Below are 144,179 nucleotides of genomic sequence, written 5' to 3'. Positions count from 1 at the left end.
ACTACCATGATACCAAAACTAGGCAAAGACATCACATGCACAAAATTACAGGCCAATATCCATGATGAACTTAGAGGAAAAAAACCTTAACAAAATATTAACAAACCAAATTCAACAATACATTAAAAAGAGCACACACCACAATTGAGTGAGATTTATTCCAGGAATGCAAGGATGGTTCAGTACCTGAACCAAATCAACGTGACACACCATATTACCAAACTAGGATACAATCATATGATCAGCTTAATAGACGCAGAGGATGAATATGACAAAATTCAATACACATTTGTAAGAACTCTTAACAAATTGAGTATAGAAGAAACGTATCTCAACATAAGAGACTCTTGATGGCAGGTTGGAAACCTCTAGATGGTGAGTTTTGGGCTTATAGTGATGTGGGAAGGGGATGATGATGATGATGATGATGATGATGTGGGGAGGGAAACACCTAGGTGTAAATAGAGAGTTTTGGCGTTTGAAGGTTATTGTGTTGGATGAGCAGGTAATCTGTTGCCTGGTAAATAGATTAATGATAAGTTACAGTTACTAAAACGGGTTTATGATAGCCTAGTGATTCCAATCATTCATTCACTTGGGTAACTGATATCTTGGCTCACCACTGAGATGCCTGATGTGCAGAGTACCAATAAGACTAAGAGCAGTGAAGAAGTCCACCAGAAGAAAGAAACCCTTTAAATGAGTTTACTGCTAAGCACCACCCATCCTCACAGGGAGAACTTACCGTTGCATTTGGAGACATTAATGGCATTGTTTTCCATAATCTCTACACCCACATTCGACCTTAAAGAGACAGATACAGAAATTAATCTGCAGGTGACCCCAAAGATCAGGAAACACAAGAAGCCACATTACTTATTGCTTCAGTTATTTCTTAGTGCTAATAATTGGCTACCATACCCACAGGTCCAGGCCATGGATTAAATTTCCCTTCCTTTGCTTATTAGTCCAGGGGGTACAGATACCCAGAAGGTGTGCAAGGTAATTTACTGAGGTGCAGTAAGAATATATCTGAGCACACACTTACATGTATGTTTCTCGTTCCCTTTTAATTTTTATTCTGTTTATATATTTTTTTATTTCAATGATAAATATCCAAAAAGATGGGACTGCTGGAACATAAACACTGTCCCCAAATGAATGCACAGGTTTTTTTCTATAATGGCTCTCCATAGAGTCTCAAAATTGATTTACTCATAGCACTTTCCTTGGGATCAACATGGAGGCTAAATTATCACCATATTTTCCCAGGGAGTCTGCAGAAATAATTACTTACCTTTCAAAGAGCCTCCACTCTTGTCTGCTCAGATACGAAACAGCCGTGCTCCTGGAATGCATGTGAGTGAGTGCAGCACAGGGCAGGTGCTGAGGTCTCACACAGTAGAAGGCTTCTTGGTCCTGAGCGTCCAGGTACTCACACAGCTCAGCGCTGGAGTTCAAAACCAGGGCACAATCCGTATCCACATGGGAGCTGCCACTGGCAAACTGGCCTGTGAAGATCACCCTGTCATAGCCTTGGTTCCTTGCCCTCCAGAGAGCCGACACCCCCTCACTGGGGTGGATGAGCCGAATAGACAGAGAGACCCAGCCCTCCCAGAAGAGGGTGAAACTGACAAGGTAGGTACCGTTGTTGAAGTCTGTCACCTTTCCGGAAGCACCTGCCTTCAGCGCTGGGGAGGACATCCTGGCCCTCAGGAAATCCCCACCATATTCCTTCCTGTGTCCAAAGTGGTCCCTTGCCTCCAGCAGGATGTCTAGCTGATCCCCCCTGCAGTAGGTGTCTCGAGGGTGGAGGATGGTGGCTGTGCTGTGTGCGGCACTGGTGGTGGTGCTTATGTGGGTGAAAGGTCTGGGTGGGATCAGCTGGTCTAGTTTCTCTATGATTCTCTTTATTCTTATCTCTGTCTCTACTGATGAAACTACTGGATGCAGTGGTAACTTAGGACTTGAGGACTTCGCGATAAAGTTCCAGTGATGGAGGGAGATGGGCAACTTAAGTGCAGTCCGTATCTGAAATGATAATGAATACAGTAAAGAATATAGAAAATGTTTTTATGTAATATAATTTTTGGTAGGTTAGCCAACTTTGATCTTTTATAGAATAATGGGAGACATAAAAACTAAAATAAAATGCTATTGAGGTTTTATTATCATATATGTTTCATGGACAAAATAATTTTCCTTAAATTTGGTGGTGGAACCCCACATTTTTACTGGCTAATATATTTTGGGTTCTAGGATCTTCTTCCCTAAAGGGGTGATGATAAAATACACCTTTGCTGGGCAGCTGTGAAGACATGGAAAAATGTTTTTTAACTGCACAGCACACAACAAATGTTTATTGTTTTATTATTTTTTAATCTTAAAACTAGAATTCAGTCATTAAATTCTTAAGAAAATGTTTAAGACACATGGGGCTTTTATGTAAAATATGATTATTTTTTCTATTTGATATTTTATATGTTGCTTAAACATTATGGTATTTATTAGCATTTTTCAGATTGTTTTAGTTAACTCAGGAGATAATAAACATAGGTTTATAAAAATATTTATTTTCTAATCATAAAATAACACTGATTATTAAAAACAGGAGAATGCCAAACTGTATAGGAAACAAAAATCAGTGACAATTATGCCAACCATTGATAATTACTGTTGACATTTTGGCGACTTTTCTTTCATTCTCCGTATGCCATTTTCACGTGATTGTGAACAAATTGAATATTACCAATGAATTTTGATATTTTAAAAAAAGGTTGTTATACGCAAGTAATGAATCATGGAACTTTACATCAAAAACTAGGGATGTACTGTATGGTGACTAACGTAATATAATAAAAAATATTATTAAATAAAAAATAATAATAAAAAAATAAATTCATAAAATCCCCCCAAAAACCAAAACCAAAACCAAAACACAGTGTTGTTAAAAACTCCACCTTATGTCACCGGCTCACATAGCATTCCAGCCTATGGATACAGCTTCATAGTTTACATATACCCATCTTCTTGGACCCTTATTGCATTCAACTTTTACTTACACTTCAGTAAAGAACACCTTTTGGCATAAATTTTTGCAGTCCAAGTTATTTGTTAAGAACTCAGAAATAGAATTATTGGTCCCATGTGGTAACACTTTTTTTTTTTTAATTTTATGTATTTGTCAGAGCGAGCGAGCGAGTGTGCGTGCAAGCACAAGCAGAGGGAGCGCAGGCAGAGGCAGAGGGAGAAGCAGGCTCCCTGCTGAGCAAGCCTCATAAGTGGACAGAGGTTACACGTTGCTAAAGAGAAATATTATAAACATGTCAGTTTTCCCAATTTGATCTGCATGGTTAATGTAACAGACGTAAAATTTAAGTAAGGTTTTTCCATCAAATCTGACAGACTGACTCTAAAACATATAATAATAAAAGAGTAAAGGGCCAAGCCTGGCCAGGAACGTTGTGAAGTAGATTAAGCAGCGGTAACTTGACCTAGAAGCTTTCATGACTATGAAACTAATTATGATGATGATGATGATGATATTAATTATAACAATGTGGTATTGATATAGGGAAGATACATAGGTCAAGGAACAGAACAAAGAGAATGGAAAGGGACCTGTACTCATCAGAAATTTTGATACATGACAAAAATGACACGATGAATTGGCATAGAAACAACCACAAAATAAGAGCTGAAAAGGTGATTATCCACATGGAAATAAAAATCAGCAAAGAAAAGAATTCAGATCTGTTGCAGGGTTATAGGTCTAAAGCAACCTTTAAAAGTTTAAGTAGAATATTTAGATAAATAATCTGTTTAAAAAGGCATATAAATTTTACTACATAGATATGAAAATGTGTTGTTCAGAAATTCCCTTAAATAAGGTGAAAAAACAAGCTACACATTGGGAGAAAGTTGTTGCAGGGGCATTTGTAAGTGACAAAGGAAGAGGGTGTGCGTGCACACACGTACACACACACAATATCATCCTCTTCCATGCTGCATAATAGCTATCAAATATGCTGGCTTTTTAATTATTTTTTTATTAAGTAGGCTCCACACCCAGCATGGAGCCCAACACGGGGTCCAAACTCACCACCCAGAGATCAAGACCTGAGTCAAGATCAAGAGTCGGACGCTCAACCAACTGAGCCCCCCAGGTGCCCCCAAAAAGGTTGGTTCTTCAAAGTTGTGTAAGTTGTTGAAATTCCCCTACTACGATCTATTAAGTCTTTCCTAGAACAGGTGCAGTATGAAGTAAAAATATACCTCTGTAAGACACAGAAAGCAAGTGATTCCTACCTTTGTGGAGTTTTGAAAGACTGTAAAAATGATCCAGGAGGCCAAGATAAGTGACAGTACCGACAGTGATTTAGGATTTGCCATACTTCTCGTGATGAGGGTCCTACAAGAGATAACAAAACAAGCCTACGCACGGCAGAAAGGAAATGCAGAAATACACGAGAAGTTTATACCTCCTGATTCTTTTTTTTTTTTAAGATTTTATTTATGTATTCAACAGAGATAGAGACAGCCAGCAAGAGAGGGAACACAGCAGGGGGAGTGGGAGATGAAGAAGCAGGCTCATAGCGGAGGAGCCTGATGTGGGGCTCGATCCCATAATGCTGGGATCACACCCTGAGCTGAAGGCAGATGCTTAACCGCTGTGCCACCCAGGTGCCCCATACCTCCTGATTCTTTTGTCCTCATTAAGTTTCTCCCAGAACAGAACCTTGTTCCGCTCCCCCCACTCCCCAGCCGCTCTTACTGAGCCCCAGCTGCCATCTTCGGTGATCAACTTGTACCTTCAACAGAAACGCTATTCCGAGACAGGAAGCCCAGCGTGGATTCTATGAAACTGACCCATTAATGGCCTGGATGATGCGGGGTCGCTCAAGTTTAGGTGACGTCTCCAGGCTATTTTGTCCCCTAACAGATGTCCTATTCTCTTCGCTTAAACACAAACTGCAGACACGAAACGTCTCAGCAAATGTTGACCCTGATCATCACTTTATCCCAGGGCCCTTTTAATGTTACTTGACTTGTTCAGCTTCCTTATTACAATTCTATTATCATGTTCCTTTTTCTTGTCTTCACCAGCTTAATACCACTGAAGCGTAAAAAGATTTTAAAACTTAAATTTTTCTTTTTAAAAAAAATAGACTTTTTCCATGTTTTCCTATTGTTACATCTTCATTTCTGTCATTGAGTAAGAATTTCAAGTTGTCTGTTAAAAGCAGATCGCTTAAATGCTGCCTTTGCAAAATTTTCTATTTTTCAAATTTACTCTCCTCTCGAAGCACCTCCTACGCGAGGTTCCCAGTTGATACACAGACGTTAGAATTTTCTGCACCCAGAGTAAATGTCACCTCTTCCCCCACCTGCACAATTCTGAAAATGTTTTCATACCTTTAGCTTAAAGATTATGTTCAATCGTATGCGTAGGAACTGCTGTCACCTGGGTGTTGAGGCTTCGCGTTGAAGCCGCCAGCGTACTACGGGGTGCGTCTCCTCTGTGCCAAAAGGAAAGGCAAGTATCAGTTGCAGCCTGCGCGCTTTCAGCTGGGATCCACAGCCGTCTGCTTACTTCAGCAAAGGTGACTATCGGCCCTGCGGGCTCCTCCTGACGGGGAGGCCTAGATCGCAAACTATAGTTTGCAGTGCGTGCGTAATGGGGAGGAAAAATGAAATCCTCAGCATGGATCAGATCATTTCAATGCCTTTCGACTTTTTTAGTCTAGTTATAGTACACATCTGATAAATACCTGACAAGAAAAAGAGTGAATGAGGCTGAACGTTTGAATGATGGAGAGTAGTCGGTCATTCCCGAAAACCTGAAACTGCCTAGATTCCATCTGGGCTTTGTCATTAAGAGCCACTTGCCAGGATTCAAGTGCATATTATCTCATAGGTAGTAGGTACTCAATCAAAGTGGCTGAGTTGAATAAAACCTCACATACAATACAGGCAAGACAATGATATTAACTCTCAAGACAACAGAGTGATGGCTTATACTTACCAGTTCAAATCTGTCTGGGGTTTGCCGTCTTGAACTGAGAGAGATGGTGCCAGAAAGAGCAGGTAGCCAGGACTACTGCACCCGTGCCCATAGAAAGCAGTCGCTGATTACACTGCGGGTCCCTCCACAGTCTCATTTGTGCTGTCCCACACAGGAAGTCAAACATATTTAAACATGTCCATCCGTCTCTGAAAGAATCGAGATTTGTTTCATAAGACATAATAATCCTTCCAACGTCCTTGATCACGCTCTACGGAACTGGCCTTAACAATACCGCTTTGTCTTTACATGATGACAGTTGGAGAAACTGTTTTAACCTTACGTGTATGACTGGGTTTAGTCATACACATTCTGGACCCTTCCGTCCTCGGGAGCCTCTAAGAGAGAAATGTTTGCAGTTCTGGTTTGGCTGCTTCCTAGGACACCAGTGTTAGCAGCCACCCAAGTTTCCCACCTACTCCGGCACACGGATTTATGGGTTTTAATTTGCTCTCTCCCTATATAGATGCTGAAATTTAATATCAACCTGACGTCTCTTCATGAGGCAGGAATAATAGATCTGCTTAACTGAGAGCACAGAATTTAAACAGTTTGTCCAGATCATCTAGTCTGCTTTGAAACAGAGCTGAGATCAGGGTTCCTGCCCCTTTGACCTCTGATTTAGAGCACTTTCCACCACGCAGCCGGACTCCAACAGAAGTGGTCTAACCAAGTTCAGGTAAATGCTGTGGTTCATATATTTATTGTCCATTATGCCCAAAAGACCCCCAACCGCCTTTAACCACTTGAAAGCCTGCTGTGAGCAAGATAAATGGTCCTCCTTAGTGTGTTCTCCTTGTAGTTAGTGTGTGGCTTTGTCATTATCTTAGATTGAGTGGCTTCCTTCCCCCTACGTTTATAGGTCTAAATGAGGGATATAAACACAAGAGCGCCGTCAAGGGAACATGGGACCATGTGTTTACAGAATAAGATTCAATTCAGGAGGTCATCAGTTCTTTGGGGGGTATGAGTAGGGTGAGAACAGTGTTGACCAGGATCTAAAAGAGCCCAAGCAAATGGGCAGATCACCAGCATCGGCCAAATAAAGAGCAGATGTCCAGGGAAGTCACTGGGGACTGAGCTGCAAGTTAGGGAAATGGCTGCCGGGGCCCCAAGAATCAAACAAGATGTGCCCCATTGCCAACGAGGCTGTCCTCAATGGTAGGAGGCCTCGTGTCTGTGGGATCTGAGTATCCCTGAAGGGATGAGAGAGGATAAAATACCAAAAATGACTCAGAATTCCAGCAGTGAGAACTGAGCACAGGACTCTTTATGTCCCTAAATAATGATGAAAGGCCCAGGCTGTTGCAACTCAACCACGCTAATGGAGGGACAAGGGCCAGTGATGTGGCAGGTTTATGGCTATATAGCGGACAATGGCCCCAGAATTTACTAGGAACAGGATGGCAAACTTTGTGCCATTCTCAGGTATGCTATAGGAAGGGTATGATGTTTGGGGTGCCTGCCATTTCCATAGCCCTTTTTGAAAAAAGCAGCGAAAAAATGGTGGAAGGTTGCTTGGTTATGCCTAAGCTACAGTTACCCTGCCACCCTGTCACAAAGATGGGCACCTGTTCCAAAAGTAACAAATTGGGGGAACCGGGAATGAAAACACTGCCACACCACGACGACTCCCTTTTGTGGGTGACGGCGGACCACTCAGAGCTCCTCTGTGCTGGAGCTGGACAGAGTCACATACACGTGAGGCAGAAAGCAGCTGGCGGGGGCAGGTGTGGAGAGACCCACAGACTGAACAACAGCCAACATTTACTGAGGCCTGACGACAGGCCAGGCGCTCTCCTAGTGCTTCCGGGGCACAGACCCGCTTCCGTCTCAGAACTACACCGGGAAGTAGTTACTATTTGCCGATGAGGAAAACGAGGCGGAGGGCAGTTCAGCGTTAGCTGAGGCCGCGCAGTCAGTGCGCGGAAGAGACAGGCCTTGGAGGCAGAGCTTCAGCCCCGCGCGTGTAACCAGGTTCTGCCAGGAAGCAGAGAGACAGGGAGTAGAGGCCAGCGGAATGTGAACAGCAGAGGCAGGGGAGGCAGACACAAAAGTGCTCGAGTCACTGCACGGTGGGGCACAATGAAAACCAGGCCTGCTGTGGAGGCGGCTTCAAGCCTGTCAGGAGGGCCATACCGCGTCCCAACGGCCCTTCCCGTTAGTTCCTCAGCAACAGTTTGCCATCTCTGTGAGGCACTGGGCCATGTTGGGGGTCAGGGCGGAAGGGTTTTATCTCACCCCTAAAATTCTCAGACTGGATTCTAAAATGTGAAAACTCAATACAAAACTAGCTATACATGTTGCAAACACAAATCGTTACATTTTGATTTACTGGCAGCATGAAACGACATGTTTTCTATGAAGGTAAAGAATAAAACACAGGCAAACTGTGAGCGTTTTGTTCAAACACAGCTGACTTGCACAACTTAGTGATGCTAGCCGCACGTGTCTAGGGATTTTCTTGGTCAGGTAAATGGACACGCTTGTTCGGATACTGCTGTGGTTGGTTTCCTGAACAACTTTAATGGATTTGAAGAATCTGAACAGAATAGAGGCATCAGGCCATCTACTCAATTTTTTGGCCAAAATCCGAGTAACAGTTTGGCCTGGCTGAGATGTTACCTTCAAGGCAGAATGAAGAAGAGCTTACTTAAAAAATCACGAGCCAGCTTGCCCCTCACACTGGAATTCCTTCACTACCAAGACCCCTTTAGTCATATGGTGGTAGAGCAAGCATGTGCCCCCTTTTTTCCCCCATGGAAAACATGAATGATGTGGAGAAACTTAAACATGGATGTTTCAGAATGAAAAATCTTCCATTTCATTATATAAATACATTGTTTTCTTTGAATTTGTGAGAACAGACACAAAATATTTTCTTGTGATTTATTGCAGAATAACAGCTTGGCCTTTTGGGAATATGAATCATAGACCACTTTCCTAAAGTAACTTATGTTTGGAAACATTTTTGAATAATAATTGGTTTGGGAAAATGCTTTGTATTTCTAAATAAGAAAATAAAAGATTTCTTAATAAGAAAAAAAAATACATCGTTAAGGCACATCTTTTCTCTGCACCAGAACACCGCAGTAACAATTGTTATAGTCCAGATCTGCTGACGAAGCCTAAAATTAGTGGGTGGAAGTTTGAGGAGAAACAAGAATATCTTCCCACTAATACATTTATTAATTTCAAAGTGAAAATAGTAACTTTACAGTGAGTAAAATCAACAGACACTGGCTTACCCCAGTGATTAGGTTAATACCAGCAGTTATAAGATCTATCTTTTTTCGTGAATTTTGTACCAAGAAGGACACATCACTTCTGGGGTATTCTTGACAAAAATGCATGACCTCAATCTAATTATGAGAAAATATTGGATAGGACAAAGTGGAGGGACTGTCTACAAAACAACTAATACTCTTGGAAAGTGTCATGATGAGACTTGGTGAGCTAGGAGGATCCTGAGCTCACCTCCTCCCACAGACACAGAGACAAAAACCACAGGTATTAAAACGAACTCTGAAAATGACCTGAGGACTGACAGAAGAGAGCTCCCACAGCTAGTCAGAGAGAGAAGGCCACATCTAAAAGGGTAGGAGGCACAGAGCCGTGGCTGGAAACCCAATCCCCGGTGTGACTAACCACAAATGGGAGGGACATCGCAAAAACAGAGGAGCAGAGGCTCAGACCCCACATGGGGCACCCCCCGCCCTGGAGACACGCACTGGAAAGATAAGTCTCCGTAACACCTGGCTTTGAAATACAGTGGGACTGACCTACAGAAGGTTAAAAATCAATGAGCCTTCAATCTGGGAGCTTTAAAGATTAGTGGGACTTAACTCTGGGACTGCAGGAGGGTGACAGGAAGCAGAGTCCCCACCCTTAAAGAGCCAGCATGTGAAAAAACTGTGAGACACAACACGGAAGCAGCAGTTTGAAAAGTGTCTGGGGTATCCGGGAAGGAGACTTACTAATCTTGGGACATGTGCAGGAGGAGCAGGGATCTGTAGATGATTCCTCCAGAACAAAAGGGCTGGCAGGTGCTTTTCTTTGCCTTCTCCCAGCCCAGAGAGCTGGATGCTTATGGGGAGCCAAGGCTAACCCTCTCCATCTATTTGCTATCACCATGTGCCCACTCCTGGGTTTCCCTTGTGGACCAGCTTGCCCAACCCCCTCACCTTAGCAGGTACCCCTCCAAAGTGGCTGCTACCCGGCCACATCCAGCAGTCAGTCCTGAGACTAGCACCCCTCAAAAGTGACTCATGCTCTGGAGCGGGATGGAGATAACCCCACACACCAGCACACCCGCAGTTCCTGCAGCTTCGCCTCTGAGCTGGCTACGGAGGGAGCAAGCCCTGCCATTCAGTGCACAGACAGCCAGACTGAGGGCTGCCTGCACCCACCAGCAAGCCCAGGGCAGCTACAGCCGGGCAGCTCAGCAGCCCTGGGAGTAAACCATGCCCAGTACACCCACCACCGGTGAAATGGGTCATTGCAGCCAGTTGGGCTGAGTGTCAGCCTTACTCACTAGCATGCCCACAGCAACTGAGGGTCAGCCACAACAGGAGAATGCACACAACCCACAAGGAGCACTTGGCTCTGATTACAAAGGAGGATTGACTATAAGGCAACACAGGACCTCTTCTACCAAGGCAACAGCTGACCTACCTAATACATAGAAACAAACACAGAGATTTAGACAAAATGAGGAGACAAAGGAATGTGCCCAGGATGAAAGGACAAGACACAAATCACAGAAAAAGGGTTAAGTGAAATAGAGATAAGCAATATGCTTGATAAAGAGTTCACAGTAATGGTCATAGAGATACTCACTGGACATGACAAAATAGTGGGTGACTCAAGTAAGAACTTCAACAAAGAGGGAAAAAAGTTAAAGCTGAAGAATACAATGACTGAAATAAAAAAATACACTAGAGGAAATCAACAGCAGATGCGAGGATGCAGAAGACAAATCAGCAATCCGGAAAAGAGTGTAATGGAAAGCAATCAAGCTGGAGCGCGAAAAGAAAAAACAATAAAGGAGAATAGGTCAAGGGACCTCTGTAACATCAAGTGTACTGACATTCACATCATAGGAATCCCAGTAGGAAAAGAAGGAGAACAGAATAGAAAATTCATTTGAAGAGATAAGAGCTGAAGACTTTCTTAATCTGGGGAAGGAAACAGACATCCAGGTCCAAAACAGATGAACCCCCAACAAGATGAACCCAAGGAGATCCACACCAAAACAAATAATAATTAAAATGGCAAAAAGTAGTGATAAGGAGAGAATCTTCAAAGCAGCAAGAAAAAAAGCAAACAATTATACACACGGAACCCCCATTAACCTATCAGCTGATTTTTCATAAGAAATTCTGCAGGCCAGAAAACAATGGCATGATATATTCCAAGTGCTGAGAGGAAAAACCCTACAACCAAGAATACCTGTCAAGGTTATCGTTCAGAATTTAATGAGCTATAAAGAATTTCCCAGACTGGGGTGCCCAGCTGGCTCAGTCAGTAGAGCATGTGACTCTGGTCTCAAGGTTGTAAGTTCGAGTCCCACGTTGGGTACAGAGATTACTTAATAGAATTTACCAGACAAATGAAAGTTGAAAGAGTTCATCACCACTAACCATGCCTTATAAGAAATGTTAGGGGGAAAGGCTTCAAGTAGAAGGAAAAGGCCACAACTAGAAGTAAGGAAATTATGACAGAAAAAAATTTCATAGGTAAAAGCAAACATGTAGTAAAGATAGATCAGTCACTAATGAAGCCAGTATAAAGGCTAAAAGAAAAAAGTTTTGAAATCAATTATATTTATAAAAATTAGTCAAGGAATACACAAAAAAGATGTAAAACATGACATAATATACATTAAACATGGAGGGGGAGTAAAAATGTAGGCTTTCATAAGTTATTTGAACTTAAATGACCATCGATTTATCATAGACTGCTAAACACATGTTAATATGAACCCCATGGTAACCACAAAACAAAAACCTATATGAGATACACAAAAAAACAAAGAGAAAGGAACTCAGGCACTAACACTAAAGAAAACCATCAAACTACAGGGGAAGATGGAGAGGAAGAATGAAACAGAGGAGAACAACAAAAATAAGCAGAAAACAATTAAAAAAATGGCAACAAGTACATACCTAAAAATAATTACTTTAAATGTAAATAAACAAATTGCCCCAGTCAAAAGACATAGGATGACTGAATGGTTAAAAAAAAAAAAATACATGACCCATCTATCTGCTGCTACAATGGACTCACCTCAGACCTAAAGATGTATACAAAGTGAAAGTGAAGGGATGGTAAAAGATAATTCGTGCAAATCGAAGCAGAAAAAAAGGCCAGGGTAACAGTACTTTTATCAGACAATAGAGACTTTAAAACAAAGATTTAACAAGAGACAAAGAAGGGCCTCACATAATGATATAATAAAGGAATCACTCCAACAACAGGAGTTTTACAATTTACAATTGTAAATATCAATGCACCTAATACTGGAGCATCTATCTACATAAAGCAAATATTAACAGACCTAAAGGAAGACATTGACAGTAATACAGTAATAGTGAAATTTGACACCCCATTTACATCCATGGATATGTCATCCAGACAGATAATCAAGAAGAAAACAATGGCTTTGAATGGCACATTAGACCAGATGGACTTAACAGATATATACAAAACATTTCCGTCCAAAAATAGCAGAGTACACATTCTTTGCAAGTGCACATGAAACATTCTCCAGGAGAGATCACATGTTAGGTCAAAAAACGAGTCTCATTAAATTAAGGAAGATTAAAATTACATCAAGCATTTTTTTTCTGGCCACAATATAAAACTAGAAATCAATTACAAAGAAATTGGAAACAAGCAAACAAACAAACATGGAGGCAAACAACATGTTACGAAACAACCACTGGGTCAAAAAAAAAAATCAAAGAGGAAATTTAAAAAACAAAGACAAGTGGAAATGTAACAGTTCAAAATCTTTCAAATGAAACAGCAGCAGTTCTAAGAAGGAAGTTGATAGCACTACAGATCTATTTCCAGAAAAATCTTAAGTAAACAAATAAAACTTACATCTTCAGGAACTAGAAAAAACAGAGGAAACAAAACCCAAAGTTAGTAGAATGAAGAAAATAATAAAGATTAAAGCAGAAGTAAATGAAATCGAGACAAAAAAATAAAATAAAATAGAAAATACCAATAACACCAAGAGCTGGTTCTTCGAAAAATAAACACAGTTGATAAACATTTAGCCAGATTCATCAAGGGAAAAAAAAGATACATGACACAAATAAGAAATGAAAGAAAAGTAACACCACATAAATACGAAGAATTATAAGAATACTATGAAAAATTATATATCGACAAATTGGAAGCCTAGGGAAATGGATGAATTTCTAGAAATGTAATCTTCCAAGACTGATTCAAGAAGAAATAGAAAATCTGAACTGATAGATTTCTAGTAACAAAATTGAATCAGTAATCCAAAAATTCTCAAGAAACAGAAGTCCAGGGCCAGATATCTTCACAGATGAATTCTACCAAACATTTAAAGAAATATTCTCTTGAGTTATTCCAAAAAAATAAAAGAGGAAGGAAAACTTCTAAATTCATTCTGTAAGACCAGTATTACCCTGATACCGTAGCCAAAGACCCTACCAAAAAAAGAAAAAAAAAACAAAAAACAACTGCAGGCCAGTATCCCTAATGGACATAGATATAAAAATCCTCAAAAAATATTAGCAAATCAAATTGAACAATACATTAAAAGGATTATTTACCATGATAAAGTGGGATTTATTCCAGGGATGCAAGGATGGTTCAATACTTGCAAATCAATCAATGTGATACGACACATTTAAAAGAGGAAGGATAAACCATGTGATCATTTCAATATGCAGAAAAGCACTTGACAAAATTCAACATCCATTCATGATAAAAGCTTTCAACAGAACAGGTTTGGAGAGAACACACCTCAACACAATAAAGAACAAATATGAAAAACCCACAACTAACATCATATTCAAAGGTGAAAAACTGAAAGCTTTTCTTCTAAGATGAGGACCAAGACAAAGATGTCTACTCTTGCCACTTTCATTCAACATAGTACTGGAAGTGTGAGCTTCAGAAATCAGACAAGAAAAAGAAATAAAAGGTATCTACATTGGTAAGGAAGGGGTAAAGTGTCACTATTTGCGGATGATATATTATACAAAGACTCCTTCAAAAATGATTAAAATAAATGAATTCAGTAGTTATAGGATACAAAATTAATGCACAGAAATATGTTGCATTTCTATATACTGATAACAAAGTAGGAGAAAGTGAAATTAAAAATATAATCCCATTAACAATTGCACCAAAAAGAATAAAATACCTAGGAATAAATGTAACCAAGGTGGTGAAAGACCTTTACTCTGAAAATTAGAAAACATTGATGAAAGAAATGGAAGATGATACAAATGGAAGTATAGTCCATGCTCATGGATTAGAAGTAATATAGTCAAAATGTCCATACTGCTCAAGGCAACCTACTAGATTCAATGCAATTCTTATCAAAATACCAGTAATATTTTTCTTTTTTTTTTTTTAAAGATTTTATTTATTTATTCAACAGAGATAGAGACAGCCAGTGAGAGAGGGAATACAAGCAGGGAGAGTGGGAGAGGAAGAAGTAGGCTCATAGCAGAGGAGCCTGATGTGGGGCTCGATCCCATAACGCCGGGATCACGCCCTGAGCTGAAGGCAGACGCTTAACCACTGTGCCACCCAGGCGCCCCTCAGTAGTATTTTTCTAAGCACTAAAACCAATAATCCTAAAATTTACCAAAAGACCCTTAACAGCCAAAGCAATCTAGAGAAAGGAATAGCACTGGAAATATCACAATTCTGGATTTCAAGATATACTACAAAACTATAGCAGTCAAAACAGTATGGTACTGGCACAACAGAAACATGGATCAATAGAACAGGACAGAGAGCTCAGTAATTAACCCACACTTTTATTATCAATTAATCTATGACAACGGAGACAAGATTATACAATAAGAGAATGACTAGCTCTTCAATAAATGATGTAATTGTGTGGACAGCTTATGCAAAAGAATGAAATGGGGCCACTTGCTTACATCATATACAAAAAGAAACTCAAAATAGATTAAAGACTTAAATGTGAGGCGTGCAAGCATAAAACTCTTAAAGGGAAACAGATGTAGTGATCTCTTGGACACTGGCCTTAGCAACATATTTATGGCTGTATCTCCCCAGGACAGAAAATGAAAGCAAAATAAACTGTTGGCACTACATCAAAATAAAAAGGTTTCCACAGCAAAGGAAACAATAAAATGAAAATGTAACCTACTGGATGGGAGGAGTTATTTGCAAATGACATATCTGAAAATGGATTAATACCCAAAATATATAAGGAACTTATATAGCTCAACATCAAAAAATAAAATAAAATGGGCAGAGGACCTGAACAGACATTTTTCCAAAGAAGACATACAGATGGCCAACAGGAACATGAAGAGATGCTCAACATTACTAATCATCAGGGAAATGCAAACGAAAATACAACAGACTATCACCTCACACCTTTAGAATGGTTGTATCAAAAAGACAAGGAATAACAAATGTTGGAGAGGACGTGGAGAAAAGGGAACCCTTGTGCACTGTTGGTGGGAATGTAAATTGGTGTAATCTCTATGGAAAAGAGTATGGAGGTTCCTCAAAAAATTAAAAACAGAAATACCATTTGATCCAGTAATTCCACTGCTGGGTATTTATCCCCAAAAATGAAAACTCTAATTCAAAAAGACATAGGGACCCTTATGTTTATTACAGCATTATTTATAATAGCCAAGATATGGAAGTAACCAAAGTGTCCATCGATAGACGAATGGGTAAACAACATGTGATGTGTGCGCGCATACACACACACACACACACACACACACACACACACACACACACAGGAATATTATCCAGCCATAAAAAGAAATGAGTTCTTGCCATTTGCATCAATATGGATGAACAGAAAGCGTACTACACTAAGTGAAATAAGTCAGAAAGACAAATGTGATTTCACTTATATGTGGAGCCTAAAAACCAAACCAACCAACCAACAAACCCTCAAAGAGAAACACTCATAAATCCTGAGACAAGCTGGTGGATGCCAGAGGGGAAGGGGAGTGGGGAGACAGGTGAAACAGGTAAAGGAGATTAAGAAGTACACACTTACAGGCGTGAAGTATCTAAGTCAGATGAAGAGTGCGGCATAGGGAATACAGTCAGTAAGATTGTAATAATGTTGCATGGTGACTGCACCTGTCGTGCTGAGCACTGAGTAATGTACAGAATGGCTGAATCACTGTGCTGTATGCCTGAAACTAATATAACAGTGTATGTCAACTACAATTTAAAAAAACATTTATGATCATGAAAAGCAGTGTAAAACTTTCAGAGTTTGGAAGAGATTAAGGAGATGATGATTAAATGCAATGTGGGATCATGGCTTGGGCTCTGGAACAGAAAAGAGACATTAATGGGAAAAATGGTGAAATTCAAATAAAGTCTGTAGTTTAGGTAATAGTCACTAATGCACCAATGTTAATTTCTTGATTTTGTACACCATACAATAATTATACAAGATGTTATTATGTGAAGCTGGCTGAAGCATATATACGAAATACGGTTTTTGAAAACCTTTCTATACTTATACAATTATTTAAATTTAAATAATTCAAGGGCACCTGGGTGGCTCAGTTAGTTTAGCATCTGCCTTCGGCTCAGGTCATGATCCTGGGGTCCTGGAGTTGAGCCTGTGTCGGGCTCTCTGCTCAGCGGGGAGGCTGCTTCTCCCTCTGCCCCTGCCCCCACCCTGGCTCATGGGCGCGCTCTCTCTCTCTCTCTCAAATAATATCTTTATAAATTTTTTTTAAAACTTTCTCAAATGGTGAAATAGATTTCTCCATGAAATGTGTCATTTTCCCTATATTGTCTATCGAATAAATTTAGCAAGTAATTTATCATGTCCACACAGATTGCTGCCAGCTCTTCTGTCATTTCATGTTGCCATGTATACATGGTAGAGTTCTAGGCTCTTCATCTTGCTTGGTATGTTTTTCATCTATGAATATTACACTGTTTTTTAAAAAATATTTTATTATGCATGTATGTATGTATGTATCTATCTGTGTGTCTGTCTGCCTATCTATTTATTTATTTTAGAGAGCCTGATGTGGGGCTTGATCCCACCACCCCAACATCATGACCTGAGCAGAAATCAAGTTGGATGCTTAACTGACTGAGCCACCCAGGTGCCCTGGTTTTTTTTTTTTTTTTTTTTTAAACATGTCTTTGTATATTTTCTGGGGTAAATCTACTTTTGATGCTCTAAATTTTCAAAATTAGCTATCCAATGTACATTTCTGTTCCCATGTTGTTAAGAACCAGTGTTGCTAGAGTGAGGTAGCGAGATGGAATACGGGATGCTGGTTCCTTCATCTGATCCAGCACTGGGTATGCCGCAGAAGGGAGAAGATGGTATATTTGATATTAGTAAAAACTGTACAAAATCCCTAGAAAATCCAAGATAAATGGATTCTGATGCCCCTGGTCGAGGTCAGGGTTTAGGAAGAGGAAGCTAAGCCAGGGCAGGAGAAAGCTGGCAGTCAGGAACACGGAAAAGATTGAGGCAAGCCTTCTGGGTCCTTTTAATTCCCTTGCAATGCCCTGGTTCAAACATCGGTTGCTACCCTGTGACTGTAGGGAGAGAAGCAGCAGCACCAAGTTTCAGTACCCACCTGGAGGGAGTGCAGTAGCATCCGGCACCACGAGAGAAACCTGAGGGCAGGGAGGAGAAGCCTGCAGGTGCACATGAGGGAGTTAGCCCTCAGCTTTCACTCCTCCCCTATTGCTACCCGTGGGGACGCTGCTGTCATTTTACGCAGGATGGTCCTTTATTGTGTGGGGTTTCTCCACGCCTATGCCATGTTTAATACTCCCAGCCCCTTGCCCAAAATGCCCTGGCAACAGTGTCCTTACAGCAGCCCCTGAATGCCCTTCACACATTTCCAAATAGCATTTTTGGTTGAGAAGCTGTGGTTTAGAGGATTAGGTCCCAAGAGGATGACAGCTCTTGGGAAAAACTGTGCTTCGGTGGAGGCACAGAAAAGTCACTTGAGACCAGTGTCACATTATGTGTGCGTGACCAACTGGAAATTGTGGAGGAAAAATCAAAATAGGCTCTTAGCCCTAAAGAACTCTTCTAAGAATCTCTGTAAACTCACTACACCAAGGGCACAAGCTAGCGCTTGGAGTTTGGCCTGTTCTCCTAGGGAGACATGACTGTTGACAGTAACAGATAATCCCAGGGAAATGTGGCATCACAGGAAGAATAATGAGACAACTGAGGGGACACCCACTATGTAAGAAGGGAAAAAGTAATGGACCACATCGAGCAAGAATTAGAGTTATCACATCATTAGAGAGAGAGAGAGAGCAACTGGAGATACTGATTATCTGACTGGAAAGCAGAAAACAAGCAGTCATAAAAAAAGAACCAGTTGAAGATTCTCAGTCTGAAATAAATAATATCTGCCATAAAGGACAGTCTGATGCAAGAGTAGAATGCATGCAGAAGGCCAATTAGGAAACTGAAAGATCAGGTTGAGGCAATCTCAGAAATCACCGAGGAGTAAAGAGTTGAAAGAATATGAAAGACAAGTTAAAAGATACGGAGCAGAGAAATAAATAGGTCAACATGTGTACAAATCCCAGAAAGGCAGGGTAAAATTCATGTAAACAAGCAGAGACGCTACATTACTTTTAAGTACATGTGAAAATAAAAAATAGACCACATACTGGGTCACAAGGAAAACCTCAACAACTGTTAAATTCATTATTTAAATATAAATCACGATGAAATCACAACAAAATTTTGGCAGTGAATAATAATGAAATTCCCTTTATCAAATGTTCTAGAATGCCACCGAGTTATACCGAGAGGGAAATACCTAACTGCATATATAGCTATTAAATAGCAGGAAGAATTAAGACCAAATGAGCTAGAGGTCAAGGTCAGGAATAGTAAAGGAATAGCACAGTAAGATTGAAGAAGTAAGGAAATCGTAAGTAAAAGAGCAGATGTTACTAGGAGATAGAACAGGGGCTCCTGGGGGGCTCAGTCCGTTGAGCATCTGACTCTAGATTTCAGCTCAGGTCATGATCTCAGGGCCCTGGGATTGAGCCCCACTTTGGGCTCCGTGCTCAGCAGGGAGTCTGTTTCTCTCTCTGCCCCCCCACCCTGCTCGTGCTCTCTCTCTTTCTCAAATAAAAATCTTTAAAAAAAAAAAAGAAAGAAGCAATAATCAACAGAATAAAAAACTTAATTCTTAGAACAAATCTAAAAAGTAAATTTCCAATAAATTTCATCATTAGAAAGGGAAAATATACAAACAATTTCGGGGAATAAAGAGGGTTTAGTACAGCTGATACAAAGGCTTTTGAAATCATGCGAGTATACTAAAATAACTATATCAATACATTTCCAAAGCTTGGCACAGGCACTATTTTCAAAATATATGACAATGAAATTGATGGGAGAAGAAATAAACTCAAAAAAGGTAATCATTCTGTGCACAGCACCTTCCTTCCAAGGACTGCAGCATAAGGGTCGGGGGTGGGGAGTAACTTCGACAGTAGGGAAACCTGACAAAGAACCTCAGCCAGGTGACCAAGGTCAACATCGGTAGTGACAAACCATATGGATAAGATGTACCCTTGATATACAGTGCTAAAAATGACACCTCACCTCTGCAGTTTTCTCCAAAGCCATAACTTCAACCTACATGAGAAAAATACCAGGTAAATCCCAATTGATGGACATTTTATGTAAAATAGCTGATCAGTACTCCTCAAAATCAAGTCATCAAAAACAAGTAAAGTCTGAAAAACTATTATGGCCAGAAGGAATTTAACAAGACATGTCAGCTAAATGTAACACGGCATCTTGGAACAGAAAAAGGACATTAGATACAAACTAAAGAAATCTGAATAAAGTATAGTTTTTAGTTAATGATCATGTATCAATATTGGCTAATTATAAGAATATACCATAGAATATGTGTTATCATAGTAACATATGCTACATATGTTTATATCATAATATAAATGTTTGATGATAATATGTTAATAATACAAGAATGCAAAAGTATTTGGGAACTCTGTACTATCCTCCCCATTTTTCTGTAAATCTAAAACTATTTTAAAAATTTTAATTTATTAAAAATTTTAAAGTGTAATGATTAAAGAATATAAATTCATAACAAAACCTCTCCAACCTGTACCACAAGCACAAGTTTTACTTGATCTACCCTTTTTACCTATGTTATATAAACTATTTAGAAATAGAAAGAAAGACTGAAAATTCCTCACACTATTTTGTGAGGAAAGTAGAGAAAGGAAAAATTAATTTTTTCACTAGACAGACCTGACTAATCCTAAGTAGATGACTACCCAATTGTATTCTGTAATATACAGGGGAAGAAAACTGTCATGGCTTCGTTTTGTCCCAGGAAGACAATGATGGACGTCCACTGTATTTTGCCATGGGAGACCCAGCTCAGAACCCCAGGGTCCATATGGAGCTTCTTTTAAGGTGAAGACATTTGAGATTCAATAGATGTGGATAGAAGCCTTCTTGCAGCATTCTTTATCTGATAAAGAGCAGCAACTTCCGGGAAAGGAGGCTACCATAAATGCCCCAGGGGCACCTGCATAAACCAACATTATCGCAAACTTTCTTATAATTTGTTCTTCTAAAAAACTGGTTGTCTTTCCTAAAGAAACCTATTTGTTCTTCCCCAAGAGCCTTTTCTCCCTCCTCCCTTTTTCTTATCCATCTTAATAAATTAGGTGGATAAGCCTCCAACCTTAAACATTTAATAAGACAGCTACTTTTTGTTGGCTCCCATATGCACATACACAAATCGTGTTTTCTTCATGTTACTCTGTCTTTTTTCAGTGTGATTCACAGGACTCCCGTTACTAAGCAGGAGGGAATAGAGGAACAGTTTTTCCTTCCTGACAACCCCATTAACATTTAGATGAAGGAAATGTGATCCTTTCACTTGATGCTGAAAAAAGTCAATAAAATGCAACTCTCATTTATAATTAAAAAATAAAACAACGTAAAAACCTCTCAGCACACTAGAAATAGAAACTTGATTAGTATAATAAAAGATATTTATTAAAACCCTATATCCAATACATTATGCTTACCTGTAATATTTTAGAAGAATTTACACTAGTTAGGAAGAAATTTGTCACCACAACTTTTACTCAATGTTTTCCTGGAGTTGTAGCAAAAGTACGAAGACCTAAAAGGGGGAAAATGACAAGAAGAGACAAAATGAGAAAATTGCCTGTTTCATGATAACATAAAAGTCCACATAGATAAATCCACAAATTATTAGAAGTAATAAGAAAGTTTGGTCACAGTGTTTGATATAAGATTATGAGTTGAATTTTGTCTCCCCAAAATTGACTTCTACCTGAAATTTCAGATGGTGACCTTATTTGGAAAGAGGCCGTTTGCAGATGTAATTCATTAAGGAGCTCAAGATGAGATCATTCTCAGTTTACGTGAGGCCCCAAATTTAATGAGTGATGTCTTAACAAAGACAAGAGGACGCAGAAAGAAGGAGATCCTGTGAAGATGGAAGTAGAGATTGGAGTTACATTGCCACAAGCCAAGGAATGCCTGGGGTCACTAGAAGCTGAGAGTGGCAAGCAGGGATTCCTCCCTGAAGTCTTCAGAGCGAGCATGGCCCTTCTGACCCCTTGATTTCAGACTCCTGGCTTCCAAAACTACGAGAGACTCAATTTAGGTTCTTTCAGCCACACAGTTGGTGGTACTTTGTCATGGCAGCCCTAGGAAATTAATCCACATATAAATATCAATCGTATTCTGAAGCAGTAACAACGACCAACTGAAAATATATTAGTAAAAACTATTTGCAGTAACATATAAAATTAACACAAGATATAAAAGATTCTTACGGACGTTATAAAATGTTAAAGGACATAAGGCAGGAACAAGTGGAATAGTAGGTCATGTTTATCAACAGGAAAGATTAGAAAGATCGTAATTCTTCCCCAAATTCTATCAGACCTCTGTAAGCTGATTCTAATTATTATATAGAAGAGCACCAGGATGAACATAAGTAACCAAATCTGCAGAAGAAGATCAAAATAAAGGGCCTACCCTGCCAGATATCAAATTACTAAAAAGCCATTATAATTAAGACAGTGTGGCATTTGCACAACTATAAACTGACCACCATGATAGAACAAAAAGCCCAGAAACCAACTTACTAAGAAAGTTTGATAAAGAAGAAGGTATTGTTACAAACTGGTGGAAAGGATACACAATGCATAAATGATTGCTCATAGTGGGGGGAAATTGTTATATCTTCTTGTTGGACTGGTCCCTTTATAATTATGTAATGCCCTTCGATTTTGCTATAGCCTTTGTTCTAAAAGTTTATTTTGTCTGATTTAAGTATTACAATTCCAGCTTTTCTCCCCCCACTATATTTACATGGAATGTGTTTTCTATCCGTTCACTTTGAGTCTTTAGGTGTGAAGCGAGTCTCCTGTAGGCAGCATATAGACGGGTCTTATTTTATTTTTTTTTATCCATTCAGTTACCCTATTTCTTTAGATTGGAGGATTCAACCCATTTACATTTAAAGTAATTACTGCTAGGTAATGTAATGACTTCCATTTTCTTAATTGTTTTCTGGTTGTTTATGTCGTTTTTCTCTTTTCTTGCTCTCTTCCTTCATGGTTTGATGGCTTTCTTCAGTGCTATACTTGGATTCCCTTCTCTTTATCATGTATCTGTTACAGATTTTTGTTTTGTGGTTACCATGGAGTTGATATATAATATCCAAAACATATAGCAGTGTATATTAAATTCATAGTTTCGTACATATTATAAAAACTACATTTTTACTCTCCATGTTCTATGTACACGATGTTATATTTTGTATCTTTTTCTTTTGTGAGTTCCTTAATTTTTTAGATTCACTTTTCTACTTTGGTCTTTTAATCTGCTTTATGAGTGATCGATCTACTACCTTTATTGTGTTTGCTTTAGCTCATGAAAGTTTTTTTTTCATAATTTTCTTACTCCTAGTTCTGGCCTTTTCTTTTCCCCTTGAAGAAGTCCCTTTTACATTTTTAAGGCTAGTTTACTGGTGACGAACCTCTTTAACCTTTGTTTGTCTGGCAAATGCTTTATGTTTCCTTCCACTTTGAACAATAATCTTGCCAGTTAGAGTATTCTTGATTGTAGGTCTTTTTCTTTTTCAGGAGTTTGAATAGATCATGGCACTTTCTTCTGGCGTACAGAATTTCTGTTGAAAAATCAGCTCGTGGCCTTATCAAGTTTCCCTAGTATTTAATTATTTATCTCTCTTCTGTTGCTAAAATCCTCTCTTTATCTTTAATCTGAAGTTTTAAATGTTGTGTGTGTTGGGGTGGGCCTCCTGGGGTTCATCTTCTTTGCATCTCTCTGCTTCCTGGACCCGGACGGCTGTTTCTTTGTCAGGTCAGGGAAGTTGTCAACTAGTATTTCTTCAAGTGTTCTGTCCCTTTCTCAGTCACTTCTTCTTGGGGGACCTTAAAATGCAAATGTTAGTAGGGCTGATGTTGTCCCAGAGATCTCTTAACCTGTCATTAATTTTTTATCCTTTTTTCTTTTTGCTGTTCGGCTTGGCTGCTTTACCTTGTCTGGACCACTGATAGGCTTTTCTGACAGGAATCTGATAGGAATAATGATTCCCTCTAGCGTATTTTTCATTCAGTTATTTATTCAACTTGGATTGTTATTTTATACTTTCTCTCTATGTTGAAGCTCCCACTGAGTTCATCTGCTCTTGTCTTTATGACCAATACTTTTTTTTTTGTTTTGTTTTCTTAAAGATTTTATTTATTTATTTGACAGAGAGACAGCCAGCGAGAGAGGGAACACAAGCAGGGGGAGTGGGAGAGGAAGAAGCAGGCTCATAGCAGAGGAGCCTGATGTGGGGCTCGATCCCATAGCGCCGGGATCACGCCCTGAGCCGAGGGCAGACGCTTAACCGCTGTGCCACCCAGGCGCCCCAATGACCAATACTTTGGATTGTTTTTCTAGTAGGTTGCTTCTCTCCATTTTGTTTAGTTCTTCTTCTGAGGTTTTGTCTTGTTCTTTCATTTGTAACATATTCCTGTGAGTCCCCCCCGCCCCCCACCATGAGTTGGACAAAACAGCTGCTGTTTCTAGATTTGACGAAACGGCCTTGTGCAGGAATATCCCCTGCATTGACCGTACCTGGTGGCTTGGCTGGCTGCCTGGGATCGTAGCCAGCACAGGTTGGGAGACCTGGGACACTCTACGCTGGGGCTGCCAAGGTGGGATGGCTGGAGCTAACACAGGCATGGCTTGGAGGGCCCAGGGCTCTCCGCACAGAAGGCACTCTGGCGAGACGGCTGAGGTAAAGCAGGCAGGGCCTGGGTGGGTCCTGGGGTACTCTGTGTAAGGGGCTCCCGGCAGGGCAGCTGGAGCCAAAGCAAGTATGGAATGGGTGGCACCAGCATGCTCCACTCGGGGTGCCTGGCAGAATGGCTGGAGCGCAAGTCAGATTGGTCCAGGTGGTCTAGGGGCACTCTGTGCAGGTAGCCCCCTGATTAGACAGCTGGAGCTGAGGTGGCTGGGGGCCAGAAGGTCTTGGGGCAGTGTGAACCTGGGGGGCTCTGGTGGGACAACTGTAGCTGAAGTAAATATAGGCCTGGGGTGTTCCAAGATGCTCCGCACTCGTGTTGTCTTGGTAAAGTGGCTGGGGCTGTAGTGGCACTGTCCAGGGGTGTCCTGCTGCATGCCGTGCTGGGGCTGCCTTCTGGGGCCTCCTTGGGGATGGCTGAGGCTGGCGTGGGCTAGGGTCTTGGGCTGGCAGAGACGGCAGGCCAGCCAGGGTGCCCATACCCTGCTTCCACCTGTGCTATCAAGATGGAGGAGAAAGTAAGCGATGGCACTTGCCTGCCCCTCCAACCCTGAAGAGCATTCCAGCAGCTCCTCTGCGGCGGAATTATAGGCTGGTTCCTTTATATTCTAGTTGCTATTTTTAACTGTGGCTTCCCCCCCGCCCCCCCCCCCCCGTGTCCCAGGGCATCCAGGGCTGGTGTGGACTAGGCGCCTGGTATTCACTGAAGGGACAGACCAGCGAGGGGCAGGCCTGCTCGTATCTGTGCTATCAAAGTGGGGGGGGGGTGTAAACAGTGGTGCTTACCATCACTTCCTACCCTTCCACCACTGGGTGGAGGGTTTATTCTTCCATATTCTATTCGCACGTTTAAACCACAGCTTTTTCTGTGCCCAGGGCAGAGGAATCTGCTCCTCGTCCCTCAGTACTCGCTCTCTTCACTGCAGCGTGCAGCACCAGGGAGTGGGCTTCCACTGTTATCCTGTCTTCATCTCTCCTGGTTGTTCTCTACGTGGTCCCTCCTTCATTCATTGGGCAGAAGCTGTTCAGTCAGCCCTCAGCTCTTCTTCAGGAATAACTGCTCTGTGTATAAGTGTAGATTAAGTGTGTTCATGGAGGAGGTAAATTTGGGGTCTTGCGATGTTGCCATCTTGCACTCTATTAAAATTTTTGATTTCAATGCAACAAAAAATAATCTAAAGCAAAGTAAAAATGCAAGGCATAAACTATACGTCCAATCAATAAAGTCAAAGGATTTTTTCCTGGAGCTCATAAAGAATGCTTTCCAAAGCAGAGAAGTAGACAATGAACAGAGCGACAGGAAAACGTCATGAATAGTCAATTCAAGTGTTCATAAGATGATACTTGAACGCTTAATAAATGTGCAAAGATGCTCAACATTATTACTCAAGTATGAGAGACCTGAAATCACAGTGACAGACATGTCACACCCATCATATAGATCAAGTTTAGAATTATACAAATTACAATCTGGGGCCAATATTTGACTTAAAGGAGCATTTATACAGTGCTGACATAAGTGACGAATTAAGGAGAACAATTTGGGAACTTCTAGTCAAATTTCATATGTGCATAAACTTTGACCCAGTGTTTATATCTATTGGTTAGTATTTCAGAGCAAAATCTTTCAATTTGCTAGGTTAAATGAAGATATCCTATGATCTGCAAATAATGACAGTTTGTGTCTTTTCAAGCTCTTATATTTTTAAATTTCTTTCACCTTTTTGTTCTGGCCTGGGATAGCAGTGGTCATCCTTATGGTTTCCATATGTTAAAAGAACTATTTCTAAATTTTCACTGTTAAGTAAAATGACCGCTGCAGAATTTTGGCAGATAGTTTTTTTTTTTTAAGATTTTATTTTATTTATTTGACAGAGAGAGACAGCCAGCGAGAGAGGGAACACAAGCAGGGGGAGTGGGAGAGGAAGAAGCAGGCTCCCAGTTGAGGAGCCTGATGTGGGACTCGATCCCAGAACGCCGGGATCACGCCCTGAGCTGAAGGCAGACGCTTCATGACTGCGCTACCCAGGCGCCCCTTGGCAGATAGTTTTTTGAAAAGATAAATGCTCTTTTCTGTTTCTAGCTTTTTGAGAATTTTTATCATAAATAAACATAAATACCCTTATCAAATAGTTTTGTGCATCTATGAAAATAAGCATTAATTTTTCTTAAATTCCTTAATGAGAGTTCAGCAAATTACATTGAGAGGTGTTTTTTTGTTTTGTTTAAGATCCTGAGACAAACTACATTTGGTCCCAAGGTCAAGATTACTTCACCTTATAAGGGGAATTGATAAATTTTTTTTAAAACCTGAATTATAAAAGTGAACTCTCATTAAGTAATAAAGTTACTATTAATTTCAATAGGAAGATAGTTTAAATATTTTTAGCATCAAAATAACACCCATTTTTACTATAATGTCACTGAATACCATTAAAATAGACACAATTCCTTCAATAGTTAAAATCCATTTGGGAATACAACCTGCCAAGGCATTGTCTCTATATTAATTATATAATAATTTTTATCTTCTCTCATTAAGGACTTCTCTTTTTAAACTATTATGCATCTCACCCTTAGGAATATGCCCACACAGAGGTGTTATCCGTGATTCTCCATGTTCATGCAATTCAACCTCCAAGGGGAAAGAAGAAAATCCAGGAAGAAAAGCCAGAGCAAAAGACCTTGGTGGAGGCAACAAGGCAAATTATACCGCACTCTCTGCAACCATTGACAAATAAGGGCATTGGGTCTGAGATTAGGGTTCTGTAAGCCAGCACATGACCCCGGAAAGGCCCCAACAGCACACCTGGAAAGGTGACTGCAGAGAGGGTCTAACCCCATAGAGCCCACCTGCTGGCAGGGTGCCCTAAATTGAAAATAACCCTTATAAAACCAACATGAGGCCACCTACGGGGTTTTATTTAATATCCCTAATCAAGAGGGAGTCTGATACCCTGAATGGTTACTTACCACTGGTATAGTTATTTATCTTACACCCTGATAGATTTGGCAAACTAATGTTTTACTTAGGATTTCCATATGTATGTTCCTAAGTTAAATAAGCCAGTAATTGTCTTTTATTATACTGTCTTTATCAGCTTTGATATAAGGTTTCCTAGCATAAATTGCAGGCTTTTCCTTTGTTTTCTGAAACAACTTGTATAAGATAGGATAATCTCTTCCATAAAAGTCTGACAACTGTCACTTGCAAAACCATCTAAATCTAGTGCTTGCTTAGAAGAAAGTCTTTATCTTTTTATTTTCTTAATGCTTACTGCTCTTTTTAAGTTTTCCATTTCTCCTTAAGCTAACTTTGGAATTTTATGTTTTTCCAGAAATGTATCTTTTCTTTTAGTCCCCAAATTTGTTGGTTAATAGGTTTATAACATTTACTCTTACTCTATATTTTGTTCATCAAGACTCCATTTTTAAGACTTATCTTTCTTCTTAGCCTTTAAAAAAAACCCTTATTTTAGTTTTGCGAATACTCTCTATGGCATAGTAAAAAATACATTTGGCTTCTCTCCCTGGTTCCTGATACAAAGCTCCTAAAACTTTCAGTTTCTTGAGTGATAGGAGTGCTTTTATTCATAATGAGCCCCGTTAGACCATAGCTGAGCTTATGAGGTGACTCAAGGTGGGGGCCAGGCCATAGATGGCCTCAGGATAGGGACTAGTCATCAGAAAGCCCAAACATGTGATTTTAGAGTGGGGGCTTACAGTCCTCCTGGGGTGGGGGGGAAGGGCTGGGGATTGAGTCATAAAAACTCTTGAACAGTATTTAGAGAGCTTCTGGGCTTGTGAACACATTAGTGTGCTGGGAGGGGGGTAGACTCAGAGACGACATGCAAACTCTGAACTTCCTTCTCATGCTGTGTCCTGTGCGTTTCTACCATTTGGCTGTTCCTTAGTTGTATCCTTTATAATAAACAGGTAATAGTAAGTAAAGTGCTTTCCTGCATTCTGTGAGTCATTCTAGTGAATAATCAAACCTGAGGAGGGGGTTTTAGGAACCCCCAAATGTATACCAGTTGGTCAGAAGTACAGGTGGTCTCTGAGACTTGCATGTGATATGGGGGCTGTCTTGTGGGACTAAACACTTAACCTTTGGGGTCTGCGCTAACTCTGGAAAATTGGTGATAGAACTGAATTGTTAGACAACTAGCTGGTATCGGAGAATAGATTGGTATGTGGGTAACGACATATTTGGTGTGAGAATAAAACCATACACTCACTCACTATTGCTTTTTGGTTTGTTTGTTTGTTTATTTATTTATCTGACTTGCTCATTGGGACTGTCTCCTCTGGTTTCTTAAACTCAAGAGTTATCTAATTAAAACTTTTTCCTTTTAAATGTATTCAAGGAAAATTTCCTTCTAAGTTTTGTTTTGATGTGTTACAAATTCTGACATGAACTTTGTTATCATCTAAACTATATTAATGTCATCCTTACCAGAGCAAGGCAGAATGCATTCTAAGACCAGGAAGAAGTCTAGGATGTCTGTTCTTACTAACATTATACTTGAGACTTTCGCGCAAGGCTGAGAGAGAGTCCTTCCAAGACATGCAAGGCCTGCTGAAGCTGTGGAAAGGGTAGGAAAGCTGAGCCACATGACTTGGAGGCAGTCCAAGCCTTCACTTTTGCAGTGGCCTGCCAAAGTGAGGGGGCTGGTGAGACAGGGGAAGACAGAAATGCCTCCAAAGCACTTCAGGCTGCACTGATCTAGTGCCTGCAGTGCTCTCCAACGGTTAGAGACAAGGCCCCTGGATGTAGAGGATTCTATTAAGGTGCAGTAATCAGAGAGTGACACTGGAGAGCAAATAGAAATCCCCAGACAGCCCAAGAAGCTAGCATCATGAACTGGAAATTTGGTGTCTGGTCTCTGAAGCATGAAGGGATCTGTGGAGTCTTGTGCATGATTAGATCCCAGCTGTATTCGGGAGAAAGCTCTGATCTTGCCCTCAAATATTTTAAAACCAGTGTTGAACTGACTCAAGGTTAAGATGTAACAAAGCCCAGACACAGCTCAACTATAGACTAAATTGACTCAATCCTGCATTGGGGTAACTTGACAGAGGCGAGCGTGCCCTTTTTAGGGAGGGGGTAAATATTATTTACTTCAATATCTAATATTTATTTATACAAAATATCTGACACAGAGTCAAAAACTACAAGTCACATAAGGAAGACTCAAAGTCTGTTTGCTGGAATCAGTAGACAGATATTTTAATATAACCATGACAAATACGTTAAAAAATCTAGTGGAAAAACTGGACAACATGAATAGATACAGAAATTTTAGCAGAGAGATAAAAATTACTAAAGAGAATCAATTATTGTGATGGAACTTAGATGAAAATGTTAAAAATGAAAAAATTGCAGACATGAAAATTTTATTGGAATTATAGCAGACTGGACTCAGAAGAACAGCAAACTTCAAGACAAGCCAATAGCAATTACACAAAATAAAAAACCAAAATAAAAAAGCAAAAACTCCAAGAGAATATCTAAAATCTGTGGGACAATATCAACTTATCTAGTATACAATTAGAGGCCTAAAAAAAGAAAAGAGATAATGGGGCAGTAAATATATCTGGAGAAATTATGACTGAGAATGTTCTAAAACTGATAAAGGACTTCAACTCACAGATCTAAGAAGCTCGATGAACCCCCAAAACAACAAAACAAAGACTTCCTCAACCAGGCATATCAGAGTCAAACTGTTGAGAAATGAAGATGAGAAATCGTTTAACAGCCCAAGAAAAAGACACATGACATACAAAGTGTATTAGTCAGGGTTCTCCTAAGAAATGCAACCTAAAATATGTATGTGTGTATTACATGTTGTGAGTTTGTAGCAGAAATAGAAATAAAGCTATATGATCACAGGGGCATAAGGTAGCAAAGAGTAAATAGAATTATACTGCTGAATAGTTCCTACATTAATCATGAAGCAGTACGTTAGTAGAAAATAGACTGTGATAAGTTAAAGATTTACTTTATAAACTCTAGAGCAGGGGTGAGCGATTTATTTTTCAATAAAAGGCCAGATGGTACATATTCAAGGCTTTGCAGGCCTGAGTGTCTCTGTCATAAGTATTCGATTCTGCTGTTGTACTGCAATGTGGAAACAACCATAGAGCATAGGTAGACATATGGTGGGCTGTGTTCCAATAAAATTTTATTTGGAAAAACAAGCTGTGGGCCATTTTTTGGCCTATGGACCATAGCTGCTATAGCTGAGTGATCACTGATAATAAAACAAAGAGGTACAATTCAAAATTCAATGAGCCATGCAAGTATTTGTGAGCGAATATTCATAGCATCGTTATTCACAATGACTCCAAACTGGAGGACACTGGAGTGTCTGCTAACGGGAGAATGCGGCGTATGTATGTAATGAAGTAGTATTCAGCCATGAAAAGGAATGGACTACTTATATACACTAGGGTCTGGGTAAGCCGCAAAGCTACTGTGCTCGGTGAAGGCAGGCAGGCACGGGAGACTACCGTACTGCATGACTCCACTTGCCGCATGAAGAAATTCGAAATGCCTAGAAAAGGCAAAGCTGTAGAGACAGAAACTACCACAGTGGTTGCTTGGCTGGGGATGAGGAGGAGACGGGAAGGGGGATTAACAGCAAATGGGCATGAAGGGTCATCTTGGGGATGTTAGAACATGAAGATGTTCTAAAACCGATTGATGGTGATTGTTGTACATGGCCACGAAACAAAAGTCGGTTGAAATGGAGGAGGTCTGAGGGCAGGAAGGCAGCTAGGAGGAAATAATTATAGGATCGTAAAAGAGGGACAGATCCAGGGGCCTTTTTTGACTGCACACTGCAGTCTTTTTGCCTTTGGGATAATGTTTACCAACCATTTTCCATGTTTTATTTATTTTTTATTTTTTTATTTTATTTTTTTTAAAGATTTTATGTATTCGACAGAGACAGAGACAGCCAGCGAGAGAAGGAACACAAGCAGGGGGAGTGGGAGAGGAAGAAGCAGGCTCATAGCGGAGGAGCCTGATGTGGGGCTCGATCCCATCATGCCGGGATCACGCCCTGAGCCGAAGGCAGACGCTTAACCGCTGTGCCACCCAGGCGCCCCAATCCATGTTTTAAACATACTCCTCAGGGTTATGACACTCCTCTCAGTTACAGCAAATCAGGAAGACAGGGTTTCTAGGAGTGCTGGGTGATCAATGCAGTTTGAAAGAGGGTTCGGCTGTACACTTGGAATGGGAAGATTATACAATATGTGAAATATGCCTCAATAAAGTAATCTTTCAATAGGTCAATAAAGACTTCTGTTTCTTCAGAATGTAACAAGTTGCAAAAAACACACTCTTATTCTAACAATCAGGAAAAAAGCCAGATAATATCCTGAAGTGTAACTTCCTTGAGTAGAGAGCTCAAGTAGCAAGACATTCAAATGATCCGAAAAACAAGTGATCCAATTAAAAAACGGGCAGACGAGCAGCAGCTGCGTGGCTCAGTCAGTTGAGCACCCCACTCTTGGTTTTGGCCCAGTTCATGGTCTCATGGGTGGTGGGATCCACCCCGCATCTGGCTCCGCACTCAGTGGGGAGTCTGCTTGAAGATTCTCTCCCTCTGCCCCTTTCCCTACTCACGTGCGTGCACACACACCATCTCTAAAATAAATAAATTAATCTTTAAAAAAAAAGGCGGCAGATGACTTGAATAGAAGACATACAGTTGGCCAACAGACACTTGAAAAAGTGCTCAACATCACTCATCATCAGGGAAAGTCATGTCAAAACCACAATGAGATATCGCCTCACACATGTCAGTATGGCTAGAATCAAAAAGACAAAAAATAACAAGTGTTGGAGAGGATGTGGAGAAAAAGGAACCCTCATACTGTTGGTGGGAATAAGAACTTGTATAGCCACTGTGGAGAACAGTGAAAGTTCTTCAAAACATTGCAAATAGAAATACCAGGCCGCCAGGTGGCTCAGTTGGTTAAGCAGCCGACTCTTGATTTCAGCTCAGGTCATAATCTCAGTGTCCTAGGATTGAGCCCCATGGTGGGCTCTGTGCTCGGCGGGGAGTCTGCTTGAGGATTCCCTCTCTTCCTCTCCCTCTGTCCCTCTTCCTACTTTCTCTCTCTCTAAAATAAATAAATCTTAAAAATAGAAATACCATATGATCTAGCAAATGCACTACCGGGTATTTACCCAAAGAAAACAAAATCACTAATTCAAAAAGATATATGCATCCCTATGGTTACTGTAGTATTATTTACAATAGCCAAGTTGTGGAAGCAGCCCAAGTGTCCGCAGATAGACAAATGGATATGGAAGATGTGATTATATATACATGCATGTATGGAATGGAATATTAAGCAGTCTTTAAAAAGAATAAGATCATGCCATCTCTGACAACGTAGATGGACCTAGAGGGTATTATGCTGAGTGAAATAAGACTGAGAAAGACAAATAGCATATGATTTTGCTCATGTGGTATCTAAAAAATAAATAAACAAAAAGGTGGAATCAGATCTCTAAATACAAAGAACTGATGGTTGCCGGAGAGAAGGGGCCTCGGGAGATGGGCAACATAGGGGAGGGGGAGAGGGTTACCAGTTACCAAATGAATAAGTCATGGGAATAAAAGGCACTGCATAGGGAGTAGAGTCGACGGCACTGTAATAGCCTTGCATGGTGGCAGATGGCAGCTCCACTTGGGGTGAGCACAGCGTAAGGTACACAGTGTAAGGAGAAGCTGAATCGCTATGTCGTACACCTGAAATGAATGTAACACTGTGTGTCAACCACACTCAAGCTAAAAAAAAAAGTCTAAAAACAAGAAGAGGGACAAGCCCTTCAAGAAGAGATGAGCTATACAAACCATTTTATCTTTGATGGAACACAGGTAAAAGAGAAGAGAGTGATAGGAAAACGAAAGAAGAAATTTGTTCAAGGTCAAGCATGGGCTAGCGTGTTAATCTGAACCAGGAGGCATCCCAGAAATGCGCAGGCCACAGTCACCCATAAGCTCTTCCTCATGCCTCCGCACTGGTGCGCAGGGGGAAGGCTGGGGGCTGGGCAGCACACTGAGAAGGCACCGCTGCTTGGTGCAGGCGTGAAGGGAGTGACTGGCAGCTGCGAAGGGAGGAGTATACAGCCTTGCAGACTTCTCTTCCAGCCCTTAAGCAAAAGCCTTAAACTGCCTGAGGAAGGGCTGCAAACCTTATAGCTCCCAGAGCTCAGGCAAAACTCCACGGCTGAGAAAGGAAAATGAGAAATACAGCATCTGCCTTGGGGGGCAGATAGGTAGCTTTCTTGTTCCCAGGACACAAGCAAACACCCTTTGCTGCCGAGAGAGGGAGGCAAAAGAATAAACGCTCCACTCCTAGGGAAGGGGCAGGGAGCCATACCGGGCCCCGGATCTACACTGCAAGTGAGGGTCTGCTACCACGGTGAGCAGGGCAGGAAACTCCCACCCAAGACCAACCCGGATCCAAGCCAGAGAGCGGCTGCCCCAGGAAGGGGAAGCAGGAACGCAGGAGCGCTCGCTCAAGGACTCCGGCACGGGATCCTGCCTAAGACTGGGGCTGAACCCGGAAAACAGAGAATCTCTCCTGCCTCCACTCCAGGCCTGATACCCAGTAACAAAGCCACAACGGCAGCCCGCAACGGGGTGCGGGGGCTGGGGGACGGACATCATGGTGACATCGGCTTCAGAGATGGTTGAGAGCACAGGGTGCAGCAGGAACACTGAGGAAAGACCCTCCTACCCCTCAGCTCCTGCCCTAAGCAGAGGGCAGCAAGGAATTTGAAGCCTGTGGTATGTTGAAGGTGATACCACCACCAAGAAAGTTATTAGGGTGCTGCTAGGATAGTAAACGCCACGCCATTGTTCTTCATGCCAGGTTGAAGTAGAACTTGAAACTATCGGAACCTCAAAAGGACCTGTTACCCACCTGAAAAAGCTATTCACTTTTTCTAACACACACACAGTATTTCAAATTGTCCTTTTGTTTACTGCCTGTAGTGTTTTACACTGTGGGGCAATGCACCCCACTAAGATTCAAGATGGGGGAGGGATCATCAGGGAGAAGAGGGTCCTTGAAAGGGGACTCTGACACGTCACTTGAGTTGGTAGGCAGATCTCATTTATGAAAGAATATTTATGGAAGTTAAATGTTTGGAGTGGATGATTTTCTACAGCCTTTTATTCCTTCCCACTCTTCGGAAAGGCTCGAAGTCACCAGGGCCACCTGTACCCAAGCTTGAACTATCTATATGATTTATTTGTAGGATTAACAGCGTGGTTTCAAGAGTCAGACTGCTCCACTTGCAGGCTGTGGGACCTTGATCAGGTGCATTAAGCTTCCAGCGTCTCAATTTTCTCTATTGTAAAATGAGGATTGTGATGGAATTTATCTTACAGGGTTGGTGTGAGGATGCAAAGAGATGGCCCATGTAAAATGCTTAATACAGCGAGTGCCGCTCAGTGTATGTTAGCTAGGACAATCATTCCATCACGAGGTAATAAAGTCCTTGAATCACTCTTGAAGTTAGAATGAAAAGAAGGAGATATAAGTGAAGGATATCGCAGAGACTGAATCGACTTGTTGACTCACTGAATATGAAGGATGAGAAAGAGGGCAGGATGGAAAATGGCTTTGCATTTTGAGATCCCCAAGGGTTGGCAGAATGGTGGTGCCCTTTGTACACTGGAAAGCATGCATCCGGTCTGTAAAAGGTGGCCCATTTGGTTCTAGCCCATTCCATTTGGGATTGCAAGCCAACTTGCTACTTTTCGACTGAAGCCAGAAATCCAGATAATTAGGTGAAATCTCTTGAATTTTTTATATTCTTAAAAATCTGGAGCAAATAAAACGTGACTGTGAGTTGCAAATTTGCAAACTGTGTAGGATCTTAGAGGTTCCACTGCTGTGGAACTCGTCATCACATGTCCCACAGTGCCTTGCACGTTTTTAAGGGTTCTCATCAAATATTGGTTGGATAAATGCGTTTTTGATAAAAGGATTTTCCAGAAAGCATAAATCTCAATACTTCCTGATTTTATAAGTTTTGAATTTATAGAAGTGTATGGAGAAAGGAATTTTAAAACCTAACTTTGTTTGATATTTAACGATTTCAGATTAGAGATGCAAAGGAAACAAACATTACAAACATATTATGTAGGCTGAACCTCCAGGAAGAATTGTTCAAGGAAGTGGTAATCTTTTTGGTCAGTATACGCTTTTATTTTTTCAGTAAGCTCAACAGTCTTGTTATACAGGCAGTAAACCATCTAATTTTCCTCTTAATTCCTCTTCTGATGCCACTTTTTTTTTTTTTCTGACCCAGAAGACAGCTTTAAAAACATTTTACCCTTTGCTGCTTGTACACCATATTGGATTCTCTTTTCTTGTTAGGACTGCCTTTACCCTGCTTTCTCCCCCACCTGCGTCGGGAAAGCTTTCTTAAATATGGGTGGCATCTACGTTTGTGGGCTAGAGAGGAGCTCACCACAAAGTCTGAGTTCTAGTTACCAGGAGACAGAGACATCCCTGGAAGGAGGGCATGCAAGGCAGAGAGAGGAGGAGGTACAAAGCATAGAGGCAGCAAAATCAAGTTATGTTTTGGGAACGATTGTGGTCCAGGGTAGCGACGGAACATGTGAGGAGGCAGGAGACGAAGCTGGAAAGCTGGTTTTCACGGAACAATCTACAGTTAGTTCGGCCTCTAAGACTTCATCCCTGAGCAGTTCCAGACTGAAATGCCTCCCTCCCAGAGAGACAAAGACCCGCCCAAAGCCCTTTGGATGAAAGAGATTAAGGTTTAAATACTGCCTGGCAACACACAAGCTACTTGACCTTAGGAAAGTTATTTAAAAATCTTTGGACCCCAGTTTCCTCATCTGTAAGATGGGAATCAAGCATGTTTATCTCAAAGAGGTGTTGTGAGGACTTAATTACATGAAAGTGTTTTTAATATACTTAACACAGTACTCTGCATCTAGAAAGTTCTCAGTAAAGATTAACTAGTAGTAATGACGGTTGTGTTCCAAAATACAAAATTACTTTCAGTTCTCCGAATGTACAACACTCATCCTCAACTGCATATTTTTATGGATGTTATGACCTCCACCTGGAGTCTCTCTAAAGCCCTTCTCTGACTTTCCTCCCTCTACCTCTGATTGCTTTTTTGTTTTAAATATTAATTCCAGTATAGTCAACATACAGTGTTATATTCACCTCGGATTGCTTTTGGTGGTTCTCTGCTTCAGCACAGAGACAGTTTAATTCAGGGTCCCCTTAGGGGATCCACAGATAGGAATCAAAGGAGGGAGTGACCTTAGATGGAAAAAAAGATTACATTTTATTTTCACTAATGTCTCACTAAAATTCAGCATTAAAAAAATTTTGGATAATAAAGCGCCATAGTATTAGCGATGATTAGAAATCACAAATATTTCGTATCACTTCACAGGTGTTGCAGATATCATGAAGCAGCACTACTACTCTTTGAAATTGTAGTTATTAGACCTAACAGCAGATGTTTTTATTCAATGTTGTAAATAGAAGGGCATATAGGTCTACATCAGATTTCAAAATACTTTGAAAAATGTAATTCGATATCATTGGCTTTCTTTGAAGTCCTATATATTTTAACTAATGCATTTAATAACAGAAAAGGTTCAGAGATCATGAAAGGGTTCTATGGCACACAAAGACAAAAAGAAAGATTAAGAACCTCTGTCCTAGCACTTACTATAGTATACTGTCCACTAATTTAGATAAATATACTGTTTTCAGTTAGAAATTAGTGTATAGTCTCAAATTTACATTCTGAGCAAAACTTCTCCTAGTCTCATTTAACGCCATCATCTTCCTTCATCAAAAGGGAAGAAAGCACACAATTACTTACTTTTAACTGTAGACAGTGTCCAATCGGCTCACTGAGCATGGGTTTGCTTTAAATTTGGGTCTCCTGGGGCTCCTGAGTGGCTCAGTGTCCAACTCTTGGTTTCAGCTTGGATCATGATCTCAGGGTCATGGGATAAAGCCCTGCCTCAGCTCTGTGCTCAGCGGGGAGTCTGCTTGGGATCCTCTCCCTCCCTTCACTTCTGCCCCTTCTCCCTCTCTCTCTCTTCCTCTCTCTCTCCCTCTAAATAAATAAATAAATTTAACCAAAAAAAAAGGGGGTTTTCTTCTCTGGTTCAAGGGTCTTGTCTCCCTAAAACAGTTTTATGTCCTTTAACATAAATTCCAGAGGACTTCTAACTTCGGCCTAGGATGTATTTAGCCAGAGGGAACATTATTACTCCCGTGGGAACAAGAAAAATCCATGATCTACAAAATGCTAACTGTTACTTAACTTAGCAGAAACTGAGGCCACAGACCAACCGTCTAACTTAAAATCTAATGAGAGACTACTTCCAAGGACAAAAGGGACATAAACACTGTCTTTTGAGGGAACAATGAGTAACAAGAATTTAGTCACATTTTTTAAAAAAATGAATTGCTAAAGACTGAGTGTGGGCTGAGTGTGCGAGAGTACAGAACTCTTAGGAGTGAAGACATAGGGAACCTTTGTACTTACTGACGGCTCTTCTCCTTGGGTCTCCACCAAGCACTCAGGAGAAAGACCGGGGTCAGTGCAGAAGATTGGACAAAGCCTGCTCAGTGGGGGCAGGCCTGGAAAAGAGAGAAGTTCCTTGATGGGAAAGATGTAAAGTCTCCCTTGCATCCTCCTCCACAAAGAACTAAGGCCTTATTCCCCTGGGAAAGGACCATGAACGTAGCCTTTCTAGAGCACATATGAAGGTGGACTGTGGCTGGGAAATGGTGGAGAAACAAAACTGTGTGCTCCTGGGGGTGGGGGTGGGGCAGGAAACTGACCTTGACCCAGACCATTAGAGATTTCCTAATGCTGCAGGGAGGGAGGCAGGATCACAGAGAAAGCCACTCCAACCCCCGTCCAGCCTAGGGACACAAAGCGTGCCTTAGACTGAGGCTGAGTCAGAACACCAGAGAATCCCACTCCTTCTCGCCAGCAGGGTAGACAGCACCAAGGGAAAAGCAACAACAATCAACCATGAGAGAAGGAGCAAGGGCTTGGAGAAAGACTCCTTGTAAGACATAGGGAAGGATAACACTAAGAATGAAATAGGAACCCTGAGAAAAACCCTTTCTTGAAATGATACCACCCTAAATACCAGTAGGTCCAGAGAATTTTGAAGCTGACAGTGAACCCAAGGTCACCATAGCAGGAACAAAAACCCAAACCCAGCTCAACTCCTGACTAGCCTAAGTGAATCTCCCTTCCCCAACACACACACTAATGGCCTAGGAAAAGGGGTGTAAGTTTTCTGTGCATAAATACTATTTATTTCAGTGTATACGGTTCTCAACTTTATGTTTGGCAATAAATAAATTATGAAACACGCAAAATGAACAAGGAAAAATAATCCACGGTAAAGAGCAAGGCAAACAATAGAATCAGTCTTAGAGATGACCCGGAGACTAGAAGTATCAGACAGGGACAGTCACAGAGGTGAACTATGTCTCTGGTAGCTGTGATGGTTAATTTTAAGTGTCAACTTGACCGGGCTAAAAAATGCCCAACTAATGAATCATGGAACTTTACATCAAAAACCAGGGATGTACTGTATGGTGACTAACATAATTAAAAAATATTATTATAAAAAAAAAATAAATGAAATAAAAAACGCCCAAATAGCTGGTAAAATATTATTTTGGGGAATATCTAGGAGAGTGTTTCCAGAAGAGATTCATTATTCCAAGTAGACTGAGTAAAGATCACCCTTGCCATCAGCCCTCACCAGTGTAGGTAGACATCCTATCCACTGAGGCCAGAAGAGGATACAAAGGTGGAGGTAGGGTCAATTTGGTCTCACTGCTTACACTGAGACACCTGTCTTTTCTTGCCCCCAGACGTGTTTCCAGTTCTCAAGCCTTTTGATTCAGACTAGAATATATATATGTGTGTGTGTGTGTATATACATATACACATATATGTGTATGTATGAATATATATTCAATTAGGGAGTGGACAAAAGTTTATTCATTTCACCAAATACGGCAAATGAACTTATAAAAAGATGCTCAACATCACTGGACATTTGGGAAATACAATTTAAAGTTATAATGAGATACTACTACACATCCATTAGAAGGTCTTAAAAAAACCAAAACCCACAGAATTCAGCAAAGTCACAGGATATAAAATCAGTGTACAGAAATCTGTTGCATTTCTATACATCAGTAATGAAGCAGCAGAAAAAGAAATCAAGGAATCAATCCCATTTGCAATTGCACCAAAACCAATAGGATACCTAGGAATAAACCTAACCAAAGAGTTAAAAGATCTGTACTCTGAAAACTATAGAACACTTATGAAAGAAATTGAAGAGGACACAAAGAAATGGAAAAGCACTCCACGCTCATGGATTGGAAGAACAAACATTGTTAAAATGTCCATACTACCCAAAGCAATCTGCACATTTAGTGCAATTCCAATCCAAACACCGCCGCATTTTTCACAGAGCTACAACAATCCTAAAATTTGTATGGAACCACAGAAGACCCTGAATAGCCTAAGCAATCCTGAAAAAGAAAAACAAAACTACAGGCATCTTGATTCCTGATTTCAAGCTCTGTTACAAAACTGTAATCATCAAGACAGGATGGTACTGGCACAAAAACAGACACATAGATCAATGGAACAGAACAGAAAATCCAGAAATGGACCCTCAGCTCTATGGTCAACTAATCCTTGACAAAGCAGGAAAGAATATTCAATGGAAAAAAAAAGTCTCTTCAACAAATGGTATTGAGACGACTGGGCAGCAACATGCAGAAGAATGAAACTGGGCTACTTTCTTCCACCAAACACAAAAATAAATTCAAAATGGAGGAAAGACCTAAATAAATGTGTGACAGGAATCCATCAAAATCTGAGAGGAAAACACAGGCAGCAACTTCTTTGATCTTGGCCACCACAACTTCTTACTAGACACTCTGGAGAACAGTATGGAGGTTCCTCAAAAAGTTAAAAACAGAGCAACCCTACAATCCAGCAATTGCACTACTAGGTATTTACCCAAAGGATACAAAAACACAGATTTGAAGGGGTACCTGCACCCCGATGATTACCGCAGCATTATCAACAATAGCCCAACTATGGAGAGAGCCCAAATGTCCATCGACTGCTGAAGGATAAAGATGTGGTTTGCAAAAATGGTGCAGACTCTGTGGAAAACAGGTAGGCAGTTTCTTATAACGTTCAAGTGGACTTATGCTATTAATCAGCATGACCACCACGCAAGAGAAATGAAAACTTATGTTCACACAAAAACCCATTCACGAATGTTTACAGAGGTTTTATCCAAAACTGCCAAAACTTGGAAATCACCCCAATGTCCTTAAACTGTGTAAACAAACCGGGATACACCCATAAAATGAAAAACTACTCATCAGTGAAAAGGAACAGTACTGATAGACACACAACATACACTGACCACAGAAGAACATGAGATGACATTCTGGGTGAGGGAACTATCCTACATCTAATCGTGGGAATGGTCACATTCTGTCACAACTCAGAAGTATATATGAAAAATGCTGAATTTTACTATCTATAAATTATGCCCCAATAAATTGACTTAAAATAAACGGGGACAGAGTGTCATTTTCCACATTTGCTGCCAGACTGTTCTGTACACCATGAAGAAAAGGGGCTCCTTGAAGGTACAGATCCCTTAAAGAGCCCATACTTATTAGTTTGTACACACTTCAACACGTGGTATCGTGTATTATCTTAGATACCCATTTTCCAATGAAAACATAAGTTAGAGTTTTATTATAGATACATAAAATAGGTTATAGCTTTCCCACTTTCTTACAATACTGCTATTATTTTGGTAAAATACAGAATATAATACCTATTTAAGATAAATGAAAAAAATGTTGGCTATTCTCGAAAATATTTTCTCATCCAGTTATATGCTAAATAACCGGAAATGCTGATTCCCCCCACCCCAAATCCCTTCAATTATAATAGGGTTGTAAGCCTATTGCACCTTGATGATCTGTTAACAAAAAGGTATGTCCTAAACTCATTCAAAGTTGAAAATATTATGACCATAGTTGATGATTTTAACCCCGTCTGTAGCCATAACTTACTGAGGGTTATATCAATACTCAATTTATCAGTTTTAGCAATGAAGGGGTGTAAAACGTCTGAAGATCTCAAAGCATACAGAGACATGTACCTTTTGATATATTTTGACAACTTCTCTGAAGCCCACATAGTTAACATTGAGTGTGGTAGGACAGGACATGGAGAGCCAGAACAGACTGCTAGTCTGTGTAGGTGGGAGATAATTTGATAAGTTAAAAATAATTTAAAATCTGGAGTCAGAAAGGTAGAGCATGTAAGTGGCAAACATGGAGATAAAGTTGGGGTCAGAGTCCAGGGACTCAAAGGATTGCTGAGAATATCAAAGTTAGAGGCTTCCCCTTGGAACTGCTTCTTCCTGCATAACCTGACTCTAAATAAAGCTACCATTTATCCAACCCCGACAATGCCCAAGGGCCTTTACCTGCACTAAAACTTGTACCTTCATGACAAACTTCTGTGTGGGTATTATTCTCGTTTCATTAGAGAAGAGACAGAGCTAGTCACAGGGTCAGGAACTGAATGTATATCTTTCCGATTCCCACGTCTCTATTTGTTCTACACTGTTCAGCATCTTAGGAAAAACCACCCACGGGTCCATCTTATTTGGCCCTCCTGCACATTTTCCAGACTCCCAAAGACTCATTCCCCATCTTCAGACAACCATGCCATTCTTCCCAGTAGCCCCAGCTCCTTCTTTATGATTTGTGGTCTGCTCCAGACCTCAGAATTGGCCCCCTCATTAAGACCCTGATAGTTTCCTACGCTTTGGTTCTTTTGAAACAAACACCTGTTCCCCCCCAGTGGTGGGTTCATTCCTCTTTACAAGATCATCTCCTGATACACAGCGGCATCTTCAGCCTCACAACATTCCTTTCTCTTCTGGAGCCTGTGTCAGGGTTTACTTTATAGTGAAAGTCCCACAGCTCCACAATTACCCTTCATTTGAGGATGGGCAAAATTTCTCTCCTAAAAATAATTCAATTGATGACTATCAAGATTTAAAATATATACTCTCACATCAGTTCTGACTTGCTTTCAAATATTATCTATAGACTCTCAATCCAAAGAGAGTGGTTTTTTTTTCCAGAAATGGTCACATGGTATAACAGCAATCACCGGACTGGTGGGTGAGAGACCTGTTCTGTCTTAAATTAAATCAGCTATGTAGTCTTTATTACATCATAAAACCATTTGAACTTGAGTTTCTTGATCTTAAATATCAGTCACGTGATTTGATGAGCCCTGGGTATTATATGCAACTAGTGAATCATTGAACACTACCTCAAAAACTAATGATGTACTACGCGTTGGCTAATTGAATTTAAATAAAAAAACATCAGGCATAATTTCGCCAAATAATTTCTAAAGAAGTCCTAGAGACCGAGCTCACTCTAGATAGCTACTGTATGCACGTGATAAACTCACAGTAGCTGGAATTTCAGCTCGTCGTGGAGAGCTCTCTTAGTGTATTCATGTGTTTCTTATATTTATACCCTTTATGTGAACTGAATTTTGTTATGATGGACAAAATTACCAGAGGAAAAACAAGCCCCATCCCTCATTCACAATATACATACTTGTATATAAAACACATTCCTACACATATTACACACCCATCCCATAGTGTAAGCCCTGAGAGGGTTTTTTGGGTTTGTGTGGTGTGTGTGTGTGTGTGTGTGTGTGTGTGTGTGTGTGTGTGTGTTTTGGTAACACAAGTGCCTGATTTAAGCTTTGATTGCTGGACACTCACTTCAAAGATGACTATCTCTAATAAAAATCTAGATAAAGAACCAGGCCACTGTACCCCATGGAGGCTTCTTTGTTTTAGAGATCTTGGTTGATTCCAATAACTGATCATTTGTGCCACTTGTTTCTTCTCTTTCCACACTGTAAATTCCCATTCCTATGTTTTAAATTCACCAATAAAGAATGAGCCTGTGAAACACTAGGCCCCTACCCTCATCGCCAATAAAAGCAGAACCTCAGATCCCATCCCTCTCCCCACTTCCCATGACCTCTGTGGCCCCAGGTATGCTGCATAATATCCAGATTCTGTAAATAATAAACCTCTACTTTTCAAGTTTTCTTGATGGTTATTGCTAAATGGGATCTTGCAATCATAATAAGAACTATGGGAGCCGGTCTAACCCCAGCATTGGTTATTGGTAGGCTGATACTGGCACAAAGCAATTGGGACTAACCAGGGGGGAATGCCTTATTCCTGAAACTTGCTTGACTAGGCACCTAACCCAGGTGGGTACCACCATCTGGAAAACGAGCCCCACTCGCTGGGGGTCTGTCACGCTGCAGTGTGATTTGCACACTGCCTCCATAGTGTGTTGCCTGCTGTATTCAACCCAAAGGTCGCAGCCACGGTAATAATTCAATATCTGCCCAGAGCAGGCTGATCAAGGCCGCACAGTCAATGAGATGATAAAGGCCTTAAAGTTGGGTATTAATGTGCATAAGGGTCCTTCATGCCTCAAGGCCAAGGATAGATAAGAAAGGTGTTTGGATTATAAGGCTATTGTCACTGCCCACAGAGTGGTTCTGGGCTAAAGGCACAAGGAAAACATGCCCGTAGATGAGGACAGGTGACTTCCACTTGTGGCCACGGAGTCAGTGGGTCATGCTTGGAATATGTGTCCTAACCTAGAAGAAAGAGCCTTGCAACCAGAAACCAATGATGGCACCAGAGGGAAATTCAACAGAGGCTTATGGTCTCTCTGTCACCACTTCATTCACTACTGTTGCTCTTCATCCCCTGACCCCATGGGATATCATGTGTCCAAACCCTGCTGTGAGGTTACTAACAACTTAGTGGACCTATATAAATGTCCAGTGCCTCCCAAGAACCCTGAGGAAGTATGCCAACTTTCTGATAAATGCAAAACCCTGTGATCGCTTCCTGGACATTACTCAGGGCCATATACCAACATGTCAAGACTCTAATATGACACTTGAGAGGCCTGGGCTCTCCAAAACACTGTGCATATCATGCTAGTGGAGACAGACTCCAATCCCAGAGAGATCTCTTGGGGACACTCAGGAAAGGAAAGCAGCCACCTATTAAGAAAGGCTCGCAGTGACATTATCCAAATATTTCTGATAACAACACATAAGATTAAAGTAACCGGATAAAAACAAGAAGTAGAAACTGAGATAAAAAATTATATCTTAACTGAAATTTAAACCTTTCTTAAAGATTTTATGCAGCAGGAAGGAGAGGGGGGAGCTAATTGGCTATTACGGATTTTCTGATTTGGAACAGGGTCTAAATTTTTACTCACAGTGATGAGGGAGCAGAAGGCAAGCTGAGGACAAAGCAGAAGCTACCCGCCCCCCCCCATGGGATCTATGTGACATTCCTCAGGCACTCCTGGCTGCCCTAAAGCTAAGGAAAGGAAAAACAAATAGTTAGAGATGGCAATCCTGCAAGGCATGAGTCTCCCTCAGTTGACAAATGTCTTAGGGATCTACAAGAACAAAGCATTTCTATCAGTAACCTAGCTTCCAGAAGGACATGTAGATACAATTCAATGTCCTTATGATCTGCAGCCCATGGACAGACACTTGAAGCAGGCAGAGTGTAATGTTCCTCCAGGAAGTTCTCAACCATCTTAATGCTACTGCCTTGCTAGAGGGAAAAACAACCTTGACCATGGCAAGGCCACCAGTATCCTGTGAGTCTTCCTTAACATACGAAAGTACTTTCTCAACCTCCCTTTTTTCCCTGATCTCCTCCGACCCCATAGTATATAATCAGCCACCCCTCACAACCCCGGGGCAGCAGCTCTTTCTGCCCGCGGGTCCTGTCCCTGTGCTTTAATAAACCACCATTTTGCACCAAAGACATGAAGAATTCTTTCTTGGTCATTGGCTTTGGACTCCACCCCACTGAACCTCACCTATATTCCAAAACCCCATCAGCAGGGGACAAAATGTATTAACCGTGCAGTGTCTCTACAGACCCTACCATCTATAACTTTCCTAAAGATCCAGCTGGGCTTTATGCTCATTTCCTCCAAGATACCACAGATTCCAAGCCTCTTTGGCTTTTCCCTGAATGGACCAGAACTGAGCAGCACACCCCATGAGGCGTTCGTGTCACCAAGGGAAAAGCTGGCAGGGTTATTGTGGCCCTGCTGAAGGAAAGAGGAAGAGGGAAGGCAAAGCCCCCTTAGCGCCACCGATGCTCAAACCAGAGTCCTCCCCCTCGTCACTTGGATATTACCTGGCTCCATACCCACGCTTCCATCACCACGGTGATCACAGCTAGGGCTCTCAGTGAATAGAAAACATTAATGAGAAGCCCGCCGCCTCCTGCACAAAATTGGCATGTTCCCATGGGTTTTATCATTTCCGCAAATAGGGACCCAAAATGACTCCTCTTTGTTTCCAACTCTGAAGATGCCCCACTTGACCTTGAGTCCAGAGAATTATTCTTTACATGGCGCTCCCCTAACTATAGGATGGCACTACTACAGTTTAATTAGGGCTGCCAAAAGGGTCCAAAAGGCACTAAACCTTCTAGGATAAAATTTACATTTTCTTTCTCTGTCCCTTGAAGATTTAAATCTTACCAGGACTTTGAAATGTAAACACCCCAGGAGATAACTTGATGCTCTGCCCACAATTGCTGGAGAATGAAGGGAAAAATAAAAACAAAAAACCCAAAACCAAAAGAGGCCTTTTGAAATATAAACTGCTAAAAAAATCTCTTTTGCCCAAAATCTAGTCCACAGCCTCCTTAAAATTACTTGTCAAGGACAAGTGTAAATTTAAAAAGTCTCCAATTAGTAAAAAGCTTTAGCCACTGGAGTGGGTAATCTTTACTTTTTCCTCTGCCAGAGACCATTTGGATTCAACTGTTATTTAAAAAGCACTGACTTTTATATTGTACCCAATTGATGGCTAACATTTTGGAATGACAGCTGTAAGATTTATGTTTGAATCTGTCTCTGCGTCTATGCATGTATGTTGCAGATGGGTGCTATCTGTCTACCTTTGGATGGAATCGCCAAATTCATTTGTAAAACAGCTCTATTTAATTAGCTTAAAAATAAGCACATATGAATTAAGTGTTCCTAAAAATCGGAAATACAGAAACTAACCCAAATAATTTTCAAGTTCACATGATCTGGGATAATCTTTAGGAAATAAAAGTTAGTTTCATTTATTTAAAGTAGGTATGTATTTAAGTTATCAGCATTAAATGTAATGCAGACAAACATCTTTTATTCCACCTGAGTTTATTAGTCAAATAATTCTGTGCTTTCTCTATTACAAAATTTGTTAGCAAGAAATTTGCTGGGTAGCAGGTGATTTTGTCAAGTGTCTAATGAAATTTTCATGAGTAGTCTAAACATAATTGTTGGGATCAAGTGATTTAGACAGATATAAATGGGTTAACAGTTTTTAGGTGACCTTTTCAGGAGTAATTATGGTGTGTTTACTTAAAAATAGTTTTCCAACCCTTTGATCACTTCTACTTTTAGAATTTTGCTGAGTTAAATGAAATGATGGGAGCTCACTGAATGTCTAGATCATTTCCAAATAAGTTAAAATATTCAAACATTAATTGCAAAGCAGGTTTACCTACCTACTTTTGACCTCTTAGTACAGAGGGACTAAGGATATTTGGGTGTAGTAGTAAACATGTCTTGTGCCACACTGAAAACCTGTGCTCTGAAGAAAGACATGTTTCTAGAAATTTTGAAACTTATTCATAATTTTATCAATCTAAAGAAAGTTGGTGTAACAGTTCACAATTGCTTACTTCGTAGTTTTTACTCGAAATTAAGGTTTTTAAAGGTTAAGGATTCTAATTGACATATGTGATTAAAACTTTTAGAAATAATGAGAGAAACTGTATGCAATGGAAATAGGATGTGCTTTTGAGTACAAAAGGTATGAAGTATGGAGATACGTTTTTGTGAGGGAAATAAAAAATAATTTTAGCTTAAAGCTGGTGATGTCAGAATGGGAAGGAAAATAAAGAACAAAGTGGTATAGCAAGTTGGGGAGAGAAAGAGAGAGAGAGAGAGAATTTTATCATGTGTGGTTAAGTTAGCTAAAATTGAATTGTTATTACAAGGATTTTTTTTTTAAATAAGCTTTAATATCAGTAGCATGCTTATGTAATTTTCTTGCACCTGCTAAAAGGACAAAGTTTTCTTAGAGTATTGGTTTGCTTCTGATAAGAGATTGTGGAAGATTTCCACCTTTTAAGCAATCTGACTAGAAAGCCAAGATTTTTATCAAATTATTATTATCAAAATAATTCCTGTGTTTCATGTTATCTTAATCAAGTCTTTGATTACTTAAGAAAACTGTCTTCTCAATATTAAGAGCTAGGTTTGCATAAAACTATGTAACTTTCTGTATTTGCCTTTAAAATATTTTGTCACTTCAGTTAAATAATGAAGTTTTGTTTCATAATGTTCTGTGATCTTATTTAGTCAAGTGTCCAAAACCTTTTGGTATCTTTGACAAACTTTCTCAAATCAAATTCTAAATGAAGTCTTTTTGAACTGGAATTTTGAGAGTTTTCAGAGGGTCCCTTGAACATATTAAAATTTTTGTTTTCTCTCTTTATAAAAAGAGATATTAAACTAGACTCATTTGATGTGTTAAATTACATGGGAAGTATAGTCAAATAAGAAATAATGCTACACCTTCTTTATAGATATATTAATATATATCCATATGAGGATAAGTGTTCTAGAAGTTATATGAAATTCCTAAAAATCTGATGTATAATGTTATCAGTCATAATTCCAGTTATCTTAAAACATGTGCCACCGAAATAATCAAATTTCTTTGTCAATTGCATTATAATAAACTCTCATCAGATCCTCAACCACTGACATTTTTAAGTCTTTCATCATTTATAAGCAGTTATTGTTTTACTCTGATGCTTTTGCAAATGTACTTTATCTTCAAGGAGATTCATGGAAGGGTCTCTGACAAGTACAGGTTTCTGATAATTTTTAGGTCATACCACTGAATTGGGTAAAAACTCAGAACTCTAAGGAAAAAAGTGGATTCATAAAACTGCTAACAAAGGATCAATAATTAATTACATATGACTGAGTGAACAGATGAGGATGATTATAATTTTTTTATGACCTCTGTTTGGAACATTACTAGTTCTTAAATCTTTTTTTCTCCCCCCCAGATTTAAGGAAATTTTCTTGTAAGCTAACTGTGACTTCCAGCAATTTGGTAAAGTATACCTTATGAACAAATATGAAACAGTTATTTTTTCTCCCTACTTATTAAATACCTGATGCAAACACTTGCACCATATAAACCTCACTTGGGTTAGGTCACTACCCCCGGATATGAGACAACCCTTTAACTGATCTATTCTCAAGACTAAGAGACTAATTGAATGAGCTATGGAGCTACCAACTCAGGATAGGTTCCAAACTACTTACACCAGATAGCCCAAAATGTTTAAATATTTCACAGTATTTTCCAAATCTTTGGACAGATTCCAAGAGACCCTGAGATTATTGACTTAGCTTCATTGTGGGACCCTTCAAACTTTGGACAAGCAGCTTGATGTTATACCCAGAGATGCAGCTTAACCGAGAGATCAGGATAAGAGACAATGGGAACCTTGATAAAACCACTGTCATCTCAGGGTGATAGCATGAATGCCCAAGATTATACTTCCTGAGGAGTAACATCAGAATCTACATGCCCCAGGAGAAACAGACTTTACTAAGATGTCCAGACAAATCACTAAACAATTAAACAAGCAATAACATCAAGATTTATAGGGGGAGATCAGTACATAAAATTACAGCAGTGTATTATCTGAAATGTCCAGTTTTCACCAACAAAAATATGATCCATGAAAAGAAACAGGAAAGTATGATTGGAAATCAAAGCAAGAGAAACTGCCTCAAAGAGGGTCAAAGGTGTCAGATCTAGCAGACAAAAACTTCATAACTACAGTTATAAATATGTTCGAGGAATAAGGGAAACTTTGTTTCGAGAGAGAAAGGTATTCTGACAAAATCTCATCAAAGATCATCAATTCAGATCATTCAATTCAGAAAAATTATTTTAAAAAACAAAATAAGGGAAACTGTTTCGAGAGAGAAAGGTATTCTGACAAAATCTCATCAAAGATCATCAATTCAGATCGTTCAATTCAGAAAAATTATTTAAAAAAAAAGAAAATTCTAGAGTTGAAAAGGACAATAACTGAGCACCAGTGGTGCTCCATAGATTTGAGTGGGCATATCAGCTTATTTGAAGAGAAACTGATAGGGATTATACATTCTCAAGGATAGAGAGAGAGAGAGAGAGAGAGAGGTCCTTAGGGATATGCGGTATGACTTAAGCACACTGACATGTACGTAATGGGAGAACCACAGGAGAGAAGAGGGAGAAAAAAGTAGAAAAAAATATTTGAAGAAATAATGGTTGAAAGTTTCTCAAATTTGATTAAAAACACAAATCTACACCTCCAGGAAGTTCAACCAATTCCCAATAGGATAGTATAAAAAGGTCCACATCCATGCACATAATAGTAAAAAATGTTGGAAGTACAAAGACAAACTGAAAATCTAGAAAGCAGAAAGAGAAAAATGACTAGTCATGTGCAAAGTAATCATACTAACAGGTGCTTTCTCATCAGAAATAATGGAGCCAGAAGGCAATAAAATGACATATTTAAAATACTGAGAGGGGAAAAACCACAAACTCATCAGCCAGAATCTTTTATCCAGGAAAACCATCTTTCAAAATTGAAGGTTACAAAATAAAAGACATTCCCAGAGAAATAAAAATGGAGAGAATCCATTGCTAACAGACCTCCCTTACGAGAAATAGTAAGGGGGAATTCTTCAGGCTGAAAATAAGTGACTCAGAGTAATTTGAATTGACACACACATGCATGAACGTGTGTGTGTGCACACGCACGCGCGCACACACACACACAGTGACTATAGAACATAATTAGTACAAATCATCAGAATCTACTGCATAAAGTAATTGCCAGAACCATTAAAATTTTTTAAATAGTAAAAATATCACTAAAGGAATTAAGAGTTGCACCAGAAAACATCCATTTAATACAAAAGAAAGCAGTAAAGAAGGAACAAAGGAACCAAAAAAAAAAAAAATGGGACAGGGGAAGATGGCAGAGTAGGAAGATCCCAAGCTGAACTCATCCCATGGATACACCTAGGTAACAACCACATCAATATAAATAACCCATAAAATGACTTGAAGACTGGCAGAACATACTCACCACAGCTACTCGTAGGAAGGAGGCCACATAGAAAAACTGTAGGAAGGGCAGAGACCCAGTTGGGAACTAACTAACCTGTAAGACTAACCACAAAAAAGAGAGGCATTGAAAGAATGGAGAAGAGAGCAGACCCCGCACCAGGCACCTCGGGCACAGGAGACGTACACTAGGAAGACAAATCCCCACAATACTCGGCTTTGAAAAGCAGAGGGCTTAAACTTCATGAGTTTTTATAATCAACGGGGCTTAACACGAGGAACTTTAGAAATCAGCGGGCTTTGCTCTGGGAGAGCTGGAAGGAGATGGGAAACTGAGGCCCTGTCCATAAAAGGAAAGTATAACAAACAAGCACACTGTGATACAGCACAGAAACAGCGTGCAGGTATACAGAAAGGGGGTTTATTTACTAATGCCAGAGTGTGTGCAGGAGGGGCAGGAATCTTTAGGAGATTTCTCTAAAAACAAAAGAGCTGGCTGGCATGATTTCTCTTTGCTGCCCACAGCCTAGATATATGGATGTGTAAGGGAATCAGTGAAAACATTCTCCACCCAGCTTGCCAACAGTATACCCCACCCTCACATTCTCTTGCGGATCAACCCCATCCAACCTGCCCTGCCGGGCAGGAGTCCTCAAACGCAGTTCTCGGTCTCTTCCCGCAAGCAGAACAGTCTATGCCCTGTTCATGTGCCCCAGCCCCACAACCTTCTGTGGATTCACCCCATCCAACCCACATCAGTTGGTAGGCATCTGTCCTACGCGATGCCACAAGCATAGCACTGTGCCAGCAAACCTGACAGAGGCCAGCACCACCCCAAAGTGAGTCCTGCCCTTGCGGGGAAGGGGAAAATAACTACATACACAAGTTCAAGTCCAGCTACAGTGGCAGGCTGGGGGGAGATATCTGGTCTAACTGCAAGCCCCACCTATCAACAAACACCTCAAAGGGGGCAGCAGAGAGAGCCTGGTAGTTTGGGGTCACTGCAACTTCAGCAGACAGACTGCTGGAAGACATCTGGTCTGAGTGCAAGCCTTGGCCACTAACAAAAAGCCTCTTAGGGGATAATTCGGGGAGAACACCCTGCAGTTTTGTGCAACTCCACTTCTGGCAAACATCTGGTTCAACCAAACTCAAGCTCAAGGCAGCCCCATACTGGCCCCTTAAGAGCACAGGGACCAAACCCTGCCCACAACAAGCAGAAAGCCATTGCAGATGACTGGATTGAAGGAAAAAGTGGCTTAGCCACAAGAGTAGGGCACACATAACACACATAGGAGAGACCACCAAAGCAACAGATTCTGGTAAACAGGGCACAAGGCACTACTGGGCCCTGCAGGATCTCTTCTATCATAAGGCCACAATTTTAAGAGCAGGAGAGAGAGCTGACTTTCCTAACACATAGGAACAGACACAGAGTCAGATAAAATGAACAGACAGAGAAATATGTCCCAAATGAAAAAACAGGACAAAACACAACAAGAGAGCTATAAACAAAATGGGGATGAGTAATATGCCTGCTAGAGAAGTTAGAGTAATGGCCATAAAGATACTCACTGGACTTGAGAAAAGAGTGCAGTCTCAATGAGATCTTTAACAAAGAGATAGAAAATATAAAAAACAAGTTATAGATGATGAACTCAATAACTGAAATAAAAAATACAATAGAGGTAGTAAATAGTACACTAGAGGAAGCAGGAAAAAATGTATCAGCAAGCTGGAAGACAGAGTAATGGAAAGCAAATAAGCTGAACAACAAAAAGAAAAAAGAATAATAAAATATGAGAATAAGTTAAGGGAACTCAGTGACACCACTGAGCATAATAAATTTGAATTATTGGGATCCCAAAAGGAGAAGAGAGAGAAAAGGGGACAGAAAATGTATTTGAAGACATAATAGCTGAAAACTCCCCAAATCTAGAGAAGGAAACAGACATTCAGATCTAGAAGCCATGGAGAGCCCCCAAATCAACCAAAGGAGGCTCTCACCAAGACATATAATAATTAAAATGGCAAAAGGGAGTGATAAAGAGAATTTTAAAAGCAACAAGGAAAAAGAAAACAGTTACAGACAAGGGAAACCCTATAAGCTGTCAGTGGGTTTTCAGCAGAAACTTTACAGGACAGAAAAGAGCGGCATGGTATCTTCAAAGAGCTGAAAGGAAAAAACCTGCAACCAAGAATACTCTATCTGGCAAAGCTATCATTCAGAATAGAAAGAGAGATGAAGAGGTTCCCCAACAAAAGTAAAAGGAATTCATCATCACTAAACCAGCCTTACAAGGAATGTTAAATGGGATTCTCTGACTGAAAAGGAAAGACCATAAGCATGAGTAAGAAAAATAGAAAGGAAAAAATTTCACAGGCACATTTATACATAATAAAATTAGTAGATTAATCACTTATAAAACCAGTATGGAAGTTAAGGCATAGTAGTAAAATCAAGTGTATCTATAAAAATCAGTCATGGGATTCACAAAATAAAAGGATATGGGGGCGCCTGGGTGGCACAGCGGTTAAGCGGCTGCCTTCGGCTCAGGGCGTGATCCCAGCGTTATGGAATCGAGCCCCATATCAGGCTCCCCCGCTATGAGCCTGCTTCTTCCTCTCCCACTCCCCCTGCTTGTGTTCCCTCTCTCGCTGGCTGTCTCTATCTGTCAAATAAATAAATAAAATCTTTAAAAAAAAAAAAAAGAAAGAAAACATATCTAAAGAAAATGTGGCCGGTGTCAGAGAAATTACTGCCTGTGTTCTCTTCTAGGATTTTTATAGTGTCAGGTCTCACATCTGGTCTTTAATACATTCTGAGTTTGTGTTTGTGATATGATGTAAGAAAATGGTTCAGTTTCATTCTTTTGCATGTAGCTGCTCAGTTTTCCCAACACCATTTGTTTAAGACATTGCGTATTCCCATTGCATCTTCTTGCCTGCTTTGTCATACATTTACCATGTGGTCATGGATTTCTGGGGTCTCTATCTTGTTCCATTGATCTATGTGTCTTTTTTTGTGCTAGTACCATACTGTTATGATTATTATAGCTTTGTAGTACATCTAGGAATCTGGGATTGTGATACCTCGTTTTGTTCTTTTTCAAGATTGTTTTGGTTACTCAGGGTCTTCTGTGGTTCCACACAGATTTTAGGATTATTTTAGTTCTGTGAAAAATGCTGTTGGTATTTTGATAGTAATTGCCTTAAATCTGTAGATTGCTTTGGGAAATAGAAATGTTTTATTAATATTCCCCCAATCCATGAAGATGGACTATCTTTCCATTTGTTTGTGTCATCCTCATTTTTTTTTTCATCCATGTTTTCTAGTTTTTAGAGCAAAAGCCTTTCACCTCCTTGGGTAAGTTTATTCCTAGGTATTTTATTATTTTTGGTCTAAGTGTAAATAAGAATGTTTTCTTAATTTTGCCTTCTGCTACTTCATTATTAGTGTGTAGAAATTCAACAAATTTCTGTATATTAATTTTGTATCCTGATACTTCATTGAATTCATTTGTCAGTTCTAGCAGGTTTTGGTTTGGATTTTCTAGGTATGCTATCATATCATTTGCAAATAGTGAAAGTTTTACCTCTTCCTTACTACTTCGGATGCCTTTTTCTTGTCTGATTGCTGTGACTAGGACTTCCAGTACTATGTTGAATAACAGTGGTGAGAGTGGACATCCTTGTTTTGTTTCTGATCTTAGGAGAAAAGCTCCCAGTTTTTCACCATTGAGTATGTTAGCTAATGGGCTTTTCTTATGTGGCCTTTATTATGTAGAGGTATGTTCCCTCTAAAACTACTTTGCTGAGAGTTTTTATCATGAGTAGATGTACTTTGTCTAAAGATTTTTCTGCATCTATTGAGATGATTATTTTTTTCTAATATAGTTGACACACAAGATTACATTAGTTTCAGGTGTACAACTTAATGATTTGACAAGTTTATACACTATGCTATGTTCACTACAGGTATAGCTACCATTTGTCCCATTATATCATTACTACAATAGCATTGATTGTATTCCTTATGCTCTGCTTTTTATTGCTGTGACTTATTCATGCCATAACTAGAGGCCTGCATCTCCTTCTCACCTTTACCCATTTTGTCCAACTCCCACTGCCGTCCCCTCTGACAACCACCAATTCTCTGTATTTATAGTTCTGATACGTATATATATTTAAGATTCCATTTAGGAGTGGAATCACATTGTATTTGTCTTTCTCAGTCTGACTTATTTCACTTACCACAATACCCTCTAAGTCCATCCATGTTATCTCAAATGGCTCAATCTCCTTTTTATGGCTATGCAATATTTTATAATTGTATATATATATACCAAATTTTCCTTATCCATTTGTCTATTAATGTACACTTACATTGCATCCTTGTCTTAGATATTCTAAATAATGCCGCAATAAACATAGGGGTTACTGTATCTTTTTGAGTGTCTTCATTTTCCCTGAGTAAATACCCAATAGTGGAATTATTGGATCATACGGTATTTATTTTTATGACGAACCTCCATATTGTTTTCCATATTGGCTATACCAATTAGCATTCCCACCAATTGTGTTCAGTGTTCCTTTTTCTCCACATCCTTGTTAACACTTGTTTCTTATCTTGATTTTAGCCATTCTAACAGGTATAAGGTGACATCTCATTGTGGTTTTGATTTGCCTTTCCATGATGATTAGTGATTTTGAGCATCTTTTCATGTGTTAGTTGGCAATCTGTATGTTCTTTTTGGGGAAAAGTCTATTAAAGTCCTTGCCTATTTTTTAAATTGGTATGTTTGGGATTTTTTGGTGTTGAGTTGTATGAGTTCTTTATGTATTTTGGATATTAACCCCTTATTGGATATATCACTTGCAGATATATTCTCCCATCTATTAGGTTGTCTTTTTATTTTTGTTGATGGTTTCCTTTGCTGTGTAAAAAATTTTCATTTTGATGTAATCCCAATACTTTACTTATACTTCGGTTTCCCTTGCCTTAGGAAACCTAACCAGAAATAGGTTGCTATGGCTGATGTCAGAAAAATTACTGCCTGTGTTCTCTTCTAGGATTTTTATAGTTTCAGATCTCAAATTTAGGTCTTTAATCCATTCTGAGTTTATTTTTATGTATGGTGCTAGGAAGTAGTCCACTTTCATTATTTTATATGTAAGTGTCAGGCTTGCCCAGCACTACTTATTGAAAAGACTGTCTTTTCCCTATTGCATATTCTTTCCTCCTTTGTCGTAGATAGATTGACTACATATATGTGGGTTTATTTCTGGGTTCTCTATCCTGCTCTATTGATCTATGTGTCTATTTTTGTGCTCGTACCATACTGTTTTGATCACTACAGCTTTGTAGGTGTATCTTGAAATCTGGGATTATCATACTTCCTGTTTTGTTCTTCTTTCTCAGGATTGCTTTGGCTACTCAGAGTCTTCCATGGTTCCATACAAATTTTAAGATTATTTGCTCTAGTTTTGCCAAAAATACTATTGGTATCTTGACAGGGATTGCATTTGTAGATTGTTTGGGGGTAATATGGACATTTAATGATATCAATTCTGCCAATCCATGGGACTATCTTTCCATTTGTTTGTGTCATCTTCAAATTCTTTCATCAATGTTTTATAGTTTTCAGAGTACAGGTCTTTCATCTCTTTAGTTAGGTTTATTCTATTTTATTTTTTTTGATGCAATTGTAAGTGGTGTGGCTTTTTAAATTTCACTTTCTGCTACTTTGTTGTTAGTGTATAAAAATACTACCAATCTCTGGCTAATAATTTTACTTCATGCCACTTTACTGAAATCATTCCTTACTTCTAGTAGTTTTTTGGTGGAATCTTTAGGATTTTGTATGGATAATATCATGTCGTCTTTGAATAGTGACAGTGTAACTTCTTTACCAATATGGAGGCCTCATTTTTTTCCCTCTATGATTGATATGGCTAGGACTTTTATGGTACTATGTTGAAAAAAAGTGATGACAGTTGAGATCCTGTCTTGTTTCTGACCTTAGAGGGAAAGTTTTCTTTTTCGCCATTGAGGATGATGCTAGCCTTGGGGTTTTCATATATGGCCTTTATGATGCTCAGGTATGTTCCCTCTGTCCCCATTTTGTTGAGAGTTTTTATCATTAATCGTTGTTGAATCTTGTTAAATGCTTTTCCTGCATCTGTTGAGATGATCATGATTTTTATCCTTCATTTTGTTAATGTGGTGCATGATGTTGATTGATTTGTAAATATTGACCCATCCTTGCATCCCCGGAATAAAACCCACCAGATTGTGGTAAGTGATCTTTTTAATGTATTGTTGTATGTAGTTTGCTAATATTTTATTGAGATTTTTGCATCTATGTTCATCAGGGATATTGGCCTGTAGCTTTTTCTTTGCAGTGTCTTTGTCTTTTGTATCAGGGCAATGGTCGCCCTGTAGGACCTATTTGTGAACCTTTCCTTCCTCTCTTATTTCTTGTAATAGTTTGAGGAGAATAGGTATTAACTTTCCTTTAAATGCCTAGTAGAATTCACTCGTGAATCCATTGAGCCTAGACTTTTTTTGGGTGGTTTTGATTACTGATTCAATTTCATTACTTGTTATCAGTCTTTTCAGATGCTCTATTTCTTTGTGGTTCAGCTTTGGAAGATTGTATGTTTCTAGGAATTTATCCATTTCTTCTAGGTTATCCAGTTTGTTGGCATATAGTTTTTCATAGTACTCTTACATTTTGTATTTCTGTTATGTCAGTTGTTACTTATTCTTCATTTCTGATTTTATTTGGGTCCTTTCTCTTTTTTTCTTGATGAGTCTGGCTAAGGATTTGCCAACTTCATTTATCTTTTCAAAGAACCATCTCTTGATTTCATTATTTTTCTTTTTTTTAAAGATTTTGAGAGAGAGAGAGTGCACGCACAAACACAAGTGGGGGGAGGGGCAGAAGGAGAGGGACAGACTCCCCACTAAGCAGGGAGCCTGATGCAGGGGTCAATCCCAAGACCCAGAAATCATTACCTGAGCTGAAGGCAGACACTTAATCAACTGATTAAACCAGGGGCCCCTAGTTTTTTTTCCATTGTTTTTTTCAGTCACTATGTCATTTATCTCTAATCCTTATTATTTCCTTTCTTCTACTCCCTTTGGACTTCCTTCTTCCTTTTTCTAATTCCTTTAGGTGTAAGGTTAGATTGAGTTTTTGTTTTGTTTGTTTTGTTTTGTTGTTTCTTCAGCTAGACCTATATTGAATAGCCTTAAGACTATTTTTGCTGTGTCCTAGGGATTTTGGACCATTGTATTTTCATTTTCTTTTGTCTCCATATATTTATTTCTTTGATTTCCTGGTTGACCCATTCACTGTTTAGTAACATGTTGTTTAACCTCCATACATCTGTCATCTTTCCAAATTTTTTCTTGTGGTTGACTTCAAGTTTCATAGCATTGTGGTCAGAAAATATGAATGATATGATCTCAATCTTTTTGTACTTATTGAGGCCTGATTTGTGACCTAGTATGTGATCTATTCTGGAGACTGTTCCACGTGCACTTGAAAAGAATGTATTCTCCTGCTATAGGATGGAATGTTCTGAATATATCTGTTAAGTTCATCTGGCTCAGTGTGTCATTCAAAGCTACTGTTTCCTTGATTTTCTGTTTAGATATCTGTCCATTAATGCAAGTGGGGTGTTAAAATCCCCTCTATTATTGTATTATCAATTAGTTCCTTTATGTTTGTTATTGTTTTATATATTTGGGTGCCTCTATGTTGGGTGCATAACTATTTATAATTGTTAGATCTTGTTGGATTGTCCCCTTTATTGTGATATAGTATAAATCAGTCAGAGGAAGACAAATACCATATGATTTCACTCATATGTGGAATTTAAGAAACAAAACAAACAATCATAGGGGAAAATAGAGAGAGGCAAACCAAGAAACAGACTCTTAACTATAGAGAACAAACTGATGGTTACCAGAAGGGAGGTTGGGGGATGGGTGAAATAGATGATGGGGATTAAGGAGGGCACTTGTTTGTAAGTTTTGAATCACTGTGCTATACACCTGAAACTAATCTTACACTGTATGTTACCTAACTGGAATTTAAAACGTGAAAAAAGCTGAAGTACTAAAATAATTATAAAATATGTGCCTCAGATTTTATTTCCAATCATATTAGATTTTAATTTATATTTCTAAACAACCTAGACTAATTGGAATCTAAAGTCTGAAGAAATTTCTAAATAAAGAATATGGCAATAAAAAAAATCAATTGTATTTCTATAAATTGTCAATGAACAATCTGAAAATTGAGAAAATAATTCCATTTTTAGTAGCAAAAAATCAAATCCTTAAATAAGTGCAAAGTTTGTAATCTGAATATTATAAAAAAATTGTTACAAGAAATTAAAGACTTAAAAAAAAATGAAAGCTCTCCCTCATTCACGGATAAGAGAATATTGTGCGGATGACAATTTTCCCCAACTTGATCGTCAGATTTAACACAATCTCTATCAAATTCTGAGTGGATTTTTTTCCCCCCCAGAAAGCAACAAGTTGGTCCTAAAATTCATGTGGAAATTCATGGGACACAGAATAGTCAAAACAATCCTGGCAAATAAATAAATAAATAAGGTCAGAGAATTCACACTTCCCAATTTGAAACCTTCTACAAAGTAATAGTAATTAAGCCTGTGTGATCTTGGAATGAAGATAGACTTATACATGAATGGAATGGAATCCGCAGAATTCCAGAAATAAACCCTTACATTTATAATTACCTGATTTTTGGCAAGAGTGCCAAGACAATTCAATGGAAAAGAATAGCCTGAATAGTCTATCTTACAAATGATGCTGGGACAACTCAGTATGTATAGGAAAAGAAAGAAGTTGGACTGCTTCCACACAGCGTACGCAATAATTCACTCAAAATAGATTACAGACCTAAATATAAGAGGAAAACTACTAAACTCTTAAAAGTATACAAGGAAATACTTGTGACCTTAGGTTAGACAAAGCCTTCTGAGATAGAACCACCAAAACAAAAGAAACAAAAGGAAAAAAATTCCACTTCACTGAAATTGAACACTTCTGTGTTTCAAAGGGTACCAAAAAAAATGAAACCTCACAAAATGGGAGAATATTTGCCCCCATATATCCAGTTAGGTACTTGTATCTAAACTATATAAAAAACTTTTACAACTCAATAATAAAAAGACAAATAAACCAATTTAAAAATGGACAGAGATGAATAGACATTTCACCAAAGACGTACAGAAGGCCACTCAGCACGTGAAAGGATGTTCAATGTCATTAGGGAAATGCAAATCAAAATTACAATGAGATACTATTTAATATCCACTAGAGTAGCTCTAAAGAAAAAGACAATAGGAAGTGTTGGTGAGGATGTGGAGAAATCGGGATCCTCATACATTACCGGTGGAAATATAAAATGGTGCAATTGCTTCGGAAAACTGGCCTGCAGCTCCTTAAAATGTTAAACATAGAGTTACCATATGCCCAGAAATTCCACTCCTAGGGTATATACCCAAGAGAAATGAAAGCATAGGTCTACACAAAACCATGTACACAAACGTCATGGCAACACTGTTAGTAAGACCTCCAAAGGAGAAACAATCTGAATGCCCACCAGCTGATGGTTAAACGTGGTCTCTGCACGTGCTGGATTATAGTTCAGCAATATAAAAGAACAAAATGCTGATTCATGTTGCCATTTGAATAAAACCTCAAAAACTTTATGCTAAATGAAAGAAAAAGACATCAAAGAGCATATATTGGATGATTACATTTATACAAAACATCCAGAAAAGGCCTAGAGACTGAAAGAAGATTAACAGTTGTCTGGGGCAGAAAGCAGGTGTGAGAAAGGACTGCAGGTGGACATGAGGAATCTTTTGGGGATGATGAAAATGTTCTGAAATTGATTTTTTTGTGATGGTTTCATAACTAGGGACATTTATTGAGTCAGTGAACTGTATAATCAAACTGGGTGAATTTTATGGTATGTGTATTCTAATTAAACAAAGTTGTTAAAACAAAAAAAATTGTATCTGTGGGATATATGCTTTAATAGTGGAATTCAAGACATGTTGGGAACAAATTGAGGGAAAATCCGTTCACTCTGAGGCGAGAGGACGCTAACTATGGAATATGGAATGAAAACCATTCTTGGTTTCATCTATCCCACCCTCTTCTGTGGAATTCCTGTTTCTGAGGATCGTTCTCTTCCGCTAATACCCCTCGCCACCCTTCTTTGTCATCTGTCTCTCTTACATCGTGAAGAGTTTAGTATGGAGTTCCGGACCTTCCTCCCCATTCTCTTTCGGCGGGTTTTTAATAGCCTCAAGGATGACACATCTGACATCTAAGTCCTCATGGTTTCTCATCTGTCTTCAATCCAGTGACCTTCCTCTTTATACCACTTCACAAATCAGACCCATGGGCACATGTTACAACCTGTCATTAGCCGTAATTTCTCTGCCACTTCACTACTCCACTTAGTGAACACGCCTCCTCTTCGTGCAGTGCACTCACTGTGTTACTCTTCCTGAGCCAGCAAGTTATTAAGTTGTTTAGACCAGGGGTTGTCAGCGAACTTTTTCTGTCAAGGGCCAGATAGGAAGAATTTTAGGCTTGTGGATCATAGGACCCATGTCACAATTACTCAACTCTGTTCCCTGCTCTGTTGTTGTAGGGAAAAGCAACCATAGGCAATAAGTAAGCAAAGGAGCATGGTGGTCTTCCAAGAAAAACTTTTACAAAAACTTTTACAGGCCATAAGATTTGATCCAAGGGACATAGTTTGTACTTCTGTCCCCTTAGCTTAGACACAGGCTTATACAAGTATAAGCAAATTATTTTACCTTTCCGAGGCTCCCTTTTTCCATGTATGTAACAGGAATAATGCCTCCTACCTCTCCCAGTGTGCAACAGATCAATGAGAAGATGAGCAAACAGTTCAGGTGCAGTCGATGGCATGTAGTACTGACAAAATTCAGGTTTTTTTAAAGGGGGTTCTAGGGGTGCCTGGGTGGCTCAGTCGGTTAAGCATCTGCCTTCAGCTCAGGTCATGAACTTGGCGTCCTGGGATTGAGCCCCACGAGGGACTCCCCTCTCAGCTGGGAGTCTGCTTCTCCCTCTCCCTCCCCCCACCCTGCTTATGCTGTCTCTCAAATAAATAAATAAAATCCTTTAAAAAATAATAAAAAGGGTCCTAAGAAATGCCTTCTCTCCTCTCAGCTGAGTTGAGAATGAGTTTAGAAATTAGAAGAGTAAGCAAATGGAGAAACACCCCTCCAAACTCACTGTTATGTGTAAGAAAGCTGAAGTTGAAGAATGTGGAACGTCTATAGGCCAGTGGTCTTTCTAATACTGAACCGCAAAATCAGAGCAGTTTACCTATCCTGTCCAGGTAGCACTAGACCAAGCAGGCCTTCTTGAGCAGGAAGAAGCAGAGAAGGTTGGGTACCTTTTTAAAAATTATTAATGTTCTTCCAAATGGATGGAAATATCAGGAATGGGTTCTTGATGTTCTGCCTAGAACGGATGTTTGTTTTCTTCCCCCACCGTGCCCAGACTGGATAGTTAGGTTCCTGAGGTCAGAGCAGCCTCTCCCACAAGGGTGCTGGCAACACACTCCCACTTTCTAAGGGTTTTCTCTAAGTGTGTGCCAAGAGCGTTTCTCAGAAGTTAGCTCAAAGGTCTCCATAAACATATTCCAAAAGGAAAGAAGAATAAACCCTAACCTCCAGGGGCCTATGGATATTGCTATAAAAGATCCTGCTAAGAGATTAAAATTCCTCAGTGGCCTTTTATCTTAAAAAACTAAGCAAATGTTGCATTTTCCCTATGGTTGAAATTTAGACTGACGAAAATGTCTAAAGTCACTCACCAATTAAAAAGCTTTAATCTCCCTCCGCCCCACTCACAAAAATCATGGAGTAAAATTAACACTATAGGAAAATGTGCTTTGTAGTACCTAACACCCTTCCCCAAAAATGCAGCCTCCCTCCACAACCCCTCATCCCCCCACCAGGCAAAATAACCGTGAGAAGCACAAGTCAGGACTATGGTACTTCAACCAAAGACCAGCTCTCCATCATGTTTATTTCCTCTCGTATTGGTCTCAAGGGTTGGGGAGCCAAACCCTCCTTCCTGGGGGCTGCAGGCCCACACAGATCAGGGCCTGGAGCTCTAGCCTCACCTCAGCTGCTGAACCAGGAGCTCAGATTTTGTGCACCCCCCCTCCCCGCCCGACGTCCCCGGCTCTTTGTTACAAGGGGGTGGTAGTGTCTGCCCGGACTAGCTCAACAACTATTACAAAACCAACACGAGTTAATTATGTCTTTTAGGGGTACGAAGCCCTTGTCTGTTTATTACGCAATTACCGACGTGGTCATGGTACTTACGCCAGTAGCTCAGAGCACGCATTTATCATCCAGGATTTATGGAGCCAAATGTTTTCATTTTATTCCATGTAGGAGAGAAAACTCCAGGGTTTAGTTGAAGAGTCCTGGACTCACTGTTATAATTGCCACAACGCTGCAGTACAAGGCAGTAGAAAAACATGCCTCCTCGGGGCGGGGAGGGACCGACTGGCAGAGCCTGTTCATAGGTCTCGCTTTTTCCTCCCCAGGAAATTCCTTTAGAAATGATCTACCACGTCTCTGTGCCAATCTCCAACATGCCACGATCACAATTCTGACATGCGTACGGTTATGAGGGTGTGTGTCTGGAGGGACTGGCACAGATGCACACACGTATACGTATGTATAGGCGCATATACATGTATCATGTAGATGAAAAACACGCATGTATATCTACGCATAGCGATATCTAGACGTCACTATAATGATCTTCTTATACCTTTTTCTCCGCACTTCTATCTCTGTAGATATCCCCATGCCGAGCAATGCAAACTGAGCTTGGCCAGTGTAATATGGTGGCAACAGGCCACCGGGTAATGGCTGTACTGTGACCACGTACCACCTTTGGTGGCAGTGATACTCGTGTCCACAGAGTTTGCTCTTTTGGATTCTTCGTACCCTGCTACGATGCAGCTGCATTAGGATTTAGGCCTGTGGCTCTTCCTCCTATGGCCTGAGATTTAAGTTATTGTTATTGGAGTGCTTAAGGCATGTGGTTGTTTAGAGTAAGGGAAAGAGTTTACAAAGAAAGCAATACAAATTTCAAGAGAAACCAGCCAAGTCAAGTCTCAGTTGTTCAGTAACTATAGACGAGGGCTTCTGTTTTCCCTCTTCCTAGTGTTTCAAATATTTCTCCTGCTACTGTGGAAGTGACTAATTCCACATGACAGCGAAACAAAGGCACGAGCGAAGGAAATGCATTCGGTATAAAAATATGCAGGGCCTCAGCCACAGGTGACGATGGACTGTGATTAGATCTATTCTCTAGAACAGACAGAACTCCCTCCTGGCTGCTTTCTTCCGGCTCTGCGGAGTGAGCAGGTGCAGGTCACGGAGGGGAGGGAGTATGTGACGCCAGCCGGCACACCAGGGCCACAAACGGCATTTCGGCGTTGGATTACTGAAGCTTCTCCAACACCGACATAAAGACTGCTTGAACCAAAGCAACTCTGCGTGGTTGTAACTCCTCTGAGAGAATAGCATGGAGAAGATACTCATCTATACCTGTGGTTCCCTCCAACTCTTATTTTCAGGTTTAATGGCAGAGACAGAAGACAGAACCACAGACTGGTCAGTCTGTGCTTTTCAAATGGTGTGTTGCAACCCTTTAGGGGATAATAAAATTATTTTATTTGGACATGGAAAGTACTCTAAAAATGAAATAGAATGAAATAGGGTGACACAGAATAACGAGAAAATATCACAGTACATTGCATGCAGTTAGGATAAGTATTGTCTTACCAGACTTGTGTCTTGTGTATGTGCTCTGGAATGAGATTTGACAGGATTTTCTTACTGTGAGTCCCAAGCAAAAAGGTTCGAGAAACACTGCCATAATTTAGCTCTTTGCAGCATTCCTTTGGGATTCTAGGCTTAAAAAACGCACTAAAATTCCAGCCATTCAACAATGGTCTTTTCTAAAGAATAGTTCCTTGCCCCTCATGGCAATGTTTCTCAACTACTTCAACATGAGGAGATTAAAAACCTGGACGTAGAAACAAGCTGCCTAAAAACCAAATAAGAGATTTAGAATGAAGCCTGATGAGGCAGACAAGATCAGGGAGAGAGAGGACCAGGTTTTTGTACGTTTGTGTAGCCCAGAGAGACTTAGATGCTAGGATGCACTGGAGGGGACCAGAAAAAAGTGTTTCTTAGGCTAAACAGCTGCTAAAATTTTGCTATACACACTGAGTACTTGATGAGAAAAAAGGCTCAGAGCTCTTGATGTCACTCCAAATGGAAGAATTAACCTAAGAGTCAGGAGGCAGAAGTCTTTCAACTAGTTTTGTTCCTGGTTTCAGGAAGGACCATTGTGTCTGATTTTTAGTAGAACACATAATGGAACTTTCTCAAAACCAGGAGACAGCAGCTATACAGAAGATAAATAATCCTGTTCTGGAAAGTTCTGAGCAAAGTATGCAGAACAATGTTATTTTTAAAAAATGATTTATTTATGTATTTGAGAGAGAGAGAGAGCGTGGAGAGAGAACACAGGCAGGGAGGAGAGGTAGAGGGAGAGGGAGAATCAGAACCTCCCCCCACTTGAGCCAGCGGGGATGGGTGGGGTGGGGAGGGGCCTCAATTTCGGGTTGCTGGGATTATGACCTGAGCCAAAGGTAGAGGATTAACCAACTGAGCCACTGGTACCCCAGCAATGTTACATTTATTTGAGTTAATGTGTGATTATTTCTCCTGTCCTCTTATAGGATACTGATTTTGCTCCCAAATGCCATAGCTTGTAAATTACTGGGGATGTTACTCTTTTCCTTAGTTGTCTGGGTCATTTACTTGGCTGCAAAAAACCACACAAAGGTAGTAATTGTTCCCTTTTTCAAAGTGTCAAGGATGGTCATAGTGACTTTGGAAGCTCACCTTGATTATCCAGGCAGGAATTAAAAGTTAGACATGTCATCTTAGAAACAGATGTAGGCAAGAGGTAGCTCTCTTAGCATTAGTCCCTTTGACAATGTATACATGATTTTTCAGGGGCAGCCAACTGGAGTCGCAGCCACCTCGGTAGTATGTGACACTACTAACCACCTCACTTAAAATTCTGACATCGGCCTCTGAGATGCCAATGCACAGAAATCTGTCTCAGCCCTCTGCCTTCTTCAGGGGTCTTATTTGTTTTGCATGGTTTAGCCAGTTGATTTTTTAAAATTTTCCCTTTCTGCAGTCTTTCTTAACTGATCTTGCTTACACTTTCTCTTTGTCCCAACTGTGTAGTACAAAATTGATCTTTCAAAATTTCTGCTTTCATCATCCTCTTGTCCTGGTCAAAACCTTTCACCAATGGCTTTCACAGATGATAGCACCAATGAGATCAAACTCCTTAGCCATTCAAGACACTTCTAAATTTGAACACAACTTCTTTTAAAGTGGTCTCGCTGACCTTTATCTAATACAAACTTCCAGGTCCAAAAAAAAAAGGACCATAAGGGGTATCTGGGTGCCTCAGTCAGTAGAGCATGTGATTCTCGATCTTGGGGTTGAAAATTCGAGTCCCATGTTGGGTATACAGATTACTTAAAAAAAAAAAAAAGAGAGAAGGAGAAGGAGAAGGAGAAGGAGAAGAAGAAGGAGAAGGAGAAGGAGAAGGAGAAGGAGGAGAAGAAGAAGAAGAAGAAGAAAGAAGAAAGAAGAAAGAAGGAAGAAGAAGAAGAAGAAGAAGAAGAAGAAGAAGAGGAACCATAAGTCTAGGACATTGAGAAAATGATGTGAACTGGTTAATAGAGCTCTCAGACCGGAGTTCAGAAGATTTGTTTCCCTTTGTGAGTTCTCTCTATAATAAATAACTGTGCTCTCTAGATTTTTCCCTCCAATCCTCTTCTCTTTCACACTTACACCTTTTAGTTCACATGCGCAGGTCCCACCACCCACTACTAATATTAATATTTCTTAAGGTGAGGTCTGGACATTCTGCAGACCAGAACAATACCTAGGTCTGTGCATGTGTGCAAAATGCAGATTCCTGGGCCCTGCTCCCAAACTACTGAAAAGAAATCTCTGGGCTTGAGTGTAAGATTACAAAGTATTAACAAGCTCGCCTGCTATTATGCCGAAGTTTGAGAACCTCTGCGGCTGTAGCCCCGAAGCTGAGACCCCTTCGGGGCCTGCTCTTGAGTCCGTGCTGCTCGTCAGTTATCTTCTCCTCTGTCTTCCACTAGCGTCGTAACCCAAGAAATGCACACTGAATTTATCATCTCTCTTACCACCCTTCTTGGCACAAACAAAATCAAATGAAAACAAATTCCCTGCTCTCTCTCCCATTTCTCCCACGTTGCCACAGCTCATTAGTCAACACAACCAAAACTCTCTCCACAAGCAATCTGCCACTAAGCCTCATAAATTCTACCTCCTAAGTCTCTCTCAAATCGATCCTTTTTTCTCCATCTCTATTGTCTCGATTTAGTTCAGTCCTTTGTCATTTCTCACCCTTGGTGTTGAAATAGTCTTCTAATTAATTTCCCTGCCTCCAGTCTAAGCCTGCTCTCATCATTCATTCAACAAACATTGGTTGAATATAGATGGTGTGTCTGGCGCTGGACTAGGTACAGAAATCTTTGTGTTCAAGAATCTGAGATATTTCTACAATGAAAATTTGGATAGGTTACCCTAAAAACCTTCAGTGGCTCTTCATGTAGCATGGTAGGGTCCAAACTCCTTGGCACAGTGTTTCAGGTCCAGTTAATTAAAGGAAACAGAAACCCACTTAAGCTGGCCCAAGACATTGTTACAATGGCTGTTTCCTCTGACTTCTCTTCCTCCAGGTTTTCACATAGCTAACTCTCTTCCTTCAACTCTTTGCTCAAAGGTCATCTTTTTTTTTTTTTAAGATTTTATTTATCTATTTGAGAGAGAGATAGCAAGAGAGAACAGGAGCGGGGGGGGGGGAGTGAGAAGCAGGCTCCCTGCTAGTTGTAGGACTCGATCCCAGGACCCCAGGTCATGACCTGAGCCAAAGGCAGACGCTTAACTGACTGAGCCACTCAGGTGCCCTGTCATCTTCTTTATTTAACACTAGAAACATCCTGACTCTCATGTCTTAGCATTTCCCCTACTCCTTTGATTTCTTTGCAATAAATACTTTCTAAAGTATTACATAATTTATGTATTTATTATGTTCATTGACTGTCATCCAACTTCACCTACTAAAAGGTGACTTGCATAAGAGCAAGGATTTTTATCTGTAGTTAGTTGTTGGTATAGCTCGAGTGCCTAGAACCGTGTCTGGCACATAGTAGGTGCTTAATAAATAACTGTCAAATAACAGAAGGCTGTCCAGGGACCTAGGTAGGAAGCAACGGTGATTTAAAATGATGTACTAACAATGAGGCTGGAGAAAAGTCAGTTTGAGATAGAATTGACAGAAATAGAGATTAACTGTGGGGATAAAGAGGTGGAGTAATAAGCAGGAATTATTTTAGGGATGTACAGAGGCATGGCTGGTGCATGCCATTCACTGCAGTACAGAATGGCAGGATAAATGGTTTTGAAAGAAAAAGATAAATTTAGATATGAACAGTCTATGTTTGAGGTGTTTTAGGTTATCCAAATGGAGATGCTGCTTCAATAGACTGTTGAATATAGAGTCAAAGCTGAGAAAGACCTGGTTTTAAAAAATTGATTTAGGAAGAATCAGAATATAAATGGCAATTCAAGTCACTGGAGTCTATGACAGTTCCTTGGGTGAGCTATAGAGTGAGAAGAAAAAGTTCCTAATGATATTGCCTCAAGGGACAAAAAGAAAAAAAAAAAAGCACTAGTTGAAGAAGTGAGTGGTAGGAGAGAAAGTGAGCACAGGGATTGAAGAGAACTCATGAGAAGCTTAATTGGGTGGGGTTGGGGAATAAGTAGAAGTTAGGGTAGTAGTTTAAGGAAATAGGAGGCTCAAAATATTTTTTTCCCTATATGGGAGAGACTTGACTATAGTTAAATTCGTATGGAAAGAAACAAACATTCAAGAAGTAGGAAAGAAAAGGTGTGGCTACATTTAAGCTGGTCAGGGTAACAGGAAGTTGGGTTGCCATTCGACTGTTCTTATGGGTCTCTACAGCTGAGAAGATTAAGGACCAAAGAGATCTAGTTATCAAAGGAGTGGTCTCCATGGACATTGAGGTCTACCTGGAGGATGTCAGAGATTTTAATAACGAGGAAGACTATAAGTACATTCTTCAAAATCTTTAGTCAATGAGTAGAAGGGTTAGAATGGGTCAGAAAGTGAGAGAAGAGGAGAATTATGTAGTAATAGATGGTATTTGGTCAGATGGATCATGGTGAACGAAAGAGCTTAGATTAGGGTCAATAATATGAAACGTATTTGAAGTGTATATATGTTTATATATTCATTACATATATATTTATGTCTCTAACATTTATTTGAAATATATAACCCTAACTCATTCTCTCTATATATATATATATATAAATAAATACATATATAAAAATATATATAAAAATATATATAAATATATAAATATATATATATATATAAAACATGTATTTGAGATAGTTCAATTGCCTCTCTTTTAATAACCTAAGAGTGAAATTGAGCATTGACTGCTGACTCTAGCCCTGCTACTACTATTGTAAAGAAGCTTTCCTCTTTATATGTCTAACTTTAAGGATTTGGTACAAAAATTCCTTGTCCTTGCTCATCTTTATGACTCACATGCTGTGTGATTCCATTACATACTATTTTTGAAATGACAAAATTACAGAAATGGAGAACAGGTAAATAGTTGCCAGGGGCTGAAGGGGTTAAGAAGGAGTGGGGGTGGGAGGAAAGTAGGTGTGGCTAGGAAAGAGAATGTGAAGGAGATGTGTGGTGATGGAAATGTTCTATATCTTGACTATATATCAGTGTCAGTATGCTGGTTGTGAGGGGATGATGATGTGAAGATATACCATGCAAGTATTAACCAAAATATTGCTAGTATGGGTTTATTAACATCAGATGTAGATTTCAGAAAAAGAAAAGTCACCAGAAGTGAATAGGATCATTATACAATGATAAAAGGGTCAATTCACCCTAAATTCTTCACCATAAATTTGTGTACAACTGACATGAGAGCTTCAAAATATATCAAAAGTAGATGTGGATGAAAAGAGAAAGTATAAATCCAAAATTGGTAATAGCCAGTGACTTCTACAGTGCTTTTAATAATGTAGTAGGTTGACTGGTATCCTCCAGAAAAAAACAGGTCTACCTAAAACCACTGCATGTAAGCTAGTTAGTAAAACACTCTGCAGATGTAATTAAGTTAAGGATCTCAAGATGAGATCATCCTAGGGTGGACCCTAAATTTATTATTTTTTATTTTGTTAAAAGATTTTATTTATTTATTTGAGAGAGAGGGAGTGCACATGAGAGAAAGCACGAGTAGTGGGGAGGGGCAGATGGAGAGGGAGAAGCAGACTCCCCACTGAGCAGGGAGCCCAATGCAGGGCTCCATCCCAGGACCCCAAGATCATGACCTGAGCCAAAGGCAGATGCTTAACCAACCGAGCCACCCAGACACCCCTTGCGTGGACACTAAATTTAATGACAAGTGTTCTTTTAAGAGAAGGGAAGACAACATACAGAGGGGATGATGATGTGAAGATAATGGCAAAGATGAAAATGATACATCTATACAAGTCAAGAATACCAAGGATTGCTAGCAGCCACTAGAAGTTAGAGAAGCATTGAATGGATTCTCCCTCAGAGCCTCCAAAGGAATCAACTGCTGACTCCTTGATTTAAGTTGCTGGCCTCCATAACTGAGAGAATAATGTTGTTTTAAGCCACCAAATGTGTGGTCATTTGTTATGGCAGACCAAAGAAACTAACAGTAAGCAAAAATATAAAAGAACTAAAGAATATAATCAATTAACTCGACCTGATCAACATTTAAAAATTAGTTCACTCAGCAACAGAATATACATTTCTTTTCAATGCACATGAAACATTCACCAAGACAAAACATGTTGAGTCATAAGATAAACAAAATTTTAAAATAATTGAAATCATACAAATTAAGTTCTTTGACCATAATGAAATTAATCTGGAAATACATAAGAGAATAACTGGTAAATCTCCAAGGATTTGGAAATTAAATATCACACTTTTATGGATCAAAGCAGCAGTCTCAAGTGATATTAGAAAACAGTTTGAACTGAACAAGAATGGCAATATAATGTAATGTTTGTACAGAGGTAAAGCAGTGGTTAGAGTAAGATTTATTACATTAAGTCGGTATTCTAAAAAGATAAAAGGTATCAGTTCAAAACCTAATATTCCATCTAAAAAATCTAGGGAAAGCAAGAAGGAAATAAATAATACAGTAGAAATTATTAAAATAGGAAAGAGAAACACAGTAGAAAAAAAAATCAATAGACCTAAAACAGATGATCTAACCGGACTGAAGGCAAACACAGCTCAGCCACGATAGTAGGGTGCATCCAACCACACGTGACGCGCGCTTCAAGTGCCTGGTTCTGGTGAACAGGGGCTTTGTGTAATGGGGCTCAACATGACCTCTTTTTTATATGCACAAATATATTTTTTAAGTTCTCTTCATGCAATATAGTCTGGTTGAGCCATTTACTGAAATAATATGGTTCTCAACATAGTAAGCAAGTAACATTGTTAGAAACATCTTTACTACATGTATATTTAAATACATCTCTACCTATGCTTCTCTATTGCAGGCAGTCGTAAACACTTTTCCACATGCATTGCAGATTGTGCAAAACTTCCATTAACTGATAGAATATTGTTCTCAACATAGCGTGGAAGATGGAAGTATCATCTTTAAGTATTCTTAAACATTTCTACATGCACTGCAAAATAGCAGTCACTGTTAGTCATTGATATGACACGGTTCTCAACAGGGTGAACAAGTATCAGCAGGACCTCAGCAGGTATAAGAATCGATCAGCAATCCAGAAGACAGGGTATTAGAAAGCAACCAATCTGAATTTGAGGAAGGTTCCCTTTATCCCTGCACTCTGAAGAGTTTTAATCAGGAAATTATTTTGCTGTATTTTGTCAAATGCTTTTTCTCCATCAATTGAGAGGATCATATGGTTCTTTTCTCTTATTAATGTGTTCTATCATGTTGACTGATTTGCAAATGTTGACCCACCCTTGCATCCCAGGAATATATCCCACCTGGTATGATGGATAATCCTTTTAATGTACTGTTGGATCCATATTCATCAGGGCTATTGGTCTGTAATTCTCCTTTCTGGTAGGGTCTTTGCCTGGTTTGGGGATCAAGGTAATGTTGGCCTCATAGAACGAGTCTGGAAGTTTTCCTTCTGTTTCTCTTTTTTTGATACAGCTTCAGGAGAATAGGTATTATTTCTTCTTTGGTAGAATTCCCCTGGGAATCGATCAGGCCCTGGACTCCTGTTTTTTTGGGAGGTTTTTGATCACTGCTTCAATTTTGTTACTGGAAAAGCCCACAGCTAATATCGTTTTCAGTGGGGAAAAACTGAGAGCTTTTCCCTTAAGTTCAGGAACACAAGGATGCCCACTCTTGCCACTATTGTTCAACATAGTACTAGAAGTCCTAGCAACAGCAATCAGACAACAAAAAGAAATAAAAGGTATTCAAATTGGCAAAGAAGAAGTAAAACTCTGTCTCTTCGGGGATGACCCAAAAGACCCCACCCCCAAATTACTAGAACTCATACAGCAATTCAGTAATGTAGCAGATATAAAAATCAATGCACAGAAATCAGTTGCTTTTCTGTACGCTAACAATGTAACTGTAGAAATAGAAATTAGAAAGTTAATTCCATTTATAATAGCACCAAAAACCATAAGATAATTTGGAATAAACCTAACCAAAGAGGTAAAGGATCCATACTCTAGAAACTATAGAACACTTCTGAAAGACAATGAAGAAGACACAAAAAGATGGAAAAATATTCCATGCTCATGGATCAGAAGAATAATCATTGTTAAAATGTCTGTGTTGCCCAGAGCAATCTATACTTTCAATGCCATCCCATCAAAATACCAATGGCATTTTTCAAAGAGCTGGAACAAAAAATCCTAAAATTTGTATGGACCAGAAAAGACTCTGAATCACCAAGGAAATGTTGAAAAAGAAAAAAACTGAGGGCATCATGTTGCCTGATTTCAAGCTATATTACAAAGCTGTGATCACCAAGACAGCACGGTACTGGCACAAAAACAGGCACATAGATCAATGGAACAGAATAGAGAGCCCAGATATGGACCCTCAACTCTATGGTCAACTAATCTTCAACAAATCTAGAAAACATACCCAATGGAAAAAAGTCTCTTCAATAAATGGTGCTGGGAAAATTGGACAGCTGTATACAGAAGAATGAAACTAGACCATTCTCTTATACCATACACAAAGATAAACTCCAAATGGATGAAAGACCTCAATATGAGACAGAATCCATCAAAATCCTAGAGGAGAACATAGGCAATAACCTCTTTGACATCAGCCACAGCAACTTCTTTCAAGACACGTCTCCAAAGGCAAGAGAAACAAAAGCAAAAATGAACTTTTGGGACTTCATCAAGATAAAAAGCTTCTGCACAGCAAAGGACACAGTCAACAAAACAAAGGGGCAACCCACAGAATGGGAGAAGATATTTGCAAATGACACTTCAGATAAAGGGCTGGTATTCGAGATCTGTAAAGAACTTCTCAAACTCAACATCCAAAAAACAAGTTAAAAAATGGGCAGAAGATATGAACAGACATTTCTCCAAAGAAGACATACGAATGGCTAACATACACATGAAAAAATGTTCAACACCATTAGCCATCAGGGAAATTCAAGTCAAAACCCCATTGAGATACCACCTTACACCAGTTAGAATGGCAAATATTAACAAATAACACAGGAAAGAACAGGTGTTGATGAGGATGTGGAGAAAGGGGAACCCTCTTACACTGTTGGTGGGAATGCAAGTTGGTACAGCCACTCTGGAAAACAACGTGGAGGTTCTTCAAAAAGTTAAAGTAGAGCTACCCTATAACCCAGCAATCACACTACTAGGTATTTACCCCAAAGATACAGATGTAGTGAAAAGAAGGGGCACATACACCCAAAGTTCATAGCAGCAATGTCCATAATAGCCAAACTGTGGAAGGAGCCAAGATGGCCTTCAACAGATGAATGGGTAAAGAGGATGTGGTCCATATATACAGTGGAATATCACTCAGCCATCAGGAAGGATTTGCATCGACATTGGTGGAACTGGAGGGGATTATGCTAAGTGAAATAAGTCAAGCAGAGAAAGACAATTACCATATGTTTTCACCTATATGTGGAACATAAGGAATACCATGGAGGACATTAGGAGAAGGAAGGGAAAAATGAAGGGAGGAAATCAGGGGGGGAGAGGAACCATAGGGGACTATGGACTCTAGGAAACAAACTGAGGGTCTCAGAGGGGAGAAGGTGGGGGGATGGATTAGCCCAGTGATGGGTATTAAGGAGGGCATGTATTGCAAGGAGCACTGGGTGTTATACACACATAATGAATCATGGAACACTACATCAAAAACTAATGATGTACTGTATGGTGACTAACCTAACATTAAAAAAAAAAGCAACCAATCTGAACAGCAAAAAGAAAAATGAATAATAAAAAATGAGAATAGGTTAAGGGAACACAGCATATAATCGAGCATAATAACATCCTCATTATAGGACTCTCAGGAGGAAAAGAGAGACAAGAGGGCAGAAAATGTATTTAAGGAAATATCTGAAAACTTCCCTAATCTGGGGAAGGAAACAGACATCCATAGGCAGGAAGCACAGACAACCCCAAACAAAATTGACCCAAGGAGGCCCACGCCAAAATAAAAAATAATTGAAATGGCAAAAAGTGGTAATAAAGAGGGAATTTTAAAAGCAACAAGGTACAACATTACATGTAAGGGAAATCCCACAGGCTATTAGCTGATTTTTCAACAGAAACTTTACAAGCCAGAAGAAAGTGACACCATAAAGTACTAAAAGGAAAAAAGAAATCTGCAACCAAGAATATTCTACCCAGAAAGATCATCCTTCAGAATAGGAGAGATGAAGAATTTCCAGACAAAGTTAAAGGACTTCATCATCACTGAACCAATCTTACAAGAAACATTAAATGGAATTCTTTAAGTGGAAGAAAAAGACCATAATCAGGACTAAGAAAATTATGAAAAAAAATCACAGGTAAATGTGAACGTATAATAAATTTATAATAATATAATATTATATATATTTATTATATTTATTTATATATATGTATATATGTATGTATATATGTATATATAATATATACATAATATATATTATATTATTATTATATATTATATAATATATATTTATATATAAATATATAAAATAAAATATAATAAATTTATAATCACTTATAAAACCAGTATGTATGTAAAAGCATAAAGCAGTAAAAACAATTATATTTATAAACATCAGTTGAGATTCATTAAAGGAGGTAAAGTATGACATCATATACACAAACATGGAGGCAGGGAGAAAAGTTTAGTGCTTTTAGAATGAATTCAAACTTATGAGACCATCTACTTTATATAGACTGATAGATGCATAAGATATTTTATATATGAACCTAAAATAACCACATATCAAAATCCTATAGACACCCAAAAAATAAAAAGGAATCCAAGCGTAACACTAAAGAAAGCTATCAAACCACAAGGGAATAGGGAAAGAGAAGAAAGGGCAGAAGAACTACAAAAACGGTTATAAAACAAGAAAATGGCAGTAAGTACATACCTATCAATTATTTTAAACATAAATGGCCTAAATTCTCCAATCAAAAGACATAGTGTGAGCAAATAAATAACAAAGCAAGACCCCTATATGCTGCATAAGAGAGATGCACTCTTACCTAAAGACATGCATATTGAAAGTGAAGGGATGGAAAGGTATTTGCAATGCAAATTGAAGGGAAAAGAAAGCTGGGATAGCAATACTTATATCAGACAAAACAGACTTTATTATTTTTTTATTATGTTATGTTAGTCACCATACAGTACATCATTAGTTTTTGATGTAGTGTTCCATGATTTACAGTCTGCATGTAACACCCAGTCTCCATACAATATGTGCCCTCCTTAATACCCATCACTGGGCTAGCCCACCCCCCATCCCCTCCCCTCTAAAAGCAGTTAGAATGGCAAAAAATTGACAAGGCAAGAAACAACAAATGTTGGAGAGGATGTGGAGAAAGGGGAACCCTCTTACACTGTTGGTGGGAATGCAAGTTGGTACAGCCACTCTGGAAAACAATGTGGAGGTTCCTCAAAACAGACACTATAATAAGAGACAAAGAGTGACAGTACATAATGATAAACAGAACAAGCCAGCAAGAATACATAACAGTTGTAAATATTTATGTACCCAACATGGGTACACCAAAATACATAAAGCTCTATTAAGAGACAAAGGAAGTAATGGACAATAATACAGTAATAGAAGGGAACTTTAACAGCCCATGTACTTCAATAGATTTCTAGAAGAAAATCAACAAGAAAACACTGGTATTGAATGACACATTAAACTAGATGAACCTAACACATATATTCAGAACATTTCATCCAAAAACAGTGGACTACACATTTTTTCAGAATAGATCACATGTTAAACCACAAAACAAATCTCACATTCAAAAAGATTAAAATCATACCGTGTATCTTTTCTCTCCATGATATGAAACTAGAAATCATTCATAATAAAAAGACCTGAAAAGACCACAAATACATGGAGAATAAATATCAAAAAACTAAACAATAAATAGCTCAACCAGGAAAGCAAAGAGGAAATAAAAAAATACATGGAGATAAATGAAAATGAAAGCACAACAGTCCAAAATCTTTGAAATGCACAAAAGCTCTTCTACGAGGGAAGTTTATAGCAATACAGGCCTACCTTAAGTAATGAGAGTCTCAAACAGCCTAAACTTACACCTAAGGGGGTTAGAAACAGCAGAAATCCCAAAGTCAGTAGGAGGAATCATAAAGATTAGAGAAGAAATAAGTGAAATAGAAACTGAAGACACAACAGAACTGGTCAGTAAAAGCAAAGGAGCTGGTTCTTCAAAACGATAAACAGAATTGATAAATTGTTAGCCAGACTCATCACGAAAAAGAATTCAAATTCAGAAATGAAGAAGAAATAACAACCAACACCACAGATATACAAAGGATTATAAGAGTATATAAAGAAAAATCATATGCCAACAAACTGACCACCTAGAAGAAATGGATACACGCCTAGAACATATAACCTTTCAAAACTAAATCAGGAAGAAGTGGAAATTTGAACAGACCCATTACTAGCAATGAAATTGAATCAGTAATCAAAAAAACTCTCCCCAAAGAAAAGTCCAGGACTAGACAGCGTCACAGGTGAATTGTACCAAACATTTAAAGAGTTAACACCTATTCTTCTCAAACTATTTCAAAACTGAGAAGAGGAAGGAAAGCCTCTGCATTTATTCTATAAGGCCAACATTACCCCAACACCAAAACCAGATAAAGGCACTAAAAGAAAAAAAACTACAGGCAAATATCTCCAATGAACACAGATGCAAAAATCCTCAACAAAATATAAACAAACTAAATGCAATAATACATTAAAAATATAATTCACCACAATCAAGTGGACTTATTCTAGGGATGCAAGTATACGCAAAGCAATGTGATATATCACATTAATATGAAAAAGGATAAAAACCATATGATTATCTCATATATACAGAAAAAGCATTTGACAAAGAACAATATACATTCATGATAAAAATGTTCAACGAAGTAGGTTCAGGGGTAAACTACCTCAACGTAATAAGACCATGTTTGAAAAACCCACAGCTAACATCATTCTTAATGGTGAGAAAGTGAAAACATTTTCTCTAAGATCACACACAAGATGTTCACTTTCACCACTTTATTCAGCAGAATACTGAAGACCTAACACAGCGATCAGAAAAGGAAAAAAGAAATAAACGGCGTCCAAACTGGTAGTGAATAAAACATTCACTGTTCGCAGATGATATGATTCTCTATATAGGAAACCCTAAAAACTCCACCAAGAAATCACTAGAATTGGTAAATGAATTCAGTAAAGTTTCAAGATACAAAATTAACGTACAGAAATCTGTTGCATTCTACACACTAAAAATGAAGTGGCAGAAAGAGAAATTAAGAATCCCATTTACAATTGTACTAAAAACAATAAAATACCTGGGAATACAAAAACAAGGAGACGAGAGACCTGTGCTCTGAAAACTATAAAACACTGATGAAAGACATGGAAGATGACACAAATGGAAAGATATTCCATGCTCATGGATTGGAAGAGCCAATATTGTTAAAATGACCCTGCTACCCAAAGCAATCTATAGATTTAATGCAATTCTCTTAAAAATACCAACATTTTTCACAAAACTAAAACAAATCCTAAAATTCGTATGGGACCACAGAAGAGCCTGAGTAGCCAAAGCAGTCATGAGAAAGAATAACAAAGCTGGAAGTATCATAATCGCAGATTTCAAAATATAATACAAAGTTGTAGTAATCAAAACAGTATAGGATTGACGCAAAAATAGATACATAGATTGATGAATCAGGATAGAGAATCCAATATTACACCCATGCATATCTGAGCAATTAATCAATGACAAATAAAACCAAAATATACAATCGGGAAAAGGCAGTCTCTTCAAGAAATGATACTGGGAAAACTGAATAACTACATGCAAAGAACAAAACTGGAGCAATTTCTTAAACCATATACAAAAGTAAACTCAAAATGAATTAAGGCCAAAATATGAGACCTGAAACCATAAAACACTCAGAAGAAAGCACAGGCAGTAACCTCTTTGACATGAGCTTTAACAATATTTTTTCTAGATAGGTTTCCTCAGGCAAGGGAAACAAAAGCACAAATTATTGGAACCACACCAAAATAAAGAACTTTTTTACAGCAAAGGAAACCATCAATAAAACAAAAGGGCAACTTACTGAATTGGGAACAGATATTTGTAAATGGTATATCCAATAAAGAGTTAATATCCAAAATATATAAAAGAGTTACACAATTCAACACCAAAAAAACCCTAAATAACCCAACTCAAAAATGGACAGAGGATCTGAAAAGGCTTTCTTTTTCCCCAAAGGAGATATACAGATGGCCAACAGACACGTGAAAAGATGGCCAACATTACTAATCATCAGAAAAATGCAAATCAAAATAGGAGATACCAGTTCATACCAGTTAGAATAGCAAGTATAACAAGACAAGAAATAAGCAATGTTGTTGAGGATGTGCAGAAAAAGGAATATTTGTACACTACTGGTAGACATACAAATTGGTACAGTCAGTGTGGAAAACAGTATGGATATTCCTCAAAAAAATAAAGATAGAATTCCATATGATCCAGTAATTCTACTACTCGGTATTTACTCAAAACAAATGAAAGCAATAATTCAAAAAGATAATTACACCCTTATCTTTATTGCAGCATTTTAAAAACACTAGCCCATATACGGTAGCAACGTAAGTGTCCATGGGTAGAGACATAGTGCATATATACAATGATGACTGGATAAAGATATGGTGTATACATACAATGTAATATTACTCTGCCATAAAAAGGATGAAATCTTGTCATTTGCAACAACATGAATGGTCCTAGAGGGTATAATGCAAAGTGACATAAGTCAGAAACACAAATACTATATGATTTCATCATATGTGGAATTTCAGAAAACAAATGAGTAAACAAACAAAAAGACAAAAAAACACCCCAAACTCTTATATAGAGAGAAGAAACTGGTGGTTGCAAAGGGATGTCAGTGGGGGAATGGATAAAATAGATAAAGGGGAATAAGAGTACACTTATCATACTGAGCATTGAGTATAGAATTGAATTATTGCATTGTACACCTGAAACTAACATTATATGTTAATTATACCTCAATTTAAAAAAGACAAATAAATAATAAAGGGAAACAAAAAACAACTTTGTGTACACAAATTTCGCAACTTAGATGAAATGGATAAATATCTCAAAGTATATATCAAGGCTATAAACTACCAAAAGTCACCTAAGAATAAAAAGATACTCTGAATAGTCCTAAATCAATTAAATAGAATTCATAGTGAAAACTTCTGAAATAAAAATCTCCATATCCACAGTTACATGGGAAAATTCTATAAAATATGTAAAGAATAAGTAACAAGATTATACATAATCTCTTCCAAAGGATAGAAGAGAAAGACCCCAAATTATTTTATTAGGTAAGCATTACCTTGATACTGAAACCAAAGGAAGACAGTACAAGGAAATAAAATACCAAATCTCTTATGAACATAGTTACAAAAAGCCTCAACCAAATAACAGCTTATCAAATCCGGAGTATGTAAGAATAATATATTATGACCAAGTGAGTTGTATTCAAAGAACACAAGGTTGGTTCAATATTTAAAAATCAATCAATATAATCTACCATGTCAAGAGGCTAGAGAAAAAAAAATAACTGATCATATCAATTTATATGAAAAAAATTTTTGACAAAATTAGCAGTTACTCATGGCAAAAGTTTTTAACAAGCTAAAAATAAAAGAGAACGTCCCTGAGAGTTTTGCCTAATTCATAGAACCACAGAAGTTAAACAAAATGAGAAGACAGAAGAATAAGCTCTAAACCAAAGAACATAATACCCTTTAGAAAAAGAACTAAAAGAAGATGTGGTTCATATATACAATGGAATATTAGCCGTCAGAAAGGATGAATACCTACCATTTGCATCAACATGGATGGAATTGGAGGGTATTATGCTAAGTGAAATAAGTCAAGCAGAGAAAGACAATTCTCATATGGTTTCATTCATATGTGGACTATAAAGAATAACGCAGAGGACCATAGGGGAAGGGAGGGAAAACTGAATGGGAAGAAATCAGAGAAGGAGATAAACCGTGAGAGACTTTGGACTCTAGGAAACAAACTGAGGGTTACAGTAGGGGTGGGGGGATGGGTATTATGGAGGGCACATGATGTGATGAGCACTGGGTGTTGTATGGAACTAATGAATCATTGAACACTATATCAAAAATGAATGATGTACTATGTGTTGACTAATTGAACATAATAAATAAATTTTTAAAAATTAAAAAAAATACCAGATTCTTACCAAAAAAAAAAACCCACCCAAAACTAAACAAAACAGAGATAAGCAGTCTAGCTGATAAGGAGTTCAAAGTAATTGTCATAAAATTTCTCAGATTTGAAGGAAGAATGGGTGAACTCAGTGAGAACTTCAAGGAGGAAATAGAAAATATGGAAAAAGAACCAACTGCATTGAGGACTATGATAACTCAAACGAAAAAGACACCAGAGGGAATCAAGAGCAAATTAGAGGGTACTGAAAACAATATCAGCAATCTGGAAAACAAGATAGTGTAAAGCACCCAAGCTAAACAGCAAAAAGAAAAAAAAAAATTTTTAAGTAATAGATTAAGGGGCCACTGAGACAACATCAAGTCTACTAACACTCAAAATTATAGGGAACACACAAGGAGAAGAGAAAGAGAAAGAAAGGAGAAGAAAATTTGTTTGATTACAATACGGGTGAAAATCTGCATAATCTGGGGGAAGAAAACAGACATCCGGGTTCAGAAGCACAGAGTTCCAAATAGGCCGAATCTAAGGAGATGCACATCAAGATGCATCAAGATGCACATAACAAATAAAAATGGCAAAAACTAAAGATAGATAATCTTAAAAGCCGCAAGAGAGAATAACTAGTTACCTATAAGTGAAACCCCCTAAGGCTATCAACTGATTATTCAGCAGAAACTTTGCAGCCCAAAAGGAAGTGGCATGGTATATTCAAAGTGCTTAAACAAAAAAACAGAAACAAAAACCTACAACAAAAAATACTCTACCCATCAACATTATCATTCAGGATTGAAGGAGAGAAAGTTTCTCAGGCAAATAAAAGTTAAAAGAGTTCATCAGCACTGAACTGTTCATACAAGAAATGTTAAAGGAAATTCTTTAAGCAGAAAAGAACAGTCTTATTATGGAAGAAAAAAATTTCACTGATAAAAGGAAATAGACAATAAAGACAGTAGATAAACCAACCACTTATAAAGCAGGTAGGCAGGTTAAAAGACAAAAGTGGTAAAATAAATTATATCTAAGAAATTAAATAAGGGATTCACAAACTAAAGACAAAAATTATGACATCATATGCTCAAGATGTGGATATGGGGAGTAAAAATGTTCTTTTAGAATTTGTTCAAACTTAAGTGAACATTAACCTAATGTAGACTGTTATATACTTAAGATGTTATATATCAATCTCATGAAACCACAAACCAAAACCATAATAGATACACAAAACAGGAGAAAGGAATCCAAGTATAATACTAAAGAAAGTCATCAGTCACTGGTGAAGGGAGCAAGAAAAAAAGAAAGGAGAAGAGAACTAAAAAAGAAAAACAGAAAACAATTAACAAAATGGCAATAAGTATGTACCTACCAATAATTAGTTGAAATATAAATAAGTGAAATTATCCAATCTAAAGGTGATGGAATGCATAACTAAACAAGGCTCACCTATATACAGCCTATAAGAGAGTCACTTCAAACCTAAAGATGCATACAGACTAAAAATGAAGAGATGGAAAATATATATTCCATGCAAATTGAAGCCAAAAAAAAAAAAAAAAGAAAGAAAGAAAGAAAGAAAGAAAAAGCTGGGGTAGCAATACTAATATCAGACAAATTAGACTTTAAAAAAGGAATGTAACAAGAGACAAAGAAGGGTATTATATAATAAAAGGATCAATTCAACAAGAGAATGATTGCAATATCTATGCACCTGACAAGGGAGCACCTAAATACATAAAACAAATGTTAACAAACATAAAGAGAGAAATTGACAGTAATACAGTAACAGTAAGGGGCATTAACACCCCATTTACCTCAATGGATAGATCATTTGCACAGAAAATAGGAAAGCCTTGGCTTTGAATGAGACATTAGACCACATGGACCTGAGAGAGACACACAGAACATTCTATCCTCAAATAGCATAATAATATTTATTTCAAGTGCACAAAGAATATTTTCCAGAAGAGATCACATTGCACCAAAAAAGGTTTAAATAAATTTATGATTGAAATCATATCAAGCACCTTTTCTACTCACAATGGTATAAAACCATAAATTATAAGAAAAAAATTGGAAAAGCACAAAGAAGTAGAGGTCACCCAAAATACTATTAAGCAACCAATGGGTCAATGAACAAACCAAATAAATTTAAAAATACCTGGGCACAAATGAAAATGGAAACACAATGCTTCAAAATATTTGGAATGTAGCAAAAGTGGTTCAAAGAGGGAAGTAAACTATAGCAATATAGGCCTATATCCAGAAATAAGAAAGTTTTAAAATAAACAATCTCACCCTATACCTAAGTAAGCTAGAAAAAAAAGGAACAAAGCCCAAAACCAGTAGAAGGAATGAAATAACAAAGATCAGAGTAGAAATACATAAAACAGACTAAAACAAAAATAGAGAGATCAATGGAAAGAATAGGTGGTTCTTTGAAAATGTAAACAAAATTGATAAACCTTTAGCCAGATTTATGAAGAAAATATAGAGGACTCAAAATCAGGAATGGAAGAGAATGTATAGGTGACAGAAATACAAAGTATTAAGAGAGATCACAAAAAATTATACATAATAGGACAAATTAGAAGAAACAGATGAATTCCTAGAAACATACAATCTTCCAAAACTGAATTGGAAGAAATTTAAAAAGTTGAATGGACTGATTACTAGTAATGAAGTTGAACTGGTAATCATGCAAACTTCTAAACAAAAGTTAGGAGTAGATGGCTGCACAGGTAAACTCTGTCACACATTTAAGGAAGTGTTAATAAGGGGCACCTGGGTGGCTTAGTCATTTAAGGATCTACCTTTGGCTCAGGTCATGACCCCAGGGTCCTGGGACTGAGCCCCGCATCGGGCTCCCTGCTCAATAGGGAGTCTTCTTCTCCCCCTCTCTGCTCGTGCTTTCTCTCTTGTCTTTCTCACTTCTCTTTCTCAAATAAATAAAGTATTTAGAAAAGTGTTAAAAAGTATCCTTCTCAAACGATTGCAAAAAAAAAAAAATGAAGGAATGCTTCCAAATGTATTTCTAGGAGGGCAATATCATTCTCATACCAAGACAAAAGACAATACAAAAGCAAAATAAAACAGAAAACAAACTATAGGTCAATATCCCTGATAAACATAGATCCAAAAATTTTCAACAAAATATTAACAAACTAAATTCAACAAAATGCCAACATACTGGAGAACCTAGAAGAAACAGATAAATTCTTAGAAATATATAATCTTCCAAAACTAAACCATGAAGAAATAGAAAATCTGAATAGACTAATTATGAACAACAAAATTGAATTGGTAATCAATAAACCTACCAAAACTAGGGGCGCCTGGGTGGCACAGCAGTTAAGCGTCTGCCTTTGGCTCAGGGCGTGATCCCGGCGTTGTGAGATCGAGCCCCACGTCAGGCTCCTCCGCTATGAGCCCGCTTCTTCCTCTCCCACTCCCCCTGCTTGTGTTCCCTCTCCTCGCTGGCTGTCTCTGTCTCTGTCAAATAAATAAATAAAATCTTAAAAAAAAAAAAAACTACCAAAACTAAAAGTCCAGTACCAGATGGATTCACAAGTGAATTCTATCAGACATTTAAAGAAGAATTAATATCTATTCTCCTCAAACTATTCCTAAAAATAGAAGAAATGCTTCCAAACTCATTTTATGAGGCCAGCACTACCCTGATACCAACCAGAAAAAGACACCACAGGAAACAAAACAAAACAAAAACAAAACAAAAACACCGCAACGACAACAAAAAAGTATAGGCCAATATCCCTGATGAACGTAAGTGCAAAAACCCTCAACAAAATGTTAGCAAACCGCATATAATACATTAAAAAGATCATTCACTATGATCAGGAGATTGCATTCCCGATGGGGATACAAGGATGGTTCAATTTTCACGAATGAATCAATGTCATACTGCATATCAACAAAACAAAAGATAAAATCATACGATCATCTCAATAGATGCAGAAAAAGCATTTCACAAGATTCAACATACATTAATGATAAACACTCTCAACAAAATGGGGTTAGAGGGATACCTAACCTCAACATGATAAAAGCCATATGAAAAAACCACAGCTGACATCATTCTTAATGGTGAAAAACAGAGAACTTTCCCTCTAAGGTCAGGAACAAAACAAAGATGTCCACTCTCACTGTTATTCATCAAAGCACTAGAAGTCCTAGCCAAAGCAATCAAACAAAAAAAAGAAATAAGAGGCATCCATACTGGTAAAGAAGTTAAACGGTCACTATTTGCAGATGACATGATAATGTACATAAAAAATCCGAAAGATTCCACCCAAAACTACTGGAAGTAATAAACAAATTCAGTGAAGTGGCAGGATACAAAATTAATACCCAGAAATCAGTAGTGTTTCTATATACTAGCAACAAAGTCACAGAGAGAAATTTTTAGAACAACACCATTTACAGTTGCACTGAAAAGAATAAAATACCTAGCAATAAACTTAAAGAGGTGAAAGACCTGCGCTCTGACAACTACAAAACATTTGAGGATGTGAGGGTGAAACAAACAAATGGAAAGATATTCCCTGCTCATGGAGTGGAAGAATATTGTCAAAATGTCCAAATTACCCAAAAGCAACTTACGCTGAAGACTCCAAATAGCCAAAGCAATCTTAAGAACATAGCTAGAGGTATCATAGTAATCAAAATAGTATGGTACTGGCACAAAATAGACACACAAATCAATGGAACAGAATAGAGTCCAGAAATAAGCCTATGCTTATATGGTGAGTTAAACTAGGACAAAAGAGGCAGGAATATACAGTGGGGAAAAGACAGTCCCTTCAACAAATTGTGCTGGAAAACCTGGACAGCTACATGCAAAAGAATAAAATTGGACCACTTTCTTACACCATACACAAAAATAAATTCAAAATGGATTAAAAAATGGATTAAAAAGATTAACATTAAAATGGATTAAACTACTAAAATGAATACTGGAAACATGATAAAGGCATAGAATTTGTACTTGGTCACTGAATATCACGTCTTTCGATGACTCTTGCCTCTAACATTTCCTTTATTATCACAATGTCTTATGCAAAATACCAAGGTATGCTCGAAATAAAAAGATTTTTAGCCCAATTTCCAAAGAGATAATAGTTGGCGGGAATTAGGTTTTTATATTGGATTAAAAGTTAACAAGGGGAAGAGGGGTCCTCTAGCAACGTAGGAAGACCCTGAACTCACCCCCTTCCACAGACACATTAAATTTAAACCTGTATATAGAGTCATTCCTCCTGAAGAAGTGTATGGAACAGCTTCTGCACCACAAAGGCTGGAGAGGCCACATGGAGAAGAGCAGGAGAGATGAAGACAGTCACGTTGGTAACCCCACTACCGACACTGAAAACTGCAGTTTGGAGAGAAATCACTGAGGGCCCCATGCACATATTCGCCTGTCTTGGAGCACAGAAGAAAAAATTCCTTGTGGTTTAAAGGGCAGCTAGAGTATAAGTGAAGGAAACCCATTTACTAACCCTACAGTGCCCACCAAATGCTGCTGGAACTCCCTGGGGTTGGTGGTAATGACAAACTCCATTGTTTAGGTTTCCCCTCCACCATGATAGCACAGGCAGGAGCAGGGTCCAGGTTCCAGCAGGCCTGCCACCTACTGGGATCCTAACCTAACACCAGCCCCAGATTCCCCCCTCAAGGCAGGGTCCCCACCTGTACTCATCCCAGTGATAGCTGTCCCAGCAAGCACGGACTGGTGCAGTGCACCCCAGGAAACCCTCAGCCTGTGCCCATTACAGCTCCAACCATATTGCCAAGGAAGCCTGGGTCCAAGGCACTCCAGTGCACACCTGGCCCATGGCAGCCTCAGCTCCAGCCATCGCAGCAGGGGCCCCATGTGGAGTGCCCTAGCCAACACTGGGCCATGTCTGCTTCACCTATGTCCATCCTGCCAAGGAACCTTCTGTGCAGAACACCTTGGGACCACCCAGACTGTGCCTATTTGCAGTCCAGCCATCCCACTGTGGTGGCACCGGGGCGCACCGGCCCAGGACACCCAGCTTGTGCCTGAGTCACCTCCAGCCATTCCACCAAGGCAGCCCTGGCATGGTGTGCCCTGGGATCCCCAGCTCATGCCTGCTACCGCTCCAGCCAAAGTCACCAGGCACAGTCCACAAAGAAGACTCTTACACACAAGCACAATTTTTCAGACTGTGAGAGGTAGCTATTGCACATAATTCATGGAAGGAGAAAAGCATATAAAATCAAAAGGAGGAGAAACAGGAATGTACTCCAAATGAAAGAGCGAGACGCAAACTTCAGAAAAAGAACTTAACAAAATGAATATGAGCAATCCACCTGATAAAGAATTCAGTTGTAATTATAAAGATGTTTGCCGACTTGAGCAAAGAGCAGATGAACTACTGAGAACTTCAAGAAAAAATATTTTTTTAAAAATAAAAATACAACAACTGAAATGAAAATTACCCTAGAGAGAATCAACAAACCCATCAGAGGGTGCAGAAAGCACCATTTTGGAAGACAGGGTAGTAGAAAGCACACACGCTCAACAGCAAAAAGAAAAAATAATTTTTAAAAATCAAGATAGGTTAAAAGACCTCTGGGGCAATATCAAGCATACTAACATATGCATTGTTCAGACTCCACAAGGAGAAAAGAGAAAGGGAGCAGACAATTATTTGAAAAAATTTTCTGAAGAAATAGCTGAAAAGTGCCCTAACCTGGGGAAGGAAACAAATACTCATATTGAGGAATTGCAGAAAGCCCCAAATAAGAAGAACCCAAGGAGGGCCACACAAGACACATAATAATTAAAATGTCAACAGTTCATGAGAAAGAGAATTAACAAAAAAGATTTTATTTATTTATTTGACAGATCAAGAGAGCACAAGAAGGGGGAGCAGCAGAGGGAGAAGGAGAAGCAGACTTCCTGCTGAGCAGGGACCCTGACTTGGGGTTCAATCCCTGGATGCTGGGATCACAACCTGAGCCGAAGGCAGATGCCTAACCGACTGAGCCACCCAGCCACCCTGAGAAAGAATCTTAAAAGCAGGAAGAGAAAAGCAAGGAAGACCCCCATAAGGGTATCAGATGATTTTTCAGGAGGAACAGTGCAGACCAGGAAGGAGTGGCATGATATACTGAAAGCGCCAAAAGGGAAAAAAAAAAAAAGTCTTTAACCAAGAATACTGTATCCCATAATGTTGTAATTCAGAACTGAAAAAGAGAAAGTTAATTAAAAAAAAAAAAGGAGTTCATCACCACTAAACTGGCCTTATAAGAAATTTTAAAGGAACTTATGTATGCAGAAAATAAAAGGCCATATTTAGAAGAAATTATAAAAGGAAAAATTTTCACTGATTAAAGGTAACATACTGGAAAGGTAGTAATCAATTATAAAATTCATATGAAGCTTTAAAGACAAAAGTAGTAATTCAATTATCTAAATTCAAATATCTAAAAAATTAAGGGATTCACAAAATAAAAAGATGTAAAGTATGATATCATACACATAAAACATGGTGGGTGGGAGTAAAATTTATTGCTTCTGGAATGTTTAAACGTAGGCAATCATCAACTTTAAATATAGACTGCTGTATAGATTGAATATTATGTGTGAACCTCATGATAACCATAAGCCAAAAACCTGATACACAGAAAAATTAAAAAGTGATCAAAGCATAATAATAACAAAAGTCATCAATCACAAAGAAAGAGAGCAAAAGAAGAGAGAATAGCCTTGGCAAAATGGTGAAGTGGGGGGGGGATGCTGAGTTCACCTCGTCACACAGTCGCACGGCGATAATGGCCCCATCAGTGTGGCTAACTCAGAAAACCACCGAGAAGACTAGCAGAACAGACATTCTAGTTAATTGTAGAGAGACGGCCGTATCAAAAAGGGGAGGATGGGTGGAGACCCACTTGAGGGCCAGATCTTCTGTATGTTAACCATAAGTGGGAGAGACACCCAAAGCATGGAGAAGCAAAAGGATAAGACCCTGCACCAGGCACAGGGCCCCACCCTGGGAAGACAAATCCCCATAACACTTGGTTTTAAAAACCAGCGGTGCTTAACTTTGTGAGTTTTTACAATCAGCAGGGCTTAAGTCTAGGTACTTTGAAAATCCGCAGGCTTAGCTACGGGAGAACTGGAGGGCAATAGGGAACGGAGTCCCTGCCCTTAAAGAGCCAGCATAACAAGTAGCCTCCCTGAGATACAGCATAGAAGCAGCAGTTTGCAAAGCACGTGGGGTGTACAAGAAGACTTACTTATCTCAGGACTTGTGTCAGAGGGGCAGGTACCTTCAGGAGACTTCTCAAAATCAAAAGAGCTGGTGGGTGCCACTATCCACCACCACCTCAGCCTGGATAGCCACGCGCTTGCAGGAACCAGAGCAAATACTCTCCCCTTATCTTGCTAGCACTGCACACCCTATCGTCTTCATGTTCTCCTAGGAACCCGTCCCCGTCAAACCTGCCCCACTCTCCACTCTCCAGGCCTTCTTCCAAAGTGCCTCCTGCCCCTACGTACCCTGTTAGAAGTCTTGGCAGACCAGCACCATTCTAAAGTCACTCTTGCCCCGGGGAGAGGGGAAGATAGCCACATACACCAACGTGCCCTCGGTCCCAGAAGCTGACCCATAGCTGGCAGCACAGAGACGGTGCCCTTCCAATCAGTGCAACTGCAGCCATGCCAGAAGGACTGGTCCCGCCTACTGGTGAAAGACAGACAGGGGACAAGGCGGGGAGGATGCCCTGCACTCCAATCGCAGCACTGGCAGATGTGCTGAGGACAGCATGTTGTCTGACTGCTGATACCACTCAACGATAAGACCGTAGCAGCCCCAGACTGGCCTTTGAACAGCACAGAGACCAAAGCCTGCTGGTGTACCTACACAAGGAGAAGTGGGCCATTGCAGTTGACTGATCCGAAGGCAGACATGGATCAGCTACAGCAGCAGGGCGCACACAACCCCCACGGGAGACACCACTCAAGGGCCTGGCTCTGGGGAACAGGGGGCACTGTACACCCCTTCCTCGTAAGGCCACTACTCCCAAGATCGAAAGATATAGTTGACTTTCCTAATATCTAGAAACAAACACAGAGAGGGAGAGAGAAGATGAGGAGACAAAGGATGTTCCAAATGAAAAGAAGACAAAACCATAACAAAAGAGCTAAATGAGCTAAATGAAAGGAGATAAGAGAGGGAAGGAGGGAGGGAGGGAGGGAGGGAGGGAGGGAGGGAGGGAAGGAAGGAAGGAAGGAAGGAAGGAAGGAAGGAAGGAAGGGAAAGAAAAACAAAGAAAAACAGAGACAAGCGATATGCCTGATAAAGAATTCAAAGTAATGGTCATAAAGATACTCACTGGGTGTGAGAAGAGAGTGGAGGATCTTGGTGAGACCTTCTACAAAGAGATGGAAAATATAAAAAAGAATCAGAGATGAAGAACTCGATAACCGAAATAAACACACTAGAGGGAATCAATAGCAGATTAAAGGAGGCAGAACAGATCTGTGATCTGAAAGACAGGGTAATGGAAAGCAACCAGGCTAAACAGCAAAAAGAACAAAAAATAATAATTGCACCAAAAATAATATAAGACCTAGGAATAAACTTAACCGAAGAGGGGAAAAGACCTTTACTCAAAACTATAAAACATAGATGAAAGAACTTAAAGGACAAATGGAAAGACATTCCATACTCATGGGTTGGAAGAATACTGTTAGAATGTCTGTACTACCCAAAGCAATCTACAGATTTAACACAACCCCTATTAAATTCCAATAACGTTTATCATAGAACTAAAATAATCCTAAAATTTGTATGAAACCATAAAAGACCTGAAATAACCAAAGCAATCTTGAGAAAGAGCCAAGCTGGAGGTATCAGAATCCCAGATTTCAAGATATACTACAAACTTACAGTAATCAAAAATGTTATGGTACTGGTACAAAATAGATACAGAGATTAATGAAAAAGAATAAAGAGCCCATATATAAACCCACATTTATATGGTCAATTAATCTACAACAAAGAAGGCAAGAATATTCAACTGGGGAAAGACAGTCTAACAAATGGTGGTGGGAAAACTGGACAGCTCTATGTGAAGGATGAAAGTGGACCACTCTCTTATATCATACAAAAATAAACTCAAAATGGATTCAAGACCTAAATGTGAAACCTAAAGCCATAAAACCTTAGAAAGAAGCATACACAATAATTTCTCTGACATCAGCCATAGAAATTTTTCTAGATATGCTTCCTCAGACAAGGAAACAAAAGCAAAGTTAAACTACTGGGACTACAAAAAATAAAAAGGTTTTGCAGAGTGAAGGAAACCACCACAAAGGACAAGGCAATCTACTGGAAGGCAGAAAATATTTGTAAATGATATATCTATTAAGGGGTTAATACCCAAAATATATAAAGAACTCCTACAACCAGCTCAACACCAAAAAACCTCCAAATAACCCAATTTAAAAATGGGCAGAAGACCTGAATAGATGCTTTTCCAAAGAAGACACCCCCATGGCTGACACATGAAGAGATACTCAACATCACTCAGCATCAGGCAAATGCAAATCAGAACCACAATGAGATACACCTCATGTCTGTCAGACTGGCTGAAATGAAAAAACACAAGAAATTAGTGTTGGTGAGGACATGGAGAGCACTTGTGTGTTGCAGGAGGAGTGGGATGCAAACTGGTGCAGCCACTATGGCAGACAGCACGGAGGTGCCTCAAAAATTAAAAACAGAAATACCATATAACTCAGTAATTTTACCCCTGGGTATTTATTCAATGAAAATGAAAACACTAATTCAAAAAGATATATTCGCCCTTACGTTTATTGCACCCTTATTATTTATAATAGCTAAGATAAGGAAGCAACACGAGTGTCCATGGATAGGTGAATTGTGATACACACACACACACACACACACACACACACACAATGGAAATTACTCAGCCATCAAAAAAGAAAGAAACCTTGGCACATGCAATGATGTGGGTGGAGCCAGAGAGTATTATGCTAAACAAAATAAGTCAGATGGGGGCGCCTGGGTGGCACAGCGGTTAAGCGTCTGCCTTCGGCTCAGGGCGTGATCCCGGCGATCTGGGATCGAGCCCCACATCAGGCTCCTCTGCTATGAGCCTGCTTCTTCCTCTCCCACTCCCCCTGCTTGTGTTCCCTCTCTCACTGGCTGTGTCTATCTCTGTCGAATAAATAAATAAAATCTTTAAAAAAAAAAGTCAGAAAGACAAATACCATATGATTTCCCTCAGATACGGAATTTAAGAAACAAAATAAATGAACATGGGTGGGGAAAAAAGAGAGGCGAAACCAAGAAACAGACTTTTAACTACAGGGAACAAACTGATTGTTACCGGAGGGGGGGATGGGTGGTGGGCTGGGCTAAATAGGGGATGGGTATTAGGGAGGACACTTGTGTTGAGCACGGGTGTTGTATGTAAGTGATCACTAAATTCTACCAAAAACCAATGTTACACTGCATGGTAACCAACTGGAATTTAAGTAAAAATTTGAAGAAAAAAGTTAAAGTAGTTTATCACCAGAAAACCAGCCTTAAAAGAAATATTAGAGGGAACTTATTGAAATGGAAAAGAAGAGGCCATTAGAAGAAAGAAATTACAAAAGGAAAGCAATTCACTGGTAGAAGCAAACATTAAGACAAAGATGGTAAAATCAATTAGATCTAAAGGGACTCAAAATAAAAAGATGTGAAATATGCCAGCATATGGATAAAACATGTGGGAAGGGGTAAAACTAAAGATTTTTTAGAATGTGTTCAAACTTAAGTGACCATTAACTTAAGATAAACCGCTATATACTTTGGATGTTATATATGAACTTCATGGTAACTACAAACCTAAACCTAGGATATGCAAAAAAATAAAGAGAAAGCAGCCAAGCAAAACACTAAAGAAGGTCATCAATCACTAGGGAAGGAAGTGAGAGAGGAAAGGGGAAGAGAATTATAAAAGCAAATGGGAAACAATGAACAGCATGGCGATAAGTACATACCTATCAAAAATTACTTTAAATGTAAATGGACTGAAACAATAAACCTGAAAGAAGAAACAGGATAATATCTTCATGATCATGGATATGCAAAATTGTTTCAGTTTTCAAATTAGGTGTAAGATCCATCTTGGATTTATATCTGTGTATGTTGTGGGACCAGAGTGAACATCGGTTTTTGCACACAGATGCCCAATTGCTCAGGTACGTTTCGTTGAAGAAGACGGACTATCCTTTCTGCTCTAAAACTGCAGTCAGCTTTTTTTTGGTGAAAACTGTGACCACATATGTGCAAGTCTCCTCCTGAACTCTCTATTCTATTGGCCTATTTGTCAATCCTGTGTCAGTATCACTATTTTAATTATAGTAGCTTTATATCATGGCTTGATACCTAATGTGATTTTGAGAACTTTTTTCTTCAGAATTGCCCTGACTCTTCTGGGTTCTTTGCATTTCCATATAATTATAGAACAAGTTAATTTTAATTTTCTCAAAAACAAACAAACAAACAAAACAAAAACAAAAGCAAAAAACAACCCTGCTGATATTGTTGGAGATGCATCAAATCAATAAATCAATTTAGAGTGAATTGATAGTAAAAAGTGAGTCTTCCAATTCATGAACATAGACTATGTTTCCATTTATTTAATTCTTCTTTAGTCCCTTAATGCTTTGGTGTTTTCAGTCTAAAAGTCTTGTGCCTCTTTTGTTAGATTCCAAAATGTTGTACTTTTTAGATTTTTTTTATAAACATTGGGATTTTAAAATTTCACTTTTCAATAACTTCACTTTAATACAAGCAATTGTTTTATACTTTGACCTTTTATTCAACAATCTAGCTAATAAATTATTAAAAATTTAAAAAATAAATGTACATGGACTAAATGCTTTAGTCAAAAGACATAGGGTAAAGGAATGGGTAGAAAACCTTCAGACCCGATTATATGCAGCCTACAAGAGATTTACTTCAGACACCAGCTCTGAGATCACCACCAAGGGCTTACAGGAGAAAAAGGAAGTTATGGAGGAGGCAGAAAACAGAAGAGATGCACCTACTAATGGGAACACTAATGAGGAAAATGGGGAGCAGGAGGACAGCAAGGAGACCGATGAAGAGAAAGAAGGGGGTGAGGAAGAGGATGGCCATTAAGACGAGGAGGTCGCGGCAGCTGGGGCAAAGGGCAGCTGAAGATGATGAGTGCAATGAGGCGGACAGCAAGAAGCAGAAGACCAAAGAGGATAATTAGCAAAAAAGGAAAAGTTAAACTTAACAACAAAAGGTCACCATGACCTGTTCACCCTCCACTTTCTGTCTCAGAATCTAAATGTGGTCACCTTCCAGTAGAGTCCCGTCCTGCCGCCCCCGTGGGCAGTGCCAGCCACATGACACACGCTCTCCACCACCCAACCACAACCACAATGTGAATTTGCAACAGGGGAGGAAAAAAGAACCCAAACTTCAAAGGCCCGGCTCTTTCTTTTTCTTCAATGTACTTTAAAAAGGAAAACGTGTATTTTTATTGACATTTCATATTTTTGTACATATTGTTAGGGGTCATTTTTAATGATCTTGGATAACCAAACTGGCCATCAGATGGTTCTCTGTCCTGCTTGTGGTGTGACCATGTTCATTATAATCTCAAAGGAGAGAAAAAAACCTCATAAAAAAGGTGAAGACAACAACAAAAATCTTATTCTGAGCATCCTAGGAACTTTGTACTTAGCTCTACTCTAACTAGTTGGTTTGTATGAGATGGTAAAAAAAGGCCAAAGATAAAAACTTTCTTTTCCTTTTTTGTCTATGAAGTTACTATCTGTTTATCTGTTTATTTATTTTTGGCCTGTTTGATGTATGTGTGAAACAGTATTTTCTAACAGTAAACCGGAATTTATTTTGCTGAGTTGTTTTAACAACAGCAATAAAATGGAGTAGCAAATCTAAGGGAACATAGATTTTAACAACAGTAACAAGACACAAAAAGGTGCGTAATATAATGGTAAAAGGATCAATCAACAGGAGGATAAAACAATTCTAAGTATCTATGCACCCAACATTGGAGCATCTAAATGCATAGAGCAAATACTAAGAGACATAAAGGAAGAAATGGACAGTAATACAATGATAGTACAGGACTTTACATGGACATCAACGGATAGATCATCCATACAGAAAATCAATGAAGAAACCATGTCTTTGAATGAGGTTAGACCAGATGGATTTAACAGACATATACAGAACATTCCATCCCCAAATGGCAAAATCACCTCCTCTTGAAGCGCACATGCGACGTTCTCCAGGATAGGTCACGTTAGGCCACGAAACAAGTCTTGATAAATTTAAGGAGATTGAAATGATATCTAGTATTCCCCCCCCCCAACCACAATGGTATGAACTAGAAACCAATCACAAGAAAAAAAAACTGGCATAAACACAAACAGGTGGAGGCTGAATAACATGACCATTGGGTCAATGAAATCCAAGAGGAAATAAAATAGGTGAAGACATACGAAAATGAAAGCACAATGCTTCAAAATCTTTGTACAAAGAAAAAGCACTTCTAAGAGGGATATTTACAGCAATACAGAACCACCTCAAGAAATGAAAAAATTCGAAAAAACAATCTAACCTTACATCTAAAGGAACTAGAAAAAGAAGAACAAAGCCATAAGTTAGTAGAAGGAAGGAAATAAAAGATCAGAGTGGAAATAAAATAGAGGCTAAAAAATCAGTAGAAAAGATCAATGAAAGCAAGAGATGGTTCTTTGAAAAGAGAAACAAGGTTAATAAAGTTTCAGCCAGAGTCATGAAGGGGAAAAAAAAAAAGATAGGACCCAAATGAAATCAGAAATGAGAGAGAAGTAACAACAAACACCACAGACAAGTAAAGGATTAGAAGAGACTACTTGAAAAATCATATGCTAACAAAGTAGACAAAGTAGAAGAAATGGCTAAATTCCTCAAAACATACAATCCTTCAAACCTGAGTCAATAAGAAATAGAAAAGGCTAAAATCAATTATTAGCAATGAAATGGAATGAATAATTAAAAAGTCATATTGATTGTAGGACCAGATGAGTTCACAGATAAATTCTACCAAACATTTAAAAAAGAGTTAATGTCTATTCTTCTCAAACTATTAAAAAAAAAATAATAGAGGAGAAAGGAAATCTTCTAAATACATTCTACAAGACCGGCATTTCCCTGATATTCAAACCAGACAAGCACACTATAAAAAAAAGAAAACTACAGGCCATATCTCTGATGAACAAGATGCAAAAAATTCTCAACAAAATATTAGCAAACTGCATTCAACAATCACTACAAGGATCACTCACAGCTATCAAATGGGATGCATTCTGGGGATGCAAGTGTGGTTCAATATCCACAGATCAATCAACATGATGCAGCACATTAACAAAGTGAAGGATAAAAATCATATGATGATCTCAACAGACTCAGAAAAAGCATTTGAGAAAATTCAATATCGATTCAGGATAAAAATTCTCAAAAACAAAATGGGTTTAGAGAGAATAGACCTCAACATAATAATGGCCATACATGACAAACCCACAGCTAACATCATACTCATCATCGATCTCCAGTAAGTGCTGCTGGTGAACAACAGATCAGGAAGAGAACAAGGATGGCAACTTTTGCCACTTTTACTCAACATAGCGATAGAAGTGCTAGCCACAGCAATTAGGGAAAAGAAGTAACAGGCATCCAAATTGGAAGAGCAGAAGTAAAACTATCATTATTTCCAGGTGACATGATACTGTACATACAAAACCCTAAAGACACCATCCAATAAACTACTGGAAGTGATAAATGAATCCAGTAGAGTCGTGGGATACAAAATTAATATACAGAAATATGTTGCATTTCTATATACTAATAAAGTAGCAGAAACAAATTATGAATCCCATTTATAAGTGCATGAAAAAGAATAAAATTATAGATATAAACTTAACCACGGAGATGAAGGACCTGCACTCTGAAAGCTATAAAACATTGATGGGAGAAATTACAGAGGACACTAATGAAAAGATACGCCATGCTAAGGAATTGGAAAAATATTGTTAAAATATCTATACAGCCCAAAGCAATCTACACTTCCAATGGAATCCCTATCAAAATATCGATTGCATTTTTCACAGGACTAGAAGAAATAATATTAAATTTGTATGGATCCACAAATCACTGAGGAGCCAAAGCAATCTTGAGCAAGAAGAATGAAGCCAGAGGTATCACAACCCCAGATTTCAAGATGTACCACATAGCTATAATAATCAAAACACTATGGTACTGAAACAAAAATAGACCCAGAGATCAATGGAACAGAATAAGGAGACAGAAATAAACCCACACTTCTATGGTCAATTAATCTACAAAAATGGAGGCAAGGATATACACAGGGAGACAACAATCTCCAGTAAGTGCTGCTGGGAAAACTGGGCAGCTACATGGTAAAGAAATGAAACTGGACCGCTTTCTTACACCATACACAAAAATAAAGCAAAATGGATTAAAGACCTAAGTGTGAAACATAAAAACTAGAGGAAATCATGGGAAGTAATCTCTGACATCAGCTTTAGCAACATTTTCTTGGCTATGTCTCCTCAGGCGAGGGCAAGAAAAGCAAAAATAAACTATTGGGACAACAACAAGATAAAAAGCTTTTGCACAGCAAAGGAAACCATCAACAAAACGAAAAGGCAAGCTACTGAATGGGAGAGGATATTTGTAAATGATATATGCAATAAGGAGTTAATATCCAAAATACATAAAATTACACAACTTCAACAACCCTCCCCGAATTAATCCAAGTAAAAAATGGACAATCTGAATAGACGTTTTCCCAAAGAAGACATTCAGATGGCCAGCAGACATATGAAAAGATACTCAACATCACTCATCATCAGGGAAATGCAAATCAAAACCATAATGAAATATCACCTCGCACTTGTCAAAAGGCTAGTAGCAAAAAGACAACGTGTTGGTGAGGATGTGGAGAAAAGGGAACTTTCGAGCACTGTTTGTGGAAAGGTAAACTGGTGCAGCCACTATGGAAAACAGTACGGAGTTTCCTCAAAAAATTAAAAATAAAAATAGTATATGATTTAGCAATTCCACTACTGGGTTTTTACCCAAAGAAAACCCAGCTACACCCAAATACCAAGTTATTACCCAAAACATTTATTCAAAAAGATATATGCACCCCAATGTTTAATGTAACATTATTTACAATAGCCAAGACACGGAAGCAACTCAAGTGTCCATCAACAAATTAATAAAGATTCCACACACAGTGGAATATCACTCAGCTATTAAAAAAGAATGAACTCTTGCCAGTTATGAAAACATGGAAGGACCTAGAAGATATTATGCTTAGTAAAATAAGCCAGACGTAGAAAGACAAATACCATATGATTTTACTTACAGAATATAAAAAAAACAAGTGAACAAGCAAAACAAAAATATCCCAGAAATAGACACAAATACAGAAAACTGGTGGTTTCCAGAGGGAGGGTGTGAGGGATGGACAAAATGGGTAAAGGAGATTGAGACATACAAACTTCCAGTTATAAAGTAAGTCCTGAGGATGAAAGTACAGCATGGGGAATGCAGTTATTAATATTTTAATAACATATGGTGACGTATAGTAACCATACTTATTGTGGTGAGCATTTTGTAATGTGTAGAATTGTTGAATCACTGTGTAGTACACATGAAATACAATATTGTTCAACTATACTTAAATAAAAAGAAAAAATCACTTATGAAATACTAAGGGAAATTTGTACACTAACCTTAAGAAATTGCGTATTGGGATAAAATGATAGTTTATGTTTATGTTTTTATAAAAAATTGAGTATTCATCTTTTATAACTCATTCTGAAGTATTTGTAGATTAAACAATATGATTTTCTTTGAAATAATCCTGTAAGAGGTAGATGGGCAGGAAGTGGATAGCAATATAGACGAAATAGGATTGGTCATCATATGCCAACAAAATGGACAAAGTAGAAGTGACTAAATTCCTCAAAACATACAATCCTCCAAACCTGAGTCAGAAAGAAATAGAAAAATCTAAAATCAATTACTAGTTATGAAATGGAATCAATAATTAAAAACTCACATTCATTCCAAGACCAGATGAGTTCACAGATAAATTCTACCAAACATTTAAAAAAGAGTTTATATCTACTCTTCTCAAACTATTCAAAAAAAAAAAAAAAATAGAAGGGAAAGGAAAGCTTCTAAACACATTCTACTAGACCAGGATTTCCTTGATGCCCAAACCAGGCAAACACACTCTAAAAACAAAACAAAACAAAACAGAACTACAGGCCAATACCTCTTACGAACAAGATGCAAAAATTCTCAACCAACTATTAACAAACTGCTGTCAACGATACACAAAAGGATCATTGATGGTGATCAAGTGGGATTGATACCGGGGCTGCAGAAACAGGTTTCTAAAGCTGAGTGATGGGTACACTGCAGAACTAAGTGGTGCTTACACTTCTCTCTGCTTCTGTATGCTTTTAATATCCATAATAAAAAGGTAAAATATCTTAAAAATGACAATATATTGCTTAATGTACTTAATGGTGCTAAATTGTACGCTTAAAATAGTTGTAACGGTAAATTTTATGTTATATTTAAACACAATAAAAAAAATGGGCCAAAGGAAAAAAAATCTAAAAAGATGATCCAGTGATTTTTTATTTATAAGGCACATCTGAAATTAAATAGATGAATTCTATTATTTTGTTTCAACATGAATGTCCCATGTGTAAAGAACCCTGCTGATGTCTTAAGTGGTCTATTCTGAGTCCTTGGTAATCTCACCAGCTGGTAATACCAAGCTGGATTTCAGATATGACCATTGGCTAGTGGAAGAGAGCCCAACTCTTCAACTTAAGAGTTTTTCCCCTTGTTTAGGACCCAGTATTAGGAAATGAGTCCTAAAGGCAAGAATTTTAACAGACTCGAGGACAAATATTTTAGCTCTGAGTAATCAGATAAACGCTCTGCCCTGGAAGTGCCATGTTAAGAAGTAGTTACCATTCTTCTTTGAAAACACTAGCAAAAATATATATGCACCCCTGTTTATTGTAGTGTTATTTACAATAGCCAAGATATGGAGGGAACCCAACTGTCCATCAGTAGATGGATGAAGAAGATGGAAGGCATGGGTGTGTGTGTGTGTGTGTGTGTGTGTGTGCACCATAAACAATGGTGTGTGTGTGTGTGTGTGTGTGTGTGTATTATATAATGGAATATTACTCAGTATAAAAAGGAATGAGATCTTGCCATTTGCAATGGCTTGTGTGAGCCTAGAGGGCATAACGTTAAATGAAATAAATTAGACAAAGACACCATATGGTTTCATTTATATGTGGAATTTAAGAAACAAAACAAATGAACAGAGATAAGAGACAAAAAAAAAATACGGACTTTTCAATACAGAGAACAAACCGGTGGTTGCCAAAAGGGAGATGGGTGAGGGCATGAGTGAATTGTTAAATTATTATATTGTACACATGAAACTAATAGAACACTGTATGTTAATTATACTTCAATTAAAAAAATAAGTTACAATTCTTCAAAATCATCCAGAATGTGTTCATCACCTATTAATGTAGATGCTTTTTAAAAAAAAGATTTGAGAGAGAGAGAGAGAGAATGAGTGGGGGAGGGACAGAGAGAGGGGGAGAGGCAGACTCCCTACTGAGCAGGGAGCCCAGCCTGATCCATCTCAGGACCTGGTATCATGACCTGAGCTGAAGGCCAACGCTTAACTGGCTGAGCCACCCAGGCGCCCCTAGCCTATACTCTTCTTTAATTTGGTGATTACTTGGATCTTTCTAATGTAAGAACTTCAGGATATTTCTTATTACAAAAAGATATGGGAAGAGAATTGCTTAGTTACAATCAGTGACAGCCTACGTCAGACACAAGGAAACAGATGGATGACTGTCTTTATTAAGTTTGTTCCTCAGAGCTTCTCTGAGCCCTTCGAATCTTAAAATATTTAGATTAGGCTCTTTTTTGGACACTAGTCACTTTCTTGACTCAAAAAATTGTTCTTAAAGGAAGGTGAATGGTTCTGGACTTAGGAACATGGTTTACAGAAATATAGTGAGAATAACATTTTTCTGAAAAGAGAAATCCCCATGCCAAAGATAGAAGAAAAATATTTTTTTAGATAAGAAAAGCTATCTGGTGATTTCCTTCCAGTCTTTTGAGAATCAAATGTCATCAGCCCTGTATAGCCATTCTTTAAAGAAAAAAAAATGCTTTATTGATATATAATTTGCCTACCACATAATTCACCCATTTAAAGTCTATAAGTCAAAGGTTTCTTGTACATTACCTTATTAATTATAAATGTTGTGATTATAAACTTTTCTATTTTAACCACTGAAATGATATTAATTACATTTATAATATTATGCAACCATCACCACTATCTTTTTTCCAGACCTTTTTAATCACTCCACATGGAAACCCCATATTCATATATATATTCATATATATTGATATATTCAGGTATATTCATCGTATATAGTTCATATATATATATTGAACTATAACTTCTATTCCACCCCTCACCCCCATGAAGCCATTCTTAACTGTTCCAGGCCAAATTTGCTATGGAATTTTTGGTACCCCAAATTTTGCTTACGTATCTTTCAAGTTATTTACTTTTTGTAGTAAGTTTACATGTTTGTTCATCTCACTAGATTAGCTTTCCTGGGGATATAATCATATCAGCTGCAAATGATAATTGTGTCTTCCTTTCATAATTAATTAGTAGTAATTAAATTATTAAGATCAGTAAGAGGACAGAGAGTATCTTTGTCATAATAAAGAGTAGACTTTGCTATCCACTTGGCTGAATCTAGGTGTATAAAAGAATAAAAAGTCCAATCATAGAAATACTAAAGTAAAATGAAATATTTAGAAATGAACGTGTGGAGAACAGTCTGAGATTAGAAGCAATAGAAATATGTCACAAAGGAATTCTTCAGTGCTTAAACTGTAAATATTAAGTACTCTAAAATGTCAAGCAATTAATCAAATATTTTCTGCAAAATTGAGAGACTGAATGTTAAGATGTTTGTTATATAAAGAACTGTCAACTCAGAAATTGAAAACATTGACATCAAAATTAAAAAACCGGACAAAGGAAATAGACCATTCAGAAGAAAAATATTAGTAAAAAAAAGTATTTGAAGGGAAATGCAACTGAAATACTATTTTAAATTACTTTTATTTTAGTACCAGTGTAAGTCTCCATTTTCATCTGTCGAATTTGCAGATATTTTTAATAACATTTTATAATTTAATGAAAAATATTTAAATTGATGACAGATACAATCTTGGTGAGCACGCAGCTATTCATTCATCAATCAGAAGATGGATTTTGTATGACTCTTTTCTTTCAAGCAGCTAATTAAAAGCATATAATATAGGAGGTGTTACAGGATTTTTTTGGCATAACTAAATACCTTATTTCAGAAAAGTCTTTGGTAACAGTTATGAAAGGAAATAGTATACCTGGACTTCAAGCCTTTCTGTGTAAATATTAAACAGCAGTCAATTTCATATGTTTTGTTTCTTAAATTCTACGTGAGTGAAATTATAAGGTGTTTGTCATTCTCTGATTTATTTCACTTAGCATTATACCCTCAAGGTCCATCTATGTTGTTGTAAATGGCAAGATCTCATTTTATTCATGGCGAAGTAATATCCCATTATATAGATGTGTACACACACACACGTGTACATACATACATGAATGGATAAAGGTTATATTATACACATATCACATCTTCTTTATCCATTCATCTACGGGTGGACACTTGAGTTACTTCAATGTCTTGGCTATTGTAAAAAAAAATGCTGCAATAAATAGAGGGGTGCATATATCTTTTTGAATTAGTGTTTTTATTTTCTTTCGATAAATATCCAATAGTAGAAATACTGGACCATAGGGTAATTCTTTTTTTAATTTTTTGAGGAAACTTGAAACCTCTTACACTGTTGGTGGGAATGCAAACTGGTGCAGCCACTCTGGAAAACAGTGTGGAGGTTCCTCAAAAGGTAAAAATAGAGCTACCCTATGACCAGCAATTGCACTAGGAGGCATTTACCCAAAAAATACTGAGTCTAAGGGATACATGCACCTGATGTTTAAGGCAGCATTATCAACAAGAGCCAGATAATGGAAAGAGTCCCTATTGTTTTCCACAGTGGCTGTACTAATTTGCATCCCCGCCAACAGTGCATCATGCCTCCTCACCAACACTTAGTATTTGTGATTTTCATTTTAACCATTCTGACAGGTGTAAGGGGTTATGTGGAATTTAAGAAACAAAGACAAACAATGAAAAATAGAGACAAAAACGAAAACATTTTGCTTAAATATAGAGAACAAACTGGTGGTTTTCAGGAGGGAAGTAGGTAGGAGGACAGGTAAAACATAAAAGGGATTAAGAGTACGCAAGTAATGAATCATGGAACTTGACATCAAAAACTAGGGATGTACTGTATGGTGACTAACATAATAAAAAAATTATTAAAAAAGTACACTTATTTTGATAAGCACAGAGAAACGTACAGAATTATTGAATCATTATATCGTACACCCAAAACTAACATATAACACTGTATGTTACCCTTCAATAAAAATAAAGTCCTTCTCAGTTAAAAAACAAAAAGCAGTCAACTTAAAAAGTAAAACAAAGCAACAACAACAACAAGCCAATTAACAAACAAACAGGGGTTGGTTTCCACATCTGGCTTCACCCATGTCATTTTAGGCCACGGCTAAACGTACCTCTATGGGGCTTGGGAGGCTCCCGAACAGATTTTAAATTAGTGATGACATTCCCTTCAGTTACCCTGTTATCCAGATGGATACAATGACATTGTCAGCTAAACCTATTTCATTTGATTAAATATTTGTCTGTGTATTATTAAGAGCACTATATGTAACTTTTATTCTTTGTGTGTTGAGAAGCTGAGTGGTGTACTGAACTAAGACTATGTAGACCATGACCTGACGAACGAGGGGGCACAAGCCCACACACATGGGGTCAGTGGGTAGTTCCCTCAGCACCCAAACTCCCACTTCAGGAAAGTGAGACCCACAGGGTCCTTTTGATTAAAGGTACAGTTTAATTTCAATAAACATCACAAAAATAATATATACTTATTTTATGTAATTATTTTAAGCCAATGACTTCCAAAAAAAAAAAAATCATCTCTTGGCAGCAGAGGAAGTCACATTTCATGGAAATTGATTCTTAGGATTCCAAAACTGAAAACTGTTAGAATCCATTTTTGATATGTGATTATATCTACTGAAATGTGTATAAGCTAGACCATAATAATTTATACTGAAAACAAGCCATATTATTTGCTGATAATATATCCCTTTTTCCTCAATACTTCAGTTCTTGTTCAGTTTGAGAAGCCCTACTCCCCTGAAGCAATAGAACATCTTCAGAAAGTCCTTATACCTTGAAATACCACTGGATCCAGCAGTTTCACTAACAACAGAGACAGAGCTGAGAATAAAAGGAATCATGGGGAAACTAGACCAGCCGATCCCACCCAACCTTTCACCAACGTGAACCCCACCACCGGTGCTGCACACAGCACAGCCACCATCTTCCCCCCTCGAGACACCTGCTGCAGGAGGTTCAGCTAGACATCCTGCTGGAGGGGAGGGACCACTTGGGATGCAGGAAGGAATATGGCGGGGATTTCCTGAGGGCTGGGATGTCCTCCCCAGCCCTGAAGGCAGGAACTTCAGGAAAGGTGACAGACTTCAGCAACAGCACCCGTCTTGTCAGTGTATCTTTGAGGGCTGGGTCTCTCTGTCTCTCCTGTTCAACCAACCCAGTGAAGGAGTATCAGAGCTCTCGGGAGGGCAAGGAGCCAAGGCTATGACAGAGTGATCTTCATAGGCCAGTTTGACAATAGCATCTCCTGGGTCCTCTCGGAGTGTGGTCTGACCCTAAACTCAAGTGCTGAACTTGGCAAATACCTGGTCTACCAAGACCAGGAAGCCTTCTACTGCGTGAGGTCTCCACATGTTCCCTAGGAGGCCCTGACCCACAGGACCACCAGCAGTGGAAACATTGCCTATCTTAGAAAGGAAAAACAAAGTCTTCCACAGGAAAACAGGCCTTCACATACAATAATCAATACAAAGGAGGCGGCTTAGGTTCAGACCAACCCTGCCTAGAAACTTTTCCTAATCAAGCTCCCTTAGGTCAGTGAATGTTGACTGGGTTATAAATCCATCCATTGCTCAGAGTCAGGTCAGCTGCTAGTGTGCTCACAGGGCCCCATACAGGTCACCGCTACACTGTGGCTTTAAGGAACATAACCAATGCTTTTGCATATGCCTGTAGTTCTCCATGGTTTGTAGTACTTCTAGCCTTGGTAACTTTTTAGAGACCAGTATTTTCTATAACATAGTTCCATGGAACATAGTCCATGGAACAATCCTACAGGATATTAATAGATGCTAGGTTTAAAAAAAAAAAAAAAGGAAAAGGAGGGGGTGAATGGTATTATTCTTTAGTTACTCCACCTTGTACATTAAATGGCCAAATCCTATGAATTATACGTCCTGTATAGCTCCTGAACCCAGCCATTTCACACCATTGCTGTTGCCTCAATCATTGTATAAACTGTCATCGTACCTCCGCTCGATTATTGCAACGATCTCCAGAACTGATTTCCTTGCCCACAGTCTTGTTTCCTTCAATCTACTCTCCACACTGCACCCAGACTAATGTTTCCAAAATCTAGATGACTTTTACTTTTTCTTGCTTAAAACCCTTTGTATGATCTCATTGCTCTAAGGATAAGATCCAGACTCTTTCATGTTTACAAGCACTTGCCCGGCTCTGAACCCTGTCGTCTCACCCCTATGGTGCCTTGCTCTGTCAGGCAAACTCCACTTTTATTTCACAGACCATGCTGTCTTTCAGCTCTGGCACTTTACAAGCCTTGGTTTAAAGTGTCATTTCCTCCATGTTAGGGTAAAGTGCCAGTCCCATATTCTTCCAGTACATTCTGTTTCCCCCCCCCCCCAATGATAACACTCACTATACTTTAAAATTTCAAATGTATTTTTTAATCTTCTGAACTGTAAGCTCTGTGAGGAATAACCACAACTTTCCCCCGCCAACATTTATTTATTCAATTTATCAATAGTTAGGACTTTCTAGGTTCCAGGCACAGCTCTAGGTGTTTGGAATTCAACATTCTAGTGGGGTAAGACGACAGCAAACAAACAGGTTTGTAACAAAGTCACCAGAATAAAGAATTTTAATGTAATGGTGAATGCTATCTTTCCTTTCCTTCCCCCCCCCCTTTTTTTTGAGAGAGAGAGAGAGGGAGAAAGAGAGCACGTGCATGTAGGGGTGGGAGGGAAGGGCCAAAGGAGGGAGAAAGAGAATCTTAAGCAGACTCCACACCCAACATGGAGCCTGACACAGGGCTCAACCTCACAACCCTGAGACCATGACCTGGTCTGAAATCAAGAGTCGGTTGCTTAACGGACTGAGCCACCCAGGCACCCCTGGTGAATGCTGTTTTATAAAAGGCCGGGTAAGGCCTGTCTTGAAAACCAACCTGAGAATGGGACACTAGAACAGCACCTTGTATGTAGTGAGGAAGTGAACCAGGTGAATTTGGGGGGAAATGCCATTCCCAAGAGAGGGTATAAGAACTGAGGTAAGAATATGCTGGAATGTTTCCGGAACTGTGAATGGAGCCACTGAGGCTGACATGTAACGAATGTGGAGGAGAGAAGGTCAGAGGTATAGGCAGAGCTTAGAGGCCATCTATCTATGACAGGAAGCCATTGAGGGCCACTATTCTGTCTCACCATCTAGTGTGATGTCTACCACCTGGAAGATTCTCAACTGTTGAATGGAAAAATAACTGAAACACAATCTGGGAAAATAATTAAATAGGTTTATTTGCAGCCGCCTTTTCAGTAACCGTAGTATCTATCCCTTCAAGTAGGGGTAGAATGCAGAACTTCACAATTATTTCACCAGGGAACAGTTATTTAATGGGTCATTTTAAGAGGTTTTGGTTCCATAGTTTGGTAATTGCTGCTATAGAGAGGCCTTGTTTTTGTGATGTGGGTTCAGAAAAGCAAGTAGGATAACACAGTATCCTGGAAATTCAAATTCAAATCCATTTTTAAACATTATGATGATACAAGGGCAGGGCGCAGGGCAAAACTGACCCTACATCTCTGTAAGATTTCCCTTTCACCCCTGTGTCACTTTCACTTCTTTGTTTTCCTGATCAAGGTATGGAACAATCCCTTTATCCTATGGCTCAGACAAAAGAGGCTGGGTTTTTAAAAAATATATATTTTACTAATAACTAAAGGAGACCTAATCATGGAGACCTAGAGGGCTTCCCATTTTGAAGGCCATGTCTTAACTCTATGGGAAGAGTCTACCCAGGCTGATTCCATTTTCCCTGTTGGCCACATCTGGCTCCCTCTTGAGATGGTCACCATTGCAGCCTGGGTTGGGGGAGCTCTCCTTACACACTTTCCTGCCTGTTCATAGGAAATCCTAAATTCCTGGTCTGGCACACCTGCATGTATTTTGGGTCCAACTATGCTTCTAAAGTGGGCTATGACAATAATGTGCCTGACCCTGTCTTACCTCTAATAGACCCTTCCAGATTCCCTGCTTTATTCAGACTGTCCAGTTTTTCCTCCCACTGCGTGAAGCAGAGATGTAAATTTCCTCCCAGATAATTTAGTGCCTACACAAGGAATGGTTGGCTTCATAGTTAATTCCATATCCAAGAATTCTCACAGATCATTCGATCATTAAATTCTAAGCCCCATTCTTAGGCCCAAGTCAGGTTCTAGGACCTCATTCCTTTTCACAAGTCCAAGGACTAAGCCTGTTTCTCTTTCATTTGTTAACATACTAAATACATTTTCTCACTACTGTTTTTTCTCTCAGGCCTGGCTACCAAATTGGACGCTACCTGCTCAAATACTCAAATTATTATTTTTTAATATTAAGAGTTTTATTGATAATCATGATGTGAAAATAAACAAGGGGTGGCCACATGAGAAGACTTCATACTGGAAACACAGTTGATGATAAATCTTTCAGTTTCTATCACGGTCTATTACAGACCCCCTTCTGAAATGTAATATGTATAATACATACACGCATGTTTAATACGAAGTCAAGACACATTGAAATGAATGTCTTTATACCCCGAGTACCTATTTTTTAATCCTATTTTTAATGTGTCAAAGTTTGGCTTTGACATTCAAATGTACCAGGTAACCAGGTATCGGTCTCTTTTGTCAACTTCAACCTTACTGGGATAGATATGGAAGAATGTTTCGAATTTCATAAGTCCAAGTTCCCCACTAAGACAAATTTTAACCTTGTGCCAAAGTTAAGTCTGATAGGATCCTCAGTAAAAACACTCTGGAATGACCATTATGCTCATTTTGCATATGTGGAAATTTAAGCACAGACATATTAAATAGCTTGGCCAAAGTAAGTTACACCAAGCAAATGGCCAGATTGGAACCAGAATCCCAATCTACTTTTTTTTTATAATAATATTTTTTTATTATATTATGTTAGTCACCATACAGTACATCCCTGGTTTCTGACGTAAAGTTCGATGATTGATTAGTTGCGTATAACACCCAGTGCACCATGCAATATGTGCCCCATCACCAGTCTATCCCATTCCCCCACCCCCCTCCCCTCTGAAGCCCTCAGTTTGTTTCTCAGAGTCCAATCTACTTTATTCTCAAATCAAGGAGCTATAGCACGGTCTCCCATGACTCCATCACCCCACCTAGCTGTCATTTTCCAGACACCTGGCCCCTCACTTCTGCAGTCTTCTGGTGCCCTTGAGGGGAGAATTATTCTCACTTGACCTTCAAAAAAAAAATCCTTTCCTGGGATTCAGGCAATCTTTTTCAATTTTGGAAACAACTTCCTTTGTCCCTCCTGGTGGTCTCTGTAGCTCTGACTCTGGCAGCCCTTTCCTTTTCCTAGATGGATTTTATGTTGATGGAATGAATTCAGTTGACCAGATATAGTCACCATCTTAATTGGTAAGACCTATATCTTGAGGTGAAGCTCACAGTGCTAGACAATTAAAACATTATAATGAATAAGTGACCTAAGTCCTACTCTCAAGGAGATGATAAAGTACAGAAAACAGCCTCTGGGGGTCCTGCAAAGGTGGAGAGTGCATGAAGAGGAGGTTGGAGAAGTGAACACTCATAGGAGGTAGTAAGCCAGAGGAGCTGGGTCTTAATACTGTAGGTTGATAATGGAAAGTCGTGGAAGCATTTTATCTAGGGGAATAAAACACGCAGCACAGAGGATGTTTTTTGAGTGGGATAAACTAAAGGAGCAGGAATATAATAATTTAGGGCAAGTTTCTCAAAGTAATGTCCTTGGGTCAGCAACCTCTGCTTCATTTGAAAGTTTGTTAGAAATCCAAATTCTTGGACCTCACCCCAGAACTATTTTTTTCAGCTTTATTGAGGCGTGATTGACAAAATTATACACCATTAAGGTATACGGTGTATTTTGATATACATTGTGAGATGGTTACCATAATCAAGCTGAGTAACATGTCCATCACCTCCCGTAGTTAGCATGTTTGTGTTGTTATAATTTTTTTTATTCTTAAGTAATCTCTACATCCAACGTGGAGCTCAAACTTACAACCCTGAGATCAAGAGTCGCATGCCCTACCGACTGAGCCAGTCAGATGCCCCTGTGTGTTGTAAGAACACTTAAAATCTGCTTTTTCAGCCAATTTCAAACCTACAATACATTAACTATAGTTACCATGCTGTACATTAGGTCCCAGGGCTTAGTCATCTTATAACTGAAAGTTTATACCCCTTAACCAACATCTCCCCATTTTCCCTCCCCTAAACCCCTGACAACCACCATTGTATGAGTGCAGAACCCAGATCTCATGACCCTGAGATCACCACGTGAGCCAAGACTTAACTGACAGTGCCACTCAGGATCCCCAACCATTCTGTTTCTAGGAGTTTGACTTGTTGAGATTTCACATTTTTGTGAAATCATGCAGTATTTGTCTTTCTGTATCTGGCTTGTTTTCACCTAGCATAACGTCCTCCAGGCTCATCCCTGTTATTGCAAATGGCAAGATTTTTTTTTTTTGAGGCTGAATATTTCATTGTATATATAAACCACATTTTCTTTATTCATCCATCAATGGATACTTAGGTTGTCTCCATATCATGGCTATTGTGAATTAATGATGCTTTGAATATGGGCATCTAGATAGCTCTTCAAGCGCCCCAAAACTATTGACTCAAAAGCTCTGGAGATGAAGTTCAGCTATCTCAGTTGTAATAAGCTCTCCAGATAATTCTGATGTATACTCAAGTCTGAGCAGTACTGACCTAGGAAAATGTTGATGAAGGCCTGAATTACCACAGGCAGTAAAGATGGAAAGGTTGACTTGCAGTAGGAAATCATTTAGAAGATAAAAACCAAAGACATGTTTGATTAATTGCATATGTCTCTCTTTGGATCCCTGCTATTAGCAGAACAGTTTTCCAGAATCCTGACCCATTTACTTTCTCAGAATATCTTAAATATATTAAGGTAAAGAAAAAAAAAAAAGCATTTGCAGAGAGTTAAGAGTGGCTCAATCTCTCTAAGCCAGAGATTTTTCCTTTACTATCTGGGCAGATATCAGGCTAATTTATTTTCCCATTTTTTCTGAAGGTCAAACATGGGGGTTGAAATGATGAACTTTACCTCCATCGAGATCCTACCATGTAACAGTTAAGTCTATTATGCTGTTGCTTGCTGTGTTCACAATTTATCTAAGAGACGTTCTTACTTTGAGAAAATTGATATTAACCATTTTCATCTTTCACTTCTTGGGACAAGGAGTACGAATCATCTTGGGTTTTACAGGAAAGATTTTATTGTTAGAAATTATTTTCATATCAATTTTAACCAATTTCCACCTTGAGTCAGATCTAAAAGTCTAAGCAACCCTTAATTTCAGCTGCCTACTCTCAAAAGGTACAGGTTATTTTTATTTAAACTTAAGATTTCTTCCTGAAAATCCAATAATTGGGTAATGTGAAAATGTCTCAGATAAGCTACTGAGTTAGAACATTTCTTTGGTGGTTTTTCATATCTGTTTCAGCCAAACCATCTTGATTAAAGTTCTATGAACTAACAATTTCTGTGGATATTTTCAGTTTTATTGCAGGAAATTCAGTGGTCAATATAAAGCCATCTCACTCATAAAAGCGATGTTTCTGCTATACTGGAATTAAAGTGAATTTCAGAAAAAGCAAATGACTTTCACTATAACAATCAATAGTGTATGCATTTACCAGTTGCCCCTTTTTCATGTATTCAGCAAATGTTTACTGAGGACACTGTATGCAAAGAACTTTGTAAAACCCTGTGGAGAACATATAAATAAATCATGAGCCCACTGAAAGCTCACAGGCTATGGAAAAGACAGATCCCTTCTCTCTGCCATGGCAACCATCATCCATGCCCAATTTTTACACCTAAGATAGGTCTTAGACTCAAGACAACTTGAGTCCTCTTAACACTTCTATGGTTTACCTATTTCCCTGACCATAATTTCTAGTAAAATCAGGCAGTTGCTTAGAAGAGAATGTCAGATTATTATTTTTTGAGCCATTTATAAACCTGATATAACAACATGCATCAATTTAAGTTCCTAAACTTATACCACAAGCCCAAACAAGGCAGGTAGATGACAAAAAAAGATATGTTGCTTAAGTGGAAAATATATATAAATGACCTGATTCTTGAGAGAGGGAAGATGGTGGATTAGGAGGATCCTGAGCTCATCTCGTCCCATGGACACAAGGAGGCAACAACTATAAGTACTGCAACTAACTCCAAAAACGATCTGAAGGCTGGCAGAAGAGATCTTCCACAGCTAGTTGCAGAGAGAAGGCCACATCCAAAAGGGTAGGAGGCGTGCAGATGCAGTCGGAAACCAAACCCCTGGCATAACTGACCACAAATGGGAAGGACATCACAAGCACAGAGGAACGAAAGAATCAAAATCCACACTGGGCATCCCTGGTCTTGGAGACCTGCACTGGGAAGACCAGTCCCTGTAGCATCTGGCTTTGAAAATCAGCAGTATTTAACTCCAGGAGAGCCAGAGGGCAATAGGAACTGGAGTCCCATCCCTTAAAGAGCTAGCGCCTAGATAACTCAGCCTGACACATGGTACTGGAGCAGCAGTTTGAAAAGTGGGGTATATGTGAAGGAGATTTATTACTAATTTTAGGATGTGTGCTGGGGTGGGGCAGGGATCTGCAGGAGATTTCTACAGGAATGGAAGTGCTGGTAGGTGCCATTTTTCTTACCCTCCCCCAGCCTAAATAGCCAAATGCTTGCTGGAGCCAGTTCTAATACTTTCTATCCTTTGCTAGCACCACATGCCCCACCCCAGCATTCTCCTGCAGACCTGTCTCACCCAATCCACTTGCCCCAGCAGGCACCCCTCCAAATCACCTTGTTACACCCAGTGGGCAGCCCCTCCTACACTGAAGGGAGGGGAGCTAAGCCACACCCTAGCATCCCAGAGTTCCTGCAGCTGGGCCTCTCAGCTGGCTATGCACAGAATGAACCCTGTTCTTTGATGCTCCCACAGCTGTCATAGCGGCTAATAGCAGACAGGTGGGCTGAGGGCTGGTGCCCACCTACCAGTGGGTCTGTAGCTGAGTCTTTTAGCAGCACAAGGAACAAACCTGGCCCATCAGTGCTCCCACAATAAGCGAAGGGGGTCATTACTGCAAGTTGGGCCGAGGGCAGCTTAACCCGCCAGCATGCCTACTGCAATTATGGCTCAGCCATAGGAGGATGGCACATGTACCTACACAGGGGAAACCCATGGAGGGCCTGGCCCTGGTGATCAAAGGAGATTATGCTACAGTGTACGATAGAAATCCTATATAAGGCCACTACTTCTAAGACCAGGAGACATAGCTGATCTACTTAATACATAGAAACAAACACAGAAAGATAAACAAAATGAAGAAATAGGATTATGTTTCAAATGAAGAATAGGAAAGGAAACTACAGAAAAAGAGAGAAATGGGGGCGCCTGGGTGGCACAGCAGTTGAGCGTCTGCCTTCGGCTCAGGGCGTGATCCCGCATTGTGGGATCGAGCCCCACATCAGGCTCCTCCGCTATGAGCCTGCTTCTTCCTCTCCCACTCCCCCTGCTTGTGTTCCCTCTCTCGCTGGCTGTCTCTATCCTGTTGAATAAATAAATAAAATCTTTAAAAAAAAAAAGAGAGAAATGAAACAAAGATAAGCAATATCCTGATAAAGAGTTCAAAGTAATGGTCATAAATACACACACTCGACTTGAAAGAAGAGTTGATAAATCAGTAAGGACTTCAACAAAGAGATAGAAAATATAAAAAATAGCCAGTCAGAGCTAAAGAATACATAACTGAAATAAAATATACAGCAGAGGGAATCAACAGCAAATTAGAGGATGCAGAAGAATGGATCACTGATTTGGAAGACAGTGTAGTAGAAAGCAACCATGCTGAACAGCTAAATAAAGTAATACATACTTTGAGAGACTGTGTGACATCATCAAATATAACATTCACATTATAGAGATCCCAAGAGGAGAAAGAGAGAGAGAGAGAGAGACAGACAGACAGAGACAGAGACAGAAAACTTAAAGACATAATAGCTTAAAACTTCCCTAATCTGGGGGAAGGTAACAGACATCCAGATTCAAAACAGAGGAGCCCCAAACAAGAGGAACCCAAGGAGGTCCATACCAAGATACATAACAATTTAAAAAGCAAAAATCAAAGATAAGGACAGAATTTTAAAAGCAGCAAGAGAAAAGAAGCTACTAATGTACAAGAGAAATCCCATAAGGCTATGAGCTGATTTTTCAACAGAAACTCTGCAGGCCAGAAGAGAATGGCATGACATATTCCAAGTGCTGAAAGGAAGAAACATACAACAAAGAATACTCTGCCCTGGGGTGCCTGGGTGGCACAGCGGTTAAGCGGCTGCCTTCAGCTCAGGGTGTGATCCCGGCGTTCTGGGATCGAGCCCCACATCAGGCTCCTCTGCTATAAGCCTGTTTCTTCCTCTCCCACTCCTCCTGCTTGTGTTGCCTCTCTTGCTGGCTGTCTCTCTCTCTGTCAAATAAATAAATAAAATCTTAAAAAAAAAAAAAAAGAATACTCTGCCCTTCAAGATTATCATTCAGGATAATAAGGAGACATAAAGCGTTCTCCAGACAAACAAAAGTTAAAGGAGTTCATCATTACTAAACTGGCCTTGCAAGCAATGTTAAAGGGAATTTTTTAAATGGAAAGAAAAGGCCGTAACTAGAAGAAAATAATGAAAGGAAAAAAATTCGCTGGTACAAGCTAACACAGTAAATGAAGAATAATTGTTTATAAAGCTAGTGTGGAGATTAAAACATAAAAGTAGTAAAATCAATTATATCTACAAAAGCTAATAAAGGAATAAAAAAAGTAAAAAAAAGTGTAAAATGACATCATACACATAAAACATGGAGGGTACAGTAAAAAGGTAGTGCTTTTAGAATGTGCTCAAATTTAAGTGACCATCAACTTACTATAAATTGTTATACACATAGGGTATTATATATGAACCCCATGGTAATCATAAATAAAAAGCTTATTGATATACAAAAAAATGAGAAAGTAATCCAAGCAGAACACTAAAGAAAGCCATCAAAACCTAAGAGAGCAAGAGAAGAAAGCAACAGAACTACAAAAACAACAACAACAATACAGTAACATGTTAATATATAAATACACCTATCAATAGTTACCTAAGTGTAAATCGTCTAAACGCTCCAACTGAAAGATACAGTGTGACAGTGATTAAAAAAACAAATAAGACCCATCAATGTGCTGCTTACGTGAAACTCCTACTTTAAATAGAGACTTAAAAAAATAGATAAGATCAATGAAATTAGAGTGTATTCTTTGAAAAAATAAGATTGATAAATCTTTAGCCAGATTCATCAAGAACAAGAGAGGACTCAAATAAAATAAAAAATGAAAAAGGGAAAAATAACAACCAATACCACAGATATAGAAAGGTTTATGAGAATACTATTAACAATTGTATGTGAACAAATTGGACAACCTAGAAAAAGTGGATGAATTTCTGGAAATGTAATATTTCAAAACTCAATTAGAGAGAAATAGAAAATTCAGATAGACCAATTACTAGTAACAAAATTTAATAGGCAATCAAAAAACTCTCAATCAACAAAAGTCCAGGACCAAATGGTTTCACAGGTGAATTCTACCAAACATTTAAAGAGTTAATACCTAGTCTTTGCAAACTATTCTAAAAAATAGAAGAGGAAGGAAAACTTCCAAACTCCTTCTACACGTCCAGCATTACTGTAATACCAAAATCAGATAAAGACATTACGAAAAAACAAAACTAGAAGCTAATATATCTGATGAACATAGATGCAAAAATTCTCAATATCAGCAAACCAAACTCAACAATACATTTTAAAAACTTCTCTTTTGTGTGTAGTTCTCCAGTTTCCCAACACCATTTATTGAAGAGATGGTCTTTTCCCCATTGTATATTCTTGCCTCCACTGCCATAGATTCATTGACCACACAGTATGGGTTCATTTCTGTGTCTCTATCCTGTTACAGAGATCTACATATCTGTTTTTGTGCCAATAGCCTACTGTTTTGATTACTACAACTTTCTAGTGTATCTTGAAATCTGGGATCGTGATACCTGCAGTTTTGGTCTTCTTTCTCCAGATTGCTTTGGCTATTCAGGGTCTCTTGTGCTTCATACAAAATGTTAGGATTATTTGTCCTAGTTCTGTGAAAAATGCTATTGGAACTCTGATAGGGATTGCATTAAATCTGTAAATTGTTTGGGTTAATATGGACCTTTAATTCTAGTCATGAACATGGAATACTTTTTCACCTGTTGGTGTCATCTTCAATTTGTTAGTCAATGTTTTATAGGTTTCAGAGTACAGGCCTTTTACCTTCTTGGTTAAGTTTATTTCCAGGTATTTTGTTTTTTGGTACAATTTTTCTAGATAGGTCTCTTCAGACAAGAAAAACAGAAGAAAAAATAAACTATTGAGAGTACACTAAAATAAAAACCTTTTGCACAGGAAAGAAAACCAACAAAAAGAACAGGCAACCTACTTAACGGGAAAAGACATTTGAAAGTGATATGTCTTATAAGGGGTTAATACTTGGATGTTCTTGGGGCACCTGGGTGGCTCAGTCATTAGGCGTCTGCCTTCGGCTCAGGTCATGATTCTGGGGTCCTGAGATCGAGCCCCGCATCAGGCTCCCTGCTCAGTGGGAAGCCTGCTTCCCCCTCTCCCACTCCCCCTGCTTGTGTTCCCTCTCTCGCTGTGTCTGTCAAATAAACAAAATCTTAAAAAAAAATACTTGGATGTTCTTCAAAAAATTAAAAATAAAATCATCATATGATCCAGTAGTTCCACTACTGGGTATTTATCCCCCCCCAAAATAAAAACACTAATTTGAAAAGATATACTCGCCCCTATGTTTATTGCATTATTTACTACAGCCAAATTATGGAGACAACCCAAGTGTCCATTGATAGATGAATGGATAAAGATGATATGGTATAGAAAAACAATAAGATATTACCCAGGCATAAAAAAAGAATAATATCTTGCTATTTGCAACAACACGGATGGACCTAGAGCATTATGCCATGTGAAATAAGTCAGAGAGAGACAAATACCATATGATCTCTCTTGTATGTGTAATCCAAGAAACAAAACAAGTGAACAAAGAAACTAACAAAAGCAGAAACACACCCATAAGTACAGAGAACAAACTGATGGTTGTTGGAGGAGAGAAGGTGAGAGGATGGTCAGAAAGGGTGAGGGGAGTGAGAGGTACAAGGTTCCAGTTAAGGAATAAATAAATCATTAGCATGAAAGGTACAGCATAGGAAATAGTCAACGGTATTTTAGAAATGCTGCATGGTGACAGATGGTGGCTATACTTGCGGGGAACACAGCTGAACATATGGTTGTCCGATCACTATGTTATGCATGTGAAACTAATGTAACATTGTGTCGACTGTACTTAAGTAACAAAATAATAAAAGGATTTTTTGCTATGATCAAATGGGATTTATTCTGGGGATGCAGGAATTGCTTAATATTTGCAAATCAATGTTATGCAGCACATTAGGATGAGGAAGGATAACAACCATATAATTATCTTAATAGATGCAGAAAAAAGCACTTGACGAAATTCAACATATGTTCATGATAAAAACTCTCAAGGTAGGTTTAGAGGGTACCTACCTCAACATAAAAAGGCTGTACAGGACAAACCCAAAGCTCACATCATACTCAATGGTAAAAAGCTGAGCTTTTCTTCTAAGATCAGGAATAAGACAAAGATGTCCACTCTCATCACCTTTATTTAACAGAGTACTAGAAGTCCTAGTCCCAGTCAGCAGACAAAAAGAAATAAAAGACATCCAATTGATAACAAAGCAGAACTATCACTATTTGCAGATGACATGGTACTGTATATAGAAAACCCTAAAGACTCCACCAAGAAACTATAAGAAATAATAAATTAATATAATAAAGTTGCAGGATATAAAATTTACAGAAATTGTCTGCATTTCTATATACTAATAATGAAGTATCAGAAAGAGAATTGACATTTTTACCAAATTTTACCAAAAATAATAAAATTCCTAGGGATAAACTTAACCAAGGAAATGAAAGAAGTATACTCTGAAAAGTAACAAAAGACACTGATAAAAGAAACTGAAGATTTCATAAACAAATGAAAAGATATTCCATGCTCATGGATTGGAAGAATATTGTTAAAATGCCCATATTATCCCAGTCTACAGATTCAATGCAATTCTTATCAAAATAGTTGTTTTTTTTTTTTACAGAACAAGAATAATCCTAAAATTTGCATGCAGCACAAAAGACCCTGAACAGCCAAAGCAATCTTGAGAAATAAGACCAAAGCTGCAGGTATCACTATCATAGATTTAAAGATATACTCCAAAGCTATAGTAATCAGAACAGTATGCTACTACTGGCACAGATGAATAGAACAGGATTGAGAGCCCAGAAATAGACCCACACTTATATAATTAATCCATGACAAAGGAGGTAAAAATATATAATGGGAAAAAGGTAGTGTTTTCAGTAACTGATACTGGGAAAACTGAACAGCTACATGAAAAAAAATAAAAGTGGACCACTTTCTCACATCATCCAGAAAAATAAACTCAAATTTGAGACCTGAAACCATAAAACTCCTAGAAGAAAACAGGCAGTAATCTCCTTGACATCAGCCTCAACATTTTTTTTTCTTAAGATGTTCCCTCAGGCAAGAGAAACAAAAGCAAAAATGAAGTATTGGGACTACACCGAAGTAAAAAGCTTCTGCACACTGAGAGAAACTATCAACAAGATTAAAAGGCAACCCACGGAGTGGGAGAAGATATTTGCAAATGATATATTTGATAAGGGGTTAATATCTAGAATATAAGAATAACATTTACAACTCAACACCAGAAAAACAAACAATCCCATTAAAAACGAGCAGAGGACCTGAACATTTTTCCGAAGAAGACATAAAGATGGCCATCAGACACATGAAAAGGTGATCAATATCACTCATCGTCAAGGAAACGCAAATCAAAACCACAGTGAGAGGTCACCTTATACCTATGAGAATGACTAGAATCAAAAAGATAAGAAATAACAAGTGTTGGTGAGGATGTGGAGGAAAGAACACTCGTGCACCATTTGTGGGAATGTAAATTGGTGCATTCACTGTGGAAAAAAGAATGGAGGTTCCTCAAAAAATTGCTGTGATGAGCACTGGGTGTTCTACATATGAATCACTAAATTCTACTCCTAAAACCAATATTACACTATATGCTAACTAACTCAAGTTTAAATAAAAACTTAAAAACATAGAAATACCACGTAATTCAGTGATTTCACTACTGGGTATTTATGCAGAGAAAATGAAAACACTAGTTCGAAAAGAAATATGCACCCCTCTGTTTACTGCAGCATTATTTACAATAGCCAAGATGTGGAAGTAAGCTAAGCATTCATCAATAGATGGACAAAAAGATGTGGTATATATAAATACAATGAAGTATTACTCAGCCATAAAGAGATTTAGATCTTACCGTTTGCAACAATATGGGTAGAACTGGAGGGTATTATGTTAAATGAGATAAGACAAAAAAAGACAAATATCATATGATTTGTTTTCTTTAGATTGTACACAAAAGAGAAAACAAAAACAGAAAGCCAGAAATAGACTCAGAAGTAGAGAACAAAGTGTTGGTTGCCAGAAGGGTATAGGGCTAGGAAGATGGATGAAGTAGGGGAAGGGGATTGAGATGTACAAAGTTGCCATTATAAAATAAAGAAGTCATGGAGATGAAAGGTACATCATCGGGAACACAGTGAATAATACTGTAATAATGTACGGTGACAGATGGTGACTGCAGTTCTTGCAGTGAGCACTAAGTAATGCGTAGAATTGTGGAATCACTGTGTTGTACACGTGAAACTAATACAACATTTTAGATCAACTATACTTCAATAATACATTTTTAAAAATGGCCTAAGTCTTACCTGGGTGAAAGTTTGATATGAACCAATGAATAAGCTTAGGCTAATTTCATAGTAGAGTATTCACAATAAAGAGGTCGTCCCTTTTTTGGCACTAATCAGACCACACTGATAATGTTATGTTCAGCCTGGGCACAACAAAGAAAATGTTTAACCTGAGAACCTGATTCTGGTGCACCCAAAATAAACAGTGTGGGACATCATTTCAGAAACATGTTCAAGATTTCTTCATGGATAAGTAGAGTTTGAGGAGAAGATCTGCATTTTAACAAGGTCAGTGTTGTTGGTACGCTATTTAGCTGGGCTACTGAATCCTGCTTTTCCATGCCCATACATTTCCTCCTGATTTGGCTAGCTGTCGAGTAGCTTTGGGGACAAGGCAAGGACTGAGGAAGACATTGCAAATGCACAAGAAAAATGATCCCCGCTCTAGGGTAAACTATTCATTTGTGAGATTATTCAAAAGTGAGAGCTTTTAATTCATCCCCTTTAACATGATCTTGTTAAATATTTATGGAAGAGAGGAGGGTATAACTCAAGAAGGATGGAGGGAAAAGGGGAAAAGAAGGGAATAAATGAAGAATTTGTTTCAGAAATAATTTGGTAATAATGATTTACTGTGGGTATTTTTATTGACAGAGAGTGAGAATATAGAAAAGAAATGTCAGATTGGAATGAAGACTCCTTTCCGCAATGGTTATACTGTGAAAAGAAGGTGGATTACAGCATTTTGTAAATAGATCAAATTAAACGGAACGCAAAACATAAAGGACTGCTTGAAGAGAAAACTTATTTACCTCATGGGAGAGTCCACACTCCAACAGTGGATTTACTACTTACAAAAAGTGATGAAAAGCATGTATGTTATTTTTATTTTGAAATTACAATTGGCTTCTGAGATTGCTTTTATAATAATTACATTTCTTTTCTGATGTTTTATTTTTTTTTAATTTGCCAAACATTTGGATTTGGGCTTTTAATAAGTTAAAATTTTTTTGTTCACAAATATTAACATTTTTCTTCCTATATCCAATAAGAAGTTTAAAAATTGTGTCAAGATTATATTTTTTTAGCTCTTATTTATTTGAGAAAGAGAGAGAGAGAGAGAGAAAGAGAGCATGAGCAGGGGGTAGGAGGCAGAGGGAGAGGGAGAAGAAGATTCCCTGCTGAGCAGAGAGCCTGACATGGGGCTCGATCCCAGGACCCAGAGATCATGACCTGAGCTGAAGTCACACACTTAACTGAGTCATCCAGGCACCCCCAAAAATTGTGCAAGATTTTAATGTATCTGATATAGTCCTCTTCTTCCCATAGACAGTAATACAGTTATAGTTAGAAATTCTCTTGGTTAGAGAGAGGAGTTAAGATGGCAGAGGAGTAGGGGACCCCTTTTTCAGCCGGTCCCCTGAGTCGAGCTGGATAGGTACCAGACCAGCCTGAACATCCACGGAACCAGCCTGAGACACAGGAAGATACATCTGGATCTCTACAAATGAACATCTCCAGCGCTGAGTATTGAGGTACGAAGCGGGGAGCCGTGAAACTGTGCACAGATATTGGAAGATAAACGGAAGGGGGAGGGAGCCGCCGCGTTCGGGCGCCGGGAAGCGGTAGCCACCTGCACGGGGGAGCAGCGGACTCGTGATGGCACCCGCGAGAGAGCAGACTGAGACTGTGACGGGGCGGGGGGGGGGGGTGGGGAACACCAGACTGAAACGGAGCTCCGGTGCACTCACTGGAACCAGACTGAGACCGGGAGCTCCTGGAGCGCACGGGGGCGGCTGGCGGCTGGCGGCGTTAGAAACACAAAGGGCAGAGACGCAACGGCCCTGGAAGTGAGGGCTGGGACGCCGGGTGTGGGGCTCACATCCCGGGATGCTGCAGGTTAAGCAGCACCAACAGTAACAGAGTTAAAGTGGCCAGAACATCAGTGGAGAATGGTCCGTGATCACTCTGTTCTGTGACAGAGGCTGAGATTCGGCCACTGCTGCTCTGACTCTCAGAACAGGCACAGCAAACCGCCAGGGAAAGCCGCCAGAGAATGAAAGCCTGGAAATACCGGCTCAGAGAGTGACCACCCCCATCCCCCCTCGCAGGGGACACGGAGACTCTGCCCAAACAGGGTTGCCTGAGTATCGGCGCGGCCGGCCCCTCCCGCAGAAGGCAGGCTGAAAAAAAATCAAGAAGCCCACATCCCTAAGACCCCTATAAAACAAAGGCGCACGGCCTGGGTCCCAGTCAATAATTTGGGCTCTGGACAACCCCGCAATCTCTCCTCATCAGAATGAGGAGAAGGAGAAATCCCCCTCAGCAAAGAAAAGACAATGAGTCTGTGGCCTCTGCCACAGAACTAATGGATATGGATATAACCAAATTATCGGAAATGGAATTCAGAATAACAATGGTCAAGATGATGTGTAGACTTGAAAAAAGTATTAATGAAAATGTTAATGAGAATATAGAATCTCTAAGGGTGGAAATGAGAGCAAATCTGGCAGAAATTAAAAATTCTATGAGCCAAATGCAGTCAAAACTAGAGGCTCTGACAGCCAGGGTGAATGAGGCAGAAGACCATATCATGAATTGGAGGATGGGTTAGTAGAAGACAAAGCTAAAATAGAATCTGGACTCAAAAAAATCCATGCTCAAGAATGTAGGTTATGGGAGATTACTGACTCAATGAAACGTTCCAATGTCAGAATCATCGGCATCCCTGAGGGGGTGGAGAAAAACAGAGGTCTAGAAGAGATATTTGAACAAATTCAGCTGAAAACTTCCCTAATCTAGCAAGGGAAACAAACATTCATGTCCAAGTGGCAGAGAGGACCCCTCCCAAGCTCAACCATGACAAACCTACGCCACGTCATGTCATAGTGCAATTCGCAAATATTAGATCCAAGGATACAGTATTGAAAGCGGCCAGGGCAAAGAAATTTCTCACGTACCAAGGCAAAGGTATCAGAATTACGTCAGACCTGTCTACACAGGCCTGGAATGAGAGAAAGGGTTGAGGGGGGCATTTTTAAAGCTCTTTCAGAGAAAAACATGCAGCCAAGGATCCTTTATCCAGCAAGGCTGTCATTCAGAACGGATGGAGAAATAAACACCTTCCAGAATCGCCAGTCACTGACCAATTTCGTAACCACGAAACCAGCCCTACAGGAGATATTAAGGGGGGTTCTATAAAGGTAAAAAGGCCCCAAGGGTGATACAGAACAGAAAGTCACAATCTATAGAAACAAAGACTTTACTGGTAACATGGCATCATTAAAATCATATCTCTCAATAATCAGTCTCAGTGTAAATGGCCTAAATGCTCGCATAATGCCACAGGGTTGCAGATTGGATAAAAAGACATGACCCATCCATTTGCTGTCTACAAGAGACTCATTTTGAACCTAAAGATACATTCAGACTGAAAGTAAAGGGATGGAATACCATCTTTCATGCCAATGGACCTCAAAAGAAAGCTGGGGTAGCAATTCTCATATCAGACAGATTGGATTTTAAACTAAAGACTATAGTTAGAGACACAGAAGGGCACTATATTATTCTTAAAGGATGTATCCAACAAGTGGATATGACAATTATAAATATATATGCCCCCAACAGGGGAGCAGCAAGATACACAAGCCAACTCTTAACCACAATAAAGAGACATATAGATAAAAATACGTTAATCGTAGGGGACCTCAACACTCCACTATCAGAAATAGAGCACCCATGCAGAAAATCGACAAAGAAACAAGGGCTTTGAATGCCATACTCGATGAGTTGGACCTCATAGATATATATAGAACACTACACCCCAGAACCAAAGAATACTCATTCTATTCTAATGCCCATGGAACATTCTCAAGAACAGACCATGTTCTGGGACACAAAACAGGTCTCAACCGATACCAAAAGACTGAAATTATTCCCTGCATATTCTCAGACCACAACGCTTTCAAATTGGAACTCAACCACAAGGAAAAATTTGGAAGAAACTCAAACACTTGGAGACTAAGAACCATCCTGCTCAGGAATGACTCGATAAACCAGGAAATCAAAAATCAATTTAAACAATTTATGGAGACCAACGAGAATGAAAACACAACAGTCCAAAACCTATGGGATACTGCAAAGGCAGTCCTAAGGGGGAAATACATAGCCATCCAAGCCTCACTCAAAAGAATAGGAAAATCTAAAATGCAGTTTTTATATTCTCACCTCAAGAAGCTGGAACAGCAACAGAGGGACAGGCCTAATCCACGCACGAGGAAGCAGTTGACCAAAATTAGAGGAGAAATCAATGAATTAGAAACCAGGAGTACAGTAGAGCAGATCAACAGAACTAGAAGCTGGTTCTTTGAGAGAATCAATAAAACTGACAAACCGCTGGCAAGACTTATCCAAAAGAATAGAGAAAGGACCCAAATTAATAAAATTATGAATGAAAAAGGAGAGGTCATAACCAACACCAATGAAATTGGAAGGATTATTAGAAACTTTTATCAACAGCTATATGCCAATAAATTAAGCAATCTGAAAGAGATGGAATCCTTCCTGGAAACCTATAAACTACCAAGACTGAAACAGGAAGAAATTGATTTTTTAAATTGGCCAATTAATTATGAAGAGATTGAGTCAGTGATAAACAACCTTCCAAATAACAAAACTCCAGACCCGGACAGTTTTCCTGGGGAATTCTACCAAACATTCAAAGAAGAAATAATATGTATTCTCCTAAAGCTATTTCAAAAAATAGAAACAGAAGGAAAGCTACCAAACTCATTCTATGAGGCCAATATTACCTTGATCCCCAAACCAGGCAAAGACCCCATCAAAAAGGAGAATTACAGACAGATTTCCCTAATGAATATGGATGCCAAAATCCTCAACAAGATCTTGGCTATTAGAATCCAACAGTACATTAAAAGGATTATCCATCATGACCAAGTGGGATTCATCCCTGGGATGCAAGCGTGGTTCAACATTCGCAAATCGATCGATGTCTTAGATTTTATCCAGAAAGAAAAATTCAAAAATCATATGATTCTCTCAATAGATGGAGAAAAAGCATTTGTCAAAATACAGCATCCTTTCCTGATCAAAACCCTTCAGAGTGTAGGGATGGAGGGTACATTCCTCAATCTCATAAAAACCATCTATGAAAAGCCTACAGCAAATATCATTCTCAATGGGGAAAAGCTGGAAGCCTTTCCCTTAAGATCAGGAACACGACAAGGATGCCCACTCTCGCCACTATTATTCAACATAGTACTAGAAGTCCTTGCAACAGCAATCAGACAACGAAAAGGGATAAAAGGTATCCAAATCGGCAAAGAAGTCAAACTGTCTCTCTTCACAGATGACATGACACTCTATATAGAAAACCCAAAAGAATCCACTCCCAAACTATTAGAAGTTATAGAGCAATTCAGTAATGTGGCGGGATACAAAATCAACGCTCAGGAATCAGGTGCATTTCTATACACGAATAATGAGACTGAAGAAAGAGAAATTAGGGAATCCATCCCATTTACAATAGCACCAAAAACCATACGTTACCTTGGAATTAACTTAACCAGAGACATAAAGGACCTATATTCCAGAAACTATAAATCACTCTTGAAAGACATTGAAGAAGACACAAAAAGATGGAAAAATAATCCATGGTCATGGATCGGAAGAATTAACATAGTTAAAATGTCCATGCTACCCAGAGCAATCTACACTTTCAATGCTATCCCGATCAAAATACCGATGACATTTTTCAAAGAACTGGAATAAATAGTCCTTAAATTTGTATGGTTCCAATCTCCAAGGAACTGTTGAAAAGGAAAAACAAAGCTGGGGGCATCACAATGCCAGATTTCGAGCTGTACTACAAAGCTGTGATCACAAAGACAGCATGGTACTGGCACAAAAACAGACACATAGACCAATGGAACAGAATAGAGAACCCAGAAATGGACCCTCGGCTCTTTGGGCAACTAATCTTTGATAGAGCAGGAAAAAACATCCGGTGGAAAAAAGAGAGTCTCTTCAATAAATGGTGCTGGGAAAACTGGACAGCTACATGCAAAAGAATGAAACTTGACCACTCTCTCACACCATACACAAAGATAAACTCCAAATGGATGAAGGACCTCGATGTGAGACAGGAATCCATCAAAATCCTAGAGGAGAACATAGGCAGCAGCCTCTACGACATTGGCCAAAGCAACCTTTTTCATGACACATCTCCAAAGGCAAGAGAAACAAAAGATAAAATGAACTTGTGGGACTTCATCAAGATAAAAAGCTTCTGCACAGCCAAGGAAACAGTCAAAAAAACTAAGAGGCAGCCCACAGAATGGGAGAAGATACTTGCAAATGACACTACAGATAAAAGACTGGTATCCAAGATCTACAAAGAACTTCTCAAACTCAATACATGAGAAACAAACAAATCATAAAATGGGCAGAAGATATGAACAGACACTTTTCCAATGAAGACATACAAATGGCTAACAGACACATGAAAAAATGTTCAAAATCATTAGCCATCAGGGAAATTCAAATCAAAACCACACTAAGATACCACCTTATGCCAGTTAGAATGGCAAAAATTGACAAGACAAGAAACAATTGCTGGAGAGGATATGGAGAAAGGGGATCCCTCCTACATTATTGGTGGGAATGCAAGTTGGTACAGCCACTCTGGAAAACAGTGTGGAGGTCCCTTAAAAAGTTAAAAATTGAGCTACCCTATGACCCAGCCATTGCACTACTGGGTATTTACCCCAAAGATACAGACATAGTGAAGAGAAGGGCCATATGCACCCCAATGTTCATAGCAGCATTGTCCACAATAGCTAAATTGTGGAAGGAACCGAGATGCCCTTCAACAGATGACTGGATTAAGAAGTTGTGGTCCATATATACAATGGAATATTACTCAGCTATCAGAAAGAACGAGTTCTCAACATTTGCTGCAACATGGACGGCACTGGAGGAGATAATGCTAAGTGAAATAAGTCAAGCAGAGAAAGACAATTATCATATGGTTTCTCTCATCTATGGAACATAAGAACTAGGAAGATCGGTAGGGGAAGAAAGGGATAAAGAAAGGGGGGTAATCAGAAGGGGGAATGAAGCATGAGAGACTATGGACTATGAGAAACAAACTGAGGGCCTCAGAGGGCACGGGGGTGGGGGAATGGGATAGGCTGGTGATGGGTAGTAAGGAGGGCACGTATTGCATGGTACACTGGGTGTTATATGCAACTATTGAATCATCGAACTTTACTTCAGAAACCAGGAATGTACTGTATGGTGACTAACATAATAAAAAAACATTAAAATAAAAAAAAAGAAATTCTCTTGGTTAGACTTTTACAAATGTGTGCATTTTAAAATTACGAATATTTTCCTTTTGTTAAAAAGATTTATTGATTTATTTTCCATCAGCCTTAAAATATTTTGATCATGGAACCGGGGTCTTCAACATATGGTAAATATTGAAAACTCTAGGCATTGAAAACTAGCAGAACCACCCTCAGCCACAACCTTATGAAAGGGAAGGTAAATGGCATAAATGTGTTCACAGTAATGGCAGACACATGGCAAATCTTGAAATAAACTGGGGCACTTTGGGGCGCCTGGGTGGCTCAGTAGGTTAAGCGTCTGACTCTTGGTTTTGGCTTAGGTCACGGTCTCGGGGGTCATGAGATGGAGCTCTGTGGTGCTCAGTGTGGAGCTGGCTTGAGGATTCTGTCTCTCCCTCTGCCTCTCCCCCCTTCTTGCCCCCTTAGGTGCACCTGCTCTCTCTCTCTCTAATTAAATCAATCTTAAAAAAAAAAAAAAGAAAAGAAAAAGAAAAAAAAGAATTGGAGCACTTACCTTTTGACCGTAAATAATGATCATCATGATTAAGTTAAATTCGAAAATGGTAACAGAAACGCGAATGCTTTCTACAACGTTTGGTGTGGAAACTAAAATGAAATTATCAAGATAATGTCTTTGTACCATTTCTAAATATCAGTTTGATGACTTTACATTGTTACTCAGAAGCACCAAGGAAAAGCTTACTAACTTGCATTTTCCTGTAGCTTAGCTTTGCTAAATTCTTTTTGGCACTGGAACTGTTCACCTGTAGTTTTAAGCAAGCCAGACATGTAACAGATTTTGTGTATGAAATGAGTCTTCTTTTCAGTGTATGAGGTTAAAGCAAGCTCGAATCATATGACAGAGTATAATTAACATTGGTATTTATGTTAAATCTGCAGTGGAGCTGAAAAAAGGACATTGTGATGAAATTTCATCTTTAACATTTTATGATCTTAAACTCGCTTGTCTTTTTGTGGGTTTAAGAGCCTGCTGAATTGTAAAGAATTTGCTGCCTCTTATGAGCTTGCTGACTTGTTCTCTTGTAAAATTTCTTGCACATCTGAATATTGTGGAAGCAGCAAAACTAATCATAAGGGGGGAAATGTATGTTTCTGGGATGCTGAAAGATGTATTTTGATTCAGTAGAAAAATATGATCATCCATTTATTACCAAAAATCTGTTTTCAGTGACAGACGAAAACTATATATCCCAAGGGAAATTGACCTGGCAGCCAGAGAGAGTGACACAGTCATTGTCATTACCCTTGGCCAGCACTTCAGACCCTTTTCTGTTATGATTTTCTTCGTAGGGCCATCAATGTTCAAAAGGCCATTGAACGTCTACTCTTGAAAAGCCCAGAGACCAAAGTGATCCCTAAAACTGAAAATACCAGGGGGAAATATCTAAATGCAGAGATGTTTAGTGATTTCCATGGCTATGTTCAAAATCTTATCATGAGGGATATTTTCGTGGGTCTCAATGTGGGTGTTACTGATGCCTGGGACAGGATTATTGCATATGGCACTAATAACGCCCATCCATCTGATTATGTGGTTGGAGATTGGGTTACCATGCTCTTAAGCTATATTGCTAGAGGAAAAAATACAGAAAAACCAGCACTAGCCATTCCCTATAGATGACCTAACTTACATTATAAGGAGAGTTAAATGCAATGCCAGTATAAAGAAATGGAATTTGTAAAATATACATAACATAAAAGTTACCATTTATGCCATGTTTAAGTGTACAATTCAGTGGCTGTGCAATTCAGATACATTCACAATATTGTGCAACCATCATCATGATCTATCCCCAGAACATCTCATCATCCCAAACAGAAACTCTGTATCCATAAACTAACTCCTCATTCTCCCTTACCCCCAGCACCTGGCAACCACAATTCTACTCTGTGAATCGGACTGTTCTGGATAGCTCATATATGAGGAATTACACAGTCTTTGTCTTTTGTATCCACTTATTTCACTCAATGTAATGTGCTTCAGGTTTATCCACGTTGTTGCACGTGTCAGAATTTCTTTATTTTTAAGACTGGGTAACATTTCATCCTATGTACACACATTTTGTTTATCCATCATCTTTTGATGAACCTCATCTGTTGGTGGATATTTCCACTTTTCGGCAATTGTGAATAATGCTGCAATGAAGAGGAATCCGAACTTGAAGCAATATCTCCAGTGCTGAGTGTGGTGGCAGAAGAGCAGATTACCATTCATAATTTAATTGAAAGAAATGCCTGGCCCAGAAATGAATAGTCTAAATAATTTAAGTTTAGAGAAAATGTGATCTGTAGGACAAAACTTGGTGGAATCGTAAAAGAAGTCTTCTTGCTTCAAAAAATTTGGAATTTGGTAGCCAGTTGTCCTTTGGATCCCAGTAAGAATCAGATCACAGTCAAAAATGCACGCACGCATTGACAGAAACTAAGTATTATGTCAACATACAGATCCTGCAACAGTGACTCTTGTAGACCCTAGAAGTAGGAGGTGAGATCCCCGAAATGACTCTATAAACTTTGTCTCTAAATATTCCTTTTGGCATGAAAGTATGCACGCTTCCCATTAACATGTTCAAGGTCTCAAGAATGGAACTGTTGTTACCGTAGGATGATTCCCTTGTTTGGAATGTGTTTCTTGGTGAGAGGAAGTGAAACTATAATATGATAGCATCAGTGCCATGGCCAAGTCACACACGTTAGGACCGGGCTCCTCTCCACAAGGGAACACACGTTAGAAAGTTCTTTCTTATATCAAGTTACCCACTAGTTCGAATTCTTCTTAAAAAAAAAAAAAAATCTTAAAAAAAAATTTCCTTTAAGTAATCTCCAAACTCAACATGGGGCTTGGACTCACAACCCCAAGATCAAGAGTCACATGCCCTACTGAACAAGCCAGCCAGGCAACCCTGAGGGAAACTTTCAAAATAAATCTATTCTTCCAGCTACTGCACTCTTACCTGCTTACATGAGTTAGTATCTTCCCACCAAGGCCGCTTCAAATCCTTCTTCCTAGTTCTAATAGGACAAAGTATCTAGTTTTCTTATCATGGCTCTTCTCCGAATACACTGTAGTTTGTCTAGGTCGCTCTACAACAGGCCTTCCACCCCATGGCACGTGCCTTAATGTAGATGTGATCAATTAGCATAAAATAATGAGAATCCATCACTTCCCTTGTTCTAGAGCTGTACCGTACAACAGAATATCTACGAGTCACATCCGAATGCTTAATTAAAAATTAGCTCCTTGGTTGCAACAATCACATTACGAGTGTTCAATAGACACGTGTCCAGTGGCACTATGCTAATAGCACAGTATCTGCTTGCATTTGCCTCTGGAGAGTATTTTCCTTTAAGTTTTGTTGTAGTATTTGGATGCTTTCTAAAAAATAAGCCAGTGATATTTTATTAATTTTATGGTGAGTAAAAGAAATCATTGAATGTTGTTAAGTGTCAAACTCTTGACTTTTAAGACATTTACTTCCAGTTCAGTCTTAAAAAAAAAAAATCCCAGTATCTACATATTTTATAATGTTTTGGCCTTGAAGTGATAGTTTCGGATTATTGCAAATACTGACTATATTGCTAATATATAAGACTTGAATAAGCCATTTGAAATGGTAAAAATGTTCTTTACTGGTATTATCAGGGCTCTTTCAAGAACCCATGTATGCACAATGGAATGAAACTAGAAATCACTAGCATAAGGAAAACAGAAAAATTCTCAAATATGTGGAAATTAAACAATGCTGTCCTACTCAATTGGTCAAAGAAGAAATAAAATTTAGAAAATATTTAAGTGAAAATAAAAACCAAATATCAAAACTTCTGGGATGAAGCAAAAGTGCTACAAAAGAGAAGTTTATGAACAATTATATGCCAACTAATTGGATAACCCAAAAGAAATGGATGAATTCCTAGAAACATGTAACCTACCAAGACTGACTCATGAAGAAAGAATAAATCTGAAAAAATATAACTACATTTAATACAGAAAGGAGATGGAAGCAGTAATCAAAAACCTCCCAACAAAGAAAATCCCAAGACCAGATGGCTTTACTAGAGAATTCTACCAAACAATTAAAGAATAATTAACATTAATCCTTCCCAAACTCTTACAAAGAATAGAAGAGGAGGGAACACTAACTCATTCTGTGAGGCCAGCATTACTTCAATACAAAAACCAAAGACACAAAAAGAAAACTATAGACCAATATCCCTGATGAATATTGATACAGAAATCTTAATTCATCAGCATACTGAAAGGATCATACATCGTGACCAACTGGAATTTATATCTGGAAACAAGGATAATTCAACATATTAAAATCAATGTAATGCACCACACTGAAAACATGTCAAAAGCCACATCATCTTTAATCAATACAGAAAAAATAATTGACAAAATTCTATGTCCTTTTATGAGAAAAACATTCAACAAACTAGAAATAGGACGAAACTACCTCAAAATAATAAAAGCTGTATATCCAAAGCCCACAGCCAACAAAAAAGCTTTTCCTCTAAAATCAGGAACAAAAGAAGTGCTTGTAGCACATTCACACTAGTATTCAACATAGTACTGGAAGTTCTAGACAGAGCAATTAAATGAGAAAAAGAAATAAGGGATATACGAATTGGAAAAGAAGTAAAATTATCTGTGTGCAGATGACATGATCTTATATTTAGAAAATCCTAAGGATTCCACAACAGAATTGTTAGAACGAATAAATTTAGCAAAGTTGCAGGACACAAAATCAACACTTGGAAATGATCAATTTGAGAAGGAAATTTTTTTAAAAATCCCATTTGCTATAGCATCAAAAAGAATAAAATACTTTGGAATAAACTTAACCAAGGAGGTGAAAGATTTGTGCACTGAAAAATATAAAACATTGCTAAAAAAAATTTGATGAAGATACAAATAAATGGAAAAACATCCCATAGTTGTGGACTGAAAGACTTAGTATTGTTAAAATGGTCACACTACCCAAGGCAATCTACAAGTACAATTCTTATCAAAGTTCCAGTGTAATTTTTTTTTTTTGCAAAAATAGAAAAAAAAATCCTAAGATTTATATAGAATCTCAAGGCACCCTGAATAACCAAAACAAACTTGAAATAGAGGAACAGAGTTAGAGGACTCAGATTGCTCAATTTCAAAATGATATTACAAAGCAACAGTAAATACGATGATATGGTATGGGCATAAAAAATAGATATATAGACCAATGGAACAGGATACAAGACCCAAAAATAACCCCTTGCATATTGGCGAAATGATTTTCCACAAGGGTGACAAGCCTACAAATAGGGAAAGGATGGCCTTTTCAACAAGGTGCTGAAAAATGGGTATTCACATGCCAAAGAATTAGGTTGGACCCTTACCTTACACCCATTACAAAAGCTAACTCAAAATGGACTAAGACCTAAATAAAATGTCTAAAACTATCCAAACCCTAGAAGAAAACACAAGGGGAAAAGAAGCTTAGACCATTAGGTTTGGTGATGATTTCTTTGCTATGACACCAAAAGCACAGGTAAGAAAAAAACTTCCTCTTGTCAAAGGAATCAACAGAATGAAAAGACATCCCACAGAAGAAAGTAATTGCAAATCATCTATCTGATAAAGGGTTAATATCTAGAATACATAAGGAAATATAACACAATAATAAATACCTAATTAAACATTGGACAAAGAACTTGAATAGACATTGCTCCAAAGATGACATACAAATGGCCAACATACACGAGAAGATGTTTAATACCACTCATCTTCAGGCAAATGAAAATCAACACCACAACAAGCTGTCACCTTACACCTGTCAAAATGGCTAATAAGAAAAATAGTACCGGTGAGGATATGGAGAAAAAAACCTCAATGCACTGTTGGTGGGAATGTAAATTGATGCAGATACTGTAGAAAGCAGTATGGAGTTTCCTCAAAAAATAATTTAAAAAAGTAGAAATACCTTATGATCCAGTAATTCCACTCTGGGTATTTACCCAAAGAAAATAAAAACAGTATTTCAAAAGATATATTCACCTCTATGTTTATTGCGGCTTTTTAATAGCCAAGATATGGAAGCAACATGTATCTATTGATAGATAAGTGGGTAAAGAAGATGTAACACACACACACACACACACACACACACACACACACACACACACCTTAGCCATAAAAAAGAATGCGATCTTACCATTTGCAACAACATGGATGGGCCTACAGAGTAATATGCTAAATGAAATAACTCAGAAAGATGAATATCATATGATTTTACTTATATGTGAAGTCTAAAAAACAAAACAAAAAGAACAAAAAGCAGAAACACACCCATCAGTGTCAGAGAGGAGGCAGGTGGGGGAATGGCCAAAACGAGTGAGAAGTAGTGGGAGACACAGGCTCTCAGTTTTGGAATGAGTAAGTTATGGCAGTAAAAGGTACAGCAGAGGAAGCATAGTTAAAAGTATTGTAATAGCGTTGTGTGGTGACAGATGGCAGCTACCCTTGTGGTGAGCACAGCTTACAGACTTGTCAAACTACCAGGTCATGCACCTGAAACTAATATAATATTGTAGGTCAACTATACTTCAACCCCCCCCACACACACACAATGAGATATCACCTCACACGTCAAGATGACCACTATCCTAAGAACAGATAATAACTAGTATTGGTGAGGATGTGGAGAAGTTGGAACCCAAGATGTAAAGTGGTACAACAATTATGGAAAACTATATGGGGACTCAAAGAGTTAAAAATAGAATTACCATACAACCCAACAATTCTACTTCTGGGTATCTGAAAGAACTGAAATCGGGTTTTCAAAGGGAAAATATGCACTGCCATGTTCACTGCAGCATTATTCACGATAGACAAGATATGGCAACAACCCAAATGTTCATCAATACATGAGCAGATAAAGAAAACATGGTCTATACATACAATGGAATACAATATAGTCTTTAAAAAGGAGATTGTCACGTGCTACATGGATAAATGTTGAAGACATTATACTAAGCAAAATAAGCCAGTCAATAAAAGACAAATATCGTATGATTCCACTCATTTGAAATTTCTGAATTAGTCACAATCACAAAAACAAAGCAGAAAGGCAAATATCCAATGTTCAGGGGAAAGGGGATTAATAATGCTCAGTGGGTATAGTTTTAGTGTTGCAAGATGAAAGTTCTAGAGATCTCTTGCACACCAATGTGAATATACTTAATGCTACTGAATTGTATATTTTAAAATGGTTAAGGTAGTAAATTTCATGTTATGAGTTTTTTACCACACAAATTCTTGATGTATGTTTTCTTTTCATAGCAAATAAACTTTAATGTGGAAATCAAGAGCACTTCATTTCTTTGCCCAGCCCACTGAAATGAAATAATTTCAGTTGTTCTGTAACCCATAACGACTTGAATCCCTTATTTTCTTCCATAATGAATCAACATTAAGAATCACATTGTTTAAAAACTGTTCTGTTGATTGGCTTCAGGTAGAAGTCATGCAGCACGCCTAGCTCCTGCGCCGGTAGGAGAAATCCCAATGCTCCTTTCCATTCTCCACCACAGTTCACAAAATAACGTACATGAAAATTCTTCCCCCAAAGCATAAGTTTTCAATGAAAACCAGAAGGAAAAATCAAGTGCTTCAATCTTATAAATGTGCACAGACACCGACAACTTCCTCATACTCTACGTTATCAATCACTTCAACCTACTACAAAGCAGAACGTGTTCTAGTACGCACCTTTCAACTCACACTGTATGTTATTGACAATGTTTGTACAGCGGCATCGTTTGAGGAAAGAATTTTGCCAACAGTTCCTTCTGACTTAGCACTAACCGTGTTTGTCATTAGCTCATGATTGGCTTTATAAACTTATCAGTGGTTTGACTTACATCTTTTCTTGTTATGAGGAGTGCAACGCTGAGTGATAGCTTGGTAATTCTAGCCTTTCCTTTGACTTTATTGATAGAATTCATCAGATTTGTACTGCAAGGCAATATTTTGTTCTTGCTCTAGAGAAAAGCAGATTGCGTTAACGGAGGGGGGAACTGTGCTTTGTATGACAAGTATAAAATCTTTGACGGCTTTTGACTTCTGTGTTAGAATTTTTTTTTCTTCTTTACAGGTGATAGAAATCCACCTCAAATTACCTAATCAGGGATGGGAAGGAATGTATGGACTCATAACTGGAAAGGGCAGAGAACGCAAAAAGTCGAGCAATGTTGCACTCAGATGCTTAAAGTACAATGTGAATTCTCTGTCTCCCCTTGCCACCTTTTGGCCCTGTGTTTCTGTGCTGGTTTTATTTTCAGGTGGGATCTTTACATGTGACAGCTGAAAAAGTTTACATGTCCTTGTGACTTGTAATCCCAGAGGAATAGAACCCTCTCCTAGTGTCTATAGATAGATAAAAAAACAGAAGATTCTGGTTGTCCCAGTTTGGGATGCATGTCCATCTTGGAACAAGTGCCAGTGGCAGGGGGATAAATGACCTTGATTATCAAGCCTAGACCATATGCCCACTCTCGTGGCCAGAGTGTATTGCCAGAAGTAAAGGAAATATAGACATCAAATATTTTTCTTCTGCTGCATATTTGACAAAATCTCATAAAAAAATAGTACCCAAAGGACAAATAGATTACTGATGCCATAAAATTTAATTATCAGAGATTCATGGCTTTATTGCCTTTTTACACTTTTTTCTTAATTGCTTAAAATCACCATATTCAGATATTTGAAAAGAAGCTCTTCACTTTGTTTAAAAATTGCTTTGAGTTGAAGTAGTTATGTTACTAATTTTATCACTACCCTTCCTTTCAATAATCTACTCTTAAGCCTTTTTCTATAGTGAGCATATAAAATTAAATAGAGGCCAATAGAACGTTAATTTAACACATACAAACAAAACACTGTAATAATGTAAAAAAAAAAAAATGTTCACAAAGACCAAACTGTTAACTGGATATGAGTCAAGAAGGACTTCCAGGGAAGATGGCGGAGTAGGGGGATCCTGGCCTTGTCCCCATAGATACAACTAGCTAAGAGCCACATCAGTGTGAATAAACCAGGAAATGCTCTGAAGACTGGCAGAGCAGACTCTATACAGCTAAACGGCTACATCAGAGAGAAGTCGCTATTTCAACGAGGGTAGGGAAGGGTGGCGACACCATCAGGAGACAAATGCACCTGCAGGAGGGAGGAATGCCCCAGGCGCAGAGAGGAGAGAGGAACAGACCTATGCCAGGTACCCCAGGGTGAGACACTCGCGCTGTAAAGACAAATTCCCCTAACATTTGGCTTTGGAAACCAGAGGGCAATCAGTGGGGCTTAACACCTGGAATATTAAAAAATCAGCAGGCTCTGCTCTGGGAGAGTGGGAGGGCTATAGGAAAGGGAGTCCCTGCCCTTAAAAAGACAGCACAACAAACAGCCCAGCTGAGCTAAGGCACAGAAGTAGCAGTTTGAAAAATGCCTGGAGTATACTGGAAGATTTAATAATCTCAGAGCATGTTCTAGAGGGGCAGGGATCTTTGGGAGACTTCTCCAAGAACAAAGGAGCTGGTAAGTGCCATTTGTTTCCCTCAATCCCTCAGTCTAGAAACACAGACGCCCATGGGAACAAGCACAGTACCAACCCTCTCCACCTAGCTTGCTAATAGCCTGCCCTGCCCCTGCGTGCTTCTGCAGAAATGCCCCCTCTGACCCAGCCAGCCTTGGCAGGTTTCCCAGGCAGCTACAGATCCCCTCCTGTAGTGGACCTGCACAGAACTTACTGGCACCATGTCACCCAGCCCTGTGTTCTCCTGCAGCCACATCCTCCAACCCGCCCTTGGCAGGAGTCCATCCAAAGCAAAGCCACAAGCCTGGCAGTGTGTAAGCAGCCCTGACAGGGGCCAGCACCACTCCAAAGTGACTCCTGCCCCAGGGAGAGGGGAAGATAACCATACACACCCATCTGGCCAGAGCCGCAGCACTGGGCTGGAGGCAGACATTGCCTCCGGCCACAAGCCCCACCCACCAATGAAAATTTCTCCGGGGATGACACAGGGCTAACACCCTGTGGTCTGGAGCCATTAGAGATGACTGTACTAAAGGCAAACACAGCTCAGCCACGACAACAGGGTACACGCAGGACATCCGTGAAGTGCCAGGTTCTGGTGAACAGGGGGCATTGCACTGCAGGACCACCTATCCATAGGGCCACTATTTTCAAGAGCAGGAGACATAGCTGACTTTCCTAACTCATAGAAACAGACACAGAATTAGACAAGATGACGAGACAGAGAAATATATCCCAAATGAAAGAACAGGACAAAAATCAGAGCAAAATAGCTAGGCAAAATGGAAATAAGCAATAGGACATAGAGAATTTAAAGTAATGGACATAAAGATGCTCAATGGACTTAAGAGTGGAAGACCTCAGCAAAGTGTTAGAACCTCACAAAGAGATCTTCAACAAAGACATAGAACACTTGAAGAACCAGAACACTCAAACACTGAAATTAAAAGTATACTTCAGGGAATCCATAGTAGACTAGAGGAAGCTGGAGAACAAGTTAGTGACCTGGAGGACAGAGTAACAGAAAGCAATCAAGCTGAACAGCAGAGAGAAAAATGGTTAATGGAAAATGGGACTAGCTCAAGGGAACTCTGTGACACCAAAGCAGCAGAATACCATCTGCATTAGAAGCAGAAGAAAGAGAAAAGGGACAGAAGATTTATCTGAAGCAATAGCTGAAACCTTCCCAAATCCGGAGAAGGAAACAGAAGTCCAGGTCCAAGAGGCACAAAGGCCCCCAACAAAACAACCCAAGGAAGTCCACACCAAGACACGGCAGTGATCATAAAGAGAACTTCAAACTCAGCAAGAGAAAAGTTACGTACAAGGGGAATTGTATAAGGCTATCAGCTGATTTTTAGCAGACACTTTACAGGCCAGAAAGGAGTGGCAAGATACAGTCAAAGTGCTGAAAGGTCGAAATTTGCAACCAAGAATACTCTATCCAGCAAGGCTATCATGCAGAATAGAAGGAGAGATAAAGAGGTTCTCAGACAAACAAAAGTTAAAAGAATTCATCAGCACCACAAGCCTTATAAGAAATGTTAAATGGGACTCTGAGTGGAAATGAAAGACCATAAGCAGGAGTAAGAAAATTTTACTGATTTTGTGCTTACTAGTTATCTGTCAAAATTAGTCAAGGGATTCACAAAATAAAATATTATGAAGTATGAAATCATATACTTAAATGTGTGTGGGGGGGTGTGAAAAGAGGAAAAAGTGTTTTTAGAATGGGTTCAAACTAAAGTGACTGTCAACTTAATAAGACTGCTATCTGCAGAAGAGGTTCTACGTAAGCCTAATGGTAACCACAAATCACAAACCAGGAATAGGTATGCAAAAAAATAGAAATCCAAGTGTATCACTGAAGAAAGACAGCAAACGATGAGAGAAGAGAGCAAGAGAAGAAAGGGACAGAGAAGAACTACAAAATCACCAGAAAGTAAGTAAAAATGGCAATAAGTACATACCTTTCAATAATTTTGAGAGTAAATGGACTAAATACTCCAATTAAAAGACTTAGGGTGACAGAATGGATTAAAAAAGCAAGATCCATCTATATGCTGCCTACAAGAGACTCATTTCAGACCTAAAGACACATGCAGATTGAAAGTGAAGGGATGGAAAAGCATTTATCATGAAAGTGGAAGGGTAGCAATATTAATATTGTACAAAATAGACTGTAGACTTTGAGACAAGGCAGGACACTACATAATCATAAAGGGAACAAACCAACAAGAAGATATAACAATTGTAAATGTTTATGTGCCCAACATGGGAGTAGCCATACATAAAGCAGTAAATAACAAACAAAGGAAGTAATTGATAGTAATACAATCAAAGCAAGGGACACCCCACTTACATCAATGGATAGATCATCTAAACAGAAAAGCAACAAGGAAAATGTGGCTTTAGTGACACATTGGACCAGATGGATCTAACAGATATGTTCAGAACATGCCATCCTAAAACAGCAGAATCCACATTCTTTTCAAGTGCACATTGAACATTCTTCAGAATAGATCACATATTAGGCCACAAAACAAGTCTCAACAAATTAAAAAAGACTGAAGTCATACCACGCATCTTTTCTGACCACAACACTATTAAAGTAGAAATCAACTGCAAGAAAACAAAATCTGGAAAGAGCATAAACACGGAGATTAAATAACATGCTACTCAACAATGAACAGGTCAGCCAACAAATCAGAGGAAATTAAAAAAAAGAAAGAAAGAAAACACATGGAGACTAATACAAATGAAAACACAATGATCCAAAATCTTTGGGATGCATCAAAAGCTGTTCTAAGAGGAAATATTATAGCAATACAGGCCTACATCAAGAAGCAAAGAAAACTAAAACAACGAAACCTTACACCTAAAGGAGCTAGAAAAAGAAGATCAAACTAAGCCAAATGCCAGTAGAAAGAAGGGAATAATAAAGATTAGAGCAGAAATAAAAGAAATAGAAACTAAAATCAAACAAAAACATTAGGTAAGATTAATGAAACCAGGAACTGGTTCTTTGGGAAAAATCAACAAAATTGTTAAACCTTTAGCCAGACTCAAAGAAAGAAAAGGAAGAAGAGAAAAGGGAAGAAAGGGTAGAAAGGGAAGAAAGACTCAAAATCAGAAGAGAAATAACCAACACTACAGAAATACAAAGGATTACAAGAGACTATTATGAAAAACTGTATGCCAACTATTTGAACAACCTAGAAGATATGGATAAATTCCTAGAAACAGAATCTTCCAAAACTGAATCACGAAGGAATAGAAAATTTGAACAGACTGATTACAAGCAATGAAATTGAATCAGTAATTTTAAAAATTCCTGCGAAACAAAAGTCCAGGACCAGATGGCTTCACAGGTGAATTCTACCAAACACATAAAGAAGAGTTGACACCTATTCTTCTCCAACTATTCCAAAAGAGAGAAAAGGAAAGCTCCTAAATTCATTCTATGAGGCCAGCACTACTCTGATACCAAAACCAGATAAAGACTTCAAAAAGAAGAGAGATGGGGCACCTGGGTGGCACAGCGGTTGAGCGTCTGCCTTCGGCTCAGGGCGTGATTCCGGCGTTACGGGATCGAGCCCCACATCAGGCTCCTCCGCTGTGGGCCTGCTTCTTCCTCTCCCACTCCCCCTGCTTGTGTTCCCTCTCTCGCTGGTTGTCTCTATCTCTGTTGAATAAATAAATTAAAAAAAAAATCTTTAAAAAAAAAAAAAAAAGAAGAGAGAGAGAAAGAGAGAGAGAGAGAGAGAACACACTATTGGCCAGTATCTGATGAACACAGGTGCAAAAACCTTCAACAAAATATTAGCCACCTAAATCCAACAATACATTAACAAAATCATTCACCAAGATCCAGTAGGATTTATTACTGGGATGCAAGAGTGCTTTAATATTTGCAAATCGATCAACGTGATACATCACATGAACAAGAGGAAGGGTAAAAAGCATATTACTTCAATAGATGCAGAAAAAGCATTTGACAAAGTACAACATCCATTCATGATAAAACTCTCTGCAAAGTAGGTTTAGAGGGAACATAACATAATAAAGTTCATATATGAAAAATCCACAGGTAACATCATCCTCAGTGGTGAAAACAAAGCTTTTTCCTGAACAAGACAAGGATGTCCATTCTCACCACTTTTATTCAATATAGTGCTGAAAGTCCTAGCCACAGCAATCAGATGACAAAAAGAAATAAAGGGCATCCAAATTGGTAAGGAAGAATAAAACTTTCACTATATGCAGATGACATGAGACTATATATAGAAAACCCAAAAGACTCCACCAAAAAACTACTAGAACTGATAAATTCAGTAAGGTCAGAGGATACAAAATCAATCTACAGAAATCGGTTGCATTTTCTATACACTAATAATGAAGTAGCAGAAAGAGAAATTAATAGTCCCACTTATAATTGCACAAAAATAATAAAATACCTAGGAATCAACTTAACCAAGGAGATGAAAAACCTGTACTCTGAAAACCGTGAGACATTTATGAAAGATATTAAAGATGACACAAACAAATGGAAAGATATTCCATGCTCATGGATTGGGGTAATAATTGCTGTTAAAATGTTCACACCAGCCAAAGCAATCTACAAATTCAATGCAATCTCTATCAAAACACCAACAGCATTTTTCACAGAACTAGAACAAATAATCCTAAAACTTGTATGGAACCACACAAGACCACCAACAGCCAAAGCAATCTTGAAAAAGAACAAATTTGGAGGTATCGCAATCCTAGATTTCGAGATATATTACAAAGCTGTAGCAATCAAAAACGTATGGTACTGGCACAAAAACAAGCACACAGATCAATAGAAATATACCCACAATTAAATGGTCAATTAATCTTCAACAAAGGAGACAAGAATACACAACAGGAGAAAGACAGTCTCTTCAACAAATGGTGTTGGAAACAATGGACAGCTACATGCAAAAGAATGTAACTGGACCACTTTCTAACACCATACAAAACAATAAACTCAAAATGAATAAAAGCCTAAATGTGAGACCGGAAACCTTAAAAATTCCAGAGGAAAGCATAGGCAGTAATTTCTCTGACATGGGCTGTAGTAACATCTTTCTAAATAGGTCTCCTGACCTATTAAATTAAAGCAATAATAAACTATTGGGACTACCTTAAAATAAAAAGCTTCTGCGCAGTGAAGGAAACAACAAAACTAAAAGACAACTTACTGAATGGGAGAAGATATTTGCAAATGACATATCCAGTAAAAGGATAAATGCGTGTCTGTGTGTATATGCATGTGTATATGCATGTGTATATGCATATACATATCTATAGGTGCGTATATGCGTGTGCATGTATGTATATACGTATATGTATATAGGTCCCCAAAACATAAAGAACTTATAACACCAAAAAAGAAAATCCAATTAAAAATGGGCAAAAGATATGAACAGACATTTCTCCAAAGATGACATACAGACAGACGGCCAACAGACACAAAAATAGATGCTCAGCATCACTAATCACAGGGAAGTGCAAATTGAAATCACAAGCAGATATCCTCGTACCTTCCAGAATGGCTAAAATCAAAAACACAGAAAGAACAAGTGTTGACGAGGATGTGGAGAAAGAGAGACCCTCATGCACAGTTGGTGGAATGCAAACTGGTGCAGCCAGTGTGGAAAATAGTATGAAGTTTCCTCAAAAAATTAAAAATAGGATTACCATGTGATCCAGTTATTTCACTACTGGGTATTTACCCGAAGAATACAAAAACTAATTCAAAAAGAGACATGCACCCTTGTGTTGATTGTCGTATTGTTTACAATAGGCAACTTACAGAAGCAACCTAAGTGTCCATCAATAGATGAAGACGTGATACATACATGAATATTACGCAGCCATAAAAAGGAATGAGGCCATTTGCAACAACAGGGATGGACCTAGAGGACATTATGCTAAGCAAAGTAAGTCAGAGAAAGACAAATACCATATGATTTCACTCATGTGGATTTGAAGAAAACAACCAACCAAAGAAAAAAAGAGAAAAAAAAAAACAGACTCTTAAATATGGAGAACAAACTGGCGGTCACCAGAGGGGAGGTGGGTGGAGGATGGGTGAAATAGGTGGAGGGGATTAAGAGTACACTTATCACGATGAGCACTAAGAAATATAATTATTGAATCACTGTATTGTACACCTGAATCTAATATAACACTGTATATTAACTCTACTGGAATTAAAATAAAATTTAAAGAAAGATCAACTGACTAAACCAATCTTATGATTCATGCACCATCTTTGAGAAAGCAATTCTTATTAAGAATATAGAGAAGCTTTGGGAAAATCATAATTTTGCCTGACAATTATATTCTTTCATGGCTTTAGTCCTTTCTATTCAATAAGACTTAAAAAACAAAAAAACAAAAACAGGTGATAGAAGCCCACCTCAAAATAGCCTAAGGAGGGGATGAAGGAATGTATTTCATTTTACATTTATGAAATACAACAGAATATTCAAGTGTTTTCCTTTGAGAACTACCCAAACATCTCCTGACCACTTAACAACTAGTGCAGGCCACACTCAGAACCAATGCCTTCTCCTATGAGAGTACTGTCGGGGATCAGCTTCCTCCAGGGGAAGGGTACCCCACAGCTACCTGTGAAGCCTTTAGAAGACATGGATTGCCAGATCTAACTTGACCAAGAAAAAATAAAACTTTTCCTGAGTAATGCCCAGGAATCTGTATTTTTTTAATAGTCTTCCAATGTAATTCTTCTCCATCCATCCTGGCAATAAGATCAATTTTAGAATGATACCCTAAGGTATCTTCTTCCCACCATACTCCCCAAGGTGAAACAGTTTATTATGTACGGACATTTGCCCTGTCTATCCGCCTCGCACTCATCGAAACCTGTTGCCTGAGTTCCCGCCAGACAGAAGCGAC

General features: G+C 38.7%; 1 protein-coding gene and 1 pseudogene across 1 annotated transcript in view; one reads left to right on the top strand and one right to left on the bottom strand.

The window, feature by feature from the left end:
• The window catches only part of LOC123792370 (NXPE family member 4), an 11,680-nt gene extending 7,273 nt beyond the window's left edge, over window positions 1-4,407 (bottom strand). The window contains exons 1-3 of the mRNA XM_045797527.2: window positions 4,309-4,407; window positions 1,298-2,031; window positions 746-804 (exon numbers count right to left, since the gene is read on the bottom strand). Coding sequence (XP_045653483.1) covers window positions 746-804; window positions 1,298-2,031; window positions 4,309-4,392 — 877 coding nt within the window. The 5' untranslated portion in view covers window positions 4,393-4,407. The remainder of the gene's footprint in view (window positions 1-745; window positions 805-1,297; window positions 2,032-4,308) is intronic.
• Window positions 4,408-62,006: 57,599 nt separating this feature from the next.
• LOC123792467 (NXPE family member 2-like) lies at window positions 62,007-129,283 on the top strand (annotated as a pseudogene).
• Window positions 129,284-144,179: the final 14,896 nt, after the last annotated feature.

This window comes from Ursus americanus, chromosome 16 (assembly GCF_024610735.1).
Source record: "Ursus americanus isolate L20-20 chromosome 16, mUrsAme1.1.p, whole genome shotgun sequence".
Classification (NCBI taxonomy): domain Eukaryota; kingdom Metazoa; phylum Chordata; class Mammalia; order Carnivora; family Ursidae; genus Ursus; species Ursus americanus.
The sequence above is the reverse complement of the archived record's forward strand: the minus strand, read 5'-3'. Positions and strand labels throughout refer to the sequence as shown.